Source organism: Eutrigla gurnardus, assembly GCF_963514095.1.
Source record: "Eutrigla gurnardus genome assembly, chromosome: 1".
Classification (NCBI taxonomy): Eukaryota; Metazoa; Chordata; class Actinopteri; order Perciformes; family Triglidae; genus Eutrigla; species Eutrigla gurnardus.
In genome coordinates this window covers 17,161,077-17,305,255 of record NC_139915.1, presented here as the reverse complement: position 1 = coordinate 17,305,255, position 144,179 = coordinate 17,161,077, and the positions used below count along the sequence as shown (strand labels likewise).

Genomic DNA, 144,179 nt, shown 5'->3' with positions numbered 1-144,179 from the left:
CAGTCACCTATTAACTTCCTTTACAAACATACAAATGTACTTTATGAATGTACAGTCATTAGAGCGGATATGGGATTCTGCTTAAAGAGGAAATCCACAGGGATGCAAACACATGTCAGTGTTTGGCTTCAAAAACAAGAGGAAAACGTATATCGCTAGTATATGAAAATACTCATATAGCATGGTACCTTTTGTCGTAGTGGTACATGAAATGTAATTCTTCTGTAAGATGGCATTTAATTGTTTTCTCTGTCCACACACAACATGTGATGTTTTTGTTTGCCGCCTCCATACTCGTTTATGTTAAAAAAAATAAAAAAAATGGCGGTGTGAAGAAATGTAACTGGGGTTGAGCAAGGAATTGATGCTGTGTGGCAGTAGAGCAAACTGGAGGACAACATCATTACTTATCTGAATACAACCAAAAAAAAGTTGAAAAATCAGCATTCACATATTATCAGCATTCACATATTACAGCGGGGCAGTAAATGCACCTCTATGCTTCATACGTGGTGTCACATTGTTTCAATGTAGAAAACTAAAAATGGCAGTGTTGTTTCATACCAAACACATAAATAAATATAAAGACATGAAGGGTAATTTATTTATGTACAAACCAGGCAGTTTGCATACACTCTTTGTCGCTATACTTACAAAAAGTAATGTTGACAAATTCATATGTCCAGCACAAAATTATTTGCTACATAATCCCAGGAAGTATAAAGAGAGGCAAATTATGTGTAGGAAGGACAACAGGGTGGTTGAGTAGGTCTACAAACACAGGACTTTCACCCAGGAGACCGCTGTTCATGTTTCCATATTCTGCTTGTTTACAGAGGAGATGTCCGTTATCACGGCACATCAGAGCCTCTTTGTGATGTCACTCGTTAAGCGCTTATTTAATAATTACCAAACAGGCTGATTATGATTCATCTTCACCCAGCCATTTTGCATGTTGTGCCACTGCACATACATGAACAAAAATACAAAGCGATACTATTGCAGTAATATATTGCTGAGTAACACATTACTGCCCAACTACATTAGGAGTTATTTTAACTGCCGAAAGCAAACCAAGTTTTTTTCCAGTGAAGACAGAATTTTATTTTGGATATTGTTATACTCTCCGTCTGCTGGTGTGAATATGGTACTAACTTGTCTCTCTGATCCATGAGTACCCCATGCTGCCTGGCTGTTCCTGTATCCTGATTGGCTGATTGACGGCTCCTGGCCCAAGTTACACAATAGAGCTGCGAACTCCTGCCCCTTCCGCTAGACTCCCATGGGACCTCTGAGATCGTAAAAAATGTATGTGTCTCAATGCATCTAAAATGATTATTTGCTGGTCCAAGTCGTTATATGGCCCGAATTAGAAATATGTTGTTTGTGGATTTAAATATTTTTCCTGTCAACAGTTTGACCGTTTACTGTGCAATTGTTCAGTTTAAGGCTGTAGAGAAAACACAATGAGAAAGACTACATGTCGCGTATGTGACGTCACGTCATCACCCTTCTCACAACGATTCAGTGCCGATCAAACGAAGATGCCGTTGTTTTGTTCCTGAATGTTCCCATTCCAGCAGGTACGGCTGTTCATTCTTTTGGTCCCCCTCTGATTAGAAGACGAGGAATCGCTGGCTCAAACTGATGGATATCATTCACACGGAGAGCAGCAACGAGCTGTAATTCACAAAGTGGCCTCACACAAAACCTACCATTATCAAACTTTTTCACGATAAATCGTAGTCTTTAAAAACCACAAACATCATATGTAAAATTCATAGCACAATTCAAACGGGACCAGAAAATTATTTTGATCTCGCCATAGGAATACATGCATCAGAAATTCATATTGAGGTCCCATATACCGGAAATAGAAAGGCGGGACTTCGCCACTCTCTGTTGGCCTGATGAGGCCTCAGCTTACAAAGAGAGCTGTGCACTCACAGTCTTTTCTCTCCCTTCCCTCTCAGACTGGTGGCAGCAGCCTTCATTACACAATTTTCTTTATGTAGTTTTAATTATTTTGCTTGGGAAGGATGGGACTGGCATTTGGGGGTTTTGTTTCAAGTTTAGGCAGTTCACAGTCTCTGGTCCGACGGCCCATGTGTGGTTGGCCAGAGCACCCGTTATCTTCATTTCCACCAGCCCATCTGACCTTTTTAGTTGTTTTGGTCCAGGTTTAGTTGTTTTTGTTGGGGAAAAGTAAATCATTTTTGCATTTGAACCTGGATTTGTCTTCTGTTACTGGCCTTTGTGACATTTTTACTTGGTGGCCATAACAATATTCATGGGAAAGTGCATGAAACTGCATAATAGCTTTTTGTAATAAATCATATGTACCATAATTGAATATGTTGTAAAAATATATATTTCCATGTTTGACATTGCTTGGATGGAAAGTCAATGGCTGCTGGTGAAATAAATGTAGAATATTAATATTATCACAAAATACCTACTGTATTCACATTAGAGCATGACACGGGAGTGGATTTTCACTCCCGTCCCATCCCACTCCCAGAGAAAAAATCCCATCCCGTCCCAATCCCGGGCCGGAGTAAAAAAAAAAATCCCATCCCGTCCCACTCCTGTAGAATGACTCCCGCTCCCATCCCGCTCCCACTCAAAATTACTCCCACTCCCATCCCACTCCCATCCAACTCCGTTTTTTTTTTTTTTTTTTCATCACATTCAACTCGCATGAATCTATGCAATATTTGCGACTTCCCAATAAAGTCAGTTAATCTCACCGACGGATCATTGTGTCGGACTTTAGTCTGTAGCTCTCGCTTCCCGGCTTCATGGCCTCTACCTCCCTCCGCGCATTTAACTTCCGGTAGTGGCCGGCCCGGCCGGAAGTCAAAGCACTGTTGGATGTGTAGTTCTTTTGACTTGCTAACGCGAGTCAAAATAGTTTTGGCTCACTGAAAGATGACTACAAAAATGGACGTGTCTGTCCTTTTGGTTGTTTAACACGGCTGAAAATCATCATCTATTAATGGCGTTCCCGATCCTGCCCGCTCCCGTTGATTCCCATCCCGTCCCAATCACGGGATTAATAAAACTTTGACTCCCATCCCGCGGGAATCCCACGGGAATCACGTGACCCGCGGGAATTCCCGGAAAATGTCATGCTCTAATTCACATGAAGGTTACACTGATTCTTGCATTGGCACTGAATGTCCTGGCTGGTCAAATCATATTGGCTGATGCAGAATAGATGTGAATGTGACTTTTAGATGACGGAGAGCTGCATGCTACTGTAGCAGCATTTCAACCTTTAGGTTTGTTTTCACAGTATTTCCATGAATCAAATAATGTGCAAATAACTAACTCTGACAAAACATTAAGTGTCCCCCCAAAAAGCCAATATTTTTTTAGATAAATACAACCTGACTTCAACAAACCTGGGGTCCTTTTTCACAAAGCAGGTTTAGTGAAAACCTTAGTTAGTTAACCCTGAGATGAGGGAAACTCTGGTTTTTCGGTTTCACAAAGCCAGTTCAGCATAAATCTGAGTCAGTTACCCGGGTAACATACTCCGTGAACCTAACCTGCTCGCTAGCAGGTTTGCATCAACAAACCCTGAGTTTCTCCCTACATGTCTCCGCCTTTTTCCGGAATCTGAACCAACTCTGAAAAAAATGTGCCATCCTTTCCAACCTAATCGATATGGAAATAAAAGTGATTCTAGCAGCTTTGCGTTGGGAGACAATTTTGATTACCTTTCCTTCCAATCACATTAGATATTATCTAAACAATATTCTCCGACATTTTCAACATTTCATATTGCGGACATAATCCGCAACCAGATTCTTTGCGGAGGTAGTGTTTTTGCGAACGGGAATTTATGAAATGTTTAAGTACATTTCTGTGTTAAAATACCTGCTTATATTTACTGTTTAAGTGAAATATGATTAAAATCATATGCCTTAGTCAACGTATTTGCGCAATATTCTTATGCTTAATTTTAAACTGGGATTGGGATTACACCCAATGAAAATGATAATTCATTCAGTGCGCTACTTTGTGAACAACGGGAATTGAACCTCTGTCGCCTGCGCCGTGGGCAGCGTTGCTAACAATTACACCACAGTGTCGCTGTTCAAGTGTGAAAATAAAGACTTGTTACCTTTAGATCAATAGACTGTTTCATTCAGTTATACACATTAGAGTAATTGTCTGCCACGCCAACTATCGCTACTTTACTGCAGTTACGTTGCTCCACTTTCTCAGGATGAGCTCATTTTCTACATAAACACTAAGTAATATCTAATGACGCTCTCCCCGTTGCCATGGTGAATCGTAGTATCGGAGCTCCATTGATGATGGCTTTATAGAGTCGGCAGCACGCGCGTAACTCAGAGTTTACATACTCAGAGTTGACTGAACTAATTCAAAACCGCTGTTCTGAAACCGAAAACTCAGAGTTGCCCATCTCAGAGTTCAGGGTTAGGTTCAGGGTTTGTTGAACCTGCTTTGTGAAACGGGCCCCTGGATACACCTTCAGAAAATATCAACAAAGTAGGGAAGGTGTTCCACAAAATACAGTTTGTCACCCCAAAAGTGTCGTGCTTATCGTTGAAGATCATCACACACTCCTATTACTCATAACAGCATGTCAAATTGGCATCTGTTGAGTGGGATCCCCACTTCTAGGAGTTTATAGGACACTGTGTGCTTTCATAGCAGCCTTGAACTGTAAAGCAGGGAGCATGTTTTATTCAGATTTCAGACTGAGGTGGAATCGGGTTCCCTCCACTTCCATCTGCAGCTGAGAGATAGCCAGGGATTGATGCACAATCAAGAGAGTAGGGTTTCAGTGTAGTGGAAATCATCTCTCTCTCTCTCTCTCTCTCCTTTCTTTCTTTCTTTCTCTCTTTTCTTCTTCTCTGTTGCTCCCAGAAAATCTGAAATGTTTGTGTAGTTTTCCGCTGCTTATCTTCCCATCCTTCTCTGAATGCATGCTGCTTATGTTGAAAGAAATGAAATCTCGAGTGTCTATTACCTGGGTGAGAGAGAGAGAGAAAGAGAGGGCCTGAGGGTGGGGAGCGTAAGAGAGGAAGAGGAAAGGGAGAAAATGAGAAGAAAGAGGACAAAAGGTTTTGAGCAAAAAGGAGTGCCGTTTGTCCCCAGGGACATAATTAGGTCTATGAAGGCTAATCATTGGACATAAAATACAACCTCCCTGCCTGTATTAACACATAACCTCTTGCCTTTACTGCTGGTGGCGATTGAGGACCCCATATAATCATTTATCCGGTCTCACATCGCTTCCAAAGAGTCTGTGCGGAGGGCCAGGACCAGGCACTTTGAGGCAAAATCATCTGTATCAAAAGCTTCCTAGACTCAAATGCACTTCCATGGGAATGCCTAACTGAACAGCTTGTTCTTTCTTCCTGAGCTTCAGCTATTAGACAGTATGGAGGGAGCATAGAGAAGAAAAGAAGGAAAAAAAATGTATACATCTGACTAAAGAAGCCTCATGCTTTGTTTTTCTATGTACAAGTACAAATTCGAGATGAAATGAAAAGTGCATTTTAACCCTTAAGAGCACATCACCTATCATATTGTGCAAAATAATTTACAAAAAAGTATATGTATATTGATTTGCATTTTTTGTATCAAAATCCAGTCATAGTTTGTACCATCCACTTTCAAACAATGATATTACGACATCGATCCAACAATCCATCTAAACTCTCGTGAAAAAGAAAGCATGCAGCCACAATGTAGCACTGTGTCATGCTAATTTCAAGAATCAGACGCTATATTGTCATTATGCACAACAAAGATGCACAAAGAAATGCACATCAGGGAAACATTGTCAATCAATGACTGTGTTTGGGCATCAAGAATCCTTGATAAACACAGAGTCCACCTCCTCTCTGCTTGCGTCTTCTTCAGTCTTGTGTCCGTCAAGAGCAGCTTGATCCGAGTGTAACCATTTAGCCAGGTCTCCGTACGGCACAACAGTCACCGACCTCCACACGTCTCATCCCATCCATCTTATTTTCCTATGACCGAAGACCAGACAGCCAGGACCATGCTGGGTAGTGGAGAAGCCTGAGGTCCTCGCTGGGTCCTCCTGGGGCAGTCGACTGGGTGATTGGCTGTGGACGGTGATCCTCTAGAGGTTTTGTACTTGATCTAACCCTCACAATTAAATTTCTGATGTTGATGAGTTTACCCTTTATAAACATGAAAAAACATCTAAGCCCGCCCACTTTTTACAGGTCCAATCAAATGTAAAGGATTTGAAAGAAATCCCTCCTTTAAACATACACTGCTCAAATATTTCACTGGAGAATACGACACAAAGCAGAAGCAAGAGACGCTCTAACCTCTGCTGTTCTGTTGCTCTGTAAGTATAGGAGCCATTTGCCACCTCAGCAGGGTGTCTTTCGATCTGCCTCCCAGTGGCCATATTGGGGGGGGAAAAAAAAGATCATGGGGTGAGACCACATTTGTAATGATTAAAACATGTCCCGGTTATAAAAGATTCAATTCTTTTTTTCTTTTTAACTTTCAGTCTGTTTCATCAATTCAAGGTTGTTTGAGGAAAATGAATTGATTTTAATGATGCATGGATTGGAGGCGAGTCAATAATGAAACAGGCTGCTGTTGACCTGAATACTGTATGCTGTCAGGGTCAACATGGGAAGAAGAGTGCTCAATAGGAATTCAGCTCAACGTGCATTCCGTGTCTATTGACAGCAACATTTGGCCTGCAATAACCTAAGCCCTCTTCCTTTTTCTTTCTCCCCTCGCTATCTCTCAGCCTCCATGTCTGTCTCCTTTTCTCCTCCTTCAAATACTTTCCTTTCTGGCGATCCTTCCCCGTATCTCAGCTCCCGCTCTGTGTCCCTTGGCCCCATCGCGTCTTTCTCTCTCCTTGTAAAATACAATATTTATCTCAGTCTGTTTGAGTTCACTCACCCTTATCATTGGGTGTGCTCCCGATGGTTCCGAGGTGGATTAGTCTAGGACTCATTGACATTACATTGGTCATGAAATATGCATATCACGATCAAAGGTGACAGCGAGAGAGACGCCATTTCTACAAGAGCCCGCCTGCTCCTTGAAACACAAGTGCCTTTGGATCACATTGTGAAGACCTGCAGTGTTACAAATACACTAGTGGATGGATGCTTGAGGATTCACGTCCGTGCGAAGAAGAGAGAGAGAGACTTAATGTTTTGATTTTGGGTGCTTTGATTTTGATTTGAATTTAATGGTATTGATCGGTTATAAAGGAGCGCAGCTGGAGGTTAGTTGCAGTCATCATTTTTTTACCTGAGGCTTTGGATGGAGATGCATGCCAAGTCTTTCATTTCCCACATCAAAAACTGTCCCTGGATGAATAATATATTGATGGGGTGAGAATAGGGTGACCAGATCCCAACAAACCAAATGTGGGACAAAGATTATGTTTGTGTGGGACAATGTGGGACACATTACCAATGCTGAGAGGGAGTCTAACATTTTGATATCATGTATATCTAACTTAAAAAATGAACATTTCTATTACATCCCTTAGCTCGTATTACAGCCAAAAAAGAAAGGTACAATACATTTAGTTCAAGGAACTTTAATGGAGCATTTAAAGTGTTCATATACACTTTGTCCATCCATAAACAGTTTTCACTCAGTGTTTTTTCTGCTCTTACACTTAAAACAACCCTGCCTATATTTACTCAACAACAAATATGAACACATGGCATGACTGTGCTTTCCAAACAAAATACTATTTATTCAGACTTTTCTAGTAGAACCATATTCTAAGGTAAACCTTAAACTTAACCAAAGCAGCAGGCATTGCTTACTTCAAGCCTTTCAATTCATCCTCCTAACACAACAACTGCATTTCACTTAAAATTAGGCACAATGAAACATATCTGATAAAATACAATCATATTAATACAAATCAAAACCAGCCAGGAGGGAACAAAAAATAAATTTCAGTAAATCTTTTCAGTTTTGTCCATCACAGCAACAACTGCAGGGAGGCCCACTGCACTTTCAGCACCACGGAGAACAGCTGCATGGCTGGAACACAAATATAGCAACCTATTAAAATCTAGCTCCACATTAGAGGCCCACAATATTCTATTCTACATTCTAAAGAAAGTTCATCTTACCTTACCTGCTCTTCTTGGCTTTATACTTTTTGCTTGAGCGCGCAGCTTCCAACATGGCCTTCTCCTTGAGTGCATAAGCATAAAAGTCCTTACAACTGTATCCAAAGTTGTTCTTGACTTGGATTTCAGACTTGATAAGCTCCACAGAGCACCTGTTGCGTTGGTCAGTCCAGGCTGCTGTCATGAGTGAAAATACTCTCTCTACAGAAGCATTAGTTATGGGGATGCTGAAGAGAAAGGATGCAACAGCAGTCATATTTGGGGTCTTTGTGCCTTGGAGCAAGATCGACCACTTCTCCAGAACAGAAGCTCTTCTCTCCACAATTTCCTGCTGGCGTGGCAAAGTCACACAGTACTCTTCATACAGTTCATCCATGTCCAGTTTCTCCCTTATCTGGAGGACCTCCACTGCATCACAGAGATGGGAGAATGTGAACTTGCTCTTCAGTGCCAAGCTTGCAACATTCTTCTGGTAGTTGTTGTCTGAGAAGTCATACCACTTCTCAAGGTAGTTGAGTGCAGCCTGGTAGAACCTGGAAAGATCATCTTTGATTGCTGCTGCCTTTTGGTCTGGAAGCTGTTGCAGGATAGCACTGGTCTCCATGCCAAAAAAGGAATCCCTCTGTCTTTGTTGGAGCTTTGTCTTGAGAGTGGACATGAGCTCATATAGCTCACAGACGGTCCCATCCTCCCCCTCCAACAGCAGCACAGCATCATGGAAGATCTTCAGCACATTATTGAGGAAGGACAGGTAGACCTGTAGCTCAAGGGGTTGCCCTTCACCATCCTGATCCTTCTTAAATAGCTGCCACAGTGACTTTGGGCACTGATCCTCTCCCAGTGACAAGAAATAACTCTTGATAGCAGCCCAGTTGTCATGTAGCCTCTTGACAGCAGGCCACAAACTTAACCATCTTGTGGGTACGTGTCTCAGTAAAACCTGATAATCTTCTTCCACAAATGCAAACACTGCCTTCAATTCCTCTGTGCGTTTTGAGGATACCGAAAAGTGACTGAATATTTTGTTTACTATGGACTCAATGTCAATGTCCAGTCTGTCTCCAGCATGTTTTGCACAGTTGTGTACTACATGAGCCATGCAGTTTGCCTTTATGATGCCACTGTTGTCTGCTTTCAGCTTCTGGAAAACGGAATTGTTTTTGCCGTAATTTACACTTGCATTATCGGCAGTGTATGCTGAAATCATGTCCAGTCGCAGCTCGTTTTCTTTTAACTTGTTTATAATCTGGCGGTGTATGGTAGCAGATGACTCATCGCTGTCCTCATAAAAGTCAAGGATCTTGCTTTTCAAACCCAACTCTGGGGTCCAATATCTGAGGGACAGCGGGAAAAGTTTCGTAGTGCCGTGATTAGAAGCATCTGAGGACACTGAAAAAAATGGCGTGTGTGTGTTTTTGTCACTTTGGAGCTGAACTATTGGTGTTTTTAATTCTCTCAAACAAGTCTCTACAGAGGCAGGTGCAAGCACATCCGTAACTATGGACGCCGCTTTTGTGCGACCACAGGACATTTTTTTTGCGATCTCTGAGTCTGGAAAAATGACCGGTGCTAGCTTATTACCACAGTCTTCTGATCTGTATGACTGAGAGTGCTGCACGGTGTGGTAAACGTTGGTTATTTCCAACTGCTGTTACCTTATCTGTCTGGCAGCAGTCGTCTTTGGGTTTCAGCAGGAATACATCCATTGATCGTTTTTTCTCTTTCTGAGCCACACGTTTTTTGTGACAGTCGCATATATGTCGCTTGACATCGTATTCCCCGCCATGTGAAACCGAAAAATAACTCCGGCAAAGTTTGCAGAAAACTCGCTGTGAATCGCCCTGCACCGGTTTCACCCAATGATATAAAGTTTCCCAGTCTTTGTTGTAGCTGCATCGCCTCTTTTTTGTTGTAGTTTCCGTCATTTTCCGCCAAAATCCATGCCTGTTTGTGCTCCGATCGAGTAGTGAGTCAAGACTGTTTTCAGCATAGCAACGTTGCGCGTGCGTAGCAACACCACGCTACTCCACCTGACTCAACGTGTGCCCAGTTTGATTGACAGCATCAGCATCAAACAAACAGCCCCGTAATGACGGTAATGACAGCCTTCTCTGTTTTCTACGCAGCCATTGGATAAAAGCCAGACGTAAATAAAAAAAAAACTACAGCTGCCAATCAAATTGCGGGACATCATCTCAATATGCGGGACGCGGAAAATGTGATGAAAATGCTGTGCAGTCAAAGCGGGACATCTGGTCACCCTAGGTGAGAATATTAGGTTTAAACCAACAGGATTACAAGCCAGGGAACATCAATATATACATAAAGCCTCTGAAAATAGTTTGCAATTGAGCGTACACGTTCAAATCTGACTTGCAAAGAAGGATTCACTATGTAAGTTCATCAATTAATGTGTGGATAGAATGTTTACGAAGAATACCAAGGGTCTGCAACTGTGATGTTTTGCAGGAATGTTGTTGACTATCATCACCATGGAACATATGTGCGGCGGAGTTATGTGGTCATATGTCAATAAGTATTGAACGCATTGAAATGTGCTAATTCTACTGTCCAACAGTTGTTATGGCATTTCATTAATGGGAGGAAAATCGGAGGAATTTGTCAAGGGGACAATAACTATATGCTATATATGATATAAATAATTCCTCTGATAGCTGTTGAGATACACTATATTGCCAATAGTATTCACTCATCCATCCAAATAATTGAAATCAGGTGTTCCAATCACTTCCATGGCCACAGGTGTATAAGCAAGCACTTAGGCACGCAGACTGTTTTTACAAACATTTGGTCACTCTCAGGTACTGTGATAGCAGCAGCATGACAACGGTAACCATAGACAACGGTTGTCATGGCATGCCTGCAGTATCCATGGTAACGGTAACCATGGTAATGGTCATCATGGTAACGGTAACCATGGTAACGTCATGTCATGGTAACCGTTGCCATCGCTCCTAAATATTCCACAACTGTCAGTGGGATTATAACAAAGTGGAACGACATCGACTCAGCCAAGAAGTGGTAGGCAATGTAAAATGATGGAGCGAGGTCGGCGGATGCTGAGGGGCATAGTGCGCAGAGGTCGCCAACTTTCTGCAGAGTCAATCGCGAAAGACCTCCAAACTTCATGAGGCCTTCAGATTAGCTCAAGAAGAGTGCGTAGAGAGCTTCATGGAATGGGTTTCCATGGCCGAGCAGCTGCATCCAAGCCATACATCAGCAAGTGCAATGCAAAGCGTTGGATGCAGTGGTGTAAAGCATGCCGCCTATGGACTCTAGAGCAATGGAGAAGCGTTCTCTGGAGTGAAGATTCATGCTTCTCCTTCTGGCAATCTGATGGACGAGTCTAGGTTTGGCTGTTGCCAGAGAATGGTACTTGTCTGACTGCATTGTGCCACGTGTAAAGTTTGGTGGAGGGGGGATTATGGTGTGGGGCTGTTTTTCATGAGCTGGGCATGGCCCCTTAGTTCCAGTGAAAGGAACTCTGAATGCTTCAGCATACCAAGAGATGTTGGACAATTCAAGATTGGGGATGGCCCCTTCCTGTTCCAACATGATAGTGCACCAGTGCACAAAGGTCCATAAAGACATGGATGAGAGAGTTTGGTGTCGATGAACTTGACTGGCTGGCACAGAGTCCTGACCTCAACCCGCTAGAACACCTTTGGGATGAATTAGAGCAGAGACTGAGAGCCAGTCCTTCCCGTCCAACATCAGTGTGACCTCAAAAATACACTTCTGTAAGAATGGTCAAAATTTCCCAAAAACACACTCCTAAACCTTGTGGAAAGCCTTCCCAGAAGAGTTGAAGCTGTTATAGTTGCAAAGGGTGGAGCAACGTCATATTAAACCCTATGGACTAAGAATGGGATGTCACTTAAGTTCATATGCGAGTCAAGGCAGGTGAGGGAATACTTTTGGCAATATATTGTATTTCAGTCTGGACCGAAGTGGTAGATTGTTTAAACTCAGATTGTGTCACATAAGTTATCGAGGAGAAGAGGCCTTTATGATTTACTTTGGTTTGATTCATGTAAGTTTACATGAATCATGTGGGAAACACTTTTCGCTGTGGAAGTGTTTCCCACATAGCAACCTGCACCAGTCTGTCACATAAGTCAGTTAAACTGAAAGCAAAAGGCAAATTAAATAGTTCTATGGCAAATATTTTTTCACAAACACTCCAAACATCACAGTCCGAAGTGACAATATGGGCCCTAGTTTCGTGGCGCAGCGCAGGGCGGCGCAGGGTGGCGGAGCTGGGGTAATGCAAGTTTCGAACCGCGCAGCCTTGCGCACGGTCAGTTTGGCAGTTTGGTGGATCGCCTGCGCCAAGATGGGTGTGGCGGCGCAGCAGGGGGAGGCGTCACAGATTCTGCTTGGCGTAGCAGACGTTTCGTGGCAAAAAGCCTCGCCGAGACTGCGCTGAAAGCTCGCCAGCTCCAACCTGGTCTACTTTTGGCGCAAGGCGTAAATGAATTACAGCCGGCGGAGTGGAAGTTTGGCTGACGGCGCGCAGTGCGCACATGTCACTGAGACCTCACAGGCAGGTTTCCAGTTCCAGGCACATTTAAATGCAATAAACAATCACAACAAACACTATTTAATGCAACTAATTGAATCAACACATGAATTTATATCTATATAGATTGTCCCGTCACATCTGACGTCAGATCAAAGGTGGATGGCACGCGTAACGGAAACTCAGCCTCTCGGACCAAAACATCTCCCTCTCTCTCTCCTGATTTTTATAATATGGGCATTGTTATTATTATGATACGCACGCACAGCGCATGATGCGTGTGGTGGGAGCGGCGGTGCTGCTTCTGTCATCGGGTTGTCAAGTGACGGATCTTGCACTGAACCTCCCCTAACGCATTGAAGGTGAGGAGAGGAGCTCATTTGATTGGTGAAGATCTGAGTGTTAATCCCAGTCCACGCCTCGTCTCCTCCTCGTCTCCCACTCACGCCTTCTTCTCCTCCCTCTTTCCCACTTGCGCGGGTGGGAGTGATGGGAGGCGGTGCACGAAACTTGCAGTCCAGGCGGACACACCGCGTCGGCATGGCGCGGGTGCGCTGAGAGCTGACTGCGCCTGGTCTACGAAACTAGGGCCCTATGTGTCTAAGTCATTTTGATCTGACCAAAATGGCTCCAATTATTTATTTATATATATATATATATATATATATATATATATATATATATATATATATAAGCAATAGTACTAATATTAATAATAATTATTATTATTAATTAACTATTAATATGGAAAAAGGGTTATGGAGAAGGGGTGAGAGTAAATAAGTTATTCTTCTTCTCACTCCAAGCTGTAAAGAAAAAGAAAAAAATTGTTGGACATTTAAATTTTGCTTTATAATTGTCATTGCTCTGCAAATATTGGTTGGAATGTCTAATTGTTTGACTATTTTGATTTTTGTTGTTGTACTTCAGATGCTATAGATCAACATTTTGCTTATACAGGATGTCTGGAATTGTCAAGCATTAATTACAATATAACTTCCAGGAATGATGAACGGACGGATGGCGTACAGACTCCATCATACTACATCAATGTGTGTCTACATGCTGACCAACATCTTAATGAATATTTCCTGATTACCTCTGAATAAGTTGCCAAATGATTAACAGCCCACCAGTCATTAGTTCCTTATTATGCACAGGTTAGTTATTCATGTAGTTTTTGCCCTCCAGTAAAGTGGTGCATCACACTGTGTCGTACTGGGAAAGCATCATTGTTTCATTATTAATGTACCATTACTTACAATTGCGGTAAGAGTAAATACGCAGGACTTTCACCGATGGGACTGCATGTGTAATTATTTTAGTGATGTCCAAATGAAGCTTCGTGAAGCATTTTCTTTATTTTCTGAGCCCAATAGATGGCGCTCTCTGTTCAACAAAGGGTTGAAGGCTGATATATTTCCATTGCTTTCAACCCTTTGTTGAACAGAGAGCGCCATCTTTTGGGCTCAGAAAATAAAGAAAATGCTTCACGAAGCTTCATTTGGACATCACTAAATTATTTTAAGCAACAAGTGTTTTAAGATTTAAAAAGAGACTGTATGCCATAAGGTCAGAAACTGGATGTTACCTGTGTACGAAGAAGTTTATCTTGACGCTATGCATGTAACGAGAAACTTGCCATGATTTCACGGCCTATTTCCTAATAACCTAATCATTTCCTAGTATTCCATTATTTTGTACCCCCTATCTCTAGCACCTCCCTGTCTTGCTCTCCTTGTCTTATGTGAGTGTGGTCCTCCAGGATCTCCTTGCTCCTGGCTCTGCTCATCATACACACCTGTCTGCACTCAACTAATCTGCTTCCAGTCTTCAGTATCTCACTGTCTTCCTATCAGATCATTATCTCAACGACTGGCGTACCTGTGCTAAGGCCAAGGTTAGGAAATAGTGAAGTTATTCCTGCCTGTTCGCTCCCCTTTCTGCTCCCCTCTTGCAACATCAGCCAGCCCACCTTATTTATCCTAGTCCAGCCTGATCACAAGATACCTTCCAAAAACCAACCTCTGTGTCCTGCAGTTGGTTCGACCCACAGACTGTGTATATGAAAAGGACGTAGTCATCATGACATAGCCCATTGGTTTGAGGACTACGGTTTTGTCCCGAATTGGCATTTTGGCTGTGTTGTATTTTTTGCAACATTAGTGAACAGAAGTGACCATATTCCGATGCATCCAGAGGAGCAACCTTACTGGATCTGGATCCATCTGGATTCTGATGTGAAGCTTACAAAATTAGCGTCCATAAATCAAAGTAATCAATGTATGTTCACAATGTTTACTGAGATAATAAATTAAGTGAGAAGTGGGCAGATTCCCTGATAGACTTCAATGCAACCAGACTTAACTTTACAAGCAGAGGAGGCGCCCCCTGATGGCCAGTCGAGAGGATGCAAGTGTAAGGTACTCCAGCATTGGTTTCACTTTTCAGAACAGGGGTTCCCTGCCTGGACCCACCCTTGTGAAAGCATTACACATGAGTGAGCACTTTTAACATCATACATAGTCATTTAATTCATTCTTGATATAAAGAAACTAATAGTCGCAACATCAAGAATGTGTTTGTGAATGCTACATATTTTGTGCGTACATATCTCGTCGTATAACACATTGTTGTCCATTTATTGGGTTTCGGCCACTTTCAAGCATAGACAGCAGTTGGGTTTAAATAAAAACAACTCAATAATATCACAATTATGTATGCAGCCTCATAGTGTAAGGCTGTTCTCTCTGAAAAGAGGTTGCTTTAAAGTAACCAGCTATAATAACTTCCAACAGAGTACTTCTTGTGAAACAAAGATAATCCGAACAAATACGCATGCATGCTGAGTGAGACTTGCTCTGCAGTCCAGCAGGACCAAGCCCCCTTCTTCCCATGAGCAGCTGTGAGGGGACCAGCCGGCCCAGGAACTGATTTAGGTCCCACCAGTCATTTGGCTGAAGCCGAGACAGCGGTGCAGCATAGAAACAGCAGGACAGATATGATGCAGTTCTGCTGGCTGTGCTATCCACCAACAGAGGTGCTAATTAATGCTAATTGCAAAGGGGGTCAATTATGCACTCCATGATGCATGATTAGGACCACCGTGTTAGTGAACATTGAATCAAAACAACAGCGATCATCTGCTCCGCGGAAAGCAGAACACTGAAACATATTGGTGTAAAATTACACGTGTAATAAGAGGGATTTTCTCTTCCCTTCTGCACAAAGTCACTATAATAATGCTCAAGGGGAAGGATGGAGTTGTAACTGAAAACCAATATTTTGAGAAATGCTCGGATGTGTGCACATATTTCTGACTTTAATTCTTAACGTTCCGTTCTCCTGTGGTTTGGAATGATAACTTCACAGCCACTCCGGCCAAGACCGCGTCCACCTGCTGGGCAGCCGAGCATGCTGGGACTCAACATGCCGGCATGTTGTCTTTTTACTACTTCTTTAGGATTTACAGCAGCTGACTTCCTCTTTCCTCTACAATATGAAAACATGCCATCATGGTGCTTTTTATTACAAGTCACTGTATGTCAAGAATTCACAATACGTGTGAGAGAAACTAACTTTAGCTTCACTGGGTGTCAAAGTTTGCTGAATTTGCTTTAGCCACATAGTCCTTCATGTCAACAGAACTTTGAAAAGTGCAAGCAGAATGAATTAGACCAGCAGCTGGGACCATATGGTGTTTATGTGGTTTGGCGGTTCAGTGACCAGTGGTGAAAACTGGAGATTGGTGGGAACATTAGTGTGATCTTTACCAGTATAGAACATTAATGGGCCCCAAAAACTCTTCCCTGAAATAAAGTGAGACAGCCTGCCTTTAATCTTTGATCATTATCCTTTGTTTAGACAAGTCCATTTCTTCCACTACATATAGCTGCACCTGAGCACACTGTTTACTTTGATTTTTCTTTTGTAGTGATGTTGTGGAACATTTTTTCGTAGCAACCTCACAGAAGATCAAAGTGGACTAAATTAGACATGCAAACACTGTTTGATGGAACTTAATTATAAAGTTACAGTTAAGGTTATTCCTCCTGAATAAGTTCAATCATAATGAGAGAATAAATTCATATTATAAAGAAATGGGTTTATTTGTGAATTATCTTGGGACTTTTGTTATTGAGAGGAAAGGTAAGAAGACAATTTGTCAAAGAGAAATTGTACCTGGCTTTGTTTTAATTCAGTTATAAGTAATGTAGTTTTTGTAGAGGCTATCATTGTTGCTACTAGTTTCACTACTACAAAGCCTTTTTGAATAGTGCTATGAATTAGATATAATTAATTATGGTAATTTCTGAATTCTACAAGACCAGATGGGACATACATATTATATACATATTCCTATACCATCTTCCAATAGGGGTTTAAATACAAATTAATTATGTAGATATTCACCATCAATGCGCTATTAACAGATATGAAGTATATCCACATTCTTTGCAGTAACAACAGTTCTTCTCAAAGACCTAACTCACAGTACCCTCTACATACCCAAAGGTGCCCTAATGAGAAAGCTAACCAAGTACCAGCGTCCGCATGAGACACAAGCTCTAAAAATATGGGTGTCTTTAGTCTTTCGTCAGACTTGTAACATTAATTTCTGAAGCTTTATATGTTGAAATGTTATGCTTATTTATTGTATAACGTTATCACAATTTTGTACTCAAAATTCTGTTCAATCAACATTAATTCATTGCAGCCTATAATTTATAAGAATTGCAAAGTTCCCGAAATTTGTGTCATCTCACCCCTCTATGAAACCTTACAAATGATACACAAGCGGTCCGAGGTTGGTCAGGTATTAATAGAAAAAAAATAAGTCACAAAAACAGCGAGCTAGTGATTGTTGTGTGATTCGCACCATAGACAGTACCGCACATTAAACAAGCTAGACAGTGTTCAGCTTAATTTTTATTATATTTTCTCACACATCTTTGAGTCCACATGGGCAAACCCACAAAGTACACAGTAAAACAACACAACCTAAAAACTGGAAGAGGCATACAGGAAAACAACTTACACACACAATATGAATAATATGTGGCCTACTTCCTTAAACGTACCAGGAGAACGCATCTCTAAAGGTAACCCACCGGCTGGTCTTATACCAGCTTTTATCCCTGGTCTTTGCTTGGAGAAAAGTAGAGTTCTTGGTCAGCCGCAGTTTAAACAGGCCTACTTGGCTGTTAACCTGGCTTTTTCTTCACATACTCTTGACATATTGTCATATATTTATATTTATTTCTGTTTCCTGATTGGGAGGGCACTCGATTTACAACTTTGCTGTTTTCCTTGTTTACTTCAGGAGATATGTTGCTTACATTGTTTGGGTTGCTAAATGAAAAAAGTCTTTAATCAAATTCACACAAAGTAATTAGTACACAACAGACCTGGGGCCAGGTAGATTTTCAGTACAGGAGCACTGCTTGTTTTCTCAAGGTTTGGGCTAAATATACTTAATCTGTCATGTGGCATCTGCTGAGTGCTTGATGAGTGGTGGAAGGGGTCTGGCTACATATGTGGTGGTGGGTCAGTAGGGATCCATGGGTCATTTCTTCCCCAAGGGGAAAAAGTAGCTGAAATAGTGACACAAACAAAACACAAACAAACACAAGGTGCAACGAACCAACCAATGCTATCCATATCTCAATTTTTTTTTTTTATTTGTATGCACCAAAGTTTGTTTGTAATTGAGGGCATCTCTGCCAGGGAACAGTAATTACAGTTTCTACGGCATGCGCCGCCACAGGCCTGCCTGAGAAAATCTGACACATATCAGCAGGGAACAACAAGTGCAAGGTTGTCACCCGAGGGACACTTCCATTACGTGACAAAAGTGAGAAGATAATTTGATTTACTGTTTAGTTAGGCGACCTCTGTCAGACCTGCAGCCATACACAGCAGTGGGGGTGCATGAAGATTGACTACAAATGAGCATGCTGACCTGCTGGGGTCGCACATTCCGGAAAACAATTTGTGCTATCATTTAGCCGGGGATATCAGTCGGTAAAATGTGTTCCATGATGGATATATATATTTTTTTTTGACTAATGGATCAGGTGCATGAAGATAGCAGCATCCAGGTTGAGCGTCACTTCCAATCCCAGAGGGCAAGGGCATCTGAAACACCAACACCACTTTGGCAAGTTTGGAAAAGGTTTGTTGCAATATGTCCGATAATAAGACTTTTGATATGTCCGATTTTTTGTATCTAATCTTTGCAGCTAGTATCCATATTGTTTTCATTAAAGAAACATTATCAATGCATGTGTGTGTGTGTGTGTGTGTGTGTGTGTGGGCATGTTTTACTGGTCGTAGTGACATATATCTGTTAACACACTAACATTGTTAGGACTCACCTTTTTTGGGGACCATTGCACCTCTCCATAGAATAAATCATTGGATTTTAGGCTTGGGGTGTGTGTGTGTGTGTGTGTGTGTGTGTGTGTGTGTGTGTGTGTGTGTGTGTGTGTGTGTGTGTGTGTGTATGTGTGTGTGTGGAGGCTCTATATATAGGCATTATGCACAAGTGCATTTGTGTGATTTTGTGCCTTTGACTTCACTGAGGCAGAGACGGTTATTGATATGATCAAAAGCTTTTATCATATATTTAAAAAAAATCTCAAAATCAGATAGAGTTGAACAGAAGTCTAATCTTTCAAGATTAACAAAGAGTAGGCAGTGTTCAAAAATAAATAACTAAAGAAGGAAATATTAAAGGCAAGAAACTGCAAATCACATTAGGCCTATATCTAATCTGCTTTGCACGTGAAAAAAAAAACAAAAAAAAACAGGAGTATAACTGGAACACCACTCAAATTTACATCCTAGACTAATTAATATAACAAAGGCCTTTCTCATGCAAAACTTTATCTCCCTGGGCACGTACTCTCTGCGAATGGGAATATCAAATCAGGATTAAAATACAATGGTGTAGATAGACAGCAGATTAGGTACATTGGTCTAATCATATCTAAAGTTTAGAATGACACTGTTTTGGATGATGACAGACTGCGTGACAAGCAGACACACCATATTTACAGTATGTGTTGATTTTATTCTCAATTCCCTCTGATTTCTTGTGATCCCATTTGAAAGGTCTGATATGTAATGTGACGGGGCCATGTTAAGTGCTGCATGCTATTTGGACTGTATTCTTCCAAAAGTTGAATGGTCACAATTTCATAATGTCAAACTGATGAAGCACATTCTTGAGACAAGTAAAATGGCTACTTTAAGGGATGAAAGGTCGCCTTCAACATCAGACATTTTCAAGCCAGGAAAGCGACCGGCAGGGGAAAAGCATTTTTTCTCTGTGTTGATGTGTTTTCTTCTCTTCTTGGTGTTTGGGGTTGTAGGTTGAATCTAAAGCTGTAATACGAAAATGTTGAGTCAAATGGGTTAAAAGTCCATTTCTGCTTTCCACAGCAGCAAGAAAGACATTGTAACAGATTTTTAGAGTTCGGGCCAGACAATGTTTGGTGACTAAGTGTAGTACAGTCTGGGAAATATAATGGGACCAGTTTTGTTTTGACTTTGATAATGAATAACCCTGCCCGAAGCATGTTTAGACATTCGGCACAGCCTTTCTGTTGATTTCACCACTGATAAATGGAGCCTAACAGATTTGGGGCCCAAAGTGTCAGGGGCCCTTCCGGCCTTCAACAAGAAAACGTCACTCAAAAAGACTAGTAACAACCAGGAAGAGGCTTAACATGAGTAAAATAAAAATACAAATAAACACAAAAGACTACAAAGAATACAAAACAAGCACAAAGAGATAATGAAATACAACAAAAAGGGATAAGACAATTATAGCCAATAAAAGGGGAAATTAAGTCCAAAACAATTACAAAGTGACACAAAATGACCGTTAAGAAAAATATAATGGCCCCAATGAAAAAGAAAAATGACCATAAAGAAAAAGAAAAAGACCACAAAGAAAAAGAAAAATTACCATAAAGAAAAATTCAACTCATGACTACAAAGAGACACAGCATCACTGCAAAAAGGCAAAAAAAATCTGTGGGCACTATTTAAACAATCCAAAGTGCAGTCTGTAGTGTACAATATATGTGAGTTCGGCAAATAGGAAAATTAGAGATTTCCTGGTGTGAAAATATTTTTGAAAGGCCAAGCACCAACAAACATGAAGTGAAATAGTATTTTGTTAGGTAAAAATTTGCATTTTTGGAAATGATCACATTATCTTTTTTTCAATACATTTGAAGCCCTAGTTTCGTGGCGCAGCGCAGGGCGGCGGAGGGTGGCGGAGCCGGCGTAATGCAAGTTTCGACCCGCGCAGCCTTGCGCACGGTCAGTTTGGCAGTTTGGTGGATTGCCTGCGCCAAGATGGGTGTGGCGGCGCAGCATTGGGAGGCGTCACAGACTCAGCTTGGCGTAGCGGAAGTTTCGTGGCAAAAAGCCTCGCCCAGACTGCGCTGAAAGCCCGCCAGCTCCAACCTGGTCTACTTTCGGCGCAAGGCATAAATAAAGTCCATTCATTCAAGGGGAATCACAACTGGCGGAGTGGAAGTTTGGTCCCATTCATTGGCTGTATTTGAAACCGCATACTACCGTACTGCCTACTACATACTGCATTAGTATATACTGTATACTGCGTACTGAATGTGGGATTCAGTATGCTACTTCAGCAGACCGACGCCGTTCACACCGCAGTATGCAGTATGCAAGTTTCCCAGAATGCATTTCGTGGCGACCGGCAGCGGTAGTTGTAAAACAGACGCAAAGCTGTTTTATTTCCCGCTGTAGCGCTATTATTATGTCACTTTATTAAATTTTAATATTTTTTCATGCGAGAAAGTAACCGTTTAGATCCCCAATGTGCGGTTAGTTTACCCAAATGACGGCTGTTTAGTAATTTGCCTCGATGTTTTCGGAGAAGTGAAGCTCCGGAAGGAGCGGGTCGTCTCAGAGGCAGCAGCCCGTCTCCAGAGGTGTTCCGCCGGCCAACATGCGTCATCGTCCCAGGGGAGACAGCAAGCCAGTTATCTTAACCGCTGTTTGTAGTGGACAGTATACAGTATAGCGCTGTCTCGGGAGCTCTGCATGTACAGAAATCACCAAATATTAATAAAAAAAAGTTTGAATTAACAGAGTACTTTTTTCATTTCATATGTACAACAGCCTGGATTTCTATTGTACCTATATAGCTTTCGTCACAATAATCAAGTAGCCTATGCACTGTACTTATGTAAACAAATATAACAAATATAAACGCCGTACTGCTCCGGCATTTGTATTCCCCTGGAAACGCTCTCTTGCTCCGCCATTACTCGATTTATCCAGGCTCCAGCGCATTGCATTGTGGGAAACAGTAGGCAGAGTAGACTGGTGAACGCTCGCAAAAGTCTGTTGTTTGAAGGAGAGAGCCTGTCAATCATCCTCTGGTGGCAGCCCACCAAGCGTGCAATACTGGGAAGCGGCGCGTCCACGCACGTTTAAAATCGCCCCTGTGGACACGTACCTTCCCTCTTTCCCACTTGCGCGGGTGGGCGAGACGGGAGGTGTGCCTGCACTAGCCTGCGCGGTGCACGAAACTTGCAAAGTCCAGGCGGACACACCCCGTTGGCGTGGCGCAGGTGCGCTGAGAGCTGACTGCGCCTGGTCTATGAAACTAGGGCCCTTGGTCTTTACAACACTCTTGTGTTGGTGGAAATGTTTGGATCACCTGAATCTAAAAGGATCCTATGCAGCTGCCACTAGAATCAAATCCTTCAAATAACCTAATTATATTATTATTATATATTATAATAATAATATTCCTGCTTCCTGATCTTCATCTGCTACTCTGCATATAGGCTTTAAACAGAATAAATGACATGCAAAAAAGAAAAGAAAGCTGCACAGCATTCAAATATTGATTTAGAATTTGAATGTCAAACTTTTTGCTGCAGGCCTACAAAATCTTCTGTTGATGAGGTTCGTGAAGAGGCCACGCCATTTCCCATTTGCTGCTATTGATGCGCAGTTCTGGATTAATGTTGGAAATTAACTTTTGTGCCACTCCAAGATTCTCAAACTGCATTAGTAGTAAACATTAAATATGAAAAACATTTATTGAGGGGCTGCACGGTGGTGTAGTGGGTAGCACTGTTGCCTCACAGCGAGAGTCCTGGGTTCGATTCCTGGGTCGGGTTCGGCTTCCTTTTGTGTGGAGTTTGCATGTTCTCCCCTGGTCAGTGTGGGTCCAAAGACATGCAAATTTCCCGTAGGTGTGAATGTGCGTGTGAATGGTTGTCTGTCTCTACATGTTGGCCCCACGATAGACTGGCGACCTGTCCAGGGTGTACCCTGTCTTCGCCCCCCCCCTGACAGGATAAGCGGTAGAAGATGGATGGAGACATTTATTGATGAATAATGAAAATGGTATTGCTTACACAACCCATGGGGTGTTCACACTGAAAGGGCCGAGTGGAATCCTTAAAAATCACCAGAAATCAGTCTATGACACTCCACATATTCACTGTGAACCCGTCTATGTAGGCACATCTCAACAACGTGTCCTTTAAATAGCACTGTGCCATTGAATTTAGGCCATGTTTTATTGCTCAATCGATCACTTTCTGCCACCTCAATATAGTGTAGTGAAGCACAGTGAGGTGTTGAACGCATCCTGGTAGTTCAGCCAAACTCCTCCCTTAGCTCCTCCCTCTGACAGGGTGTGGTATAAAAGGCCTCAGGCCCCCATTTTGTTTCCATGTAGCTTTAAGTTGTTTCCACCACTAACGTGTGCCTTTTGTGTTTTTAGGTTCACCTGCTGCTGTTCTGTTTTACTTTGATTTTGGTTAGGTTTGCTTTTCTTTCTGTTTAAGTTTGTTTTGAGATCATTCACTTATCAATTGGGTTGTTGGTTTTTCGTTAACTCTTGAGTTTCTTTGTTTCAGCAAGTGGTTTGTTTTATTATTAATATTCAAGGTGGCCTGGGTGCCCTCAGGTGGGAGGCTAGTCAGTCGTTGTGGAACCTCACCCTTATCGCATGCAAGTTGGTGCTGGGGCTCTCTTAGTGCATGTGTTGTTGTAGTGATTGTAGTGTTGTCCCCAGAGTAGTGAAGTGGTGGGTTCTCTCCGTAGTCTGCTCCATTGAGGGCCCAGCCCCCCCTGATGTTGGTTTATTATATTTGAATTCATTTGTTTAGTATCATAGTTGGCTTTATTTTGATTGCATTTTGTTAATAAAATATATTTTCTTTTACTGTTTGAAATCCCTTTTAGTTTTCCTTCTTTTTATGTTTCCTTTACAATATTAACGAAATAAAACATTTATTTTATTTACCCCATCTCTGCCTCATCAGTCTCAAATCTGTGTCCTTGAGTAAATTTGGGTTCCATATCCTGGGGTGCAAGTCCCCAGGTGGCGTTGTTGACCGCTAAGTTAGTTTCCTCAGTTATCTTTATTTCACCCCCTTATTTACATTTAAAAACCACTCTGAACTTCGCCACAATAGCAATGCACCTGACCACACTCATTTCAAGACCAACATGCCCACAAATTGGTACAAGTTCAATTGTTACTCACACAGAGGGAGCTGGACATGAAAATTACAACTGTGATGGCCTGAAACTAGCAATGACAGTTATGTGTTGTAAGATCACTTCTATGTAGGAAAAGTGGTGGGGTCAAACTGCTCTCACGTTCCAATGTGAAGAAGGCTTTTAGCACTGAATGTCCGAGGCTACAGGGCTGATGGTTTTATGAATCTCCAACAGAGAAACACACGGACGACAGCGCAATGAGAGCACCACGGACGAAGGAAGGAGGCTGGGGACATGGTTATCAACAGGAGAGAGCACAAAACCCACTGATTACACCTCGGCAAGTACTAAATATCAATAGACTGCTGATTGATATACATCCGAGTCAATCAACAATTCACCTGTTAACGATTCAATCTCGATGCATCTTGAAGTATCACATCCTCAATGTTCTACACTACTGCACATGGCTACGTTTTCATCCATTAACACAAGCAGGCAGATCAATCTGAACTTGTGTTTTATTTATAAAGTCACATACAGTATAACAGACTACAACAGTCTGTCCAGTATCTGTGTGACCAACCTTGCACATAGACACAGACGAAACAAAAAATCTGTCCGCCGTGCATGTACGTGTGCTGTTATCCTAAAAATAAGGTTTTCACATAGCAGCTCTAAGACAGAACACTTGAATGCCTATGGCATTTTTCACTGCATGAATTAGCCTAGCGGCTAGTTGGATTTTCCTTACTTATAGCTCTTCTACTCATACTTGTTTTAAATAAGAGCATCTCCCAACAGGGTAAACACCACAGTGGAATTTCAGCCTGCATGCAGGTTTTGCAGACCAATATTGTTGAAACAGAGCAGCAGTTGAATGTTGGCCTTCAGCTAGCATCCAATATTGTGATGTACTTATGGATGAATGGTGATTTATTTATTTATTTATCCTCCATGATTCATGGTTTGTTGATTCATTTATTTTGTATTAATTATTGTAATTCCGTCGAGTGATTCATCTGATATTGGTTGGTTATGAAATAAAGTATGTGTAAAAAAAAAAATTGATAATATAAATATAGCGATTTGGTTTGATTTTGGTCGTTCGGAAAAAGGATGCCGCATATGCCAAGACAGGAGAGAGGAGAAGAACATTTTCAAAACTCAAGCCCACATTTGAAGCAGAAACTAGGACACCAATTTTCAATACGTAAAAACAGCTTCATCTCCGTCAAAGCTCCTATTTTCTTCTTTCGCCGAGTTCACACTGGATGCAGAAGCTCCGCAAAGTGCTGCGCCATTGTTTACTTTAGCATGAGCAGTAACCTGGCTGTTTCTCCATGCTGGTCAACTAGTGATGCTGCTCCTGTAGTGAGTGTGTGCGTTTGTGCATAAATGTGTGCCATATATCGTGGATGGATTTTAAAATTTGATCATGAAGGGGAATCAGTGGAATTGAAACTCTGGGAGAACAGCAGGGAGAGAGGGCAGGAAGGATACAAGTGTGGGATGCTTATATATTATAATGAGTGAGCAAATGAGATATATCATGTCATTTATCAGTTTTCTTGCCAAAGCTATTGCTGAAAATCACAGGCCAGCCAACAAGCTTCACACGCGTGAAATATCCAATGGGTTCACATTGACGCTAAAAGGAAGCAGGTGACGTTTCTCCATAAACATTGTGGAGCTTCAGTGTGAAACCAGAATTAGGATTTTACTTTGTCCAGTTGAAAATAAAACAACAAATTGGAATGATATTTACTCATATTTATTTACCGTACGTTTTGTGTTGTTGGTAGAGCACAATTTCTGTTAATTTTACTGAAATTACTTGAAAATGGCGAAATGAACAGGTGAAAATCTGAGGATTTTTGGGCTGGGAAAAGCCCCCAATGGTTCAGGATCCTAACAGCACCTCTGATTGGTCAGCTTGTTTTAAATTAACAGTATATGATGATCAGTTAGTCACAAGACACAGAGTCAACAAAGGATGGTCAAAATCAAAGAACTTGATGTTTTGATGGTTCAAGCTCCAAAATAACTGGATCCTACATTTCTCGTAATGCAACTCATATCATGTAATTGTTCTCTTTCTGTGTCGATCAAAATCCATGTGTAGGGTTTTCTAAAAATGTGTAAAAACACTCATTTTTATTTTACCGGACTCTTGGGGCCCTAGTTTCGTGGCGCAGCGCAGGGCGGCGGAGGGTGGCGGAGCTCGGTTGTTAGCTCGGTGGCAGAGAACTAGCCTGCTTCACAACACATGATGAACGACATTCGTGCAGGTCGTGAGGACGGAGCGCACGAGGTACAGCAGAGAACGATTGGTAGCCTGGGCTACGGGAGTCGTCGCGTGGTTTCTGGACATCGCTCTACGGCCTGGCTGGCTAACGCCATATTGCATTTGCGATGGGAGGTTGCGTGAGTACTTGACATTGGCACGGGAACCGAGTGCTGAAGCGAGAGATGGGACTGTGTTAAAGCAGACTGTGTGAACTGTCCTGGTTTCCAAGTTTCACTTCTGGTGACTTTATAAAACTTCATGTGCACCAACGCTACGAATGGGCCCCAACGGTTAGGGAAAATTATCCAAGGACTTTGGTAAGCTTTTCATTGGTAGCATTATCACTTTTTTTTTATTTCTATCTGAACTGTGAAAATACATTGGTAGAGGAAGTGTTGTTGTTTGTTGTTTTCTATATACTTATCCATCTCTGAAGCATTTCTCTCTTTTTTAAGGTATTATTCCAAAGATCTAAAAAGGTTTAAAGCCGAATAAATGTTTATGTCCTACCCATACATATTGTTTGTTAACATTCTTTCAGAGTAAACTGTATTTACTTGATTTGTGAGGGCTTACATAATTTTATGCTAAAGCATAGCATAGTAAGTTTTCAGTGGAGGCACCGCGCTAGTTACATGACATCTTTTTTTTCTCACTCAAGTGATAAAGTCCCTTGCTTAATTCGGTAGAGAAGAACCACAGCGAATTCATCATCTTTAGCTGAGCACCTAGGACCTGTTTTATTCTTATTGGGTGTGACCTCAGTGTAGATTATAAACACTAAGAAAAAAGGGGTTACACATGCTTCAAGTTTAGATCAAGGTTCAATTTCTGTAACTTGTCATCTGCATAAGAAAACCACACCCATTCAGCAATATTTATAAAAATATATTTCACAAAGTAGGAAACAATACAGGGTATCTTAGATTACAGTACAGGGAGTAAATAATTGAACATACACATTTATAAGCATTAAAGCACAGTACAAAATATGATCTGCATGTAGGACTATTCCATATATATTGTTTAGTCTACCGAGAACTGCCATAATACTGTATCAGTACAAACTGAGTATGCACGCAGCTGTAGTGCCATTGAAATTCTCATTATGTGCAAGAGCTAACGTGCAGAGACAAACCTACCACCTCATTGAAAGCTAATGACGTTAGCAGTAACTTTATGTACAGTACAAGTCTTTTTTTTATTGATATCATACAGTGTAAGCACAATATGCACATGGTTTGGATTTTTGTCTTCATTTTCTCAGATTTGATGTTTTGAGAGTCACATACTCAGGTTATCAATTGGACTATTGTGCTCGGACGCCGTACCTCAGAATATGAGATATATTTTCACACAGAATTAGCATGTGTCAGAAAGGTCCCATTCCTGCAGTCCCAATTAATTAGATCATCCACATTGTTACTGTAACTTTGAGCTGTTTGTTTGCTTGCTTACATCTAGTCTATATTATCAACTGTAGTAGATTCATATTATGGTCTGGCTGCTATGAAAGTGTTCAAGTGGTTGAAAAAACAGCTGAATGTGAAATAATCTAAGCACACTCACTTCAAATTGTCAGCACAGGAAAAATAAATGATTTAAGAACAGAAATACAAAAAACTCATTGAACAATAATGAAGAATCAACACATCTCTTGTCAAAAAACAGTAGATTACAATTGTATTTAATGTTGCTTCTGTAAAAAGAAGGCCTCAGAGTTTCTACATTTCTCTTTTTTGTCTTCACGTCAGTCTTCTTTAGGCTAGTAACACTTGCGACTCACACCTGTAGCGTGTAAATACAAAGAGTTGTATAAAGCAAGCCTTTCTGGGCTTTAGATAGTTTATAAATGTGGCCACCAGAGAACATATCAAATGCTAACAAATTCACCTTAAAGCCAATACTGGTTTGTCTTTTTGCTTCTTTTTTTCTCAAATCATACATACATTCGTCGTTGTAATGTAGACCATATATTGCTTTTTCATTGTCAGTTCATTTCAGATCACCGATCAGCTGGGTGGCTTAAGGAGACGTGAAACGAGTCCCTCTGCAGCTTCTGAGGTCCAGCTTGCTGTCCATGGAGCACGGAGTGTTCGCTCAAGCTCCAAAGAACCTGACGTTATCAGTCGTTTCCTCATCGGGCAACTACCAGCTATGCCAGGGTTTTTCTGCTACTGGCAGTCACAGCAAATGACTAACACCCAAAAAACTGCTAGACACTCCACAACGGAATCTAAGATACACTCCACAAGAATCATAGATCTCCTAATAAAGACATTGTTTGGCTCAACAATTACAATGCTTTTGACATAGTGGATGGCGACTGCTATACCTCACTCTAACAAGAATACAAAAAAGTGACCTCCGTTGGTATTAACTGTTTTTTTTTTTTAATTTTCTTTTTAAACACCAGTTTCTAAAAGCCAGCAAACCCCCCTAGCGTTTAATACACAAGTATGTGGACATAAAAGAAATCGGAAAGGTCTTTTTTTCTAACAAATCAAAGGTCAGGTCTCGCGGTCGCTCTCGCCCACAGAGTAGAGCTCCCCAAGTCTTCTGAAGCGCGGGCCCCACTCTCTGAGATAGTCATAGTTTTGGTCCGAGTCTGACGATGCCGTCTCCAGTGAGCTGAGGGAGCCGGCGATGGATCCCCGACCCTCGTACCCATAGATCTGGATGGAGTCATAAGGTGGCGCTGTGGGATCATTGTCCGCCTCATGGAGCCGTACATTGATGAATTCGTCCACATCCACGCCATTTGGGCCAGAGTGCTGGCCCGCCCGGGGCATGAACTGCAGGTCAGGCTTGATGTCCTTGCGTGGCAGGTAACCATTGATGCCATCCGGGTTCTGCAGCGTTGCAATGTCGAAGGCCTCCGTGTCCTCCTCGCCGCCTCCTTCGTCGTCGTAACGGATAATGTTCTCCCTCACATCTTCGTCATCCTTTATAATAAGAGGCTCATTCTTGTGTCTCCTCAGGGTCACAAATAGTACTACTATTACTGTCACAAAGACAGATGGGTAAAAAGGAAGGAGGAAAGAAGAAGTCTAGGTCAAGCTTTGACGAGAGGATTTTCTGTTCTGTATCTAACATCAAGGTCAGGTTATGAAAGGTGTCATTTACAACAATTCATAGCAATACTATCACAACACAAGAAAGAAACACCTCACCTAACAGCAGTATAATGCAGGCCAGGATGGCGATGAGAGCTCCCATGCTGAGGCCGATGGGTAAGACGTAGGCCTCCACGTTGCAGGACTGTACTATGCCGTCCTTGCTGCACCCACAGACTCGGATGGTCAAGGTGTTGGTGCTGCTCATCGGTGGATTCCCATTGTCCGTCACAATGATTGGCAGGAAGTACATCTCCTGTTTCTGTCGCCGGAAGGTATCATGCTTGGCCAAAACACTGATTGAATTGTCTGTCAGAGAGAGGTAAAGCCACAGATGAATTTTGTGTGGAAAAACCATTAGTATTCACGGTAGAAACAGTCTAAATTTCTATTATTATCGTGAAGCACAGTGCAGCGAGGGTAAACTCATTTCACATCAATCGCCACTCGACTTTCTCACATTCCAATGCCATAGATGAATTTCAGCCACCTTGATTTTTTTTTCTCCACAGTCCAGTTCAGGAATTCTGAGGGAAGGCGAGATCGAGTTGGCTACCCCTCTTTGAAAGCAGAGGAAATGAAGAGACCACGGCAGGCGACACTGACTTAGAAGATGGCACATGTCGACCCAGAAAGGTGCCAGCTGCTCTTTGATGACACTTCTGTGAAGCTGTCTGCTCATTAGCTGGCTCTCCGTGCCCTGCTCGCGTTATCAAACACTTGCATTCGCATAAGAATATACTCCTGATCTTATGTTAAACGTACACGATTCCCGATGTTCTAACATTTGCCCCTCTGCCGAAGGGTGAATAACGAGCGAAATAGATCTGGTAATATATATAGAGAGAGACGGGCCGTGTTCAAACAACGGCATCGACGGTGCAAACTTAATCAAAAGATAGAATGCTTTATGATGGAAGTATTTGCTTTGCGGCATCTGTAATTCATGTGAACATGCTGAGATGTATTTTCTTACGAGTGCTGACACAAAGTGGTACACTCTGCTTTGTGAGCGCCATCATGTCCTGTTTCATTTGGATCATTCAGCAGGGCTTAGAAAGCAAACAAGCGTCTACTATATTTGAGTAAAGTTTGTCTTCCTATGGGGGTCATTTTCATTTTTCTTGGCAACTATTAATAGTAAAAATAGAATTAAACATTTCCTGCACGTCAGCCCATCCACAGAAGAGATCTGCTGCTCAAAGAGAGAGGCAGCTGTGCGGATAACCTTCAATCTGATTGAACTTACTGGAGTTACACAAATGCTCTTTTTTTGCTGTCCTTTATGTATTAGGGCACATCAAAAGCATTTCATCTCGAGACTGATTACTGATTGTATATTGAAATACAAGTCATCACCATAGCAATAGTTCATTTGAATACATTTCCCGCTATAAATAGCTGAATATGTGGGAGGTTCCAAATGACAGCAGTGACTTCACATGTGCAGAAAGTGTTTTTCAGACGCTCAGTGTCACTTCTGCTGTCTCTTTAGATTGTGTGAGCAACTGCACACAGCACATGGATTAATGTCAAATCAGTAGGACTTAAATGGGTTGTAGTACCAGAATACCAAAGGATTGGAGGGAGCAATAATGTTTGACCAATGGACAAACTTTCTCAAAGATTCAAGGATAATTTATTGTACAACAGCATGACAAAAGAAAAACAGTCCTGTAGTGTATTTTCTTCTTAAGTTGCATCAGGAAGATGTAACCAGCAGATATGAAACTATTCAGTTGCCAGACATCATGGCCGAATTCTTAAAATTAGAAATTCAACATCAGGGAAACATTGTCAATCTACGTTGACTGTGTTTGAGTACTAAGCATCATTGATGTGTTGACCTCCACTCATCCACCATGTGCAGCTTGATCCAGATGCCACGATGGATCCAGAATCCTGAAGTCTTATGATGTCCATCTTATTTTCCTACATCAGGACATAGGTGCTAGCCGGGTTAGCTTAGCTTTCAGTGGCGTTACTCTGCCCAGTCTCGCCGAGTGATCTGAAGATTCCGTGGGTAGTGATCATCTCAAGGTCTGCTGCATTTAATCAAATCCCCATGCTTCCTTCTTGGATGTTGATGTGTATCTCTGTCATATGCTGTATGTGCTCCAGTAACAAACATGCAAAGACAACACAATGAAACAAAATGTAGCGAGGATGGGCCTGCACAGTGTTGTAGTGGTGCACTGTAGCGGGAGCCGCTAGGTGCTGCATCGACATTGGTTTTGAATTTTTTTTATTTCAACAAAGAGTGGGAACAAGCTGATAGAGAATGATGCTGCTAACACACTGTGTCTCATCTCTACACACTATATCCTGGTTGTTTTTATTGTTCGTTAGTATGTGCAGTGATGTGTGTGTATGTATTTTAATATGCAAATGGGTAGGGATATTTGGATCGGATTGGCCGCCGATATTAGCAAAGAAATGCATATCAATATCGGATCGGCCTGCATGGGAAAATCCTGATCCGGACTCCCGATCCAGTTTTTTTCAAAACTCCGGTCCGTGTTTTCCAGCACACCTAGCGCACACCTAGCGCACACCTAGCGCGCACATAGCGACCTGTCCAGCATCCCCTAAACAACAACAAGACGGACTTGTCTGTGCATGTCCCACTAATAATTTAAAGTTATCGATAAAAATGTCAGCTGTGTGGGATTATTTTACCCTAAAAGACGAAGTTTGTGTGTGGTTAATTGACTATTTATTCTCTACTCAGGTTTTCTGTGTGTTTTGCTTTTTTTATGCAGTTTACAATATTTGCACTGATGGCTTTTTAAGCCTTTGTTTACACTCTTGTTCAAGAGCAGAGCACTGATGCCAATTCAGTTTGTGTGGTTAATTGACTATTTATTATTTTGTCTATTTTGTGTTTATTTAACCCTGTTAAGAATAAACAGGTCAGCTTCTCATTACCAACCTTTGTGGATTATTCAAACTAACCTAATTAAGTTGGCTAGTTGTTCTTAAGAGTAAAACCCTTTTCAACATGAGTCTGACAACAAAATAAGTAAATATCTTTAATCTTTAATACATGCTTGGATTGGCCAGTATCGGTATCGGCCGATACTAAAAGCTACAATATCGGTATCGGATCGGAAGTGCAAAAAGCTGGATCGGGACATCCCTACAAATGGGGCAGCATTGAACGTGTATGCAACACAGACATTAAATAATTGGTCCCTACCTACTTATTGAATATAATTGACCTGCGAGTGTACACGAATAAAATAGCATTCAGAGCTAGACCTTTTCACAGTCAAAAGTAAGAGCCAAAAACAATTTTTAAATGCGTTTGTTAAATAGCAAAAGAGATACACTGGAAATCCTCGACAGACGCTGACATTTAGGAGTTTTTTCCCCCGGTGGTTCAGTGTGGTTTAGCTGGCTAGCCAATGAGCCTGCACAATCAGCAATCATGGGCAAGTACTTTTTCCTTGCTGGCGCCGTCGTGAAACGACCAAGAAATGCAAAATATACATTTTTCTCATTTGGGCCACAAATCACAAACCTATATCCTGTAATGGAAAAAAGCAACACCATGCAATGTTATTTTAGCTGGACTAAATTAGTCTTTTACTGAACAGCTGTGCTCACAAGTGACGCTTATGGGATAATGCTAAAGGATAAATCATTATCATGAGAGGCTTGATAAAGTCAGTGAACTGACTCAGGGATGTCAGATTCAAACAATAAAGTTTGCTAACTACAAGGTACTTGTCTTACCAGACCAACTTAATCTGCATCTGCAAACCGTTGAGTCTATTGAACAGAGCAAGGGTGCATTTTGCTGCTAAAAAGTTTGACTTTTACATGCGTAAGAAGAATGTGCAAGGTCTTCAAAGGAGCCTGAGAAGTATTTCTACTCGCAGAATGTCATTCTTGGCAGCATGGTGAATGCATGTTATCTCAATTACTGAGAATGTGATGCTCTACAGAATGCAGAGTTGTCAGAGTGCTCGGTATCTCGTATGCAGCAGGTCAGAACATTCGGCATCTTCCTCAGTGTGGGCAGCCCCGAACCTCTTCACTGCGCAATCCCTACAATTAGACTCATCATCGCAAACAAAAGCAGCACACAGAGGCTCACAGGAGCCTGACACTCTTCACTTAAGTGTCTCCCACAGCTGCCGATTTCAGATAGAAATAGTCACTAAAGTACTGAGGGATATGGAGCAAAGGGCTTCTTTTCTCTGTACAGAATTAGCAATACCTTCGATAAGTGGTTGGTGCAATATGTAATACATAGAGAGCTGATATTTACTATATAATCACTGTGGTGTCAGGCAAGTGAGATAAACACTGGCTTTTTTATGTTTTTTCTTGGACTAACACAAAGCTGTGCTTTTAGTGGTCAAACAGTTGTTTTCTGTTATGTCATCTTAAGAAACTAGTATATATCTTCTTGACAAAAGGGCAACACTTTGAGGTTGATCCGCAGTTAAGACTACTTTGAAGCAAGACTTTGCCTGTTAAACATGTTCTGATAGGGTTTCTGCACGTGATAGGAAAACAATATGATTTTATTCCTATTCAGTTATTGCTCAATGTGTCAAAAGAGGCTATTTTCCATTGCCTGTGATTACAACACCATCATGTTATTTTCCTGCCTGCTAATAAACCTATTTCAAAATGTTTTCTTTCTATATTTGTCAAAAAGTGTTTAGTCCATGTGATGACCTGGTTTTTATGGACTCTTGCAGTAAGTTAGCCTGAAGCTTCAGCATGGAAACAGAAGGCTAGTACCATATGAAGATAATTTGCCCCGAGCTGAAAACATTACACAATGTCATCATGAACACAGCCTGTTCAAAGCCAGTTATGGAGGAGAGGCAGGAGAAGAGGAATGGAATGAAGACAAACGGCAAATAAACCAATCAGAGTATTTAGCAAATAAATTTAGCACCATCTGCCGCGCTGCAACACAGCTCCTAGGAAGTCACCCTACATTGAGCTACAAGACTACCAGGAAAAAGCCATTTGGATCCCATTCATTTAGCTTCCTTCAAAACGCACTGGGGAGTAAAGAGAAGCTGGTGTCCACACAATTTCACATCTGCTAATTGTGAGCTACACTGATCCACTAGATTTCATCTTGAGTGTGGCTAACGTGCCAAAGATTAGCGATTCGACTGGAAAGCCATTGGAGAAATTTACAGAAACTTCATTCATTCTGCCACCAAAAAAAGAGAAAAACAAGTGTTTTCTTTTGTTACGCACCTTGGTTGTTTTTGATGGTAAAATTGGGGTTGTTGAGCATCTCTGGGACTAGACGATAGTCAAAATAGTGGCCCTGGATTGGGTCGTCTTTGTCCACTGCGCTGACAGTCTGGATCACCTGCATTGACAGACGAGAAGATATACAGAGGAGGACTCAAAGTCATTAGAGGTGGCAGCATATTCATTACTCTGTTTTTGCCACCACAGATTGCCTCAGTCTAATACTGGCTGGATCACACCTGATGAAATATATGGCCTATTCATTCCTGGAGTTTGAGATAATTATCAATGAGGTCCTGTCTAGTCTGGCACACTTTCAGGCTCCTGGCTCTATCTGTTAATCTGTCATCATAGGTCTTATCAAGCTGTACGTCTTTATGATTGATGGGAAATTAGAATTCAGGCCCTGCAGGACAGTTCCCTTTTTTGGCTCCCGTTTTCCCCATCCTTTCAATATAGCTCCATATTGTACGTACACAGGTCCCCTGAATGAGGTCGATTGATGAGAAGGAGAATGCTAAGTACTTGTCCAGAAATTTTGGCTGGGGGAGGCATTGTGCCATCTGGAGGAGGACATAAAAGACAGTCTTGAATTATGATCCACTCTGATCAATCCTGACTGCTCCCATTTCCCTTTTGCTCTGTGCACACTGTGTCAAGGGAGGACTGTTGCTGGGAAAAAAAGGACTGTACTCCCACCTCTGTAGTTTCCCAGTGAAATAAATAGGCTATAATTCACTGTGGCCAATCATTAGAGGGGAGGAGAGAGAGACAGTAAGAAAGGCTAAGAGAGAAAGAGAGGGAGATAGAAAAAGATAGATCATGAGTTTGATGAATGAGGCACTTTTCTCCTTACCTGTCCAGGTTTTCCATTTTCACACAGAAAGGCCTCGTATTCGGTGGCAAATTCAGGTGCGTTGTCATTAATGTCCATTACTCTGATGGCCACAATCGCTCTTGATATCTGACTGTGGTTTCCTAATATACATTGAGAGAGAGAGAGCGAGAGAGAGAGAGAGAGAGAGAGAGAGAGAGAGAGAGAGAGAGAGAGAGAGAGAAAGATAGATAGATAGATAGATAGATAGATAGATAGATAGATAGATAGATAGATAGATAGATAGAAGAAAGGGGAGTTATGAGATAAATAAAATAAATCAGAAAAGACAATAATCAAAATCCAACCCAGAAAAAAACAATGCTACATATAAAATCCCAGGTAAATTATGTGACCTAGTTTTAATTTCCTTTATTTTCCATCTTTATTTCTCATTTCTAATTCATTTCCTGAACTGATGGGAGGACAGATGATAAGCCACATCAATCTACATTTCAGCTGGTATCAGCGATGCAAAACAGGATTCTAGGCAACAGAGAAGAAGAAAAAAAAATCCCATTCAAAGTGCTTCTGAAAATCCCCTGTACACTGTCATGTTTAAAACATGAGGGTTAAAACATGCATATTAATGAGTGATTGGTAACTGAAGTGTAAAAAGATAATAAAAGGCAGTTTAATTAGATTAGATTTTGATTGGAATTATTCATCACCGGTAATTGACAGTCCCTTTTGAGAGTCCCCGTAAACGGTTGTATTTATTAATCAGGAGTGCAAATGCCAAATTTTAAAGCAATTATGTATTAATGTTGATCCAAGAGGGCAGTGGCCAATGACACTGGTGTGTCTTTATTTTCTATTCTATTGATTCATTTCATTATTTGGCTCCATGAACCTTGATCCTTTTGTCACTTTGTAAGAAGAATGAACGGCAAATAGCAAGTGGAGACTTGAAAGGATGTTGTTTATTGATTGTTTTTTATTTCTATATTATTTTTGTTGAAATGCAGCATAAAACCAGCATAAAGAGTCATAAAGTTAGCACATGTACTCATTCATACACATCTAATGTGCTTACATTGGAACACCTGATTCTGAACCGAAAATATAACAGCCTCGTATTGCAGAAATGCACAATGGCATATGGTTAATGTTATAAAATGATGACGTAAAGTCGACATTTACTTTTGGTTTCACACAGGACAGGAAGAACTAAATCCTTTTGTTTGAACCAACTGAATTTTCATTTTCTCGATGGCTACCGGGCTGCATGAAACTGTAGCAGAAAAATCCTGAGTGTAATGAAATGAGGCTGCTAATTTCATTAAATGTTTCCTTTAATGTATTTCCAAAATATTTCAGTCTCACTTCAACTTGTAGTTTTACAAATGTATTTTTCCAAATTATTTTCATAAAAAAAGAAGAAAATCAAGGCCACCAAACAGGCCGGAAGAAGAGTTGAAAACGAGGTAAGCAGTGAGGAGAGTGGAAATTGACAGTGAGAGATGGATTAGGGCGGAGGGAGAGAGGGATACAGAATCCCCCCCCGACAAGAGTGACTTTCCCCCAGCAGCAGACAGGGAATAGAGTCTGATTAGTCAGATGTCAACTGGTGCGAGGCTGCAGAACGCATCTCCGTTTGGGTGGCAAATGGCATCGGGATAGCACTGGGAACACATCTATTCCTCTTCACGCCACAGAAGACACCAGATTCTCTCACACCCGTGAAGAATAGCAAAACTGCCATATTTATTTTGGTAAATTCCTTCTAGGTGTTCACAGAGATGCCACTATCTCGAGCCACAGTTACTTTGCTAAGGGGCATGAATACCATTTAAATGTATGGATGCAAGGAAATGACAAGGCAATCGGCTTATCAAAGGAGACACATTAAATTCCTCCAACAGGCTGCTGCAATGGGGGGGGGGGGGGGGGGGGGGTTTGTCTGTGCTGCACGGCCAAAACATTATGACAGTGTTTGGGATTTCATTTACACTGACAATTAATGTGTGTTTCCTATGATTAAGGAAAGAAAGGGACAGATAGAGCAAGACAGCGAGAGGGAAGGAGAGCGAGATGGAGCGGAAGAGGACAGGGGGGAAAAGTTACAAGCTGTGTAAATTTCTGTTCCAATAGCTTTAAGGGGTACATTAAGCTTTATCACAACATACAGCCCCCCTGAAACAATCTGTATGCAAATAAAGCCTTACATATGGTTTGAGCTGTTTGTAGCTCTGCCGGCAAGATTTTCGACGTAGTCAGTGAGTTTTGCGGTTTCACAGATGTTCTTTAATCTGTAATGGATGCTGGCGTTGGAGCAATCCACTCTGGAGCATGTCTTTAAAACTGTTCATTTGATACGTCTTAATGTTCGTGCACTTCCACAAATTGACTACTGAGCTGTTTAATTCAATCAAAACTCAGCATATTAACGTATTTAATGCCTCTGTGGATTCAAACGCTAATTGTTTGTGCCATACTCTCAGAGCGATTGGAAGTGCAGCGTTACAGAGCGCCAGAGCGCCATACTGTTGCACAGAGGATTGCATGTAGCAGGTCAGTGACTCCTTTGACTGAGACAACCCATGAAATCACCGGAAGATGTTGTACGTGCCCCCGTGCACTCCTCTGTTTTTAAAAACCGTGCGTGCCGATGAATGCCTAATCGTATGTTGATTTTCAAAAAATAGGAAATTACAATGCACGGGGGAAACGGTGTTCGCAGCAGATGACAGAGAGAGCAGAGTCAGGAGAGGTCACTTACTGACTTCTGTGGCGGTGACCGTGATGTTGTGCCACATGTCCGTCTCCCGGTCTAGTGGTTTGGCGAGTGTGATCTTCCCATCGTCCACGTTGATGTTGAACTGCCTCTCCAGGTCCGTGTGCCGATCGATGAAGTACCTGCGAAGACGAATCGATTATCAGAAATAGGAGCTGCGTCTATTTAGCAACCCCACCACTGCAGCGTCTTTAGCAATCCTTTGGGCGTTGTGGCCAACTTATCCATCAAGGGATACCTGCCGATTAATGCACAGTTAAAAACTGTGGGAAATCAACAATTATCAATGGAGTAATTACAGCCTTCACATGAGCAGCCCCCTGTCGATCGCAGCGACACCTCCCTCCTGCAGAGAAAGACCATGAGTAAGTGTTATGTCAGGGTAAGATATGGGGTGTTGTTAACCCTGTTTGGGATCTGTCAACACTCAATGGCCCCCAAAGGCTTTGCATTAATGAGTTAGGACAGCGTTGTGTCACACGGGAGCTCCAACAGCAGAGGGTGGGAGGGGATAATGGATGTAATGGGGATGAGCCGCTGACCGGCCTGTTATGTGTGACATTGTCTGATCTTAGGCTAAATGATTTTGTTTGCTTTTCAAACCACGAGCGACTTCTAGTCAATAAAGAAGTGCTCTTTTAGAATGAATTACAACATACAAAAAGATTTCCTTTTTTGCCTGATCCTCTGTGACCCTGTGTGTGACACGCTGCCTTTTTGAAATTAGTACAGTGCTGGTAATACACTGGCAAAACATTCAAAAATCATTGAGGGAAAAACAATCCAGCAGTGGGTTTGAAATTGGAACGCACACAGAGAGATTTTTTTTCCAATGCCACTTGTAACTGTGAAATTTCTCTCTCTCTCATGCTGCAGTACGTGTATCGCCAATTCTTGGGACAAGCCCACACAAAACTGTCTTAAAAAATAATACATCATCGTAGGTCATCTTTGGTTTTGCAACTTTTTATTTGCCGTTATGCATGACTGTCGTAAACATCATGTTCACCTCAAAACACTGAGCTAATTATACCGTGTACTAAACAAGTGTTTCCATACTGCCAGGAAAAAATGTTTCCGCTCTCTCTCTCTGTCTTACTCTTACGTCGTCCTTCAGACTGCTTCCCTCTCTTACTCACTAACAGTCCAAAGTTTTTCTTTTCCACCCAGCTGGGTCTCTTCCTAATCCAATCCTTCCATCCTATTCCTAGCAGATCCCTACCCCACTCAGCCCTTACCCAAGGTGCCCTGCTCACCCTGCCGCCTCCCTCCCTTCCTCACCCTGGCTCTCGTACCAACCCGCTGTGGAACTACTCATCCCTATCAGTGAAGACCTGTTGACAGAAACCCGAAAGTGTTTTCCATGACGGAGAGAAGAGGGAGAGAGGAAAGGAAGAGCACCAGAAAAAGACAAAGCCACAATAAAAAAACATTTATAAGGAGGGCGCTGCTTATACAAGAATGATAATAAATTAAATAAATAAACCACTGGCCCAGATTCCAATTGTTGGGGAGATGTACCGAGCCGTGACATTTCCATTTTTGAGATGAAATGGTGTAAAATCCTCGAGACGCCAGGCTGGGAGAGGTCCATGAGGACCCTCCACCACCGCCACACTATCCTCTCTCTCTTTTTTTCTCTTGCCCTGCGGACGCAGAGCACTTTCAAGACAGGCAGACAGCAGCAAACCACCTGGGAGCAGCCTCTCTCCTGCAGACTGAGTGGATCCCAGTCAAACTCTGACAGCCTCACGTGGAAGCGAGGAGACAGACCCTGAAATGTTCTGCCACCTGTCACTCACGCTGACAACGCGATGTGAAAAGAATTAAAAGCAAATAAAAAATGATAATCCAGCATTATACGTGCACAGTTTTCCTGAGTGTACGTGAACGCGCGTCTCTTTGTGTGCACCGCCTCGTTTCCCCGCCACATTACTTTTTTTGCAGGCCTTTAAACGCCTTAGGGCTGACCTCAGTCTATCACTTAACAACGCGCGAAGGCTGTTTGGTAATATGAGAAAGCAGTGAAGTGTTGTTAGATCTGGCACAACAGACAGGGATATTATATATTCAACCTCAAAACATAATGTGTGATGGAAGATATACATAAGTCGTAATCAGTGAGATGATTATTCATTTTTCCCAGTCATTTATGATCCTGGTGCATTAATGTGGCGTGTCCACATTGCATTTCTCACAAATCACCTGTCAATCAAGCAGTGTGTCCAGGACATCTTCTCTGTTTGAGTTGCTGTGGGTGGCAGTCTTGTGTCTTTTTACGCCCAGTGGCTCTCATTGCTCATGTTAACTACCCAGTCATTTGTCCTTTCCATCACATAACGCTTGTCAAAGGATCGTCTGTGGGAAAAACGTACCAGACACTCTGCAGTAAGTGTAACATCTCTCAACAGTAATAGTTTCACTGTGATGGTGCTTAAGTGACCCATAGCAACTCAAACCTTTATTCTTATCAAATAGTCTTGAATTTGAAATTGCATGTACAATTAAGATCAAATCTGTTGAATTACATTTTATTTTTGACTGATCTTAAAATCTGCCACCATCAAACTGGATGAGGGTGCTGCAGGCTTTTGTATCACAATAGGATGCAAACGATTCAATCTGACTGAAAAACACCAAATTAATCAGGAGGTTTCACAGCTTGGCCAGTGGCTCTATGAGTCACACTATAGATGTGTACCTACCAATCCTTCGGAGGATGCAGCCTTCACGCTCTACGTCAGCCGACTCCTTTGAAGACGGCAAAGGCTGAACTGAGCAGTCTCCAAAATGAGACAGTCTGGTCTACCGAGGATTTCCTGTTTGCGTCACCTTAGCGGCTCCCGTCGCCTAGCAACCAGCTGTGGTTGACAAGAAGGAGCGTAGAAGAGGTAACTAATGTTATATGATTAAAATGGAGCTCGGAGATGCGATGTTGATTCAAATCTGACCGGCACGCACACACAGACCGCTACGATATTTGTCTGCATTTCTGATTCAGTGGCGACAGGAGGAGAATCTCAACGCTGATAGGTTTTCGTGATAGAGCGTCAAATTATTTGTGCAAGTTCAAATATTTCAACAAATAATTCCCCTTCGGGTCTTTGCATTGGCTTTGTACGCAGTAGAGCTGTGTGGAAAATGATCTTTGCGTTTGTCTTGAACACACCTTAAGGCTTCTTTTTGTTCGGCATAGGCATATGTGCAAGTGCCAATGCATTTGCATCACACTCAACTACAATATGAATTATGCAATGTATGTAATAACAGGACTTTCAAAAACAGGGGTCTGTCTAATTAAAGGGGCACTTCACTATATCTGGTCCCATGAAAAACTTGCTATCAAGTTGCATTGTGGAACATTTATATTCCAGTGTTTTCATAACTCTCGACTGCACTAGGGATTAAAAGTCAAGTATAAAATAATGCTTGTGAGCTCCTACACTTAATGAAAGTACCATACTAAATCACTGGTGTCACAATTTCAATATAACATTAGCTAATATTAGGCACCATAAGCTACTGGTTATAACACACCAAACAAAGCTGTATTGGCAAATCTCCCGAGTTAAATACTTGATTAATAGTGGATTCAAAATGGTATGTGTCCGAGGGTGACCCGCCAAGTAATGATGACACTGTATCTGAATGAACTCAGAATATTTTGGTCATTGACTTTGTTTTTTAAATCTGGGGTCCACTGTGAGTGTGAGGTACTGAGGGCCTAGGGGAGAAGAGGTAAAAAGGTCGAGAACAAATGCTTTTTTTCCCTTATTTTTTCTGCAGAGAACAAAATACCTCTTGTGACATTCCTGCTTGTTATTAGGTCAGTAATTCCATGGGGACGGCCACAGATGTACAACTAATTTTTGCAGTCCCCTGAATGCTGACCAGTCTGTTTCAACACAACATTCCATTCAGGTTGACCTTTTTTTTCGCCAGGAAGGTGATTTTGCTTGAGAGTCCGAAGTAAATCATAAATAACAAAATATCAAAAGTGCTGTGGAATAAACCCTCTTGACATTCAATTTCCATTTGTTTCAAAACCATCCCCTTCACATAGCTGCTTGTATTACCATATGCAGCATGTTAGCTGGCAGCTGTGCTAAGACAAAACTAGGAAGCCTACAGAAATAAACAAGCTTGACAGAGTTCCGTATCAATATTTAGACTAAAATACAGCCGCTGTATTGTATTTTATGAAAAAGCAGTTTGTATCAGACTGTCAGATGTCACATTGCTTTTTATTTGTGATCAGTCAGGTAGAAAACGATGAGCACGGGCTTCAGAGAGAAGCGATACTGAGGGAGTATTTCATGGAGTGCACCTGAAATGTTGTCGGTTGGATGCATTAAGTACAGCTAAGGGGCTGTTTGTCTCCTGAGTGCAGAGGACATGGCAGCCCACCAGAGCACTCGCCCCGAGTGCTGTCGAGTCAGACTGGTTCAGTCTGGTCCCGCTGGAGGGGGATTGAGACGGAGAGCGATTCTAATCAGAGGGGTCGACTCGAGAGCTCGTGGTCAGGAGAAAGTCCTCGTTCACACTGCTGTTGCTGCTGCTGCTGCCACTGCTGCTGCCACTCCTTCGCTATTGATCCACCTTCACTAACAGCATCTTTACTTTAAGAGCACCTTTTCTTACCAATCATTGAAACAGAAAGTTTAAGAAGAAGGTCTGGTCTGATAAAAAGAAGCGGGAGGGAGGAGGAAAATTGTAAGAGAATGAGTATAATTGTAAAGAATGTAAAGCTGCAGTTGACTGATACATTCCCTATTTTTTACGAGAATGCTTCTCGTTTGCTGGATACATTATGAAATATCCGTGGAGGCTAACAGCAGATCGTGAAAAAGTCACAAAATGCAATTTATTAGCTTTTGTGTACAGGGACAGTAATGGTCCATTTTTCTTTTGTGTTGGTCAACATAAAAACAATGCCAATGTCTATCGGGATCCGTTTCTGTAGTGCACGCATTGTTTTGTAGTGTAATTCATCCCAACTGACAAAAGGAAAAATGTGATGCACTTCTAATTGAAATACAGCCGTGCTGAGCGACATGAATAGATGTGGGAAATTCTTGTCCATGTACATGAATCAGTAGGTTTCTACTATTTCACAAACTACTGTGAGACTGTGGTGGAAATATCTATACAAAAGGGTGAAAGTTAATAAATCACTTGTATTTGTATTTTGAAACCAATGATGAAAAGCCTGTATGTCCCATAAAAGACCAAAAGACTATTTACACATTAAGAGTTGCATACATTCCTTGATTCATCGATGAGTTGATCAGCAGGGAAATAATTGACATCATTTTAAATCCAAAACTCAGACTATGATCTGGTTCCAGTTTTCCCAGTATGATGACTAACTGATTTTCTCAATGCCATATCATTGTGAACCAAACATATTTGAGATTCAACATTTTTGGTTGGACAAAACTCCCCCGTTCACAGTAATGTGATGTTTAAAGACCAAATACTAATAATTTAACCAGGAACAATCACGATAATGGCAATTAGTGTTTACTGCACAGCAAACAAACTGCATTTAAAAGTCTAATTATTTGGCATACTGTCTGGTGAGGATTTTGTCCAGATTTTCCACGATCTCAAACATTCTTGTGATCATGTAAGAGGCATTACTGAGGCTGCAGCGTTCTCTTAGCCACTCTATCTGGAAGGATTAAAATCTCCCACAGTGTAATCATTTCATCAGCCCAAAGCTCAGTTACACGCTTGTACAAATGTGACGTAAAATCAGATGGTCATCATATAACAGGAAGCCCTCCGTAACAATAACTTGCTACATCTCATCAGCCACAAAGAAAAGAACTTGACATCTGTGATAGATCACGGCCATCTTGAACATGGGGGGGGGCAAACTGGCAAGAAAATGCCGGGTTGGTGTGTAATCTTGGAGCAGTTAGTTCCCCCACGCTGATCAGTGGCTTTACAGGAGTTGGCAGATGATTAATGCAGCATTCTACTGGGCACTTACAACTTCCTCTTCTTTCTCTCGGAGAATACGATTGAAAATTTGATAATGAGCTGTGTTGAAAAAAAAATCTAACAGTTCTGGAGAACATTATCAAAAGGCTCTATTCTGTTGGAGCCCGACAGTCACACAAAGGCCTTGAGCAACATTCCATTGTCCTGACTTGGCCACAAAATTGTAAAATTGGTGATTAAACGCATAATGAACACTGTGAGTGTAGGCGAATGACCTCAGGGACAAATCCAAATTAAAGAAAGAAGAGAAATGTGACTGGGGAAAAAAAGGCAAGTGGCCGAGTGCATAACGACAGCAGCCTGTGACTCGGTCGGCGCAGCTTTAACATTGAAGTGCCCAGACAGGAGGTTCGTATCTAGACGGTGTCATAGCAGCGAATGTGTGATAAGATCATGTCAGCAGGGTGCTGCCATCTGCATGCACACTCATTCATTATTTAGCGACATCTTCTTTCAATAATGATGCAGTGAAGGAAGTGAATGACACAAATGTAACCAGCTATTCATATGGCACATTTTGAGATGAATTAATGTTATGAAAGTGTTCACGTTTATCCACCTTTAAGATGTAAAAAAAAATAAAAAAAATAATTTCCAATAGCCGCCCTGTTCATGTGGCCATCCAGCCCAGCTGCCAAGAAACATACTGTATGTTGGCATTGTGTTTCTGCAAAGAAATATATATTTGTGCAGCTCATGTTACATAATATAAGAGGTGAGATAAATAATACATGCAGGAGCTGTATTATTTCTGAAAGAAAGATGGTATAATAATGACTATAAACAGAAGGGGGGGGGGGGGCATTGGAGTGGTGTATGGGTCTAATAAACACAGGACTTTCACACATCGTGTTATAGGAGGCTGACAAGAAAAAAATCATACATGAAAGTTAGTTTTGATTCAGAAATCAACATATCTTATGGTTTGCAGGAAAGTACAATGGCAACATTTTTTCCTGCTTAGCTCTTACTTACCCTTAATAGAGACCAAAAGACCATTTTTGCATTCAGAGCAACAATCAGTTGGATAATAGATTAGACGATCTGCTGGTTAATCATTTAAGTCATTATTCAGTCAACAACTAGAACAATTCTCCTCCCTGTGATGATTTGCTGAATATTTCAACTGAATATATTGGACAAAACAAGACATTTGAAAATGCCACCTGTGTATAATTCAGAATTTTTGTTGTGATTATTCATTTTGATAATATTTATTGACTTTTCTACACTGAAGTTGAAGCATTCATTTATAATCGTGTGGTGAGAATTGATTAATCATTTAGTCTGATATTCACTGTTACATTCCCGAACTTGCTCGACAAACACAAGAGTGCCAGGACACGAAAATGAGGACAGAAGGAGGCAGAAGATGTTGTTATGCTCGAAACGCACTTCCCTTTTTACCAGGGGAGGGACGTCATGCAACCTCGGGGCTCAATTCCTCCCAGCAATCACATCACTAAACAAGAGGATGCCACCAGAAGAGGAGGAGGGGAAAAAAAGCAAAAAGTCAAATGGACCGTCCCTGCTTCAGCCAATCTGTGAAACCCAGCCTGCTCTCTGCTCGCCATGCAATTACACACAACCTGTTGAGTGTTGTCCCGGGGAATGCGGTCAGCAAGTCGCTGGAGAATTAATGAAATGCCAAGATGGAGGGATAGAAATTGCCTGTATAACCTATTCTCAAGGTGCCCTTGTGGTATTTTCCAAGAATAAGTCATAGGAGAGGAGAATACAAAAAAGGGCTGGTCACACTTTGAAAGCTAAAGTTGTGCCGTTTGAACTCATAATCAATCTTTTTTTTTTCCTCTGTGGAAATGAGAGCAATAGTCAGGTTGCTTCATCTCTACCAAAGACACCAGAACAGCCTCCAAAGGTCACAGGCATGAAGAGATTTAATTGCATTCCTCAGTGTCAACCCTTTTATTAAAACAACTCCTTATAGTCTAAAAAGGCCCATTGTTAACCTACACTCACCATCACTTCTTAAACTAACACGATATAGTCTTTCTTTCCTATTTTATTGTATTGTTCTGGTCGGTCAACAGCAGATGTTTAAGCAGTAAAGGTTGAGCTGCATCCACTCTCTTACCTGACAAGGCTCCCGGTAGAGTCCGGGTCCCTGGCCGTCACCGTCCCTATGACTGTGTTGACGGGGGCATTCTCATTCACTTCCAGTAAGTACACCGGTTTGAAGAAAATGGGAGGCTCGTCGGAGTCTTCCACCACGATCTTAACCGTGGCTGTGTCCTTAAAGGGCCCCCCGCTGCTGGGCTCGGAGCGGACGTTCGTGGCTTCCACTTTCAGGGTGTACGCTCTCTTGCTCTCGTAGTCTATAGGCTGTAAAAGGAGAGCAGAGACATTATCCTGCTTCCTCACCTGGAAATGACTCTTCCTTCAATTACTTCTTGTAGCTCTCTTTATTTAGTATTCCAAAGTGATGTTGTTTTATAGTTCTACTGCACTACATTTCTCTGGAAAATAATCCATCCATCGTCTACCACTTATCCTGTATTCAGGGTCGCAGGGGGGCTGGAGCCGATCCCAACTGACATTGGGTGAAGGCGGGGTACACCCTGGACAGGTTGCCAGTCTATCACTGGGCTGACATGTAGAGACAGACAGGTTGCCAGTCTATCACTGGGCTGACATGTAGAGACAGACAGGTAACCAGTCTATCACAGGGCTGACATGTAGAGACAGACAGGTAACCAGTCTATCACAGGGCCGACATGTAGAGACAGACAGGTAACCAGTCTATCACAGGGCTGACATGTAGAGACAGACAGGTAACCAGTCTATCACAGGGCCGACATGTAGAGACAGACAGATCCCAATCCTGCATGTCTTTGGACTGTGGAAGGAAGCCGGAGAACCTGGAGAGAACCCACGCTAACACAGGGAGAACATGCAAACTCCACACAGAAGGAACCTGAACCAAACTGGGAATTGAACCCGGGACCCTCTCGCTGTGAGGCGAACCACTACACCACTGTGCAGCCCTGAGGAAAATAATGTTAATATTATAACAAAAAAATCATATTGATGTGTCTTAATTATCATCAGCAATACTGTTTGTGGTGGGCATTTTCACATAAATGCTTCCCTGGGACATAAGTATGTACATTAATGTTCCTTGATCGTGTAATGAGGCGCCCCCTAGTGTTAGTATCCAAAAAGATACTGTGGCTGATGACAATGCATGTTGCTCCCCCATCCCTAAACTGAGCTGTGTGAGCAAACAATTATACTAAAAATAATTGTGCCATCATAATTGTTAAAGGAAGATGTAACAACATAAACATTAAACACACACACACACACACACACACACACAACTTTAATCTGAAGACATGCAGTTTGTGAGCAACTGGGATAATGTCAATGGTATCTGTCTATTAGGGCAAACAGAATTTATGTGATCATCATTTTGATTTAAATCAAACAGGGACAATCATTGTAAAATTCAAAGTTGAATTTCAGAGACCTGAAAATATTTGCCATCCTTTATCGGCATAAAGGGACACAAATCTCCCTGCAAATGCTCTCGGTGACAGCAGATTATTGTTGGAGCGTTCACAGCAGTGACCACAACCAGCTCACATAAAATAAATGAGAATAGGTGCTTATTCAAGCAATCAACCAAAGGTGCAGGCTAATTTTCCAAAGAGAAGTAAAAACATGTTTCCACGGGACACTCCGCTGTGTGACTGACGTATCTGTTTAATCGCTGTTTTTTAGTCGCTGTGCACGATTTCATTCACAGATGGCACATCATTAATATTTAAAATAAAGAGGAGAGTCACAATTTTAGTCTCCTGGCATCTCCGAGGACAACCCAGACTGTCACAATTTCATTCGGAAATCACCTCCAGTTGCTCTCATACTACGAGAATAATGGGATCAAGTCACTTCCACGCTCCATAAGCGGGATTTATAGGGAAATCAAAACTAGGCCTCGCCGCTTGAGGGGAGAGGAGATGGCTTGGGGAGAGAGGAGCAAGAGGAGGGAGATGAAAAAAAAAATCCAGAATGTATTCAGCGGGAGAAAGAGGGAGAGAGCGAGGAGTTTTGTCCCGGAGGTCAGGGGGGCTGTGGTGACAAAAGTGTCTGGGGGTTCAGCAGTGAGACAGCAGCAGCAGCTGGGGGGACAGGGGGGTACGTGACCTCCACACTACACTTGTGGCATCAAGGCCTATAAGACGGACCGACCCCCTGAAGCCTCTCTGAGCCCCACTCCTCCATGCTCGGGGAAGCTAGTTGGAACACTCCCATTATTATCCTTTTTCCTGCCCCCCCCATCCCTTCCTTCTCTTTCTCTCTGATCCTGCCATCTGTGCTGAGAGTACAGAACATGCTTGGACCTCCAGCCAACAGATCAAACTTAAATTCAGAGCAAGCCAAAAGGTACAAGATAGTGGCTGGATGGTCAAAGTGATAATGACGAGAAAAAAAAAGAAAAAAAAAAATGAAGATTAATGTTTTAAGAATTAAATCCTGTGGATTTGATAGTTTTAAACTGTCTTTTTTTGATTGATTGGGGCCAGTGATGCATTGTTGTTTGCCCCATTTCAATTAAAATTATTTATTAATACAAATGTATTTTTAAACTGGTGACTATCTCAAGATTGCAATTCCAGCGATTCCATTGACATAGTGGTTGATACATCTAGCCGACACAAGACCATTAGCATCCAACTGGAGTCATGTAATTACCAATGAATGGAGAATATAAGAATATAACATTTACTCTCCTTTTAGCTCTGTTTTGTTCTCCACCAACTCCTGGAAAAAGGGAAAAATTATCTCTATTTGCTAAATTAACATGAGCTAAAGAAAAGGGGAAATTCAGAGTTGGATGGTAATCCCTGCAGGTTATATTACATGAATATAATTATATTCAGTCCATGAACACATAGTAATTTGTTTAACTATGTGTATAACAATATACAGCTTTAAGAGTATTTTGTGAGCTGCTTTTTCACATTTACATAAGTCATTTAGCACCAAAAAAATACACCACATTAAATTCCTCCTCATCAAAATATTATTCTCACTTGGCAGCATGTAGAAACAACTCATTATGTTTGTTTCCAGTGTCCTAACAGAGAGGGGAGAGGGGGGAGTCTCGCTGTTGCTGGCATATTTAATTACACCAAATCCACTTGCATGGTCTAAAGAAAACACAGTGGTAAACAGCTTCCCTGATTAGCCTAGTTAAGTTTGATTCATTATCTTCAATAATAATTAAAAAAATACTGTTCTTTTAAATACTGTATGATGTCCTACCCATGCAATCAGAATACAAATCATATTTTGACCCGCTCAAATTATTAATTCAATAAACGCACACAGTGCTTTGGATGAGCAATCCAGGGAGAGCCACTTTGGTTTTTATTAGTATGCATAGTGGCACCATTACTGTTGTGCAGCTACTGTTGACTATTAAGAGATTCGTGAGTGCAAAACCAGTGGAGCTATGTAGCAGAGTCAAGGTTGGACAGCCGGTTCCCAGCAACCAACGTGGCTTCACTGAGCGCGGCTGCATGTTTAAATGGGGGGCAGCAGACTTACACTCACAACAAAGAGACGTTTGAGTTTCTCCTGTGTTAACAAGCCCTCACCGCCACGTCCCAATCCACGCCCCTGCTGTGTCATTTCTTTTGGTCCCTCTCAAGCGTTTTCATCAAATCAGTGTGTACTCACAGGCCATTTAGAGACTTCAAAGTTCGGCATTGGCTGCAGGGGTGAAAGCTCAGCATCCCACTAACATCCCTCGACAGGCCTGGGGCCTGGCAGATAAAAAGCTTAAAAACCCAAACAGCATAGAATCTCTTGCCTGGTTTGTGCCTCTCCAGCCTCTGTGAGATCAATATGTTTTAACGTTGCCGCAAAGGATCTCCAATAATTTGAATTCCATGTTCAGTTTAGTACAGCTACAGCTGTTGATGGGTAAAGAATTCCACTGAAATCTTGTTTCTTCTGTCACACTGATCAGAGGATAACGCCATTGAGGACTGGAGAACAAAAAGAGCAAAAGCACTACAACAGCTTCTTTGAACTCGTTGCAACTTGAAGGATGCAAAAACGGCGAGCGTGCCGACACGCTATTATCTGATGCGTTAGTGTTGGAGGCGGCAGGAGAGAGAGAGAGAGAGAGAGAGAGAGAGAGAGAGAGAGAGAGAGAGAGAGAGAGAGAGTGGAGCAGGAAGAGCGAGGGGGCTCTCTCTGCGGGACATGGAAGTGGAGGTTGCCTACAGGACTAACACGTTTGACATTTGCTTCGTCAACAGTTGGGAGATTTTATGAGTTTGTGTCTGGTTTGTTCTCCAGTGCTGCTGTTTTTTTTTTTTTTTTAGTGGCAGTGAATTGGCGTTCCGAAAGAACCCCCCCCCCCCCCCCCCCCCACACACACACACACACACACACACACTACAGATTATTGTTAACACTTTGACAAAGTCGCATCATGTGTCCTTGGGGTAATGTCATTTTTACATAACACAATGGCTGTCCACGTTTGACTGATGTACAGCTTCTCCCTCCACACATGGAACCAAGCATGGCTCAAGACTTGAGTACGCCCATCCATCAATCATACATGATTTCACACACGCCAACATCCTCTACCGAGCGGAGCATGTGTAGACTTTGAATATGGAGTGCATACATGTATAAACAGCTTTGATATCACACGTTGATTTTCCCACAGATGTCCTTGAGATACAGCTGCGTCTAAAGTTGCTCGCGGGTCACAGTGTTATTAAAACGCATTGCGGTTTTTCAAATGTAAATTTGAATTTCTTTCTGTATTGAGAAAAAAATATCTGGTATTGGGTATTTCAATGTCTAACATTAAAAAAAACATTTTTTTTAATGTTACTCCCATTCTCCCTTCCCCTTAGGAGGTCTTTCACCTCCTACCAGGCCATTGCCTTAATAAGAATGTTTTCTTAGCAATTCTTGCCTGGTAAAATAAAGGTTTACTACTACTACTACTACAGGCAATGACATTCAGGCTCAAACCTCTGTGGCTTTCATCCTGGAGGAAATATTCATACTGCATATCTAGAAGGGAATTACATTGTGAAATAGTGTGAAAATCACTGAGATCCTAGGATGTGAATTCTATCTGCGGCAAAGCATGTGTCTTGGCCATATTCCAAATTAGCGTATGCATACAGCGGCATTGATGTGAACACTTCACCAACATCACATCACACCGTGCCATTATGTGCTAATATGGTCGCCTCAAGGTGACAAATTCAGGTTGCTAGCTTGTTTTCCTCAGGACCGTGCATACGAGAATGTCTTTCCCAAATTTAACGAGTGTCGTATTGTCCTCTCCGAACAACTACTGCTAATGTTCCCTTAAGCAAAGCAATTAACCAGCAACTGCTCCGCCGACACTGCTTTGGGGCCAGTGGTAGAAGAGTGCCGCTCTCACATGTGGATGTTAGCATCACACACACACACACACACACACACACACACACACACACGCACACACACAATAACTTCAGGTATAGTCCATCTGCTCTTATTGTGGCGGTAATGTGAGTGTGAATTTAACCAAAGTTAGAACGAGCGCCGAACCAATTTACAATATGTAACAACAATTTGCCTTGAGCTTCAAGAGCTCTAGCTAAACAGGCAAGACTGTAATGTGAAAATGAGATTATCTTGTCTGGGGGAAAAATGCAATTCAGACCTCTTAGTTTCCACAGATTTGCTGTATTTGCTTGAATGTCAGCACACACACACACACACACACACACACACTCACACACAGACAAAGAAAATGCAGCTAGAAAACTCTTATTTACTTAAAGCAAAAATCATGTGAAAGTGATAATTGAATTACATTTTTTTATATGCAAGGAGAAAAAGAAAGAAAAGAAGCTCCTTCAGCCTCCAAGATACTCTCAGTGCAGGCCTCAGTGTCTTAATACGTAATAGTGGTCTTTCTAGTAAAGCTTTCTTTCAAACACTAAGGCACATCATTCTCCTGGTAGTGGTACAGAAGAGGAAGAGTAACCCGGCTTTATCTTAGAACACAACATTTAGAATTAAAACATATTTTGTATATATATATATATATATATATATATATTATACAGTTTATGCATTTAAGATATTAGCTGTAACGTTAACCTGTAAATGTTTGCATGAATATGGGGTCATGAATCACGCATCAATAAAAACTGCAATATAAGTCAAGGCTATATGAATAAATAATAACTTTTTTACTCTTTTTTGTTCAATTATTATTATTATTTTTGTATTACCATCAACTGTTTTGTACGATACGATGGCGTATTAGGGCCACTGGAAAAAAAAACAATGAAGCCGAGAAGGGGTGGGCAATAGTCAGAGAAAAAAAGTCGCAGATTTGCTACTTTATTATAGAGTTCCTAGAGGAAGTAAACACGGATATTTGCCGTTGCTATGACAACAAGTGAAAGCTACGGCTAGCATCTTAGGCCAACGACCCGATCAATAAACACCCATAAAATGACAATTTAGCTCCATATAAATAAAACCAACAATAACCATTAACAGCCACACCCTAAGGACCTTAACGAGGCGTTGTCACATGTTGTGATATATTGATTAGAAAAATAAATGTGACATTCATGGGAAGTTAGCTGGCATAGATGTGACTTTATAAAGTAGCAAATTTGAGACTTTTTTCTCTGAGTATTGCCCCCTCTCTGGGCTCTGCGTGTTTTGTGTTTTTCCTACAGTGGCCCTAATATGCTGTCGGAGTTTAGTGCACCTACAATTAAATACAACACACACCCTGGTCTTCTTAAAAGTGCCGTCCCATATTATGATACTGAACTGACAATTACAGTTGTTTTTATTATCAAACATGGTTTGGATTGTTAGGTCAAACATGGGACTTTCATGCAGGAGGCTGCTGTCAGTGTCTTGTGTTAAACCAAAAGAAACATGTGTTTTAACCCCAAAAATGATCTCTTTCTAGACCTAACTAAAGCAGTTCTGTTGCCTAAACCTAAACATTATTAAAAATGATGAATGAATAAAAACTAGTAATGTTAAGTATGGGACTAGGGCCCAGTAGAAGGGCTCATTGTTGTTGTTTATCACTTCAGTATCATTTGTGTCATTGTTTCCAGGCATTATCTGTTTCTTTTTAATGTCTGTTTTACTTTTTTAATCAAGCTGCATATTCATAGAAACATACAAAGTACACGTACAACTGCTAGTCTGGCAAACGGAGCCGTTACCTGTTGTGTTTACTGTAATTGCCTCATTGTAGCAGCCTAGATGGCAAACTGGGAACCCACTACGCCCCAGCCATTCCATTAAAAACACAATTTTTCCTACGACTGGGTTTACTAGAAAAAATACCACACAGATGTGGAGCTTCACTGAAGCCCCTGCCACCGGCCATGACTCAATCTAACAACCTTTCTGGTAGTGCACGCTCTGGAGTGCATCTTTGTAGCTCCTGCATCCTGCAAATACATTACAGTGAGCTGACATCCCCTCTATCAGACCGCTCATGGCCCTGTTTCCAGTCGATTTCAAGGTCTTACCTTCTTCAGTCGAAAAATCCCTTCTTGCGTCTGCGTGTCAGTGACAATCTCAAACATGCCTTGGTCATCCCCCTCGATGATGTTGTATGTTGACTTGGCATTCTCGCCGATGTCTCTATCGTTTGCTTTCACCTTGCCGCCCATTTTCCCCACCGGTAGATGTTCCGGGATCACAAACTCATACAAACCTGGGGAGAAACAGACATAGCTGGTTGGTTTTCGAGAAATGTTGATCAAATTAAACAAAATCACTGAAGCATATTAGAGTACTGCATCATCATTAGACGGTTAGGACTCGTTTCAGAGCAGCTTTTTGATGAAATGTACAAAATAACATTCATTTTTGCCAATTATGAGTAATCGGAAAATTCTCATTTCGAGCAACAGTAATATTTTCTCCTCCTGATTTGATTTGGGACTTCAAAGGTCATAACATGACGTACTTTTAGAGAACTTTGGTGGATTGTCGTTGACGTCTGTGAGCGTGACGGTGACGGTCGTGGTTCCAGACAAGCCTCCCATGTGACCTCCCATGTCCTTGGCCTGAATGACCACGAGGTACTCTTCTCTCATCTCTCGATCCATCCCGTGGAGAGCAATTTTTATGGTTGCTGGAGGAGGAAACACATTAATGCAATTATAAACATGACTGATATACTCATCGTTTTAACGATGCTCACGTATGTACGAGCATACATGCACCTCGGTTTGTCAGTCGCATCACTTTGGACAATGACTTTACAAACTCCCTGTAACGCAGAGGTTTAAAAAAAAATCCCTGCAGGTTCATTCACAGGCAGTGTGAGCAAGGCGAGGTGGTCATGACTGTGCTCAGTCCCAGCACTGAGAATCAGCTGTGTTTGTTTTCCAAATATGTTGCTCTGCCGTCTGCAGTCATTTGTATTCTGATGGAGTGTGAATTATGCTGTCTGTCTTGTATAATCTTGAATATTGTATGCAGAATGGACCTTATTGACTCTGCCACGGCGCTGAATATAAAAAGGGCTCAGCACCGGCATATGCGGATAATCCACTCAGGAAACAGAGGCCCGCAGGATCATCAAGTGAATATAAAACCCCTCATAAAAGCCAGGCTTTGGCATGACACCCTGCCTTGGTCCTGAGCTGCCTCAGACAATGAGAATATGCTTGGCCATGATGAAAGACGTGGGAGGGGTAAGGATGTTGTCTGGGCCTGCATTTTTAATTCTTGTGATAGATTTTCCTGCGGGATGTAGCACAGTTTCAGGGTAAGGTTGTTCTTGTTTTTTTTTTAAAACAGGCATGATACCATCCAATTGTAAAGCACATTTTTTACACCTTTTGCAATGTTACAAAACATAAATGTAAATTAAACACTTTTCCATCAATTGGTTTGGACTGAATAAAATCAGTGATATCTCATCAACAAATATTTTGCCCTGTACAACACATCACCTCTGTCAGACACTCAGCTCTATACTTTTTCTTTTGCTCCTTTTATAAACCTTTGCACTTTGAGTCTGCACATCTTTGTATTATCATGCTTCATCATGTATTTAAATTTAAAACAAAAACAGCAGCACATGTGCACACTTATCTCAACCTCATGTTTGGTAGACCTTCCTGTCCAACACCACATGTCATTGTGATCCTCGTTTTCTGTTGATCATTGCTTGATTTCAAATTAGCCACAAATTTGCCACAGTGTGGGAATGCTAACTTTTGTTTTTTAATGTTTTATGGGCTATTCATTAAGAAAGATATATTAGGTTATTTGCCAAAAGAAATGTAAATGTTATGAATACATTTTTATAAATAACAGAAACCCAAATAAACTGATTAAAAATGAAAACACAGTTGGTCAAGGTTAATTACTGCGCAGTGGAAGTGTTTAACCATATTTTACTGCTGACGTCTATTACACCCTGAACAGAACTAATGTTGTTTTTCTTTGTTTGATTGTGTTTTTGCTTCGTTTTTCAGATAATTGACGTTTTAGAAAAAGTAATTTAATATCAAGTTGTTGTTTTTGAGTTGCAAGAGTTATATATTTTCTTTTTGTGGAGAGAATGTTAAATACAGCATGCCCAATCAAAAAACACTTAAAGGTCATGAAAATGAATTTAGATTTAGCAAGTTGATGATGCATCCGCCTTAATTATTAAAAAGTATTGGTATTGGTATCGGCAATACTGGCCATGTATTTACTTGGTATCAGATTGATACCAAATCTTGCAGTATTGCACACTAATACATAGCATAGTCTTCTGTTAAAGCACGTATTACCTCAAACACATACAGTACGTATTCTCATTCTTGTAAATGTGCACAGGACGCACAAAAAGGTGTCTGAAGGACGGAGTGAGTGAACATGAATTTGCCCAATTACATAAAGGATTATGTTTCCCCCACCTTAGTGTCTGCTGTTCCTATAGAACAACCAGAACTAAATGGGTGCTTCATGTGCAAAAGCAACATTTCAACTCTACATGGTGTAAAAATGAGCTTTGACTGACACCAACCAGGCTGGCTCACCTCTCCTCTTGTCACGCAAATAAAATGAACACAAACAAGTCACTCATACTCCCTCTTACACACACACACACACACATACACACGCCGTGCTGGAAGCAACACACTCATCTCTGTTGATCATCGTTAATTATTCAAATTAATTCCTAATCACTGAAAAGGGAGGATAGACAAACACTCATTTCCATAGATATTTGCTTCAACTTTTTTCACCGACCATTAACCAAGTGATGAATTGGGGCATGATGTTTATTTATTTATTGAATGCATTTCATTTCCAATGTGGCGTTGTAAGTGTCAAACACATTCTAATGGTTGTTTTCCCCTTACCTTTTATTTTTCATTAACATTCATTAAAACATCTGGCTCACTTGAATGAGCCATCTGCATGTGCTGCGCGATCACACAGAGCCTGAATGCTAATCCTTAAATTGCCCGTTCAGTGTGTTTTCTAAAGCCACGTCCCGGCTGCAGATGCTCGGAGATCGGGGCGCCGGTAGCGGCGGCGAGGACGAGCCCAAACGTCTACGTGTTGAACCGAGTCTCCCCACTAATTATGTGCATACATTTGGAGACTCCCTTTCTTCGAGCTTGTTTATTGTGCGCTGTTTCCCCAAATTGTGAGCAGTCGATTTCCATCTCATTTCTTATTAATGTCATTTTACCATTATTTAATCATATTGCTTACAGACACATGTTAAAAAGTCAGCTGAAAAAGCAATTAAATATCCAATCTGGAATCTGTTTTGAGAACTTTATGCATGATGACGCTGCTGAAGAGTTTGCCTTGTAAAAGGAATTATTATTATTATTATTATTATTATTATTATTATTATTATTATTATTATTATTATTTATTTATTATTATTTAAATTCACAATGCAATGATGTTACACAGCAGCATATGAACACTGGCCCATTTAGCATTTCGGGCGACCAATCAGCTAATGGAAACAAGCAACTCAGTTGTGCTGATATGAATCTTATAATTCAGTCGTTTTAATAATGCATTTCATGCAAGCCATTGCTGAACCACACAGCATGTCACTGACAATCAGTTGACCTAGCTTATAAAGGAAGAAAAAACACCACTGAGGAGCCATCATCACGGTGTACCTGATCCCTGACTGATTAAAGGCGTACTTTAGTCCTCGCCCTCCTACAAGTGAAGCCAAAACTTGCCCTGAAAGGCCAAGCAGTATCAGTCTCATTCAGGGTTATTGTATTATCCCAATCGCAATTAAGTGTGAGAAATAATGTAACACTATTCATTAGTGTCTGAGAAGCCTGACGAAGATCTCCACTGGGTCAAAACATGACCTTATTAAATGTATTGGGAGCCACATGCGTACGTAGTAAAGGGTCTTATTTCTGTTTCACCGTGTTTTACTTATTTTCTCACATGAACATTTCTTTCCTGTATTATTTCATGTTAGAATTAAAGCTATACACTCCTCATTTTAACGTTATGAAAGGCGTGCAGCTGTAGAGGGAAGTGTGTGCAGAGAAAGGCAGCAGGTCCAGGGAGCCCAAGTTAACAGCAGCTTTGTGCAGCCATAATCTACAAGCATTTAAAAAAACAGATGGGCTGAGTTACCTGCGGTCCTGTTGTTGTTACACAACTTCCTATACTATAACCAACTCTTTAAGCATACATTCGCTAATGTTGTGCCTTGGGCTAGCAGAAAGAGGTGGGTGACGTCGACATAAACATGGTGGTGAACAACACCCGCGTTCACAGTTTCCATTTATAAATCGAAAGTTTTTTGGGGGGGTAAAAGACTGTCACTCTCTTTATTGTCCTAACAGAAAATGTACGCAATTTGGATTAATGCACAGTGGCAGAGTGAGATTACCTCAGGAGGACGAGCAGGTGGGGAAGCTGATGCAACTCCACCTGCTGGAAGCTGAACAACCTGTTGCTGCGCCTGTGAGCGGTTCACCTGTCCATTAAAAGCACCCTCAAAAGTCCCACCTGTCCGTCTTCATTTCGATCCACGCACCACAGACAGCTCTGCTGCCAAAACACAGGCAGCATTGGTAATGCATGCCGATTCATAATAAAACCATTAATATGATGTTCACTCAGAGAATTATGGTCCAATTTTGAATACAATGGACCATAAAGCAGGTGATGCTACCTTGTGATTGACAGGTTGGTATCACTGCGTTACCAATGTGACTTTAACATCTAGCTCTAAAGTTTACCTCAGAGTATTGAAGCTAACTTTGTGAACAGCTTCACACTAGAAGCCAGATGAAGTGCGATGACCCTCTGGCCTACATTGAGTGGAGCTGCTATAATCAGCAATCACGTAATCAGGACGTGGATGTTTCATCTCATGTTAAGATAATAGTTTACCAAGTATAATTCTTCATTATCCACATTAAGGTGGTAAGGTGGCTTTTCCTCCGTCAGGGAGAAAAAACAAAAAACAAATTGTGCCTGTCTCTCGCCGCCCAAACAAAGCCACAAAGCCACTCCTTAATGAAAGATACACTGAAGCTGCATAAGTTAACTGCTGCCTCTGCACAATAACAATGTAAGAATGTAAGGCTTATTCCCCTCCAACACAGAGACAAAAGCCACAATTTGTGTGGCTTGAGTTGGCAGAGGAACACACACACACACACACACACACACAGACACACACTCACACACAAAGTTCACGCAAGACCTTTAAACCAATAAATCACGTTTAAAGTTGATCCTCTTTCATTTTGCTCTGCACTTCCTCTGTCTGCATGGCATTAGATTAATGAATCTCCTCGATTACGTTCACATGTCATTGAATAATCTCTTCGTGCATACGTATCATTAAATACCTGGAGTCATCAGACAGCAGCAGGAGCGATACCAGCGTCTGCACATTAACAAGGGGCACTTTTTTGACGCATGTGGCACCACAGAGGTAACTTTGTTAATTAAGGTTATTAATAATTCCGTCAAGGACCAAATGGTAAATGACATTCTGTACTTTTCAGAAAACCCTTTTGCTTTCAGGTTACAAAAATGGTATTTGTGGTGTGAACATGTTTTGTTTTAGTGAACTTGCAGTATAGTGTCGCTCGCTGAGGACGAGACATGATTTTGATTCAAAAGTTACTGCAAATAAGTCCTTCAAAACTGGAGCTATTTGGTGTTACTAATTCTGTGAGGTACTTCCTTGATCCAGCTCCCATCCTAAAGGCCACTGGATGTGTGTGTCATTCCTATCGCTCCAATGGGATCTTAAATCAGGCCTTTTACCCAGGAGACCGTTTCCAGGGAGACGTAATCTCTCTCTAAACCTAACCAAGCAACACATTCTCCCTCCCAACTCAGCAAATAGCGATGCTCAGTCAGTGGCCCTAAGCTTCAAACTACAGTAGGATGCTGTGTTCCCCTCAAGGTGTCATTTTTGGACCTGGAAAGGACAGCTTGTCGCTTCCCACTCACAGGATGCATAGTGTCTTTTCAAAATAAACCCCCGTCATCACAGGAAATTAGGTGTAGGCAACAAAACCACTTAGTCCTCTTATGAAACAGTGACCTTGACCTGAGGTGACTTTGTAAGCTCATTAATCTAAGTTGAAGCCCATAATGAAAAAAGGACGATGTTTAAATACGCAAAGGTTCTGGCCTTGTGTGTCTGGCCTGCCGAGAAGAAGAAGAAGAAAAAAAAAGATGACTGAAATAATCCTTAGATGTAATCACTGTCTCACTGTTAAGCCTATTTCTTTCCTTTTTGTCCCATTATGGGCGTGGCGTACGTTCATTACATTTTGTAATACATTATGCTCTCCCTTGGTTAGAAGAAGACAAAGGATTTGCACACTGTATTAATAGCTCCCATTAAATTTAATGAAGCAACGTTTCGATCTCACACAGATCTTCGTCAGGCTTTGTCAGGCAAACAATGAATAACAGCACAAAGAGCTTTGCCGGTCCCGCAGAGGTCCCCTTCTTTTTCTGTTTCCTTTTTTTCCCAAAGTCATAATGACCACACTGGACCTCGGTGTTATGCTTGTAGTATTCAGCACGGTATTAATAGTGTACTACTTTAGCCGCTTGCGGTAAACAACCTGACATGGCTATCCTGAACTGGTGACTCTTGAATCTCTATGTGTCAAACATGCCCTGAAAAGCCCCCCAGTGTGTTTTGCATTGTCTTCTAATTAAATCTAAGGTGGAGGACCACAACTCTCACAGCTTTGTGTCCACAGAATAGATATCCGTCTTAAAATCTCTAAAACATCCAACAAGCAGAGCACTGCACGTACCAGAGTTGGGGTCCACAGAGAAATACGGTTGTCCCTCCAGTATGCTGTAGACTAGCCTAGCGCTGTTCCCATACACCGGATCATCGGCATCTGTAGCTGTTACCCGGGTAACTGGGGTACCTGTGGGGAAGAATGACAGAGTTAGCAATGATCGCACTCTATAGGCAATCATCTCGACAGAGCTGTGCCAATCAAGATGAGACTATTCAACACTATGTGGGGTTGATTTGTTCTAAAAGCCACTGTATCAGACATTTGAACGGATTGGCAACGCTGTTTCACTGAGATATCAGCAGTGTGCATGACACTTCTTTCTTACCTGTACTTGTTAAATTGGGTATAGGGACAGTATGACATTATTGGAATGGGGGAATTTGCGGATCATTAAAAAAAAAGAAGCGCAGTTGACAGTTTTTTTTTGTGTTTTTTTTTTTTACATTTCTGCAAAGTGACACAGCATGTGGCGGCCATTATTTAAAGTTCTGTGGTGTAATTAATATATATTATTATAATAATTAATTATATATATACACATATATACATAAACATTCTCTAAACAGAATGAGGCAAATTTGTGATTTTGGAGTAAATGAATGAAAATATTTTGACCCAAAAAAAACAAAACAAATGTTACGTTTTAATGTTACGTCATTTTTTTTACATTACATTGTTATGTTGTTATGATACATTCATATTTTTAGAAACACCATAATCTGTTTACGAACTGTTTTGTTGTGTAAAGCACACGCAGAAGCTCTGTTAAATAAATACAAATAATTTTAATGTTTTTTTTCGTCTGAACTACAGTTGAATCAACATCATATTTGAACAAGTTTATGCACCCATGAACCCGGTAATGCTGGTTTCTGCTGCATATGTGAGCTAGTGTGTAAATCAACACAACGACGGATGTGTCACACACTCTGTGTAACATGGCAAGGAAAGTAGACCGATTTAAAGTTTAAAAACACTAAACAAGGTTGTGTGTCACTTGAGAACAAGGTTACAAGATAATCAAAGTTGATTTGCATTTGGACATTGCCAACTTTCACACACAAAGAAAACACTTTACTTCCTGAGAAGAGTTTACTCAATTAAAAGTTTGACTACGTTAACATAATGAATATAAACTGTCGATGCATGTTTTATTTGAAATGCTTATCGGATATCAGTATTCCTTTAACACTACACCAATTAGCCATTACCTTCACACCAACAATACTCATTGGAACACAAATGATGTCTTTATTGAACCAGCTCTATGGGCTTTGCAGAAAATGTACGCAAGGACCTTCATCAATATACCTCCTCTGCCAAATGCTCAAGGCAAATTACAAAACAGATTAGTGACAATTCAATCCACCATTCACGGCTCCATTGTAAGGTATCAGGGTAAAAATGCATTGAAAAACTGAATATAATGACTATTAACGCAATTAAACTCATCCATTTTAATTCACAGTGACCTAGCTCCTCATCAGTGGCAGTGTGGGGGAGAGTGTGTGTGTGTGTGTGTGTGGGAGAGGGGGACAGGGAAGGAAGGAGAGGAAAGAAGCTGACATGCTGACAGTGAGCAACACACTGGCAGGAAGCTGCAGATGGTATGGTAATTGATTCTGTGAAAGATGTTTAAAGGTGTCCCGACAACAAAGGGAGACGTCCCTCATCGCAGACGGCACAGGTCCCGCCACAGGCGCCCAAATCTGTCCACTACAGATGGAAAGGCTTGTAGTAAAGACCTTCCCCAAGTGTTGGCTGCAGAGGTTTGCGTCATGAATTAAAACATGAAAATTAAAAAAGAAGATATGCTAGATGTGTTGGAAACACAAACCCTGCCCAGCACAGACATCTGTATTCTTGACTTGTCTTGTTCTGCCTTTACAAAAACAATCTCCATGTGGCCTGCTGACCAATGTGCAGCACAGTGGTGACTAACAGGGCTTCTTTTCCGATTTTTCAACCAGCTTTGTGTCATTACAGCGTGGGTAGTACATGCAAATGAACAATGTTGAACTTCCCTCCGTGTTGCCAACATCCAAAGCTCGTTCACTAGCAAAAGTTTGCCGGCTCCAAGGCTTCTTGTTTGAACTGCAGTTGCTGCATCACAAATATTTGTGATGTTACACCCAAGCTTGTGTGTGGAGTTGGGAGAGCTGGAAACAGATTTCAGGATCCACCAAAATAAAGTGTTACAAAATGGACATCTGAGAGTAAATATGAACAAATGTCTTTGTAAGAGTAACATTAGGTATCACTGAAAATCAGTCGCAACAATGACTCTGCATTCTGCTTGTTGAGGTTTTCTAGTGAAAGGAACGACAGCCCCCTTTTCTCTATTTTTACCACAATTTCAACTATACAGTATGTGTGCCTTTCTACTGCATAGACAGCCTAGTTTTGTGAAAGGCCATTTTTCCAGCAGTGGAATACTTCTTTAAGATATACGAGAAGTTCATAACCAACTCTGGGAATACATATTTTTTTTTATCCCCAAAGCAAATCCTTCCAGTCCAAGGGCCTTCCATGAGTAGCACTGGACCAAAGATGTTTCCAGATCCATACAGTATTCCCCGTTTATGATGGCAGCTACACGTGTCGACCATTGATTGTTAGTCACCGGCATGTCTGTGGTCCTGTAACAGCAAAACAAAGCAAAAGCCACCTTTGCACTCTAACTGGAGGAGCAGTTTCACCGTTGCAACCCAATTATTTCACAGTGAGAGAGCCCCAAGTGGTCCTCTGAGACAGCGGTGTTCTAGTAATTCATAGTCTTATGATGACCCATGCTGTTGTGTTGCCAACGCTTACCTTGTAAATTCTGTGTCGCTTGTTACACCCGGTGCCGTTTGCAGTGTTAACATTGCAGCAGATCAACGAGCCCTCTTTCTCCTTTGTGTTTCTGCTCGCTGCAATAGCACCGGCAGAAGAAAATACAGCATGATATAACTTGATGTCAGCTGCTGATAGTCTCTGAATTTTTCTCCACTTGAGTTTGCGAATGTGACTCTCGGATCATTTACTCTCAAACGATGTTGAAATCCACACAACGTACAGGATAACGCCTCAGTATGAGGTCATCCACCTCTGCCATTCACAGCTCTGCTTAAAGAAATCCTGCTGTGTGCCATAAGTGTTTGGGTAAGTCAATAAAATATCAAATTAATTGGTTCAAAGAATGTAAGGAAACATAATTATATGAATTGCATCCCTCATATTTGTGCAATAATCCAAATTGGTGTGCTCACGCAGAAGCAAATTCTATCCTGTGTGCCATAGGTGTTTGCCAATTGTCAAATGAACAGAATGAGAGACGGCTAAAGAAATTGCACCTCCTTTTCTTCCTGAGATACGGAGCCTTATCTGCCTTAAAGTTAAATTACCGCAACTACAGAGGGAGAAGGGAGGCATCGACGCAGCCCAAATTATGAAAAGCACCTTTGTGCTTCCATGAGGTGCATGACTATTGCAAACAGGTTTTATAAATTCAGTTACACTATGGATGGGAGTGGGGGGAAGTACAGGGTAGGACTTTTCCCCCCCATAAAAACAGTGGAACTGGTGAAGCGTGAAATAGCTCCCTCTTTCTTTCCCTCCCACAGGGGTAAAATGCTCCTCATCACCCTTGATAAAAAAAATGAGGGATTAGGAAAGCCAGTGTTTTGGTCCTGTTTCAAATCAGTGCAGATTAGCTCGTCCTTCCCTTTGATAATGCTCAGAAATTTCAGGGACACTGCAGAAATGGATGCAGCTGTAGGGCCAGGCGATGGGCACCGAAACTCAATTGTAGGAGGCGTATTGTCTCTGGCTTTTATTTGAAGCCTGTAGCATTGTGGCGATAACAGAGGTAACCACACAACACATCTTAACTTCCAGGGATGAAAAAAAAATGAACGACTAAAAAACAAAAATGCTGCAGGAAGGAATTAGGTGTGGTTCAAGCCTGTGATGGAAAACGCTCCCCGAGAATGCAACCAATGTCCTGAACGCTCTACTGCTCTCACATTCTTTATTTCTTTTTTTACCTAAAGAGTGTCATGAGTGTTCTTGTCTAAATGGATTGTCTCATTCTTTTCTCCTGCAGTTGAGCAAATTCCCAGACGCTAAAAGATTACACGAGTGTTTCCTGGGAAAGCAGAGCTGGCCTCAGGTGGTTCGGGCAGTGGCCCCGCAGAGCCACACACATTAAGCATGTATGAAAATACAGCCTGAATTCATGCTCGTTTAGTGTAATCTCATTAATCACATCCTAAAATTCACAGGATTAATATAAACACGTTACATTTTCAAAGGATTAGCATATATGATGCATATATAGCATTTGTTTTTTTATTCATTTATATTGAAGTGCCAGCTGATTTTAAAGCAGCCCCAGAATAAAGACTTTCGGGGGGTCGAGTACCCGGTTTTATCAAAGGACAGAAATAATAGGGCACCCACTTCCTATTTACTCTGTACACTGGCTCGGTGATAGGAAATCAATAGGAATCTTTCGCGAACCAAAGAGGGATAAATTGGGGGATGCAGCCCGATGTGACACACAATGGCTGTGGAAGGACACTGCAACTTATTTCTGTAACACATTATCCTGCAACACAGCTTCATCTGTGCAGCCTGCTTATTTCCTTAGAAGTACTGCAAGCATAATGAAATGGTGAAAGGTCATAACGATGCAGCTTGGAGCCATCGCCAGATCCGTACACTGCAGGGTGGCAGGAAGGGGAAATGCATCGGGAAATTAAACTCTGCAATTGTCTCCAGCTTTTTCTATACATATGAATAAGTACAACTGAAGCTTTGTTGTTACTTGCGGCTGGCATGAGCTTCCACAGATGGCGTGCAAGCTACGAGCATGCACAAAGGTGCCGTTAGCTGCATTTATTAATTATATATATATATATATATATATATATATATATATATATATATATATATATATATATATATATAAAATAAAATATACTGAGAAGAAGTAAGAAGTCAACAAGTGTTGTCAGCAAAACGCCATAAACCAACCTCCTAAATGCAGATGTGGAATTGTAATACTCTAAACAAATATCTCATATTCATGGACATCATTTATTGCCTTTATAAAAAAAAAAGTATTATGTGCGATATTATGGCACAAAGAATGAATATCCTGTAAACAGCTCAAATGTTTTAGAATAAATTGGTCTCTGTAAAATCCATGGAAATGATAAAAGGTCTTTTATGAGGTAACTATTTGTGACAGTCGTGAAAAGAAGACACTTCGATAAAGGCGGGCCGAGTAGAGTCTCTGTGGTGTGAACCACGGCAGCAGACTGTATTACTGCGTGGAGCAGCTCCACTCCTCTCATTTTTACCGTTCACAATAAAAACCCTACACATTTAATATTTGAATACACCCCTGATGTGTAAAGGTATCAAGTGTAAGTCAAAAACTACCGTAGAAAAAAAATAAAACATTCTGCAACGTTCTGGCTCACTTTTTGAGGTATTCTGTCAAACACTGAATTGCACGGAACTATGACAATGTCCTGATTATAATATTTATATATCACAGGTTCTATTTTCCAATTGATCTAACAATAACATGAGCTGCTTATTCCCCCCCATTGCCCAGAATTCACCCTCAGTGTGCTTAGCACAACTCAGCAAAGGGCACCGCAGGGAAGCACTCTCAGCTCAAGTACCATCATACCTACAATCACTCAAAAGAATGTGTCATTACAGTCCATTTACTATAGCTGGAATGGGAGACTTCTCCCCCATCTCCTCCCTGCGTCCAACAAGCAAGGCAGCTGTGTAGCATCTCAGCTCTGCTCAGCTTGGTCCAGCTCAGAAGCGTGAAGGGTAGAAGACAGGGGGCATTCATATGTATGTGGGCACTGAGCCATGGAGAAGGGATATCACTGAGGCATGGGGAGAGCTGTGGGATGCATGAGGCATGGGGCTAACACTGCCCCGCTGTGAGCCCTACCCGGGTAAAACAATACTGTTTATGTCTGACTGGCTTTACACTGCGGGGGTCCAAAGAGAGGGGGATACAGACAGAGAGGTGCAGTGGCGTGCATGACAGCCAAGAAGTCCTGGTGGTTCACTGCAACAGAAAGGTACGCACCAAGCAAATGGAAAACATTAGAAGACGTTCCGTCGGGTACAAGAGGCGAGTCCGAGGGTTAGCTGCAGTTCTGTGTGTAAGAACAGCAGTAGTGATAGAGGACGCGTGTTCAGACACATTACAGCGAATCAGTGTTGAAATGACTTTAACCACCGTTGTTGTGGATGTTTATCAAAGCCAGATGTCTTTGTATAAGTATGGAGCAGGAGATTGACAGTGATCTAGAGGTATTCTATTTGGTTTTTGCTTTTGTGTTTGAGTTATTTTGCTGTGCATTACTGCTTTACGCTACCTTCATTTGTATTTGTATATCGTGTGTCTGTATCTGTCAATATCAGGCGCAGTTCATCGTAGCAGATTGTTAATTTAGAACATGTCTAAATCACTCTGTGCGTAAAAATACGTTACTTGCAGTCCATTCAGCTTGAATGAAACCACCCGAAATCACTACACAGCACCTAACCACGCAACATAATGACATTTTTTTATTGGACTTTTTTTTTATTGCTAGTTGGCCTCTTGAATTTTCAAAATTGTCTTGGGGAACCCAGCCCTAAACCAGCTCTTTTTTTTTGCACCCCCACTTTAATACTTGTTCCGGCGCCGCTGATAGGAGCTATAGTAAATTATATGTGATAATGTCATGAAGGGGCAGGACATGATAAGCATAGCTTCCTCCTGTCCTTCCTCGAAGATGGAAGATTTTATTGACTTTTTTTAATTTTTCATAATTGTTTGATGTATTTCATGCCATGTAATTATTGTACTTTGTATTCGAGGGGAAATAAAGATCAAACATTTTGGACGAAAAAAAACGGACTCAGTGTGCAAAGGCCTTTAAAGTAATCTCATCATTTGATTTTCTGTATGCACACACACACACACACACACACACACACACACACACACACACACACACACACACACACACACACACACACACACACACACACACACACACACTCGGGAGGGCAGATAAGCACCCCTGCACTAAGAAATGTTGAATTCAATAAATAGTTTAATTCGTACAAATGTATCTTTTATCAGATTCACACATTTGTATCCGCTTTACCCGTCCCCGCCCCATCTGAACCCCCTCCCCCAACGCCCCCCACCCCCGCCGCAGCCTCAGGCAAAATCTCACTCTGAACTCAAAAGTTCAAAACTTGAGAGCCCTGACAAAGTCATTTTTTTTAATGCCAATGGAGCTGATTTGTCTTCTGTTCACACTACAAGTCACAAAGCAGCAACATGATTGATGCCATTGTGTCTTGAAACAGCGGTGGGGACGAGCTGATGGTGAGGTATTCTCCCATGTTTCAGACCTAACAGAGCAGGCGTCGTAGAGGGAACGGGAGGGCATCATAGAGCACTGATAAAAGTTATTTCTCTTAAACCCATTAGTTCTTAAAAGGTCAAGTCTCGGTAGCGTTGTCATGACGATAGCCAAACTACAAATGGCTTGACACCAAACAGCATACGTGCTAACAAACCATGGGATTGTGACGCACCATATCTCTGTCAAATGGGATATTATGGCTGCAGAGTTATAGCTATTGTTCATGTACATTTTTTCCATACACACTATAACACTCTTTTCTAAACGTCTGTTTATTCCACACAATTCACGAAACACTGCTGAGCCTCATGCACTCATTTAAATGTGACATTGTATTGATTACCAGAAGTAAAATTCCAGATTTCCTGTCTGTGGAGTGATATGTTTAAACGTTAAAAAAGCTGTCTGTATTTGAGAGATGGCAAAGCCCAGCATGCATGCGTCGGCTAGTCAGACATGTGTTCAACAAAGTAATAACCCGTGTTAATTGCAGGCTCACTGTAGCTGCTCCCTTGTCATCCAGCATTACCGTAGTCACTCTATCTGTGGGTCAGTAAATATTTGTCTGCTCCCATAACAGTCACTTTCCTTCCAACAGCATATTGCAAACTAATGTAATGAACCCAAGCATAGTGAAAATGTAATAATGCATCCCATGGCAATGAGTGTTTAAATGAGTCCAGCCTTCACTTAGCCACTGCTCACCCTCCCCCCGTCCGCTTTTCTAGGTCAGAATGATGGCGTGCCAAACCCTCTTTCTAAAATGGCTGGTCTGCGGGGCCGGTCCTTCCCCCCGGTAGCGCCATGGCGGTGACAGGAAAGTGATTATGTATCGATCACGATCACATAGACACTGGTGTTGCTCTCTCTCTCCTGTCTGTGCACAGAGAGGATAATAGCTCATGATCAGACGGGGAGACTGACATCCCGTCTCTCCAGGCTGTGCTGCCAGCACTATTTTTGGACAGTACCACCTATTTGATTAAAATGCATGTGCACGGATGGGGAATAATGCAAGAATTAAGAGGCGATTAGCTCCGCGAGGCAGAGTATCGCCGAGCACAAAGTGCTGCGCTGTGCTGTGGTGCGGCAGGCCAAAGCTCTTCATAACACAGAAGCGGTTGTAACGAGGTGGAGAAAACAAGCGTGTCGAGGCATCCTTTCATCCATCCATCCGTCCCCGTCCGTCTCCTCTCGGAGGAGAAGATGACATACTTGGATTGCCGCCAGTTGATTTTCCTACAGTAGTCAAAGCCAGTTTTTAGATTCCTGGGCTGCAGACGGGCATTGAGGGAAACCCTTAAACAAATAAGCATGTTCATAAACAACTGGCATGCACTTTTTTCTCATTTTCCAGTGCAGCCTCAAACCTCCTGCCCCCTTCATTTGTCACCATTTCCACCTCCAACGCTCACATGATCTACAGTCCAGATTGTGTCTCAAAGTGGGGGGGCTCTCCTCCACCAATTTTAGATTTATAGCAGAAAGATACAAAGTTGTATTACAGACACAGTAAATAATTGCAAGGCAGAAAAAAATATGTTCTCTCTCAGCCCATTAGTCTTTATAATAGGACTAATGCATGCTCACGCTAAAGTGTGTGTTTCAGCAGGGCCGCAGGAAGCAGCTGAGGAACAGGGCCAAAGAATGAGGAACACCCTCAGAATACAAGCGTTTGTATCCCACCACGACGCAATGTTCATGAGGACACTCGGCAGAACACGACGCAGGCCAGAGAGGAGGGCTAAAAGCAGGGGGGGGGGGGATACATCTTGTATGTAAGATGTGGTTGTCAGCATCCAAGAAATTGTTCCCAAGAGCCAATGATGGATAAGGGACGCTGCACTTTTGAAGAGAAAGGGGACCGTCACACTTAAGCACTTACATTGTCATTGTTGTAGTACAATTACTCGTCTTTTATAAGACAGAGAGTGAACCGTCACAGAGAAACTAGGCCAGTTTGTGTTATTGTGCGTTGTCTATGTCCGTGTGTACGCGACGTCCCTATTTCAAGGACTCGGCTACCGGCTCTGCCGCCTTGACAAGCCGTTTACAGGAGCGGCAGGAACAAAATAATTAAGGGGGTCCTTTGTTCCCCACCGATGGCCATGACATACGCCACCATTTTAGAGGGTTGTGTCATTGATTCACTTTAATTAGTTCATGGGAAATGTGTGCAACGCGCAGATAGAGTTCAGGACTGGAAGTCGAGGACGGAAAATTGGCCACTTCACATGTTTAATTGCTCCCAAGGCATTTACAATGGCGAGGTAATAACACAGAATAAGGCAAAGTGTATTTTCTAATGAACAACTTTATCATGGGTAAATGAACAAAATGTTGCTTAATTTGAGAACTCTGCCACGAGGGCAAGAGTGTTTAATGTGAATTATGCTTCCTCAATAAAAAAAAGGAAAAAAGAAAAAAAAAAAAAAACAAGTTTCAGCATAATGCAAAACCGTGGTGGGAAATGAACTTGCGGTTAATATTTTTTTTGCTGCACTACATCAGCAGTAGCTCCTGAGAGTGGTAAGCCAGAGATCAAAGTTATTACTTAAAACCAGAAATGAATTACTTATGTATACAGTGTTGCCAAAATGCCTTTAACGAGGCGTGTAGCCTGATACTGTTCCAGCTGAGCTGCTCAGTGGCCAGTACGCAACTCCCTCTGTGTGTGTGTGTGTGTGTGTGTGTGCTTGTATATGTCTATATCCGGGGCCACTCTGGAACAACATCAAAAATATTAAAAAACCACTGTGTGAGATACATATACCAGGTGTAATATCCATGTCCAGCCTATTTAAACTACCTGCTAGAAAGTCTTGTTTAACTAGAAATGGTGTAGCTCGCCTGCCGGTCTATCTAGTGAAAGATTCTCAGAGCAACGTATCAGCTGATCAGTATCAAATCCTCCTGTGCAAAAGCATTAGTTCACATCAGCAGGGAGATAAAGAACAAGAGATATGGGAGGAAACTTCACATGACAGACAGGGAAGAGCAGACAGGGCCGAGGCGTTCACATCCTTCATGAGCCGAGAGCACAACCTAATTATAGGAAATCCACAAAGAGAATGTTCGCCACAATGAGTTTACTCAGTTAATGTTGAATTGTTGAAGCTACCTTGTGATTATTTTGTCATAAGACCATTAAGACATTTTCTCAATGGGCTACTTAAGGCCTTAACACACCAGGGGTCGTTTTTAATCTTGTGTGTATAATTTGCACGCAGTATAGATTATCGAGCTGATGTTGTCATGAGCACTTTCACGGTGAACATGAAAATAATGGTGGGAAATGAATAAGAATTCTTATTATATCTCAGGAACACCTTAAAACAAATGTCTTCAAATTTGGCACAAACAAACAAACTGATTAGAGTGTAGGTCAAGGTCATTGTGACCTTGTGTCCATGGGATTCTCATTAAGTGATATCCCAGGAACAAATTTCATAAAAAAATCTCCATTGAGGGATGAACTGAGGAATCTGAGGTCACTGGACCTCACAAAACACATTGTTGGCCATACCAGTGGCGCCGCCAGCCGGAATCCTGTACGCACTGTGCGTACTTTTTTTGAAGGTGAAAAAAAAAAAAAATCAGCGGGCTAGATATTTAAATTATGCAAATCAGCGGGTGACACCAAACAACGTCTGCCCAAGCAAGTCAGAGCTTTTCTTTCTCTCACACAGTGACCTGGAGAGACGCAGCCGCATTTGAGAGGACGATCGCGCGTGTGTGCGCAATTGGGCATAGCGTGTGTTGGCCCCTCTCCACTACACAATACAGCTCGGCTCTAGTCTCGTCACCTCTCTGCTGCTGAGCACTGTGGGCCGAGCGGATGCATGTCTCTCTCCCCGGGCCGGGAGAGTTATCATACCGTACTGTGCGTGTGTGTCCAAGCGTGTGTGCGTGCGTGGAGTGCTCACAAGCGTGCGCTTGTGTTTAGGGCGGGGATGGAGGGCACAAAAGAAATATTTGCACCGGGGCCTTTCACCATGATATAGTCTACTGATTTCACTGATACTGAAAACATTAGATTTTGTCTTAAAAAAGTATTTTTCCATTTGTTGTTTGTTATTTGCCGTTTCTGTGCGTACATTGAAATTGAATCCTGGCGGCGCCACTGGGCCATACTGCCCTACAAAGCCGAACTGCAGTGACTACATTTTTGGTTGAAAATGATTGGTTCTAAATAAAAATGAACTCCTTGTCTGTCTGATGTCTGTTTTATCTTGTGACAAAGTTTTAGATTTCAATAAATAATTATATATACATTGCACTATCTACAAAATCCAACTCAAAACCAAAGCAGACAGTAAGTTCACTTACCGTGGTAATTAATTGTGTTGAATAGTAAAGACAAGAATAACAGAAATGATAACTCTCTTTCATCAGGAAACTTATATCTAGATAGTGATTCAGTAAAAAGTGTGATAAAATTATATTATGATGATATTATAAGGTCATGTCATATTTAAAATTTTAAAATACACAAATATTTGAATAGAGTTGTTATCACTTTTAAATACACTTATACAAAAAAAAAAATATTTTTTCACTTTTATTCACTGAAAAAAAAAGTTAAATCTGAAAGAAGACAAAAACATTGTAGCTACTGCACTCTGCTTTTGCATTACCATGAGAACTGTTTACAGCAATGCAGTAACAAAATTTTTTGGGGTGAAAGGTCAAATTATATATATATATATATATATATATATATATATATATATATATATAATATCATCATGATTCTTTTAGCATAAAAATGACATCAATACATGTAGAAATAAGTGTCGTATCACTGACCTACCCAGAATGCTAATAATGACAATTTCACACAAATGTCTAATAGAATGTCGTGTTGGACATAGATTTAAACTGGAGCTTGAGTGGACGTGTGATGTTATTCTGTAAATGTGTTGCAACAATGTATACATAGCTTACATCGTTTGTCATTTATTTGTGACGTCCCTGGGTGTATGAATTGTCCGTATGGGTTGAAATGAAAAATATGAAAAAGGTGATGTGATGAACACCTCTCTCCACTATTCTATGTCTTTTTCTCTCCCCTTTGGTTTCGTTACGCTGCTTTAATTTCTCCCTCTGCTTTTATGCACACATTCTCCAACACCCACATCTTCTGCTCATGGCTGACTTTACTGATATCTACGCACCATGCTTTAATTACTTCAGATAACATTTTCATTTGGTCTAATATTATTAATGTGTCCAATAAAGCTTCTTTTGTTAACACTTGTTATCGCCGCTTCAGCCAGGTCGAAACAACTTTTGAGAAAAACTTTAATATAATGAAGGAACTAACAGTAAGTATGGTAAGACTAAATTTAAAAGGGCGCCATGAGAAAAGTGTGAGCTTTAAACGGTAATAACACAGGTACATTTGAACACAAATGCATTAAAAACTTGTTGCAAAAAGTGGTATTTTTTTAGGCGCTGGCGTGTGCTATTTCCATATTCTGGGGGAAGCATCAGCAGCACTGAGGGTGACTTTGCACTAAAAACAAAGGAGGGAAGCGCTGTCATGCCTCCCTCAGCAACGACTCCTCCAGGCTGCTGCAGCAAGTTGTGCTCCGTCAATTACCGTTGTCTATTCCTCGCAGCCGGCAGAGGTAAAATAATGCAACAAAAAAACACACAAAGCCCCTCATGACACCGGTGGCACACACAAGTCTGCAGCCCGTAACCCCAGCAATTGGCCCGTCTCAAAGCAACGCGTGACAGAGGTCCTCCACCTCCCACGCAACTGCATTAAGCCACTGAACTCGCCCTGAATCCAGCCCGACTGTGGGTTTTAATGGCAAGCGCCTTCTAAGTAACACACTCTGTCATCTGACAGCCGTCCTGGAGTGAGAAGGGGTTAAAGCGTTTTCCCCGGAGGAATGCTGAAACGTACTACGTCTATGTGACTGGTGACTTAATGTCTTCGTCAGCCGCTGAGAGCGGCGCTATGCCGCCGTCTGACAAGCGATCCATCACAGAGAACACACAGACAGAAAGCCGCACGCCGCCACATTGAGTGTCCACGTCGCAGACGGACGGACACACACACCTCCATGCGCTTGTTATCATGGCGACGGTCACGGAACTCAGGGAGACAGACGGACGCACAAACGCTCTCCAAAGACTCATAACCAGCTCCTAAATTCTCAAAGTAGGTGGTCAATAGAGGAAAAAAAGAAAAGTGTGGGGTAGGGGGGTGGTGGAATGTGGATTTACACCCCTAGTAATCCCGAGGTTTGTTTACACTCCCAGAAGTGAAGTGAAATTGTAAAGGGCTATCTCTGTAGCGTGCTGGAGAGCAGATTCAACCAATTACACAGCAGCCCCCAGTGTGACATAGTAAACCTGCTGTAAGATTGACTGTGTACGTGTGTGTGTGTGTGTGTGTGTGGACACCAGACTGTGACTGTGGTAAAACCACAAACTTACTAAATCCATACTGCAGCGTTGAGAGAGCAATGCAGCTGCCAATGCTCCAAAACACACACACACAAACACACGCACGCACACACACACACACACACACACACACACACACACACACACACAGCCAGAGCGGAGGAAGGCTGTGAGATGCCACAAATCAGCCGCCTGCATGACAGCAAGACAGGAGGGGAAGACAAACAGAGGCCACACCTGAATCTGGTATCGCTCTGCTGTGAAATATGATAAAAACGGAACATTTCAAGGGATACCTGGACAATAAAGAGAGAGGGGGGGGGAGTAAATAAATAAAAAAAAATGAAATTACAAGCAGGCCCATACATTTTGATGACAAAATAAAAGCATGGCATGGCAGACGAGTCTTGTTTTTTTTCTACATTTCCCTTCATTGTATCAGACAGCTGAGGCGTGGCAGCGACTGTGAGCCAGGCGAGGGCTTTAGTTAATGGGGACAGACATCAAGAGGAGGGCCGCGCCCGTACTGGAGATTTGATCCTTTCGTCTTATCAGCTTCTTTTTTCAAATGACCTTGCTGTACGGACTTTTATGCCTCTCCCCTTTATTCTCTGCCGGTGATTGGATGGGCCTCTCTAGTCTCGTCTCAAATCTCTGCCACCTTGATGAATGTGTTCCACCCCCATTTATGTAGCATTGACCAATCCCCCTCCTCTACCAGCTACAGTGTGACACATGAATCCTGGCTGTACTTGAAGATGTACTTGCAGAAAAAAACGATATTATGTGTCTTTTTTTTGTAATGGTGCTTTTTGTTGCAGTTGAATCACGTACATAACTGTCTGTTTGTTAGAGCAAAGTGTACCTATAAAGAGTGCTATAATGTCTTTCAATGGGAATGGCATCGCTGCTTTTAATTTTAGATGCTGAGTGCCTGCAGGGTCCAAATAGCTATGGTTGGTACCCTCAGACAATTAATAATGCAGACATGGAGGGGATGAGAGTACAGGGGATCCTGTTCTTGCAGCTCACCACTGTAAAATCACCTGAAGCATGAAAAGGGAGTGCAGCCTTCCAAAGCACACACACACACACACACACACACACACACACACACACACACACACACACACACACACACATACCCTCGTGTTGAATTTTGGCTGCGGAGCCATGGAGCAAAAGTTCCTCTTTCTCTTTTGAAAAAAAAAAAGAGTATAAGTGGAGATGACGTAGCACACAATACAAGATGCAGCAGGAGGGAGCAAAGAAGGATGAATGCAGAGCAGGAAAAATGCACCGAAAAAAAACACCACCCCTTACAACACAACATTAAATATCCACAACTCTCTTCTTCAATAATTAATAGGTGAGCCGCCGTAGTGTACTGAAGAATGCGTATGAGAAAGCATCCTGGCATTTTAGCAGATATGAGTAAGCATTTGCCGAGTCGGAGGTGCGATCTGGAGAACATCCTCGTCGTGCCTGTTATAGCGGCGACGCAGGGAGTCCCTCCCACTCGCCAGCGTGGCTTCAAACGGGCCCTCGTCACTTGTAGCTGATTCCTATCGCAGCTGACGAGGAGAGTTGGATGACTTCCACAGTCAAATGGAACTCTTTTGTCAGATAAGGTGAAGACATTTGAAAGTGCCTGAAGTCTATTAAATGTGTTTAAATTTGAATCATTTGAAATGAATTGTGAGCTGTGTTGGATGACAAAACATGCATGACAACATTTTGATCCCGGCTCAGTGTGTCATCAGTAGAAAAGGGGCTGATCAGCAGCAAGTGTTTGTAGGACTGAGTGAGGGAGGAAAAGACCGTTCGAGCGGAGCTCCACCAAGATGCATCTCCAGTAAGATGTGACACGTCTCCGGCAAACCTCGCTGATTGCTCACACAGCTCAGGCTGTCATCTCTGTCACCAGATGACATCATCATCACAGACATAGACACTGTTTTAGTGATCAAAATGATTGTATGTGCAACTTCTATTGAAGTAGCTGTAAATCCGTGTATGCTGTATGTATAGGTGAAAGTCAAACGGAAATGAAACTATGTTATAACCCTTTCAGATCACATCCATGGACATATTGTCCACCTATTTAACAACACACACCTACAAAAATGAAAAAAAAAAAACAGAAAATCTTTAAATGCATTTTGCTTCCTGGAAAAGAAAATATGCCACATGCGTACTTCAGCTAGTATCAACCAATGTTATCCAGTCATAATAGGACATCCATCCGTGAATTTAGCTTCGGCTCTGCACAGAGCCGAAGGTTGTGAGCTAATTCCTTCCAACAGGATGTCCCACCTCCTAACCTGTTTTGCTCTGAGACACATTGCTATACAGAAGCTAGACAGTCTTTATTACCTGTTTCAGCTCCACTTTAAAGGCCATCTGTACTCAAACACACTATTATAACATATCTGTGTTGAAACAAAAGTGTAAAATGACTCTTGACAACAACTCTTTCTATTTACTTTCACAGTGGCCCTCAGTCTTTCCTCCAATGCAGCAGCAGAAGGGCCCTCTGTGGAGGACAAGCTGTGGTCAGTTCACACAAAGGATGCATGTGTGACAGCAGGTTCACCTTAGGGGTGAGAACCGAAGGTGGCTCAGATCGTGAACCCTTACATACTGTCCCAATTTCCTGCAAAGCGTAGAACAGCAGAAGCATGATGATACGTGGTGCACGTGAGGAACGGGGTCACAAGGTGCCTCGACATTTTAATTAACAGACACATTAAATCATTGTGTCTGTTATGTTTTCATGTCTTAAGTAAAACATTATAATGTGTGATAACATATTTGTTTTCCTCCATGAACAATTCAATTTAAACATTAATGAAGGATTAATCACCCATATATTTATGTCTGATAGACCATCTGGACATCCTAAATATGTGGTTCAAAATCTGGTATGGACACTTGTTATGAGGGGGAAATTAACTTTCTATAAATTTTTAACAGAAGGGCTGAATAATGAGGGAGTGTGAGGGCTAAAAGAGATTTATATCTGGCATTTACTGTGTATAAGTCGGTCAGTAACTAATCCAAGGATCCCAATATTAATGTAACTGCACTATTTCCTGTTACTTCTGAATTACATCAATACCAAACACTACAACAGTTGAACACTACACTACAGAGTCTGACTCCCAGCTGTAAAAATGCTATCATCATCCAGTAATTCATCCACATTTGAACTTGGTGCAGCTGAACCCAAACACACGCAATACAATGAACCTACACGTCCTGTGTTACGTTTGGCGGAGCAGAAAGTCTCGTTCCCGACAAACCGTCTCTTCATGCTGAGATGCCTCTCGGCAAAAAGAATAATCTTGATCATAATCTTAATCTTCCTTTGTGATAACTTGCACTGTGCTGTGGTTTTGTTCCCCTTTCCTGCTACACTTGGTAAATAATGGTGACATTTCCACCCACTGAAAGTTTTTCTTTGCTTTTTGACTAAGGTTAGAAGCCAGGGTGTTGTAACGTGCATGATAGTATATTTGTAAATGTATTCTTAAATTGTAATAGCAAATAATAATTTTTAATAAATGTATCAGTCGTCTGTATCTGTAACTATAATACAGGTATCCAAATAGACATAATGCTGTTACTCCCATGTGTTTGTCGGAGCTGATTAGAGACTAAACCCAAGAATATCTTTTCTCCCCTGAATTGATTCATTCATCAAAAAAAAAAAAACATTTCTCTTGCAAGTGCCCAACTTCATGGAGGTGCAACACTAAAAGGCTGACATATAAAAATGAAAGGTACTTCTCATCATAAAATGTTCTTTACACAGCATCAATTTATCATTTGGTCAATAAACAGTCAGGAAAAATGACCAATACAATTTCCTAAAACGCACTGTGTTCAAAATGTGTTTTGAACTGTTGGTTGAAGAAAACCATCAAATTAAAGCAGCACGTCCACGTTACTGAAAAGCTGGAGCAAGGAAACGTTTGGCACTGTCTGGAAAACGATAAAAAATGATTAATCAATATCATATTAGTTGCTGATTCATTTTCTGTTGATGGATAAATGCTCCCTTGCACAAGTAAAGAGACTCAAACACACTCACATCACAGAGTCTTCCGATGACATGCTGAACCAGGATCAGTTCCTCTCCTCCCCTGCAGTATTGCTGAAGGAGGATTCTGTGTCCGTGTTTTCCCTCTCAGATTGATTAACTGACCTTGATAGAATGATCAGCAGAGTGTGACAGCACGACAGCGAAAGATGAGTCTTACATGCATTTCAAGGCTGCAAAAACTTTCATTACAAACACTTAATTAAACAGGACACTGACCTGGGATGTAACAGGTTATGAGATTTCGAGATAAAATCAAAAACTTGTGTGTTAATTCTGCAGATTTATGAATATTTAAAAAAAAACTGTGTTTGACCAAATCAATTTCATTGCTTCCCTGGCGTTCCGCCTTACGGCTGCCGGCCCTGTTGCATGAAATCCATTCACTGTCACACCCACGCAGCGCCACAACACAGACGGTGGCATTTTGGCAGCCCAAACTCTTCGTCTCATCATCAGGAACAAACGGGCGGCTTGTACACGTGCTGCGTTCACACCACACGCTCACTATTTACCTTCCCCTTTCATGAACTTTACGATTTACTTCCTGTTTCATTCTCCTCCTGTTTCTGCTTTATCTGCAACACACGAGAAAAGAAGGGGCAACTTTGTTTGAGCATCGACACCGTGGCTAAGGAGGAAGCTGCTTTTTTGTGCCTTCGTCTAATTGAGAGTCTTTTTGCCATTCACCGGGGCGACGCAGCACGGCCGGCGAGGGAGCCGATCTCATTCAGATCACACTAAAGGGCTTCATTACCTAGAAGCCAGCCACATTTTTTTTGTCCTTCCTCAGAGGAAAGACTGCGCAAGAGCATTAGCCATAGCAAAAAGAGAGTGATGGCGAGCAAAGGGGAGGGAGGGACGAAGGAGAAAAAAGAGAGAGAGGGAGTGAGTTACAAAGAGAGTGTGTCTGTGCGGGCTTCGCAGGGCAGCGGGGACAAATTACACCTGGACAACAGCGTCTTTATGGCGTCACGCCGCCATGCTAATGTAGAGCCGGTATGTGCAGTTCTATGCACTAGTGCACATGCGATCAGCGTGCACACACATGTACATGCGTGCTGTAGAAACAATGCAACGGCCGGGAGGCTGTAAGGGGCTTACATTACTGCATCTGGACTGGTGACTGATGTTGTTGCATGCATAATTCAGAGGTACATTGGATAATAAATAACATTGGATGAATTAGTAATACACATTTGTAGCTGTGATGTGTGTGTGTGCTTTGTTTAACTCACACGTGTGAGCTATGGGAGTATTCAAACTTCCCCTCTTCTTCTCACATGCATTGGTGAGTAAGTGTGAAACTAAGAGATGCTGAACGCTGCCGGGAAAAGAACGCATGTGCACTGGGTTATTGACGGGTGACACGCACGGATGTGTATAAAAACAAGCTGACCAGTGAAGCCACGTGCACACGGACGTGCACACGCACACAGATGCACAAGTGCAGAAACTGTTGCCAAATGAGGTGAGATAGATGGCAGCGGCGGGTTATTTACAGTGAAGCTCCAGCATGTCAGTTGAATCCCCTCTGCCTCCGAGGCCCGTCCTATACCCGTTTAGCACGTCCACAGGAAAGGCCAGGCTGGCATGCATGCCTGGCAGCTCCGACAGGCCTGAGAGAGTCGCGGCCTTGGCCAGGTTCACCGCTCTGACCTCCTCTCACCCCAGCTCAGCCTGCGAGCCGCCCACTCCCATCACCACAGCCCCCCCGGTCTGCCACGTCCCTGCCCAGCCCAGGAGCCTGCTCGTCAGATGTGCCCCGGCCCAGCACTGGCCCGGCTCTGGCCCAGCTGCCCACTATGTTAAAGGGCCAGGGGCCCCCTGCCACTCAGTCCATCTGCCAAGCTGCAGAGCCGAGTCTGGGATCAGAGAAGAGAGAGACACAAACACCAGACAGCCTCGCTCTTAACTCTCTGCTCAAAGCTCAGCAGAGAAATGCCGGATAAAAGATGCGCTATAAATGTGCTTCTTTTACTTATGTGGGTTGCCGTGACCCTGAAATACTGCTCGGGTTTATTCAAGTTAAACTGCATTTAATGCATTCAGACTCAGACTTTCCAAGAGCAAGATATGTTCAAGATTTACTGCAAGATCAGCATGGCACAATCATATTTTTAGGTATATTGAGGAAGGGGGATTTTTTACACAACATCTGGCCCAAGCGGAGCATGAAATGCTCTGAAAATAGCTCAGCTTCGCCTGTATTGATCTCAAAGATGCCAACGTGTAGAAGAAATAAGTAATAGAAATACAAATCAGATGGATGGATAGACAGAGAGACAGATCCAGATATCCTCAGAGACACATGCTTTGATGAAACATACACTAGTATTTAACAGCGTTATCCTTCATGCAGGATTATGTTTCAGCGTACCCCTTCTTAAACTGCACGGGTATTAAATCATCTGTGAGTGCGCTCGCTGCTGTACATTGGAAGCGTGAGATGATCGGCCCTGATAAAGGTCTGCGTCTTGCTCATTTCCATGCGTCTCCCCTTGATCAAGTCTGCTCATTTATCGTTCAAATCTGTGATGACAAGCCTTTACTTATTCTCCCAGCTGCGGCGGTGATGAGAGCGTAATCAGAAACATCATTAAGGCCCGACATAGACGGCTGTGCCGGTTAGTCCTGTTATCCACACCCCATAATAACTCTGAAAATGCAAATCAACTCCAGGTAATCTATTAATGTCACTTCAATTTTATGTCCACGCTCCAATTTAGCAGCTCTCGACACATTTGACGAGGACGCGTGCTTCTGTACAGGTACTCATTTTTCAGGGTTTCAGGGAGCTCGGGCCGTGCAGAGAGGAGCCGGGCCATCTGTCTACGCGTCCCCTTTATTAATCGCCCTGATAATGAAGCACACTCACAGCCTCGCGCTCCTGGGGCATCTCTCTCACGAGTTCCATCCGGCAAAACAACTTTCAGCAAGTTTGTTTCGCAGTGTAGCAATCATTGTCATCCCCCCCCCCACTTAGTGCGGGGAGGACGGGCTGGCGACCTCCTACTAATTACCTGACACATCACTTCAAGCAGACTTTGTAATTTCCAACTACATCACAACCCCCTTGTTAGCTGCAGAAGGGTAGCAGAGCCTCATAATTCCAGCATATGGTCCACAGACATACGGGTGGAATTTGTCAGCTTGTACTGGCCTTAAAGTCGAAGACCCCCTATTAACAGGGAAACAGGATCTACTAATCCTGTGAGATCTGAGCAATCCATGCAAATGAATTTGAATTGTAATCATGGGCAGGTGTTCACGAATAAGCAACAAACTCCCTTTTATTTGAAGTGAGGGTGAAGCGTCATTATGAAATGAATATACATATGGGACTAAGACTATAGGAGAGATATGGAGAGGTAGAGTCTTTGTTAATTTGATTAGGATTGTATCTTTCAATTCAAACAAAAGACCACATCCTTTATTTGCCTGAGGAGTAGAAGAAGAGGAAATGAGATACCCCATGGCTTTATAAAACACATAAAACAAAATCCTTTAATAAACTAAAAATATATATGTGGTTTGAGCTGCACTAATTACATATATTTAATATTGATACAATGAATATGTGGAATGTTCACAGTGATCTATAATCTGCATTTCCCCCCAAATACCACCCAACTGTCTCCCAAGAATTACATTCATATCCTTCTCATTTGCAACAGCAAATTTGTATTGGATGGAATTTAATTATAACAAAATTATGTTTTTTTTATGAATATAATGAGGAGATGTTGTTAATTAAAATATCCAGTAAGTGTTGATACTGAACTAAAAATTAAGTTGAAGAAGTTTTCAGATCAAGAATTGAACTTAAAATGTTCTTTGATGAAAGTATTTAATCTGCTTGACATTATCAAACAGTAAATGTAAATATAATATAATATATGTTTATATTGCTGATATACAACTAAATGCGTATAAAACTTGTTCTGCTTATTTTTAGCCATACAGACACAGTCACTTGAAACAAGAAACTCAATGTTTTATTATCATTTAACTGAAATCACAATCCCGTCCTAAGAGCTTTTGTCATCTCATATAAAAAGTTATTGCCTGTGGGCTTAATAGGCGGTGATGTTTCTCATTAGAACATAACTGGGACACTAGTTCGTCGTGTCATTTCTAAGAGACAGGTTTTACAACAGTGCAGCGTCTTTACTGCAGTGATCGGGGAGCTGAATGCAACTCAACGCAAGCAAACAGATAAAACACAAGCAAATGATAGTTCATGTGTTAACATGGAGATGTCTGAGCCAAAGGCTTGCAGCTAACAGCGCTAACGACGCTAAAAGTGCTGACAGAGCTTAAAGGGCCGGTGTGGTAACAAACATTGCTTCTATTCACATGATGAACTACACTATGTGTATCAGCATCACTTTAAGGGTGCCTGTATCAGTATTGGCGTATTTCGGACTTGTTTGTGTACGTTTTCTAAAGTTGTGTGTCCATCCCTGCAGGTACTTTAACTTCTATTCTTCTGTTCATTAATTCACTTGGTGTTCTAGTCCAGTGTTTCCTAAACTATATTTTTGGGGATCCACTTTTTTAAAGTGACAAACCATCCTAACCTAATTAACGAAAGTGCTTATTGTGAGGGAATTTTCTCTATACCTGATTCCCTCTGTGTAATATTAATACATATTATCTTATGAATAGGTTCACATTTAATCTGAGTTATTAAGTGTCTGCTTCTCCAGGTGAGGCAAGGTCACGAACAAGACGTCATCGTGTCTCTTATGCCAGAAAACAAAGTTCTTACCTTTAACCGAGACATAATACAGACACCGTGGCAGCGTCCTCAAGATAACTTCGGCTTTTATGCTTTTCCATAAGGACAGGAGGCACTGCACTGTTCAGTTCATAACTGTTGTACTGCTTGAACCTTGATTCTCACGATGTACATCAGGCATCAATGTTCCTGCACAAGACATCTACCGTCTCCAGAGGTCTCCTGCTTCGGCTTCTGAGCTTTTTTTCTGTTTTCACATCACCTATTATCTTTGACCATGACCAAATAGCAGCATGTAGGTAACACTAACAGGTTAACAGGATCTGAGCCAGTCTTTGGAAAGGACTGTTCATTTCCAGCCATGGCAAAAAGCTATTTCCAAAATGATATTAAACAGACACTACCTAGCGAACATAGTGGAGAATTTAGCTGCAAAATAGCTTATTTCTGTTTCAGGACTGATATTGGTCAGAAACATGGCTCCAAATGTTGTACAAATGTGTTAGTTTGTTTCCCATGAAAGGGGACGAAAGAATCAATGAATGCAGCTTCAATAACGTGGCAGTTTTTCCTTGATACCAAAAAGTTGACATTTTGGGGATGTATGGTTTCCTCCATTGTCAAACAGCACCTATCATGACACAAGCACAGCGGTCACAACATCTCTGCCGCCATCACACTTATCCCGACTCCTTACACCAATGAGATCGTAGCGAGTCTCTCCCCGGCCACACAAGCGCCACCTCTGCTTTCCGCTTTCTCCCATTGTTGCTCCGCACTTTGACAAGACGATGCGCTTAACAATTAGAACAGTGGTCACCTCCGTTCTCGGCCATTCAGGGAAATGAAAGTGAGAGGGAAGTCACCGAGAGCCACACGTCTTATCCGACTGGCTCTTTTAAAAAGGAAGAACAAAAGGGCCTTTCTCCTTCATTTCCCATTAACCTCTATGCTCCTCCACACACAGGAAACATGGCGACCTCACTGGCCCATGTCACATATCTCATCCGGCCGTGGGGACGGATTCCTATGGGGGATGGTGACATTCAATGAGGGGGGGGGGGGGGGGGGGGGTTCTATCTAGCCGCAGTCCTTGGCAGATAAAAGGTGGGTGTTGATATTTGTAGCCGCTCTCAATGAAACGCCGTGGACACACTGTTGATAAGCGAGGAGCCAGTACGACACTGATGAGGTCTGGAGTGGGACTGACAGCCAGCCTGTTATGGTCCAGATTAGATTTTTGATTATTCGATGCAGGTGGTTTCCCACAGCAGCAGAAACACATCAGCACACTCAACGTCGTCTGAACTCAACGCCAGACGTAACGCACCAGCTCATAGTGCTATAATTACAACGTGATGCTTCTCCAGTTTTTTGTAGCGGTGGGAAGAATGTGTTCATACGGCAGCAGACTTCAGCAACATCCGTTTATTTTCTACTCTCTGTCCTGTGGGCTTTATTAGTTATCCACTCCACAGAGCACTTCCAGTAATCCACTGAGGCCGGCGCAAATCCTCATTTCGACGTGATAAAGATGAAATGCCACTGTAAAGAACCCAGCTGTTTATGAATATGAGGCGAGAGAGACGAATGTCTTATTGTTTGTCTGTCCGAAGCGTCACATTCTTCCCACAATGCCGCAGTACATGAAAACTTAACAAGAGAAAAACTCGCCGCGGCAAGAAAAAAAGAAAAAAGAAGAAGCCTTTCAAGCGTGCGTTCGTGAATGTTTAATTAATCAGTAGTGACAAAAGGGAACAACAATCAACAAAGAGATGCCGATTTCCATTTCTTATGCATTATTCCCACCGGCAAATCACAGAGTGCTGTCAACTACCACTTTGCTCTCTCCCCCATCACGATGGCTGTCCCCACACTGCACCGACGAAACAACCCTTGGAGAGCTACAACAGCCCAGATCCAAAACAACGAGCAGCAGGGATCAAGTAACAGAGTTCAGACAACACGACTTCACTGTTATTCTGTGTTTACATGGATTCTTTTGTACTGTGTTTTGTTCCTTTTTGCTTCCCGACGCAGCCACGGCAGCGGCAGCTAATAAAAGTCATATCACCCAAAGAACTGAAGGAGACGGGATTCGCCGAGGAGATTCCCTGACACACCTCGCACCATCTGCCCCTCGCGTGTTATGTCAGCTGTGTGACAGGTAACAAGAGGACGCTCGTTGAGGGAAAAAAAAAAACATACACAATAACGAGCGCAAACCGCCCAACAACACAACCCGGCACCCTCCCCTGAACTCCTCCAATGTCAAAACGGCACAAAGACACATTCTGATCTCCTTCCTGCAGCTGATGGAAACATTTTGTACAAGACTCCTGCTGCTCTGGGGTCAGTCGTGAGGCTCCCCTGAAGGAAAAAGAAAGTCTGAAAAAAAAAAAAATACCCACAGCGTTCTGCCAAGATGAGCTGAACCTCTGAATTATGTGATCATCATGCAGTGGGCATTTCAAATGCATGGCTGGAATAAGACTGTGAGCATATGAATATATTAGCACACAGAAAAACATGGAAAGTGTTTGCGGCGGGTTTGTGTACCGGTTTGTGAGGTGGCTCGTGGCGATCAGCATCAGTCCTGACGAGCTAAGTGACAGCTTGGTGCAGTTTATGAGTATTAATGCAAACGCTGTGTGCTATTATTTGGCTCCTTCCGCTTCATCCGTGATTATACCAGGAGTTGAATTAAAAACTATCCATGCAAAGACTTCTGTATGGCGACATTTGTTAAGCCTTACTGCTTGCTGCGTCGAGGAGGAGGGAAAAAAGCCTTTGTGGTCCACTGCAGCTCCTTTCTGCTTCTAGTTCATTTCCGAGACTTTTTCAACATATCACATTCTGAACTTTCTAAGCTTTCCATAAATATTTGATCGCAGTGGTCACCAGCTATACCACAAAACTGACTGCGCGTATGAAAATGTTAAAGAATGCAATAAAAGCAAATGTCCCCTCGCGAACAGAAGAAGATGGAGTTGACTGAATAGCTTTTCTCTAAAGGCTGGTTGGATGCTGTTTCTCTACATACACTGATGTTGCTGCAGCAGGCTGACGTGTGCTTGTGTAGACTTGGTGTGTGTTCGGTTAGTTGGTTTGTTTGCGAGTGGGCCGTCTTGTACAGGATGTTACATTAGCGTTGGGCAGCGTTAACACTGACACCGGTTGTTGAGTTGCTGCACTGAGCTACGCGTGAACTTCCAGTGATTTATCGTTCTCATATTTCCATTTGTATGTAGGCACGCTCATTCCCCCTCGCTCCCATCCACTCATTATTTTTTATGCAATAGCCCATTAGAGATCAGCCGTCTCGGAATCCTCACGTGCTGATTGGGCTGCTGTGTGCGGCCCGGAAAGGAGGTCTATCTATTGTTGACTCACCAACAGCAGACATTTCTGGAACAGAGGCTCGGTACGGGCCCTCGTTGAACTGCGGCGGATTGTCGTTAATGTCCTGCACTTTGATGATGAACTCAGACGGTGGCTCCAAGGGCTCGTCCGTCTCGGCGTTAATGACCTGGGCTGTGAGCGTGTACTCTGCCTTCTCCTCGCGGTCCAGCCTCTTCATGGCGTGGATGTCGCCTGTTAGTTCGTTGATGGCGAAGATGGTGCCGGCTCCCTCGCCCGCTAGGACATACTTGATTTTCTTGCCACCCACATCCAAGTCTGTGTGGAGCTGCAATTAAAAAGGAAAAGAAAAAGTTACAAGGTGGAGCAGAGAGACCTGGACGCGGGGGAGGGGGGGCTTTAATGGCTGCAACTTGATACGCTCAGCAGATTCAAGAAGATCTGGTCGTGGTTAAATAAAAAAATTTAAAAAAGAAGATCTGGCCGTGTAAATGCAGATAAGTGTACAGTAAGGTTGTTATGGTAATGTGTTGTTTTGGCTGCTGCTAGAGTAGCGTGGATTCTAAACGTGGCTCAACATAGCCTACACTTTGCTAAATGAGGCCCGCTGGGGGCAATAACTTTATAAGTAGCATGGGAAATGGACCTTAGCCTACATTGTTCCTCATTAAACATCGCAAATACATCATACAAACACACATTGTGGGGGGATATTGCTCCCTGCAGTCCGAAAACCACAAAATGAAGAAGTGCTTTTGAACACGCGTTCCAGGACACGTCTAAGAACAGGAAAAAAGGATCAGAATCCATAAAAGATTAAAGAGGAGATGTGCACATGATGAGTCATGCTAAACAAATAACTAGCCCTAAGTTACTGGACGATGCTGCTTGTTCCTCATTATGTTTGTAATTACAGTTTCATTAGTTCACCGGCACTGCATTACGCGCTAGGCTGAGTGGTCGGCTCCCGCTCGCCGCGCGGCCTGACTGTAACTAATGAGTCTGACGATGCTGCATGAGGATGTTGAAACATCTGTGGACGGGAGAACAGGCGAAACCTTCAGCAGGTTACATAGGTAAATTGGGATTGTGCAGGAGAGACAACGGTGCGAGACGAAAGAGGTCAGAGAGAAAAAAAGAGGAACCAGCATGCGGGCCTTTGACATGAGCGGAGCGAGAGCTTTGCTTTTTATATGCATAAACAGAAAGAGCACTTCTTGTACTGTAAGTCACCTTTCATATAAGCCGCTTGATCCCCAAGGTGAGTGACTTTCAGAGGGGGAGGAGAGAAGCACTGAGTAGAACATTTACAAATCCAGCAATGCCGCGGTGTTATTGGGACACGGCTGGCAGCCTTCTTCTTCTCAGCTTGTAGTTTCTTTTTTTGGTTAATGTACACGACTCTCAAACACACACACACACGCAACTGAGCCATGCATCAAAACATCTGCATTCAGCAGCTTTCATTTCATTTCCTGCCACAATGTTTCAACGGCGAGTCCCGCGGGAGCATGGTTAGGGTGCAGAATAGCAGGTAGAAGTCTACCGCTGAAAAAATCCCCCGACCTCTACCCCCCACCACATCACCCCCCCCAATGTTTTTATAAGCCAGCTTCTTTTTGCATATACTGTCTCCAAGGTGTTGTTTGCAGACACTGACAAAGCACATTCACTTAAATTGTCACACCTTGCACTTTTGTTTTCCTAATTGTGCCATCATTTCACATGAATGATGTAGCTCATTAACACAAATGCCTCGCAACATCCTGCACACTGAGAAACTCTTTAAATGAGCTCAAATTAATGACGGCCTGTCATCGTTTTTTTCATATTCTATATGTGACTTTTTGTGAAGCCTGCAGCTCGGCTCATACGACTGCACGTTTCCCTCGCAGGGGTGCAAATTGACTATTTTAGCTTGCATATTAGTTTTGGCTGAGTCATATAGTCATAAGTCACCCAAATACACCCCACGATCATGTAGAAATATCATTCCAGACCAGTTCCAAGGTCAAAATGAACTGTAATGCTCAACCTCTAAGTCAAGAAAGTTACGTTTGAACACCAACGCTACCATGGCAACTATCTGCTGATGAGGACACCGGACGTTTTCATTGGTCAACTGCTGTTGACCAAACAAAACTGGGCACTGACTGAATGAAATGTAATTTTAAATTAGCTGCCTTTGCTGAATATTTTACATCATGTTTGTAACATCATCTTTAATATTTGCTGACTTATGCATCTGTTGAGGGGGCTCTGTTGCAGGGAATTCCCCATCTATATAAAGAGAAAACATATGAAAGAAAATGACATTTAAGAAATAAAGAATACAAATTCTTTATTTCTTAAATTTCTTCTTCTTTAAAAATAAAGAAGAAGTCATACAATTAAAAACTTTGTGATTCGGGTCCTTTGAGGACAGTGCTTTGTAACCAAGGTGGAGGACCATTACTGGGTCCTACTGGGACTGAAATTCAGCCCGGCACTTTGAGATGTAGAGGCCTTCATGAATCAAATGATGCTGAAAACCTTCAAAACACTTGGGGATGTCTTGATGATAACTGCCTCCTCAGTTTGTATAAGCAGGTCACCACTGCACTTAATTAAAAAAAGACCAGATTTCAACAAAAAAACAAGGACCAGTGCAAAGGGTCCACTTGTATCCTCTTTCAGAATTATAAGTATTTGATTGGTCCATTCACAGACAGAGTTCTGTGAGGTGGCTGTGAGGGTCAGGGTGCTCCATGCCTCGAAAAAGAGTAACTACTTTAATCAGACATGGAACAATACGAACTCTATGACCCGTTTGGCAGGAACGGATGTACCAGCCAATCACTGTGGCTACATGATTGAAAACATCAATGCATACCACACATGCACTTCCTTGGTTGTTTGTGTGTGTGTGTGTGTGTGTGTTTCAGGGTCCTCTTCTTGTAACATTTAACATTTAAACGGAGTGACTGCTTTGTATAGGACACGCCATGGTGCATTCTGGCTAACACATTTACAGACACACAGTGTCCTTTTGATAAGAAATAAAGTCATGCAATCAATCATCATCTTGCTATAAACGACCAACCAGCTCCAGTTCTCAACACGATGTCTCCTTTCAATGCCCTGGTCACCCACTTCTTAGACAGCCATCAAACATACAACTACTGAAGGTGGGAGGGAGGGGGTCTGACACAGGTTCCTGTCATTAACCGAGTTGCCGAGGACAGCACAAGTTCCATTCCTCGGAGCTGCAGCTCAGAGTGCTGGTTGCCTGAAGAAATGATCTTATGGCAGCACTCAACAGAACTCTCAGCTTCATGCCAGCACACCCATGCACACACACACACACAGCACACCTCCATTTGCCAACCGCAACTCCCAATCAGGGGCTGTATGGGACTGCTTATCCTGTCAGCGGAGGAGGAAATATGTCAGTCCCTGCGGAAGACGAGCTTTTACGGCAATCACTTGAACAATCGTTGTGTCCTAATGAGGAAGAGTCGACAAAGTCCCCCCCACCCCCCCACCCCCCACCTCAGGTCTGGGTTTTTACATACATGAGTGTAGCCCTACAGAGGGAACTGATTTTGCTCCTTGTCAGGGCAAAAGGTAGCTAGGACGTGCGCTCCTCCTCGGAGAGCTAGCAGTAGGAAGTGGAGAAGAGGAGGGAGACTGAAGCAAGACAGTGAGAGGGAGGAGATGCTGTCACTGTGATGCAGCCTCTCAGCTACTGTCTGCTGAAAAAAGACTGCACTCAGTACATCGGCCTGCCTTATCGGAATCCTCCCTCAGATAGTGCTCATTGGTAAGGGTCAGCTACTGGTTTTGCTGAATTGAATCTGAGTGAACACAGTGACACACATAAAACGCACACTTTCACACTCTCAGTGGTGGAACTCAGAACCTTCACACAAGTAAATAATGCAGTAACGCAGTCGTGTAGTGGTCGTTCGGGGCCTGCAGACTGCTTGGCCCCCGGAGGTGTTCCTACCAGGATTGTGGAGAACCGCTCATCGCTCGTTGTCTCCAGGGAAGTGAGGAGTTGTAACGTTATTAAATCCGGACGTCATGATCGACTCCCCAGAGCCCATAAGCCCCGCCCCCCAGCGTCTGCCACGGTGCGCTGCTTGTTTATTCCAAATGTATTAAAGTGGGAAGTAGATCAGATGAACCTGCTTCTCTCTCTCTCTCGCTCTCTCTCTCACACACACACACACACACACACACACACACACACAGGTCTCCTGTCCTGTGTTTGTTTGACTTCCTGTCTTGGTGGTTTCCCTCCTTGTCTTGTCCATCACCTGTGTCCACCAATCAGTTTCCAGCCCGCCCTCATGTCTGCCAACCTGTGTCTTGATGTTTGATTAGCTTCATGCGTATTCAGTCCGTGTCTTCTCCTTTATCAGTATCAGGTCATCTGCTGTAGTCTGGTGGTGCTGTCTCACTTTCTGATGACCCCGTTCCCGTGTTTGTGCCGTCCAATACTTCCTTGTGTTTCACCGGTTTGTCCCGTTTGGTTCTTTTCCTTTCATACTTTTTAATGCCGCTGCCTACTCTCTTAGTTTTTGTTTCCTGTTGATTTGTTTTCTTTTTGCCACCAGCTTTTCGTTATCAAAGATGATCTTTTATTTGATTTTACCTTCCTGCCTCCACAAAACTCTTTTTTCTACTTCCTGGTTTTCGATTATGTGGATTATATACAAACTATTTTTTTTTGTGGAATACATATGAATAACAGTGCATTATTTTCATAGGTATAGTTATGAACAGTGTATGAGGGCAATCTGAACTAATAACTAGTGGCTGTCGCATCATTGTCGTGGAGTAAAAGTATAAAACAACATGAAATGGAAATCCTCAAGTACATCACATATATTAGTATATACGCAGTTACTACTATCCACCACTGTTATTCATTAAAACATGTAGCATGCACTGTAATGTAATGTAGAAGATGATGCAAACTGACAAAGACGCCAGCCAGTGTGGAACTGTGCTGTATAATGCATCACTGTGTTGACTGTAAATGTCATGTTTGGTGATGTAGATGAGCGACTCGTTTAACCGAGGCCAGACCGGGCGGCGGTGCTGGGAAATGTCATGTTCCCCATTAAATATATAGCAGATTGCATGTTGTTATGTAAAATGTATGGTAAGCCAGAGGCCATGTGCTTGCGTGGACTAGTTTACATAGCATCTTTTTTCTAACAGCCAGATGTTGACCTTTTTTTCTATTCAGTACAGCATCTTATTCTGGCACAGTTCTCCTCACAAACCCAAAGAATCCATTCAAGAAGGCCTAGTATTGCGATGAAGGATCAACAGGGGGTAATTCATTGCCAAAAGTGGTAAAATTAGAGCTACCATTTTTTTCCCCATCTGTACACCCTTAGGCACCCAAAGCCGAAATAGTTACTCCAGATAGATTCTGCTCAAATACATTTGGAAATGAATTGTAGCTTCCTCCCATTTGTTGGATTTTGACTCTGTTAATTACACCTACATGAATAATCTGTAATTCTAAATATTGCAATAACATTTTGAATGTACGGAGCAGATGGCGCGATGCATGATATATGATACACTTAGCTATTCTCGGGAACATTTTCCCTCCAGTCTGGTTCGTGGCACGTAGCGTTTTATCAAACAGACAGAAAAAGTTCCCTTCTGGTGTGAACCGCGGCAGACGTCAGCGGAGGAAACCATATAGTGAACGTATGCGCTGCTGGAACCCTGGAAATGAAAAGTGGAATTTTGGAAAATATAACCTGAAATATTGCAGGCTTCTCAATTTTTCATGGCAAATGAGCCACAATTGCATAATTATCTCTATATTTCCATCTATACATTAGTAGACTTTTTTTTCTCTAATAACTCAGTGGAAATAAAAGTCATTAAATGCTAGGTTATCTATTGTTGTTCCATTGGGATTTGTGCACCTCTGTTAGAACAATAATCAATATGGATTTTCTGAGAGGTCAAACACTGTATTCATGGAGCCCAAAAAGGGGGGGAGAGTGCCTCGCATGTTTCCCTGTCATTACAAACAAGCAAAGGCAACGGCTTGTAATTGAAGCCAGCTCCACTCAGAAAAGGTACATTAATTACTACTAGTGAAGAGATTCCAAGTCTCCATGCAGCTCTTTTTATTCTTCCCCTTCTTATAATTGAAGAGAGGACTGAATCAATGGCAAGCTTTCACCTTCCACTTAAGTTCTGTTGTATTGTCCTTTTGGACAATCATGGAGTCAAGAAACAAACACGGCAGCGTGACAGTTTGTGCTGGATGTGTGTGCGATCCGTACCAAGGTCAATCAGGGCTAATGTGTTGTGTGTCCGTCCCTGGCACTCTGAGAAATGGCACATATGTCGCATTGCTTTGCCGGTGGTGCATTATTGCTTCTGGAGAATAAGTCAAAGTCAAAGCAGGTACCTACAAGAGGGCAATGCAATTAGATTTAGCCACCCATGACAAGTCTTTTGTTTGTGAGTGTGGATGCATGGGAGGATGCGTTTTAATCATAGTAGGAGAGGGGGCACGAGAATGGGGAAATAAGAGAATAAGAACAACTCTGCATAATGCGCCCAGGCTCTTGGCTACAGCAGCTCTCACTTCAAGAATGACCTATTGTATATGCAAGCAATCTTCAGTATAGATTTTTTATTTTTTTACCGTCTGCTCATTACTGCCTGTTGTTACAACAAGAGAGCATTACACAATCAGTCTGTTCATTGGTGTGCAACCCTCAACGCCAGAAAACACAAAGAGAACTCGACTTGTGCCATAAAGCATCTGCCCTCTTCGCCGAGCTCCACATGTGTTCCACGAAGAGCGCCGCAGCCAGAATGAAGCGTCCATGGAAAACCTGTGATTTCAACAAAACAAATACATTTAAACAAAAAAAAAAGGAGAGAGAAAGAAATGTTCCAAACAATAAAGTGACAGAGGCGTGAAAAAATGTGTAAATGAGCTTGGCGACGGAGGCTGCGGTGCAACACGCTGAGTGTTAAATAGGGGGAGATTTTTTTTAGCATTAACCTCGACTGCTGTCATTAGCCTACCTGTGGGCCCCGAAACTCATCGGTATACGCAGCATGCTGAAAGCGAGGTGGGCGGCTGCGGAGGGCTGCAAAACAAAACAAGCTTAATCAAGGAGCACAACAGTTTTCTCTTTCTTCAGTGTGGCTGACCTAATCAAATCAAGGAACGAGATTGATTTCACGAGGTGCAGATGGATCCCGTAGAAAGTCTAATTCAATGCGCTGTCGCTCTCTCTCTCTCTCTCTCTCTCTCTCTCTCTCTTTCTCTCTCTCTCTCTATGATGTGTGTTTTCTCGGTCCAGATGGTGCTGCTTGGGTTTGTAATTCACATTTCAACATTTTACTCACCCCTCCTCCCTCCCTCCTCCCCTTCCACTCGCCCTCTTTCTTTCACTCTCTCTCTCTCACAGGCTCTTTTTTCTTCTTCTTCTTCTTCTTCTTTTTTCCTGATCATAGTTCAACCGCTGACTAAACGAGCGTGGATGTGGATTTGAAAGTATCACAAGCTCATCTCGTCAAACATGCGATCCTATGATCTGTGTTAAATGTCACAAACAACGCGTCTGAACCGACTGGGGAGTTTCGCGGTGTAAAGTGATGTGGCTCATGTTTCGGAGAGTAAAGCAGAAAAAGAGTCGGGAATGTGCAAGAAGCACAATGAGGCAGCGGAGGTCAGCAAAGTGGGAGTCATTGGATCTTTTTCATTGGAGTCTGTCATTGAAATATGTACATAACCGTGTACATAAATGTGAGACTACAGGTGGCATAATCTACTGTGAATCTGGGATGAAACTTTCACACATTTGGATGAAAAAATGTGTATACATATATATATATATATATATATATATATATATATATATATATAGAGAGAGAGAGAGTGAAGAATCCTGCAGGGAGCAAGGGATAATTCGGATTCCCTTTGCATTGCAATCAGCATGTTTCAAGAGGTTTTTCATATACAGTATATATAGACATGCGCATATTTCCATAATTGGAAGACGTGAAGTGCCGGAGCCATTCTTTGGGGCTTATTCCTGCGGAAAAATGCAGATGTGCTCCACAGTGCCTGTTCAAGCTGTCAAAGTCATTGTTCTCAACCTGAGAAGCCGTGCAAATTAGCCAGTTTCAATGCCAACTGCCACTGCTGGTAAGGCATGCATTGCTGATGTTGAATATTCCTGCAGTTTTACAGTAAGTTCCCTGTATGGTTGGACCTGAATAATGGGCTCCCACAGGCTTTTGCTAAGCACTTTTGTTTGTCTTATAGTAAGCCTCTGTTGTTAGGCCCTTTCTCAGAACAGCACTGCAGGCTATAGCTGTATTACATCATTTGTTAATGTGCACTAAACTGCATGCGATCACTCAAACATTTGTAACTTCCAGAGCCAGAATCTGCTTCATCACTTAAGGACAGCTATCAGATCCACAAGCGAGATATGGAGCGAGACCAATCGCTGGTAAAAAAAAAAAAAAAAAAAAAGGACCACGACCTGTACGTTAAAAAAAACTTCTAAGAATAGGAGTTCTGATCTCATCTCCAGGAGGATCAATATCCCGGCTACATGATTTTGACACATCTTTGGTACATCAGTAGCTCTCTTCGGCGTCCAAACTGACAGAGAGAGACGCACAAAGGCGTTGCACGTATCTGCTGTGGTTCCTCCACATTCAAAGCCAACACATCTCTCTATGGGATACAGCTTTTAATAGGCAGGTAGGAAGGCGGTTTTTGCTCAGGCCTAAGAACAAAAGGCAGTGTAAATGAGGGCTTCATTGGCTATATTAATAATCATCTGTGCCTTCTCCTTTGAGAGGCCTGTGATATCGAGTATCATTAGACATGCAAATAACAGCTCCATTTTCCCCCCGTCCCCGGGATTAGGAAGGAAAGAGAGAAAAATGAAGACGACGCATGGCTGTGGCAGAAACAATTAAGACATCCTCTTCACGGAAGCACTTGGCAGCCGGCTTCAGACTGGTAAGGGGGGGGGGGGTCCTTTGGCTAGGCAGCAACATCAACACACTTGTCTGAGCAAATGTGCAATTGCACAGAGCATCGCTTTAAGATGTCAGATCACCTTGGAGTGGACGGCAGCTACAAGCCCAAGCACTCCCTCTGCGTGTCATGATGCCACTATACATGTTTCACACTCTGTCTGGAGCATAGTGCAGGAGAGAGGGGAGGGGGTGGGGAGACCATAGAGAGGACAGAGAGGAGACAGAGTCGTCTCTGTTGTTTTGATGCGGTGGACAGCGATGACATATTCCTTTCATCCCCTCCCTCGCCCCACACCGAGTGCATTACGATGTCGCTCCGAGACAAACAAAAAAAAATCCCACAGCCTCCCCGCACCACGTCAGACCAATAACCAAGGCCTCTCTCGCTTACATAATTGCATCCTTTGGCTAAACGAGGCCAACTTTTACATCTGCTTGCAACACTCCAGCAGCACACGTCTAAGACGCGGCAAGAGAAATCCCACCAAAGTCCTCACAGAATGCTGCACTTAAGATGAAGTACAACACAATATTTTCATACACTAAACTAAAATTAATTTAGTTCTTCATTCTGTGCTTGAAGGGGGGGGGGGACTGGAAATTGCCTCTCATAACCCATTTCCCTGATTCCCTTGTTACCTTCACTTCATTTCCAAGTTATCTTCATCTCCCCACTTCTTGCTATCACATAACAATGCGAGAGCCGTGGAAAAAAATCTATCTTTGTCTGTTAAAAGGTTACCTTAACAAAAGTAAGAAAAACAGGTTAGGCCTAGAGGGTATTATAGCTGTAAGATCCAGCAGTGGAATTAAAGATGCTTTTTTTTAAGACCAGTTAAAACAGGTAGCATCTCTGTCAGCTGACTAAAGAGGGTGGAACAAAACATACAAAATATGCCAAATCTGAATAAGAGGCTGGGGATGAAAGCACCCAGCCCACTGAGTTCAGTCCGTCACCGTGGAGATGCTACAGTCGAGAGTAACAAAGAAAGGAGAAAAAAGTCCAAAGTGACTCCCTGAAATGCTCACATCTCTCTCTATTTCACTCCCTTTCCCTCTTTATCACTCTCTCCCCCCCTCTCCTGCTCTCGCTCTGTGTCTTTTTCTGGAATCGCCCGTCGGTAATGTCAACAGAGATTTCACGGCACAGTGCCGGTGCATCAGCCAGGCTCACATTTCCCCTACCTGTGATTTACATCAGAGAAGAGGCTCATGTGGGATTTTCCATGCCAGCGGAGGGAGAGGAGTGGTGGTGGCGGTAGGAGGTAGTACCCCGGGGCTTGACGCAGTAAGGCACTCTAACAATGGTGGCACAGACCACCCAGCTGAGAGATGCTTTTACTGCAAAGAGAACCTGCATGACTGCGTTCAGGCCCTGCTCCTTAAATGTCACCGTCCTCTCTGCACAGCACACACTCTGACTGACTGAGTCTTTTCCAGTTTCTGGAACAGCAGCGCGTGTGTTTGTGTTCGTCTGTGAGTTTACACACACCTACAGCAAGTGTTAAAAGTTGCAACACGTTCTTTATTCATTACTGTTATGAAACTTAAAACTAAAATCCAAATTCCATGTACAGCCCCAACATTGCATCTATTGAACATGAGCTATTTGTATAGTGTCCATCGAAACATAAGTTATCCACCAATTCTATGTCCAAAAAACCATATACATTATATACAAGCAGGAATGTGGAAGTTGCCAAGCTAAAATGGGACGCTAAGCTGCTCTTTAACAACAGTTCACAGGCCGAATCACAAGCTGTTGTTCAAGGGCAGGCTGGCCTTCAATTCAGCTCAATGTCAATGACATCATCCAGGAACTCTCTCTCTCTCTTACACACACACACACACACACACACACACACACACACACACACATACACACAGGTGATCTCTCGTTCATTCTAGCAGCTGAGCTGAACTGTGAGAAACACTGATGCAAAACTATAAGGAATATTGTTACGTGTAGCAATCTTTACATCTTGCACTGATAAAGCTCCTTCAGTGACAAAAAGAATGAAGGTGTTACTTGAGGAGACCAGGCTGGGATTTCAGACTGGACTGATACATTTTGAGATGCTTGAGTGGTCGAACAGACTATGAAAGTTCTGTATAAATGCAGCTCCACTGCTTGGAATAATCCTTGGAGTTGTCAGGGTGTTCTGTGCCTTATCATTAAGCAGAGACAGAAGCAGCACTACACCTCTATGGAGATGCTGCTCTTGTTTAATGTATTTTTTTTCAGTGACAAATTCAAGTCAATTCATCTTCATTTAAGAAAAATGTCTTATTTGTTTGTTTTTTTTGTAATTTGAAGGAACCAACCGTTTAAAACCAGGCGTCCTGACTTCATAAAAAACGCTGTCATGGAGTTTTCTCCACTCCCAATGTTTTACTCTCTTGAGTCAATCTTAGATTGTATGCTGAGAGGAAGCTGCACATTCCTCCTCTGTTCAACATGAGCCAAGAACTTTAACTCTTTACTTTAATTCCGTGACCTGCGTGACCCTTTAAGAAGAGGGAGCACACTTTCCCTTTAAAATGTTGTTGTGGGTATTTTTTGCAGTAATGTAAGTCTGTTACAAAGAAGGGTATTTTATTTTTTACTGGTTTCTAAACTCCTTGCTTCTGCCCCTTGAATGGGTTAATTTAATTATTGATTCATTTACTTTTTTTTGTCAAAGTGCATTTGACATCCACTTGGCATCTTCAGGTAGATTAGCTCTGATTCCAGAGCTCCTCTCTGATTGGCTGCAGGCAGCAGGCGATGGTATAAAAGGTCTTAGAAGACAGCAAACCGGTTGGTCTGTGTGTTTCACCTGCCAGGAAAGGGAGGAAGGCCAGTTTTTTGTGTACGGGAAGCTTTTATCTTTTCTCATTAATTATCTCACCCAAAGTAATAAACCTGTTGAAATACTTTATGCTTCTGCTTTTTGTTTTGATTTTTGGAACACCTGCATGCTGGATTCTTCCATCTCACAGTACACACCATCCTCAAGTGCAATATCCTAGACCTCCTTTCCAGTAAACATTATTTGAATAATACTTATTAAATAAATAAGAAGCTCTCTCCTCTGAAAGGCTAATATCTAGTATTGAACTGAAACCCAGCATCCCCCTGATACACCCAAACACTGCGTGTGCTGTATTTCACGTGTTCAACTGACAGACAAGGACACAGCTAAGTGAAGTACGTTGTTCTGCTGGTTGTCGTGTCTGGGGCTGAGGACGCGGCGTCTCTACGACGTGCCGTTTGTCTCCCATAATAAGACATGAGAGCTCACAGACATTTGAATCAAGTCAGCAGTGATTCCTTCCTGGAAAGAGACAGTGGGGCTTGCCAGGAAGCTCTTTGTCTTTTGTTGCTTTTTTTTTGTTTTCAGTGCGTGTACGTGTGTGGATGTACTTCACCTACAGACGTGTGTGTGTGTGTGATAGAAATGTGTGTGTGTTTGCTAAACTATGTAGAAAACACAGGCTTTAGAAAACACAGGCTTTAGTGCATATGTGTGTGTGTGTGTGTGTGTGTGTCCCTGTACAAATGTCCCCTCCCTATTACAGCTGACTTGTAGATGGATGCTGGCTGTCACACCTGCCTGACTTTGTTCCTGCCAGATGCGGTGGGGTCACAGGGAAAGCGCCCAAACACTCATCAATCTCAACCATTGTCCAACATTCTTTCGGCTCCGGCAGCAGCTTCCAATATCCATTTAGTCGCTCCAGATGCCGGCAAAAACGCTTACACGCACAGAAACGGGGTGGCCAAACCTATTGACCTGCGCTGTAGAAAAACAAAGGACGTCGCAGGATCGGGAATAATCTCTTAAGAGCTTGTGAAAAACCAAAAAAAGTTTAGCATTGCCTCCGTCAATGTCGTCATTGTTAGTAGGCAGCAAAATAAATTGAATTCTGGTCTGTTCCACCGATTGTGATGCTACGAGTGTCAGTATACTCACACACAACCGGAGGGCTTTTCATTTATTAATATCAAAGCCAAATGGGGGAGCTTGCGAGTCACATTGTGGGGAGCGAGCGGGAAGGTCGCTGCATGAAACAAAACCAATCGCATAACATTAGCACACTGTTCCAGGGGAACGTTGGGCCCCCGAACGCACCGCTTCACCTCTGTGAATGCACCAAACCCAATTCTATTTGAAACGGACTCCTGGCCTCGTAGCCACGCCACAGAGAGAAGCCAGAGAAGTCATTCTCATCATTCTGGCTTGTGCAGAGTTTTGCGGTTCCCCTAATAGGAAGCAGCACTTGTGTAGCCAATCCGCTAATGGGAGGGAGATAGAGAGTGTAAACCTGACATATACATTTTTATCCTCCTGCAGTTTTTGCTCCAGCCCCCCCCAAAAAAAGCTTTTGATGAGTCTGTACTGTTTGAAATATTTATGGCAAAAATATGTAAAAGCAGAAAGACAGAAACTCTAATGCCTCTGAGCAAATGCGAGCCTCTGTGATGTCTTTAAGCTTGGAAAATCCTCCGAGCTGTGTTTATAGTTTGTTGGTCAGCCACTATTGCTGTGGGTCCTGCCGTCTTATCCCAGAAAGATGTTTTCATGCAGCAGCACACTTATTTTTTTTTTTTTTTTTGACGTAGCGTAGTTACTCATGGTTCTAAAATGCTCTAAAAAACAGTAATGGTGTGAAAATACAGCCCTCTCACACTCCCCGCCTCCCTCTGCAGCGTTTCTCTCCGTCTCTTTTTCCACATTTTCACTCCTCAGCTCATTCTCTCACTTTTTAATTCTCCCTCTCCTCCTCCAGGCCTCCGGAGGGTTGGGAAATAATGTACACAAACATAACAGGCGAACGGGATAAGCACTCATGTTGTTTACGGGGGGAAAGGGAGTGGGGGGGAATCATCACAGCGTGCGTTTCCATTCCTGCACCCACTTTAATTGTGAAGAAATCAGAAAGTTGGGAGTATTCCCCCCAGTATGCAGATGTACTTTGATGCTGTCACTCACACGGTGCGGTGCTTTGATTAGGCCTTGTCTGAGCTGTGGAAGCTCATGACCACACTTGGCAAGCAGGAGCCATTAAAATCCCAGCAACTCTGGCTCCCCCCTCAGTCTCCCTGTCTCTCTTTGTCTTTCTCGTCTACCAACTGGGTCACCTGCTGGGAGAGACTTGATACCAAAGGTAAGAGCATTAATAAAAAGTAATGCAGGAGAGGAGCAGAGGGACGCATCACACAATTACAGGGAAGAAGTTAAAATTCTGCAGAGAGGACAAAACCTTTTGAGCCCGGTTGATCATTTATACATGTGAGAATGAGCTTGATTGCTCTGGTGGAAACAGTACTCATCAACTACATTTACTCATGTGCATGTACAAGTACTGCAATGAAGTATGTTGAGATATTTTCACATTTAGAATTTGTAATTTATGCCACTTTATCCTTCCACCTCATTTCACATGGAAGTATTTTATACCCCACTAGATTCATTTGACGGCAGCTTCTTACTCTCAAATTAAATGTTTTACATCCAAAACACATTATGAGTTCATGAACATGTTACATATAAACTACCCAGCAGTATATGAATCCAATAAAATCAGCTCCACCTTGCCCACTACAAAATTAAGATGCTACTTGTTATGTATCTGGTATGAGGACACTGCCCTATTCAGTCATATACTGTAATTTTTTTTTTAATAATAAATCATTTTAATACTACTTTGAAAACATTCAACTTTGTGTTTTGATGGTATAAAAAGAGTAGAGTTTGCAGTAGAGATATTACCAATTAACTGTTTAACCTGCTGTCAGTTACACAGTGTATTGATAGTCCATCTTTTTTTTTCTTTTTTTTGCGTTAAAAGAAATTAGTGCATTAACTCAAAGAAATGAAATTAACCGACGTTAATTTTGACAGCACTAAAATATATATATTTATATATTCGTTTAGACTCCGAACTGTGTATATGTCCTAATGTGTGTGATGTAACATGCTACAGTGTTACAGCTCTTTGAAAGGCAGAAATCACAGCTGAACTTTAGACAAGAAAGATGCGCGTGGGTCCGTTTTGCACACGATGCTGTGAATTCCCGACAGTCCTGCGGCTGGTACACCTTCACAAATAAGACAATGAGAAACCTCCAAAGAGTGTGAAACGCAGCCCTCACTGTGCTGTCGAGCTAATAGCATCGTAGCCACAGTGAATGTGTGAGCATCTTCAGAGAGCCGGTGGTCGCTGAAGTGCATTCATAAGGGGGCGTCTGCTCGGGCTCATTTATTTTGGGATGCAGTGACAGTTGTGTCGTGAAAAATAAATGAACAAAGCTCCTCTTCATGCCACTCTAGAAAAGTTAGATTCAAGTCATCAATGGAGTCGCACCGAAGATTCTGCTCAGGTGTGATCGCTGCAGCTCTCACAACAATCAAAAGAGAATGTCAGTAACATTTTCCTCATTAATGATGGATTCTTATTCCCACCTGCATATGTGTGCCGGATGGACTCCGCCCCTCACAACCGACGCATTGGCCTCAAACCTTTCATGCACTTGGCGGCAAAACGTGATGAGTGTGTTTGAGCCGTTATATCATGAGCACGCTATCTTTTGTAAATTGGACCTTGAGATGCAGAAAATAGTGGTTGCAGAAAATGACGTTGCCTAGCCGCAATCAAATCCTTGTGAATTAAACCCTCCATGCATTCTGTCCTTGAAGTGACAATATATAACACGCCCACTGTGAAGGTTTTGTTCCTGGAAAATTCAACAAGTCCCCAAAAAAACTATATATTTATATAGTTTATATATATATATACAAACATGACTGAGGCAGTAGGAGAAACCACCTCTTTTGAATGTGTATGCCATCATGCGACATGCATATTGTCTTTTTTCAAATAAACTTCCATCTCCACAGGAAGTTAGGTTTGAGCAAATTCATGCTAACGACTGATGTGACACAATCTCAACTTATAGTTTCACTCGGGACACAAGCAGCACAAGCCCTGTGTTTATTTGCCACTGACCAGCTCACCACTCACCGTATTTGGCAGTGAGAACAGGATGGTAAATATGTTCACATATTATGACGTTAGTATAGCATCAGAGCTGATCAGCTGTTCCCTTGAGGAAAGGACATGCATCCCAGGATGCAACAGGTTAGATCAGGTTAAAAAAAATAAAGAAAAAAAAAATGTTTGCAAATGCATTTGTGAGGTGGAACGTTTGGCAAGGGTGCTGCGTCCATGTGCACCAGACAGACAGGGAAGCAGAGACAGAGTGACACTTACAGAGTATGATGACACTTCCACTCTGCCGCCCACTCCTCTGCACAGCCACACTGCCTCTCCGCCTTGCCGAGTCCCGGGGACATCTTCCACGCACGCTGGGTGTCACAGCAGACGGATGACTAGCCTCAGCAGCACCACGCCGTTCCCCTTCTCACACTAAACTGTCACACCCCCCCTCCACGCCTTCGCCGGCCTGCCGGGCCTCACTGCTTCTTGGCCCGGACAGCGATTGGCTCTCGGCACACACACACACACACACACACACACACACATACACACACACACGGACAACAAGGAGAGAGCACGGATTCATACGTGCACAGTCACGCCAGTGCATGTCACTCTCTTCCTCGCTGTGATTTAGACTCAGTGGGAAACTGTGAGGCAAGTCACATACATCCCACTAACCGGCTCCGGGAGCTTCCTCTCCCTTCCAGGCTAAGTGAGGACCAGATTGCGTTCGCGCTGTAAAGCTAAAGGTCACGCCGTGAGAGTTCACCACAAAAAAACAGAAACAAACAACAGCAACAACAGCAGAACTGTTGGACTGTAGAAACAACCAAAATACTTTCCATAAAATGGAATTAAATCCATCGACGTTGTTTTACAAATGACACTCTTGACCTCATATAACTGTTACAATGCTTTCTGGTGTAAAAAATGACGGATGATTGGAAGAGCGGCGTCTGCTGTGAACTGGCCTGCACACACACACACACACACACACACACACACACACACACACAACCTCAAGCTGTGTGCCCAAGCAGCTCCCACTACCAGTAATTATTATTAGGACAGTTGCAACCACTGCCAGGAAATTATCATAAGAAGCCTAGCGCTGTTTCCTCTGCCTTGCAATGATTGGAGAATAAACTTGAGAAAAAAAAAATTCAACCCCCAAGACAGCACACAACAAACAGAATATTCAGGAGAGGAGAAAACTCTGGAAAAATGTCTCGCTCTGAGAATTCAAGCCAATATGGATGCAGCACATCACTTCTACTCCAAATTTGCCATAATTTTTTTGCCAGATTTTCTGGAGGGGTCAGTGGCTTGTTTGTGTGTGAGTGTGGAGGGTTCTGAAAGTAAGCCTGTGACAAAACATCCCCAGTACTGGGAAGAGCTGCCCTCCCAGCACTGCAGACCATTAATTCTTATCAATACTCGTGCATTAGGCTTTATTTGCAAAACCGCATTAAGGCCTCTGGTAAAACCCGCCCCTCCTCTCACTCCGCTTTAAATTTCCCATGAATCTCAGTGCATCCCCTTCTTCCACCAGTGTCATCGCAGAGAGCCACACTTTTCAATTTCTGGAGTGAGAAAAGGACAGGGGGTAAAAAGCCTCTTCCAGTATTACATCTTTTCTACTTTATTACTAGTCTTCTGGGAAAATGGGGGCAGCTTTGCAGCCCGGCTATCTGTTTACATTTTCTTTACAAGACTATATTGGAATTATAATTGTGTTCTATGGCGCCTTCTTTTGGTGCCTTGCTCTGTTTAAAGGTCCTGTGGACCTGGGGAGATGAAGAAAAATGGACCCCTTTTGAGGGATTCGATTACTGAGGGAGAAAATGCAGCTGCACACTGGCGCTTTTCTTTTTTTTTTTTTTTTTTTCCTTTTTCTGTTTTTCCTCCAGGTGCCAATCTCTTGAGATGCTCGATATTAGAGCTGGAATGGTGTTGAAGCAAACACACAATGCGTTGGGAAATCATTTCTCTCTGCAAGCAGACAAAAAGGAAGGACTACTGTGATATGGGTCATCATGAATTAGAGGCTTAAAAATGTGTTTCTGAGGCTGGAGTGACATTCATAACGCTTTATTAACTTGGGTGACTCATACATTATGTTAAAAATTGCAGTCAGGAATTTTTTTTTTTTTTTTTAATAACATTGAATGCAGTCGCAACTTCTTTTTTTTAATCCAGCCTTTGATTTATTATTCAGCAAAGGGAATTCAAACAAACATCACGGATATAACTTTAAAACATTATGTCTATCTAAAATAACAACAACCACAATTCTCACTTTCTACTCTACAATACGTTGCTTCATGATAATTGATCATGTACTCTAAATGAAACTATTTAAGAACTTAATTTATTTGGTGTTGCAACTCTTCAGTTTTACCACATTTTAAGCGGGAAAAAAACAAACAAAACACGGTGTGACATGCAGGTTACACAAGCACGGCAGACATATTCCATTGCTGATATTCCTGCAGCTCAGCCCCATGGCAGTGGAGCGAGACAGTGAATTTGTATCCTTAATAATGTTTGGAATTAATTAAAATGCACAGCCACGAGCTCAGAGTGCAACCACAGGTGGCGATGGCGAGAGCGCACTGTGATGAGTGCGAGCCTCCCGAACTCGTGTCCATTTAACTCAGGATTACTAATTTTATTATTGCTTTTCATATTATTATTTTTGCCACTACTTCAATGAGACAAGTTTGCAATTTTACACAACAATTTCCTGTGTAATATCATTCTATCAATAAGTAATTACTTGCCTGGCAAATTGCTGTGCAAAATGTTCATCGGAGGGGAGAAGATCCATATCAATTGTTCATTTGCATAATGCAAATGAATCCACAGCGGAGGGGAAGAGAAAACAACAACTTTGCTGCCATTGCTGACAGTTGGATGGCAGCACTGTTGCTGGAAAAGCATGAGTGCCTTTGCTCCAGAGCAGCACAAAGGTCTACAGCAGTGAGCTGTTCGGAGCAGTAAGTAAACCGAGTCCAAGCCCAGAGCTGATGGAACGATGCCTTGTTTTTCTTTTCTTTCTTTTTTTTTTTTTTACAGACACAATTTCAACTTGAAAACAAACCAATGTGCATCGGCGATGTACGAGCAGCTGTCCGTTTGCAAGGACTTGGGCATTAGTAGAGCATGAGCTCCCCGCTGCTCCATTAGGCTTTCCCCTGATAGAGCAACACCATGTTAGCCCCCTGTTTACTTAATATGCAGGATCCGGCCCTGTCTATTTGCTTCTAATCAACTGATAAGACGGAAAGGCCTTTTCTACGTCCCCTGGAGGATGAAAACCAAACTCCTAATGGTCATTAGAAGCAATTATGTTTCGTAAATGGCAACCCCCCCCCCCCCCCCCCCTATTTTGCTTGGAGTTGGCTGCTTCGGCACATGTGGATCTGATGTGGATGCAAGCGGACCCTGAATGCAGCTCCTGAGTGTTTCATACTCTTTCATATGGCTGAGGCTGACTGCCAATTTATGATGGACACGTTTAGTCTCCTGTCTGATCTCCTGCTGTGATTGGAATAAGCTGCTATTTGCATACACAATATTGTGTGTGTGTGTGTGTGTGTGTGTGTGTGTGTGTGTGTGTGTGTTAGTGTGTGCTCGATTTGAAAGCATGCTCACAGTGTGTTAAATGCCGCATGACTCAAAACGCGCCTCCACTCTGAAAACATCATTAACACAGCACTCCGACTTCACTGTAATTGCGGGCGATGTCAAAGGCATCTTGAGGACATTACGTGGATCTACAGTGTGTCCGTCCCAGCATGCAGCAGCGCCTCCTAATTAGCTGACTCAGCTCCTTTTTCTACAGGATTCAGGAGTCTTGTGAGTTTTTTTTTCCTTTTATGCAAAACCACCGAGATCAAACGGCCTCTGCCCTAATCCCCGGAGTCAAACCTGGGAAGCGTGATCCTTATCGTCGAACGCCCGCACGGCTTCCCGACGCGTCCCGCTCCTCTTTTTGCTTTGCAAATGCTTGTGGCACGTCACGCTCGCTCGAGACACCCGATGTGAATTCCTGTACTGATCTCATGGCGCTTTTTGTTATGAGTTATAAAGCGTGCTGCAGTATCTGCTCGGTTAAATCCCTCCATCCCATTTGCATCCACACATTACCTGGATATGATCCATTTGTGAATCCCCGGAGATCATTCCTAAGCAGCTCCTGCAGATGAATAACTGGATCATAAATGGGATAGTATGCATATTATGACGATTGTTGAGCTAAACTGACGTATAAATAGAGGCGACATCACACACTACAGTAGACAGCGGGCATCGTAGGATTCAGCTGTGCAAACAGGACAACAGAAAGCTCCGCACATAAAAACAGCACTCGGCGGCCGCAGTCAGCAAACTAATAAAGAGGCATTGTGTTGCCGCAGTGAGCTAATTACACATCCCAGGATATCAGCACGGTATTTATAAAAACACCGGGCAACCAAGAACAGAGACAAAGGTCATCAAGGCAGATATGACATTAGCATTTTGACTGCAGAAACGTGTGTGTGTGTGTGTGTGTGTGTGTGTGTGTTTGTGTGTATTTAGGCATGCACGCACAGCAGACACACCAAAAAGATAATGTCATGTTTTCTTATCTGGCCACTCAATGCGACACACATAGACAATGTGTGTTTGTGCTCGCCGTGTGCATCTGTGTTTATGTGCCCGCGCGTTACTGTGCGAGACACTGATAAACATGCCACATCTTGGCAAGTGGTGATTGGAGTGGGCGCCGGCTTCTGTAAACACTGGGAGTGCTGCACAGATTGAGATGGAGGGAAATGAGGACCTGTGTGACTGCCTCCATCCAGATGGAAGCCTACAATGGTTTTGGGGTTGGCCCAGGTCGTTTTCCCCCGATGACAAACCATTCAAAGATCTGTGGAGCCATTCAAATATTGCTGCCTCACCACAGCTGCCCCCCACCCCCCTGTCTTCATCAGCTAACAGTGGCGACGCACACTTTTGTGAGCACTGAAAGTAACATAAAAGGGCACCGTGCCATTTGGCAGAGCATTCCTCTTCTTCATCTCGTGAGACTCGGAGGGGGGTTTCCCTCAAAAACACAGCTCTTGGTTTTTTTGTTTTTTGTTTTTTGGAAATTCAAAGTATGTGTATGCTTCTTGTTTCCCATGCTCGGTACTTAAAGAGAATTTTCCTCAAAGGATAATATTGTTGACAATGTATTTTGGGATATTCAGTTCATGCATTTCTCAAATGGCACACAAAAGTGAATAAAAAGGCTTTTATTTTGATTTGAACTGTCATTCAGCACTTAAAAATATATAATATAATTATATATATTCTAAAAATGTACCTAAAAATCACCAGCAGCAGAGTGGTGCTACCTGCAGATAAGTTGAAGAACTGGACACTATAAATTGCCTGTAGTTGTGAATTTAAGTGTGAATGTGTCAATTTGTGTTAAGTCCCGTGATACATTGGCAGCCCGTGAAGGTTTACCCCGCCTCATGCCCAGTGCATGCTGGGATAGCTGCCAGCTGAGCAGGATAAGCTTGAAAGATAGACAGCTCTTTTTTATGACAAATTAATTTACACATTTACATACAATTGTTGAAATGCTTTATATTCAGAGGGAAATTACCTTAAACTAATGGCCAGTAGGGGGAGACTCCTCTGGCTGCGAATAGAAGTCTCACCGTCCAATCATTGTCGTTATTTTAACCCAAACCACAATTGTTTCCTTAAATGTAAGAACGTTGTTTTTTATGTTGTTGCCTTAATTCAAAGAATTTAAAAAATATAACCTTTTCCAAGTTTTTTTGTTGCCTGAATCCTGCAGGGTCTTGAACAGGCACACATATTGCTCGTATATTGCTGGATATTAAAATGCACAAAAAAATGTATTTTCATGAATACCATAGGAACTGTATGAAGATGCGATGCTGCATGTGTGCTGGTTGAAAATAAGGGGAACATATGGTGTCAACATTTGTATGGAGTGTGATCTTCTCCTGTGAGGTCAAGGCTCCTCTCCGAGCCCTGTTGGCTCTCAAATATCACTCAGCTGTTGCCATAGGAGCTTAGACGGTGTCACCAGGAAGATGTACAAAAAATGTTATCCAATTTTGAAGAAATATGCAAAATATCTGCAACACGTTCTACACAAAGGTGAAATTCAAACTAAAGTTATACTTACAATTATGTTTAAGAATAACTTGATACTCGAGGAGTCAACCTACACAAATGACCCGACGCAGCCCGGTCACGTTCAAACACTTTGATAACTTAACTAAATGTTCACACTCCCCCAACATTACACCAATCCGCTCTTTCATCAAACTCATCTGCGATGATGTTACACTAATTGGATGTTCTATTATTCATAATAGCAGAAGTTTTTCTTGGAACTCTGCCTTTCATTAAAACACAATGGAAGAAGAGCGGCTGTTAGCAAAGATGTGTTAATATTTCATCAGATAGGCGATCAGTGCGTGTCCGATCCACAAGCACAACAACAGGATAAAGGTAATTAGCCAGACTTTGGTAACAGACGGCCTTTGCCCCCCTAAAAGCTTTTCGCATGTTTCTGGTACCCACTATTCAGTGTCCCTCAACACCTCATTTTGTTGCCACCCAGAGACGGAGCAGCTGAGGAAGGTAACGCAACGCGGCACACAAAGCACATACACCGGGATTCTTTTAGAACAATTTTAACATCCTGCACACTCGGCCATGATTCCCATTAAGCATTCATGATTCATCTGGATTTTATATTATAACGTTGTGAATTTTTCATGCATCTACACCCCCCCCACTACCCACCCCCTTTTCTGATCTGGGAAAAAAAGGAGAATTAATCAAACATTGGAGGAAAAAAGGGAAAAAAATCCAGTGTCACACAAAGCAGTGTGTGTTTGCATCACCACCACCTGCTTTACATCCAGCATTGTTTTGAAGTCAGTTCAAGCATTATTAGAAGGCTACAGGTGTCTTCACAGGTGTGTTAGTCAGGTTGGAGAAGGAAGTGTGAGTGCGTGTGTGTGTGTGTGTGTGTGTGTGTGTGGGGGGGGGGGGGGGGGGGGGGCCTTTTACATTCCGCCCTCGCCTCCCCTCATTGTGGCTATTATTTCAGCTCATCTTTTTGTTCTTTCTGCAGAAGGGATCATTAAACCAAAATAATTTGTGAGGAAAGGTCAAAGCCACAGTCTGTTGGCACCAAGATACCAGAGTCAGGAGTGGTTGCGTTGAGGAAGAGAAAAGAGCAAAGGATGGAACCGTTGACACACTGTGTGTGTATGATTTTTTTTATTATTGTTATTATTATTGTCAACTCCACGATTGAGGTGAGCAACCTTCCTGCCTTCAACTCAGCGGCGACGATAATCATCATCTTTAATACCTATTGGTGAATATACCGGTCTTCAAGGAAAATGTCACATCCACTGTTTACCACGGTCGCTTTGTTATTACTGCGTCGTGTGACGTGGGTGAGGAAGTGAGGGAGGAACTATAGGGAAGGGGGAGAGGAGGGAAAATAGGAGGCGGAGGAAGAGGTTTGAGGACTGTCATCTTTTAAGTGCCAGAAATAGGCACCGACTCCCACTGCTCATCCAAAACTCCCTCCCCATTGTCTCCCAGCTCCAGCCCACGTGCTCCCAAACTAGCCGTGAAGCCAAATGCACATCCAGTCGCACAATAACAACATCCATTCTTAACAAGATTACTCCGGCAGTCCCCGTTTGGCTGATGGGACGTGTATGGGAGCAGAGGCACAGGGATAAGCCGCCTGCAGCATTTCACATATGCTGAGGCTCTATCCATAGGAGAGGAGCTGCCTGGGGAGCAGAGCCAAACACTGAGCCCACAAGAGCACGCTGGCACGGGGAGCAAGAATCTTTCGCTGCTACCACTGCTGCCGTGGCGTATGCCCACAACTGCGATGTCATGAGGCAAGGGCCAATTAGCAGGTTTCAGATAATCATAATCTTTTGATTTGAATAATCAGATTTGAATAATTGCAAGCTCATTTACTGCTACCGACGCTTGGCCGGTGTTTTGACTGAGAAACACAGCGCCGATTCACAAGTAAGCAGAATGTCCGACATCAGGCTCTTAAATGCTGCCTTAATTTAGTCGTCTCTCGCTGCCTGTTTAAAATGTGATTATGCATGGGCCGGTGTTTTGTGTAACAAATCAACAATTGTTAGAATGTCAGCGCAAGACAAAAGGGCAAAGTGGCTTAAGCCTGTTAAATTGCAAATGCTTCCCTTAATGCTTTGAGAAAGATATAATCCGAAACAAAGCGTCGTTTTGAGAAAAAAACTAGACTAATTTAGCCAAAGTGCTGCCCGAGCCAAGTGTTTGAGGTGAGGCGCTTTAATTCCTATAAATTAGTTAGAGCAAAGTTCAAGGCAGAGTGCCAGATGATTTAGCCTGCTAAGCGCTCCACCTCCGCACTGTCGGCCCAGGCCAAGCCCGGTGAGCCAGCGAGTGTGAGGGAGGGAGGGAGGAGATGAGAGGAGAGCAGAGCAGAGGGGGAGGGAAAGCAGTTAAAAAGGGGGCTGGCGCGTGGGAGTGTAGGACTTAATGAGGTGGGGGCTTGACTGAGTTTCCACAGGAAGAGTTTGACACTGTTGACTGACAAACAGTGACATGGGAGAGAGCTAATTGTGGCGACGCGGTCCAAGGTGAATCCATAAAGGCGCCATTTGCTATGAATTAGTACGGATGCAAAAGCTCGGGAAAGTGGCCCCCACGTGAGCTACTCACTGTACAACATGGGTTTAATCACGCTGAGCCGCAGATGTGAGTGATAGCAGCAAGCGTGTTATTTTGCTCAGGGACTTTGAAAGCCCGGTGAATGGATGTGCTTTCTGTTAAATTATAATTGCAGCTGATGCATGTACACAGGAGAGCTTCCAGCGATCATGGACGAGACGCAGCATGCGCCTCCTTATGATACACTGAACTGAAACATGATTTCAGCTCCCACATGAGAAGACGCAGGGAGGAAAATACAGTATGTGGTTTAATGCACAGCGGCCACTAGGTACATGTGAGAGGAGAGGCAGGGCGTCATGGGCCGCATGTTTATGTGTAGGTGGGTTCTGGAAGACATAAAGAGGGGACAGAGAGCGAGTGATATTTAAAAAAACTGACACAGCTGCCAGTGGTACTGTTTGAACATAGTCGACAGTACTTCTATTAAATGATCACTGACAGGCCAGTAAAACGACCCGGCAATAACATTTAAGATATAAGCAACGGCAATATGTCTGCTTTGAAAGTAATAATGCCGATGAGGATGAGGTCACCAGCAAATTGGGAAATCCACCAAGTTCAGACTGCAACCTCTGATCAAAACACTGATGGAGCAGTTTAGAGGAAAACCTTTCAGAAATATGACTCCAGTGAATGTCGCAAAGACACCTATAAAGCGTCACGGACACGCTGCTTTCACTGGTAGCTGTTGTGTCTAAATATACTCCATCCACGCCTACGTCTGCTCATCCCATTTTCAGCCATAACACTCCGGAACGGACTACTGTACAACATACGTGTGTGTGTGTTTGCACGTGCACGTGGACGCAGCTTGTTAATGGGAACCGGGGCGACAACACAAAGCCATAGACAACCTGTCAAGCTCTTGGAGGGCAGCACTAATGTGATCCCACAGCTCTATCAGAGCCACCGCTGGGCCCAGTGTTTTATTACAGACCGGGAGGGACAGACAGAGGGAGAGATTGGAAAGGAAGAGGGAGACTGTGGCCATGGCCCATTGATATAATGGGCCTGCTGGCATTAGTGATATACTGTACAGGTGAGCCTCGGGGAAAGAGAGGAGAGTGGTAACAGAGCAGGGAGAGGAGAGGACAGAGGGATGTTAGCATGTTTTTTATTTTTATTTTTTTTATAAATTACACAAGAGGGGGGATGGAGATCTAAGAGCTGGGAGACAGAGGAGCTGCTGCTACACTGCAGCTCAATACGGATCTTTGTGGTGCTGCCTGAAGAGAGATTACAGAGCTGTATTCCAGGAGCTGTTGTGGGTGTGAGAAACTAAATGGAATGAAATGAAGTCCAACAAACATCGCAGGCTTTCCATTCCTGGATTTAACGACAGCTTTTTGACTCAACGCTCCCACTGTTGCACTGGAACCGGTGTCTAATTCAGGCTATATTTTACAATTTGTTATATCGGAGCCAATGCTTGTTATTTATGTGTCATAATGGCTTTCAAACTCTGGCAATAATGCGGCTGATATTCTTGATAACTATGAACCCTCATCCATCAATCAAAAGGCAAAGCCATTTGGAGTAAATGCAGATGGAGGTTGGAGGGCCTCGCTGATCAGGGGCCACATGGGCACGACTTAGTCATGACGAGGGATTAACCTTTGCCTGCCGGTCACCAGTAACAGTAAGGCCTCTGACAGTCTCAGGCTGATCATTCAGGACTCAATCTTGCCGTAGCTCTGCCTCGCTGCCTCACATCGCCAAAGCAAGACATTTAGAGGAATTTTAACAATGTCATTGTGCCACACCCCATCGGCCCTGGAGGCAAGCTTACTTGGGCTCAAGAGTCACTCTCTCCATAATCACCCCGTCACAGAGAGAGAAAGAGAGTGGAGGAGGTGGAGGACATAGACGGAGGGAGGCAATCCAGCCGAGCAGAAGTAGCTTGCATCAGTATTTTCAGACCGATGTCCCACATCTCGTATGAGCTGTCCAAAGTACAGAAAGCAACAAAAACCACCAAAACGGTCTGAATTCAATTTGCCCCAGGTCAAGCTGGTAAATATACTATCATAGTGAGCCATGACAATGCCACTTCATCAGATACACCATTCAGTTCATTTCATTTACTTTTCCCAGGAACACGCTGAACCAATGAGTCCAACCTTGCACAGGACTGCATGAGTACAGCGGGAGGAGCTCGATGAATGAACGCCCTGCTGCGACATAACAAACCAGCCAGACTGATCCCGACCCACTAAAGGTTAGCCGCTGGAGCCCAACTGCTTCTTTATAACCTAGCAGAGAAGCACAGGGCCCCAGCTGAAATGTGTAGAGCCATGGCCTAAACCCACAGGGGGCAAGGAGGAGGCAGTCAACGGTCAAATAAATTGCGGCCTGTCCTGTCCTGATTGGCCGGCGACACTGTGGACAAATGTGTGCTTGTGATTGGAGGGAAGTAATACCCTAATGAGTCCAGTAGAGGGCTTCGCCTGTGTGAGTTAAAACAAGAAAGAATGTTGGAAAAAGTCACCAAAGAAAATTGGTATCCAATTTTTTGGAAGGGCACGCAGCAATCATCACTTGGATTACAGAAGATCACCTCTGCCTTCAGCAAAACGTCCCGCAGACTTCCATTACAGCACCAATCTGACACCACTGTGGCCCTTCTCGTTGGGAATCCTGTCAAACAGCTTGTTTGGAAGAATAAAGCTTGTGTTTCTTTCCCTCCGCACACACACAAACACAAAGCCATTTACTTTCTTCTGAATGTATCCATTTTATTGGCTGAATCCACAATCAAAGCCGCTTCTCCTTTCTGTATCCCCGTCAGCCCTCTGCGATCTTGTAGTTCACCAGGGAATTGATGAATATTAATGGTTGATCATCAATTCTCTTTGTGCAAAAACACATACAATGGCATGCTGGATAAAAGCGTTGGACAATGGGATGAGGGATCAGTCAATTTGCCACATCTGCACTGCAATTCGACATACTGGAATCCATCATTATCAACCCTCACACACCGTATGCTAAATGATGGCCGGGAAGTAAAGAAGTCGAGAAAAAGTTCCGTCTGAGGCAGTTAGATAACGCCACGCTTTCTGCCATCAATCTGCCTCGTACTACAAAGCAAAGAATTCTGATTTTGCCTCGGTGCAAACACAACGATTTGTTCACCGTTTGTCCTTTGGTTTGAAGGCATTGTTTTGCCTTTAATGGCCTGGTGTAAATGAGCTGCTTCTTTGTATGTTTGAATAATTGAGATCGCTTTTGGTTTGAGGGGGGACATGGTGGGAAAACATGGCTGACATGGCATGACACGTCATGTCAAAATGAAGCAAGGTCTTCACCGAGATTGCAACAACCTTGCATACTAAATGACGTTCATGTTATTCTAAAATTTAGGCTACACTTTTTTGAATTACGGTAAATCAAGAGCAGATTTAGCTTCAAATGACCCTCTGATTTCCTTCCAATGGCCTGAACGATGGTCTTCACCCATTGAAATGGCATCGCCCACACATCGTCAACAATGAGCAAACACACTCGGTCCGTCCGTGTGAGTGATGCTCCGGGTGCCCATCTACCTTCATACTCCATTTGCCTATTTCTACTCTTAATGATGGGTTATTTCTGAACAGTCTCTGGCTCATGGTGAGTAATCCTAAAATCCCTTCCAACAGCGTGTACTTTTTAAGCTACAGCCGAGCAACAAGCTTTCACAGCTGTCTCCCCTGCTTCACTTTAACAGGTAGTGCATGTCTGCTTCCCGACGCCAACGGGACTGACGGGGGCTGACGAACACGCCGCTCAGTGAATCACAATGTCAAGAAAACGATGCGCTGGAGAAGAACAGCAAAAGGGAAGGGTGCTGTCACGCCTTGTGGCCGTCCTTCTCAGTCTTCCACACCTCTGCCTCCTCTTAAAGCCTCCCCCCCCCTGCGTTCCTGCATTTATGCTAATAGCCTCTTCTGAGAAAGAACACCGAGGATGACACGCCGTTAAAAATCGATGGCACAATCTCTCTCTGTCTCTCGCACAAACACTATCTCTCACTCTGCTCCCCCGATGTCGGTGCAGTTGAGGGGAGCCGCGGGTCGCAGACAGGAGATCGGCAAATGCACGTCCTGTATAATTAAACAGCGGAGTGCACCGGCGATTAAAAACAATGGGATGGGAAGAGGCCAATCTTGGCCTGGACTTCCTTGATAATAGGCCCACAACCACACACGCAGCAGAGGAAACTGTGCAAAAATACACAGAGCGCTGTGTGACCCATTTGAATCACACCTCCCACTCATTTGATTCATTTTTTAATTAAGCGTGAGAAACACAGGGAATGGGAAAGAAAAGGGACTAAGAGGGAGAGAGATTTATAGCCTTAAACCAATACAGTGCCATCTTGGTATAACATAGGACTTATCTTAGCTCTGCCAGGCATAGTCATGAGCACTTAACCTTGCAGTGAACGCAACCCATCATCATCATCACCTCGGAAAAAGGCAAGCAGAGTTCTTCTTCAACCAGAGCGCCCCCCCCCCCCCCCACACACACACACACACACACACACACACACACACACACACACACACACACACATACTGATACACCCTGCCTGCTCACCATCCTTGAATGTCCTTCAACAGGAAGATGCTTATACATATGACTAACCTATCCGACAGTCCGGTTTGTTGCAAAGCATTAACGAAGGCCTTGAGAGAAAGCGTCCTTCATGCACACTTGATTTTGTACCACCAATCCCCTGATGACAATCCGAAGAGGATTTCACACTCGGCACACAGCATTGCATTCCTAGTGAGTGTGAGCTTGGAATTACGGATCACAACTAAAAGTTTATATATATATATATATATATATATATACATACATATATAATAAAATAAAATATCTTCAAATATATAAACAGGAGTGATATGTCAGGTCTTTAATATCTGGCGGGTGAGATGAAACATTTAAATTGGGAGCTTGCATACGTACAGTCACCGCGGCCCGCTGAGTGCTTGTTTGTTTCTACATTCTGATGAGCAGCCCTTGTCGAATCCAGCAGAGGCTGCCTAATTGACTCGCTTGAAAAATTAATGCGTCGCTTAACAGCATTTTTGTGTTCATATGGTATTTAGAAAACACAGGTGCAAATCCCACATGGTCGCAAATGTTTAATTGATGCAGCCATATGACAGTGCTTGGGAAAGAAGAAGAAAAACAAGAGAAAGAGAAATTAAAAGTATTTACTATATAGGTATATTTTTTTCCCGTGCAGCTTTATGCTTCACTCTTGTCAGGTGCCATGACTGAGAGGTTGAGAAATAAAATATTACAATGTTAATATGTGATAAACAAAAGAGGCATACCCACCAATTAGGCAGCACGACACTGTTTACAAAAGCTATTACTGCACAAGATCAAATACGCTTGATGGCCTGTATTCCTGGCCGTGCCAGAGCGGCTGGGTGATATTCCGGGGGAGGGAAGTGAGCGTGGCAGCCAGGCTGACTCTCCCCAGGTGAGTCCCAGCAATGAGCTGTGAACAAGCTGCTTTGGCCTGCCTGGCCAGTAGCCTTCCCCTCCCCTGAAACCTGCCTGACTCTTCCACACAGGCCAGGGAGCAGGTGTCCCTTAGCCGCAGGATAAGCCCGCAGTTTTGCTCATTATAGAGCCACGATAGAAAAACTAACCGTAGCCTTAATGACCATCTCCTGTGTTATCTTGTCATTTGGGATTGAAATGTAACAAATGAGGATTTTTTTTCTCATGCATCTGAATTATGTGTAGGAAATAATAGTTTTGTTTAAAAAAAAAAAGCAACATAAAAATCTGCTGCACACTTTCTCGCATTTCTAGGACATTCAATATAGCAGAGAATGTGGCCACCATTATTCAATGAGTTTATTATTAATTATTTCCAAAGCATTTTGAGAATGACAGCCCCCCCCCCCCCCCCCCCCCACACACACACACACACAACCCTCACCAACTGACGCGTCCCTCTCTCTTGGCCCATATCTCTGCTTCCCCTTGACAACCAAAATACCCCACACTGCCCATCGGAAGAAAAAAATGGAGGGAGCATTGAAATGGCCAAATTAATGTTTCCACACGATAAGCAAGCTTAATATAACGCTGACAATCGCAGCACTCACCCTGCCAACTAGAATTGGATCGGGTCCAGAAAATTCCTCCAGCACAAACATTTGATTCCAAACCCATCCTCTCTTGGCGCGGCTCAGTAATCTTTGTCCTTCGCCAGGAACGCTTGCCACCGCAGTGGACCCACCGGTTTGTGTACTTTTGGACTGGCCTATGATAGGAGTCATAGACACGCAAGGAACACAAGTAATCCACAGCAGCAGCAAGGACATCCACAGATTCACCAGCATCTCCTCGGACCGCTTTGGCATCCTGTCGTTGTGTGTATTGTCTGTTTGTTTGTTTTACGAGACGCGTCTCTCTCTCTCTCTCTCTCTGCCTCTGCTTTCCAGCCCTTCTCGTCAGATCAACAGCTCCTTCTTAGATAACAAAAGGTTACTTGTGTCCTCTTTGAACGGCAGCACTTGCATTCATGGTGTGATAAAGGTCACTTGCATGGCTTGGCATGCCTCCATAGCAGTTGGTGAGGGGATGAGGAGCGCAGCGCTGCATCCATTTGGCGTTATTCCGAGGGGGAGACCTATAAAGGAGCAATCACAGTGGATTGTTAGCGTGTTCTTTTGTGTTGTGTGGAGTTGTCAGGTGGAGGTGGAGGTGGAGGTGGGAAGGACAAAGAAAAGTGAAGTCTAATCAACAATTAATCAACTCACACAAGACAGACAGAATGAAAGAACAAAGAAAAACTTTTTTTTTTTAAACAGGGAGAAAATTCTCATTTTTAAGTCAAGATGTCAGTTCGTCATTATGATCTCTCCGTAGCAGTCATGGCCCTTTATCCCAATCTTGTTTTCATATTACGCTGCGACAATTGAACAACAAATGGGTATGTCTGTACTCCGAGGCTATTCAGCCCACAACATCAGATTGCTTTGCTTTAATCTCCTGTTCTGGGGATTATCCTGAAAAGATTTTGAGCAATTACATGTTTCTTATGATTAATGCTTTCACAATACATTTCGCTTGGATTGTTATAGTCTGCAATCAAATTCTTTAAACATTGGTTCATGCACGCTGTAGTGGAAGCTCTAGATAAAGGAGGCAGCTGCAGGTGAGCGCTGCGATGTCAACATCGATGCAGCTCGCTGATATCATGGTGAGGCAGATGAGATGATTGTGAAGGTATTTAGAGAATATGTGTATTCATTCTATCAAATATAGGATAAGACAGCAAAACTGCTTTTTCTAGTCAGCAAACTTTGTTTTTAACACGGAAAGACTGTAATAAAATGACAAAGAAATAACCAAATAAAATACAACAGAGTGACACAACTGAGCACTGAGAATAGTTGTACCCTGGTGTACATTTTGCCCTTTAATAAAAAAGGATTGTAACGTCCATTTAAAGAGCTCAGTCGCATCTTTCACCAGAACGCAAACCCAGAGGAGAGGGGGTTCCGCACAGGCTTGGCGTTGAGTTTTCCTGGGCTAAATCTGACGCGGTCACAGCCCCCGGATGTCACCGTTAGTTCGGGTAACTTTTACTCCAGCGCTGTGTCGCCGTGGTCATACGCTGTGTGCTTCCAGGAATGCAGCTCCGTGGACAATAAGCGGCAAAATCACAAAGTGTGGAGTGATCCGAGTTCCTGTGACATTCTCACAGGGCACTATAGCACCGAAGCAAATTCATTTTAAACTAGGAGAATATAAGAATTGAATATATAGAGAATATAAACGTGGTAAAAATAAAAAAAATGTTAAAACGTGTAAAATGTAACTATGAACAGCTGAAGTGAAATTGTGTTTTTTCCTCTTTTTAGTGCATTATAAGTCGCCGTGGTGCGTGACTAAGCAGGCGGTTTCAGCACCACGGGGGTAGGACAGCTCCCCGCCAGAAAGCAGCCGCAAAGCGAGCGCTCAGCGGCGGAGGAGCTGTCCAAGGTGCTCCGTCCACAGAAGGACATTTTTCTATTTCTCGTCACTCGGCGGAGGAATAAAAGCGCAAAGTTTGAACGACTTGTCCTAAACGCCTCTGCAGCACGTACCCACATTACCCCCCAAAAAGCGCTTTCTGTCTGAAGTTTTACCTTTCGCGGAGACATTGCTTCCAATCAGCCAGTCTCTCCGTGCACCAAATGTGCCACCGGAGCGCACGAGCAGTCCGATGAACGGCAAAGAAACCACACAGAGGCGACTTACGCCGCGGCGGAGGCGAGGGAGACGGGAATAAAGAAGATAGCGCAAGTTGCAGACCTTTTTTGTGACTTGCTGTGTTGCTCCGTGCCGGGGGGGAAATGCACCGCATCCCCGCTAAGGAGAAGTCCTGTTAAACCCCCTCCACTAAACACCAATGGAAAATACCTGTTAGGTTTTATACAGCCTATCACGGTGGCGGATATACTTACTAGTGAGACTTGCATCCTTTCCCGCTGCTGCATCATTTCGCCGTTTCCTTCAAAATACGCAAAAGAAAAGTCCAATGCTTTTCATTCGAGGCGGAGGGGAAATGAACAAAACGCGGAGAGGCTAGAAATCCTTCCTGCAGTTAGTCGAGGCGGAGTGGCAGTGTCGGGCTTGCAGTTAGGAGCTCCGACGGGCTTGCTGGCCGACTGGAAAAGTGAGGAGGAGATGGAGGAGAGATGTACGGCGGCGAAGAGAGCCTCCCCTCCACGGCGCTCATTGGGTTGATGAGGAGCCGGGTCAACAGGCGCACAAATGAATGCATGCCTCTCTGCCCAGACGCTGACGCGCGACGGTAAGAGTCTCAGATTGCCAGCCATACCGTAGCTGCACATATCACATAGGTGCACGCAGGTAAAGTCCTCTCATTACCGGGCTCCATTCCTATATTATATATTCGATAGACTAAAGTCTTGTCTTTCCTCGAGGCAGTGACGCATGAGTTGACCCTCACTCCTCTCGGTTGTGAGTGAATTGAAACAGGCCGAGGCTGCTCATTTACACTGCCGTTTCAGAGGCTTAAGCTATGAACGGCTGAAGAAAGTAAAACTGTTACTACTCTAAGTAATTTCGGTTTAGTGCATTTCCCTTAAAGTGACACTTCTGTGGTTTAAGTTGATATTGTGTTATTGGCACATGAACGTACAAAAGAAGAAGAAGAAGAAGAAGAAGAAGAAGAAGAAGAAGAAGAAGAAGAAGAAGAAGAGAGGGGAAAAACACATTACTAAAAGACAAGGAGGACACATGTGTTATTAGTGGAAAGGTCACGCTCGTCATTGCACGGTGTGTTTGAGTGACAGGAGGCCCACGCTGCCGGTCCAAGGAGAGCGCCCTCTAGTGTTCGTCTGCCCACGTGGCAGCAGCCGAGAAGGCCTTGCGGGAGCAGCCTTCATTCAGGATGGTCTGTATAGTGTCTGACACACAACGACGGCGTCACGTGCGCACCACCCCAGCCGCGTGCCGAAGTGCGCGCGTGCATATTCAAGTGAGTCAAAAGAGTGATATGTGTTATTGTTCTGCGCTCCACCTTTAACTCAAGGAGCAGTCCCACTTAGGCCTCGCCCGGCTGGAGGCCTTTTTGACCCGAAGTGCCAGAGATCCCAATTAGTAAAGACATCAAGTCTACCATTATTTATTTCTGTAGCGTTTAATTTCCTTCCCACTCCATACTTTGATGTTGCAGCTGCGTTTCAGATGGGAATTCTCCAATCATCTCTTTTTAAAAGCTGCTGCTGCATAATGCATGAGGCTGTAAATGTTGAGCCATGTTTCTCTTGCTCGATATGGGTGAAGATTTCATTGACGGACACATATCGAGTGTGTGCGGATAGAGTTAAAGATATAGAAAAGAACAACTCTGGGGAGCTCTTCATTTGAAATTACTGGAAATGTTTAAGTTAATAAACAGCTAAAAAATAAATTAGGTGGCCCATGGCGATAGATGAACCTGTTGTGGTGTTGTAATTATTTTTACGATGCAGTCTAATCTCACCCTCGCGCAGTGCCTAATACAACAGTAAAAGTGTCAAAGCACAAGCCCTAATTCATGCTTACTACAACAATAAAAAATATTACACATTAATGCTATTCGTGGCACATTCTCTAGAAGGTAAGCTCTTTTCTTGCTTTCCCTATAATAATCAAATATTTTCACTTGCTTAAACTTAACCAATCCTCATGTAACTATTTTGTATATTCTTTTTCTGTAATTATTTAGAGAAATTGCATGAGAAACACATTTGAGATATTTTTTAGTATTTATTACGGGCATTGCAACGTATCCACATAAGATGGATCTTAAGTCATATCTCGTGCTGTGATTTGTTACATGCATACTGTCTTTTCAAAATAAACGTCCTTAGTCACAGGAAAAAATGTTCCAGGTTAAAATAAGTACGAGGTAATATTGACTCAGTAGGGATGTCATGTTTCTAATTTCACAAGCGAGATGAACAGTGGTCTCCTGGGTGAATGTCTGTTTTAGTATTTTCTCATAATCAATTACAAATTGATTTTGTAGGATTTATGCAAATTACAGCGCATTAGTTTCCATAAGTAGGGCTATGAAGTGGACACATTCTGACTGGAGCCGTGTCATGCCTCTCAGCGGTTCTAAACCTTTTGTATCTTAAAGAGTAACTAAAACCCGAAACCACTTTTCAGCTAAATCCAATCTATATGTGTATTTAATAGTGTTGTTGATTCATTCATACTCTAATGTTGACATTTCAGTGCAAAGTATTTGCAACAAAGCGGTAACTGAATTTTAGAATTTTTGCTGATTTATTAAAAATGATAAAAACACATTGGAAAAACCTTTGCTATGCCACTTGGAATGTAGTTCAGGTGCGTCCCATTTCTCTTGATCATCGTTGAGAGGTTTCTCCACCTTGATTGGAGAGCAATTCAATTGATTGGACATGATTTAGGAAGGCACACACCTGTCTATATAAGGTCTCACAGCTGACAATGCACATTAGAGCACAAACCAAGCCGTGAGGAACTGCTTCAGAGCTCAGAGACAGGATTGTGTTCAGGCACAGATCTGCAGAAGGCTACACAAACATTTCTGCTGCATTAAAGGTCTCACTATTAAAAGCCCTTAACATCACTTACCTAACTGATCATAACAATACTCAGAATGCGAGTGATTAGCACTAGCAATGAGCATTAGTGCAAGCAATTGTGCAGCATTAGCGTTAGCTAATTTAAATGGTAAAGGTGATCACAAACCGTTAAAAACAGTGCAGTCAGCAACATATTAAGGTTATGTCGAGCCAGCTCAGCAGTCCCTGTGATGCTTAATGTTCTGTACCTGTAGCATGAAATCAGCAAGGATTAGCAAGCTAGCTAGCTAACTAGCCAGCTGCTAAATGTGTAAAATACAACAACTTAATGCTTCAGCTACATTCTCGTGTCACGTTGTAGGAAAGAACATTGCTATCACAAGATAATAGGGCATACCTTGACACATCCTCCCAGCCCATCCATGTTGATATGTTTTCATGTTCTATATGCTCTATTTTCTATTCCCAGGGTAGAGTTTTAGTTACTTTTCAAAGCTCACTTCTGGTTGTCAAAATATTATAGAAAAAATATGTGTTTTTTTTTTCACTAAACACTTTTACTGGGGCCGGGTTTGCTTCCATATCACTTCTTCTTTTGATGAACCAATCAGGGTGTTTTTTTCACTGCATGCGAGGCAACGTTAGCTAGCTAACAGTTGCGAAACACCTTTGTCTCTATCTGATGTGCCATCATTACATTTACATTTAGGGCATTTAGCAGACACTTTTGTCCAAAGCGACATACAATAAGTACATCTCAAAAGAGAGAAACCACAACATATCATCGCCAATAAAGTAAAAGCGAAAAAATAGAAACAAGTGTTAGGTAGTGATGTCCAAATTAAGCTTTGTGAAGCATTTTCTTTATTTTCTGAGCCCAATAGATGGCGCTCTCTGTTCAACAAAGGGTTGAAGGCTACTATATTTCCATTGCTTTCAACCCTTTGTTGAACAGAGAGCGCCATCTATTGGGCTCAGAAAATAAAGAAAATGCTTCACGAAGCTTCATTTGGACATCACTAGATGTTAGTGGGTTATGCAGAGTCGAGGTGAAGTCTGAACAGGTGAGTCGTGAGCCTTTTTCGGAAGATGGCAAGTGACTCTGCTGTCCTGACATTGGTCGGGAGTTCGTTCCACCACTGAGACGCCAGAACAGAGAAGAATCGGTACTTTGCTGAGCGACATTTGTTTGATTTCAGCGATGGTGGTACCAGCTGGCCAGCTGAGGTAGAGGAGCGAAGTGCTCGCGTTGTCCAAGCGGAGATGTCTGCCAGCCATCATTGCCTTGGTAACATTCAAATGTAACTGGACATTGAAATACACATTTTAGTTTTAGAATTCTTCAGCAAATTTAGTTATTCAAATCAGAAAAATGCAAAAAAAATAAATAAATCAGATATTCAAATAATTGTGCATTACCTCTGTGGCCCACTAGGTGGTGCTCTGCAACCCACAGTAGGTCCCTGCCCAGTAGTGAGGTTAGCTAATTAGTCTGGTACCATTTTATTGTTAAAGAGAAATCTCACATTACAGCTTTAAAAGAAGCTGGAGGGTTGAGACCATCCACTTCCTCTTCCCAGGGTTTCCCAGGTCATCAGGTTAAAGCTCTATTGGCATCAGGTACATCTAAAATAATTATTTAAAATCTCTTCTGTGATTGGAGTTCTGTGCAATTGAGACGTTCCAGCTTTGAATTAATGATTCATTCTACTGACATGGCCCCTGACAGTGATCAAAATATCAGATGGCTTTGAAAAAAGGCAAAGTAAGTGAAGGGGAAATGGTCTTTAGAATCCAAGCATCCTCAATCGATCATTAGTTACCGCTTTGTCAGCAGTATTAATCACAGAGCCGTTGCAGTGTGCGCCACTGACTCGCACATCTGAAACTCTGCACGCGTCACCACCACAAAGGCCCAGTTACCATATGGAGATGGTGCTGTTTGATTTAGGTTTTCTTTTATGTTATTTGTTCAGTGACCAATCACTTAGAGCTCAAGCTTTCCCACTGCTATGGGTATTCACACCAGCGTAATCTCAGTTGCAAATATAAGAGCCTGTTAAAGTCGGTGTAAATGTCATTGATGATACATTTTTGTGAATAACCTCATCTCCACCGCTGGCCAAGTCTCTGACTCAACACCTATCACTCATTTTGATGAGTCTTCATTGAAACAGCATCCCGCCTGGGGTTGAGATTACCAGCAATGGCAAACTATGCTTTTAGCTCTGTGTTCCTTCTTTACTTTGCTTTACTTTTCCTTTAAGGCAGTCATTAAAGGACACCTCATCCCCTGCTGTGTCACCACAACCCTCATCTTGACAGCTGGCTGGCCAAGCTCATCCATGGCAAATGCTCTGAAATAGTTTCCTCTTTGGAAAGGTGCCTTCAAGGGAAAACTGTCATAATGAGAAAAACAACGTTTTCTTTTTACCAGTGACCCCTTGTGGTCATGCAAATATGACCCTTCTCAGAAACCCAGAGACCATTTTTTGGTTCCCAGTTGAATGGGTAAAAAAAACCCAAAAGCCAGGAGACTGCTGTTCATGCCTGAGGGGTCTGAAAAGTGAAGCCAATGAGGAAGTACTTTCAACATGCATTCTATCTAATATACTGTGGTTCAAAAATAAGTCTGATTCGATAAAAGTATCTAAGTTTCTCTCTTGATGTATTATCTCAGTGAAAATTGTAAACATGAGTTTATTGTCTCAATCTCTAGTTTCAAGTCTTCTTCAATCTAGCATGATGTTCATCAGTACATTATGGTCCATTTAGAGTCCAACAGACCAGAAAGCAGGGGATGCTTTGGCACTTTGGATGGCATCCTCTGCCTTCAGTATTGGAATGTGTATCTGAATGGGTGAATGTTGAGATGTAATGTAAAGTGCGTTGACTGGCCGAAAAGACAAGAAAGGCGCTATAGAAATGCAGGTCCACTTGCTGTTTATCATTTAACTAGTGTCACTTCTGGTAACAAGAAAAAAAGAAAGAAGATGGCTACGACCAAAACTCTTGATGGCAACAGCCAAAATGGCAAACTCAAGGCTTCAAAATCATAATCCACAAACCCAGGGTTGACTTCATAGTGACTGTGTCCACTTTTAGACAGTCTATTTTGTGACTTACATAATTAACTAATGCCAGTTGCATAACAAGTTGTCATTTTACATTACAAAGACACTTATTTTAACCAAAACCTTGATCTTCTTGTAAACCTGTGCTGTAGATTTGTTGTGTAAGTGTCCTTTAAAATGAAACTAACCTACATTAATTTTGCAATGAGACTGTGTGCATGTCACAAGCTGAAACTGTTCCCAGGAACACTTTCTTTTTGAAAAAGACACTTTGAACAAATTGTTCATGATATGAAGAGCATCATAGTTTGAAGCGTCGGGTCACTGACCAAGTCTTGGTGTTTGATGAGTTGGGACACCCTTTCTTATCTTCCCACCAGCTGAAACAAAATTTGATGATTGAAATGCAGGATGCTCTTATTTAAGCCAGGAAGGAGTTTGGCTACAACTCCACAGTGTATCAGCCATATATCTCTGTTGCTGTTCTCATTACACCGACGTCTTTTCCTTAATCTGAGGTTGAAGTGAAAATGCTGTTAATTATTTTTAAGGCAACATAATTCGGCTCCAGCAGATATTAGTGAGTCACTGATTGCACTACAGCACTAGATCCAAATACAAATGTTTTTGAACTGAAAAGCTCTTTGTTGTTTTAAAAAAACATGAATTACAGCGACACGACACCTCACAATTATTTTCAGTAGTGATCATTCTGTTACTCCTTTTATTCAGTAGTAAGAATTACTTTATCTTACAAAAAAATTACCATTCCCACAGCCCAAGGTGATATATTAATAAATCAGGTTCTGTTTGACCAACAGTCCAATATATTCAGTTTGCAATGATATAAAAAAGACACAATTACTCCTTATTACTAATTACTAATTCAAACCAGGAAATCTGTGATATATTTGTGAGAAATATTACTCCCAGAGTACTATTTCAAACCAGGAAATGTGTAATATATTTTGTGAGAAAAATGACTGAAACAATAAATCAATTACCACATTTGTTGCCGATTAGCTTTCTGTCAATGGATTCATCAGTAAATCAAATAATCCATGCAGCTCAAGCATGACCTCAATATGTCCCTAACATTTAGTTGCCTAAACCAGGGGTTCCCAAACGTTTCAGCCCGCGACCCCCAAAATAACAGTGCGAGAGACTGGCGACCCCCACTATCCTCAGAGGAGACTGAAACATAAGAACAAATAGGCGTATCCAAACACGGCATAACGACAACACAAAAGAACAGCCTGACAACCATGATATGATTTTACACAAACAGTTTACTATCAGATAAAAGCAGAATATCTCAGTCAAAGTCATATTACATTAAGTAACTTATGAGTGAACATTGTTGCTGTCATGTGCAAACCTAATTTTGACACAATACTTTAATTTCCATGTTATCTGAAGACCAAAAAAACTTCTTCCTCTTCACCTTGTCCCCAGAGCCTTGGTCATTGAACCATTGGAAAAGAATATCAGTAAAAGTGCTCCGCTCAGGCATGTGGCTGGCCGACATGAAAGGCTTGGAGATACTCATTGTTCTTCATTGTCAAGTGTTCTCCTCTCCATTTTAAAGTATAATATGAATAGCATAATTGAGGACCCAGGCCAGTCCCTTCCATTTGGCTCCTTCAAATGGTCTGTCACTGATTTCAGGCAGGTTTATAAATGTTTTGGAAGTGCAAATTGCTTAACATTTTGAAATATGCATATTAATCCTGACCTCTTTTGAATCATAAAGCATGGGATGAAATCAGAGTTTGGTCAGAGAAAAAAAATCAGAATCCTACCAACTGTGATCCCTGCAAACCCTTACTTCTATTCTATTGTAACCCACTCAGGGTCTACAGAGCGAGGTCTATGCAGGTACAATTAGAACCAGTCTGTCCTGAGGAGGGGTGAAAAGTGTTTTCTAAAACATAGCATGGAGCTAACATTAGTGGAGTAGATAGGCACATCATTGTCTGTGTCATTCTGCTTTTACTTTTTAATGACTATAACCATGAATAAAGCATAAATATATAAATAATGATGTACCTTTTCATTGTCTCACCAGGTGATATTGCGGGTTCACTTTTAAACTGTTCTCTGTAGATTTCATTTGTGGCTTCATAGATTCCTTCAGGTGCACATTATAAACCCTTTTGCCGGCTTCTCTTTGTAAAGAAAAACTAGACTGTGTATTCAGGGAGTGTAATTAGTGACAGTGTGGGCTCCTTGGTAGCTCAAACAGCTTGATGGCGTATCAACATGGGGAGGGGCTTATAGCGAAGATCAGTTTCAGTCTATCCTAACGACCAACATCCTTCCAACCTCACGACCCCTCAGCGTCTGATATGGAAGCACCAGCCGCCGTTTAGCATCTGTAGCTACTTGAAAGCCAGGCGTGTCTCATACAATGTAAACCTGTCCACGTAGTCATTAGACGCAAAATGACCTAAATGTAGACGCGGGATAATAGGATATGGTTAGGACACTCCCCGGGAGAGTGTTACTGTAGTATAAAGCAAAGACCTTCACAGGACTTTCAACCAGGAGACTGGTCCTTGGGTTCATGACTTAACTTTTTCACAATTTGTCCGATATGAAATTCCATGATCCGTTAAAATTCAATGTAACATTCCTAAAATAATAATTTTTTTCTCTTCTTCAGGTGACATTAATTACCTAACTAATGTTGTTATGAGCAGCCGTAAGTCAGCAGTTGTATGTTAAATATGTAGATCGAATGAGGGTTAAACACGTTGAATAATCGGGAAATATGCAAAGTGCACAACAAAAAACCCCATGCTTGGAGTCGCTGAGAGATTTCGGGTGACGTCTGTGTTCGAGCCGGCTGAGATACGAGTACAACATGTGGCGCGTTAGCGTTCCTAAAAGTCACACCTTAATTGCTTGCAGATTAAAGTTAATTGATTTAGCTGATAGTTTTAAAGCTCCTGAAGATAATTAAGTGTAGTGTGAGAATTCTGATATGTTGACATTTTGAGAATGAACAACCTGTAACGTGTGGCTACAACATAACGTTAACTAACATCTTAATCATGCAAATTAAAAAACATGGCAGATTTAATTATCATCGGTCGAATCATTGGTCCTCATTAATTACATTGGGCTTATTAATTCACTTTCACATATCTACTCCACTTACTTCCCAATTATACAGGACAGTCCTCAGACCCCCGCTGATATAACAAACAGCGATTCCATTCCTGCTTCATTAGGGAATGCATGTAATAAGACGCTTAGGGGATGTTGGGAAAAATGAGTGTCCAAGGTTGAAGAACAAGAATCCAGGGCCTCAGAAATGATGCTATGTGGCAGGAGTCCCCACATAAATGAACTCACATGGCATGAGAACATGTTTATCTGCTGTTTCAAGATGGCAGTGCATAGTTCTACTAGTAGAACAAGGTTGACCAGCAGATGTTGAATCTGAAGCATTTATTAACTGAACTAAGTAATGAACAATATTCACATGATATTTGGCTTTTCAGGTGACAACAGAAACCAGCTGCTTTAAACTAAAAGCTGTCTAAAGTGTGCATGGGGAGTTTGGGGAAGCCAGGCTAGAATTGGACTTTTACTTTGAGCATAGCTGTGAGACGTTATTTTGACCTGATAATTCACCTAAAATATAACAAGCTTTTTGAATAGAACTTCATGCCTTTGTAACATCCTAAATGATTCAAACCAATAAAAACTGTAGATTGCAACCAACTGAATACCCCTCTGCTTACTCCTTGCTTTCCAAGAGAGAACAGTAACTGAGGTAACACACACTGTGGTAACTTGAGCCGCAAAATACAAAACTGTGGTAACGCCGTTGGCCTCATTCAGAGAATATCCTTACATCTCTCGGAGCAACGGAGGTCAGATGACTTTACCAAAGTTTCAGAAGAGTGTTCCAGAGCAAACATTTTGTAAAAATACCCCAAAAAATGTTGGGCCGGTGTTTGGTTTGTCTGTTTACTGTAGAGATGTGCAACACTCCAGATGTAAATATAACTCATTATATAACTAATAATAACTCATATAACTCACAGCTCATTCCTAATTATTAATAATAGAAATGATTCAATCATGAATATCATTCCTTTATCATAATATATCCCTCAAAATCCTACACATTGGTCCTTTAACTGCTAATGTGAACATAGATGGTGAATACATGTTCTTTTTCCCCAGGGGGTGCCAGACCTGAGGGAGGAATATGTTCCCCCACCCACACACACCAGTGTGTATGTTATAACCTGTTCCCACTCTCAACTATATCCATGGTATCTGATGCAGACGTACCAAGACACCCTTTAGTGTCTGTTTTAGATGCACTGGGCTTTCACCTAACTCCAATGTAAACATCGACATCAGTTTCCGACTGAGAAGAGGAGGTCGGGTGGATGTTTGGGTCAAACAAACAGACTTTTATCTGCTGTCTGTGTCCTTTTGTTAAGTCAACATATTTTACCTTACTTCTAACCCAAACCACGATCTTTTCCAAAGCCCAACAAGGTACTTTTGCAAACTCAATTTTAGCTATTAGTTGTGTTGCCTTAACCTAACCAAGTAAAGCTAAGTTTATGTCATGCCTGTAACAAGCATGCCTGACATGTCGGAAACTCACACCTAGAGCAATAGGTTTTTTGTGTTGCTAATAAAAGGATGTGTCACACAGGTTGGAACAACCTCAGTTTGACAGTAAAAGTGCACTTGTAACAGGTGAGTAAGTGGAGTGGTTCAAAAGGTGATGCAAAATGATGTACTTGTGAAACCAGATGGTCATAACCTACAGAGGACTGTCAGGACACAAAGACAGTTAACTACAGTAATGGGCACAGTCTGGCTCACAGTTAAATCCCCTATTCATCTTCATCGGACAATAGACTTTTGTTCTGACAGGGTCACGTTAAAGTATGATGTCCCCATGGGTGCTTGCAGAATGTTTGGTCATCCTGTATGTTCATTTAGACAGCACATTGTGTTGTATGCATTGATTTGATGAAAGGCAAAGTGTTTTTTTTAAGGAAATTCTTTATGGAAACCCTCACTTTACATTAGAACCGTACATGCACCACAGCTCTATTTATAACATCAGGCTGTCGCTCCATCTCTGTCCGCCTCTCTGACAGTCGCCATGCTTAATGAGCATCGGATACAATAGCAACACTGAATGTGGCAAAAAATAAGTAAAAAGGCATTAATCGAGCATAATGCGAGGGGGAGGTAATAGAAGAAGACAAGTACTGGTGGAAGAGTTCTATGATTAGATAAAGACAGACATCAATAGACATTGATGGTTGTAATGAATACAGAGAGTGCTGTGGTAATGACACTTTACCTTTAATAGTGCTCATTAAGAAGACTAGCCACTTGGTTAACGGGGATGAGAGATGAGTTGAGGAAGGGTCTTATGAATCTTCTTGGTAATAAGGGCTAAAGGTTCTTCCAGTCAAGTGTAGACCAGGATTGGGATCTAGTACATTTTGAATGGGGAGGGTCGGACTGAGGCACACACTGAAAACAAGTAGGGACACATTTAGAAAACAAATGCAAATGCGTTGGATTGAAACGTAAAGTCCTGCCTCGAGGTAATAATACTTCATTCTAGTATCATTCTAAATAATTGTTTATTCAGCATCACAAGTGCAACAAAAACATTGCTGATTTGCACGACGAAATGCAGTTCAGCATCTATATTATGGATCCATTTGGGAAGATCTCGATCACAGGAGACCAGGAGCTGAGGATGCACCTGTGAGGATCTCCCTCAGCTGACTGACCGAGCGATCAGTCAGACTGGTTATATAAGGGAGTTGCAGATCCCTGATCAGGGTGTGGTCTGTGTCCAGAGGGTCCACACCTTCAGTTGGCTCTCTAAGTTTTGTGTTTGAGTCTGTTTTTAGTTTTTGCCCTTTCGTTCCTCCTGTCCAGTGACTCCCACTTCATTTTGTGGTTTCTGGGTCAAATTATTTTGTTTATCTGTCATTTTGATAGAATCAGTGTGTGACCTGCTAGTTGAACCATATTTGTGTTATTGTGCAGTATTTTGTTAGTCCTTCAGGCTTTTATTTCTAGGAACATAACAATCTGCAAAAAGTGTAGAGTAACGTATGAACTAGGGATGCCCCGATACCACTTTTTTCAGATCGAGTACAAGTAAAAGTATTTACCTTTACTTGCCGATACCAAGTACCGATATGAGTACTTAATAATGCCACAACAGTTCTTAGAATTACTTTTGAGAGAGAAAGGAGAGAAAAAAAGACCTATTATACAGGAATATATACGTTATTGCATAACGGCATGTAACTTGCGTAACTTACTTAATTCCAACTATGTAATAAATTGACCCATTTTATCCCAAATCGCAATTTATTACTGAACCTAACCAAGTATTTTCATACTCTAAACCTAATAAGTAGAATAAAAAATGTGACGTTTCCTGTGAACACATTTTAAAAATACACTATGCAAGTTACGAGGGGAAATTGACCCTGAAAGAAGAACTGATGCGTATAAACAGTCATACATATGCAGCAGTTCCAGTAGCAGTAAGTATAAGCAATACATATTTTATGTGTATAATTGTATTTTATTATATAGTGGTGGTATAAGAGCGCTAAATGCTAGTATACATTATATATAATAGCTGGAGGCATAATATGGATACTGTATACTACAGATCAGATGTGCAGAGTATATAAATTTGAATACTCCTCAGTCAGTATATACAATTCAGGCAGTAGTATAAGATGTATGGGTGTGTAAGAGTGTAAGTTAGTCTCTGTGCAGTAGCCTGGCAGTTTTGAGTAAGTGTGAGATTCTATAGCGGCCAATATCAATAAATAACCACCATTTGTAGCTTTAAACCTTCAGCAAAATTTCTTTCTAAACCAGATGTTAGAAAGCCGTTGTGCGCAGGACTCACTGACTGACTCATCAACCAACTTCTGAGTGAGAAGCTGCATTTCAGGGTCTTCATATCAGTGAAGTTGTCCTTGGCATTATTTACATTTTAATAATGTCACACTTGTAAGTGTTTGTACGCAATGAATGTGCATTAACAGCTGAATTGCTTTGGCTGTTAATACAACATGTCTCACTATTAGTCTGATTCTTGCCATTTTCTTCCCGCTGCATATTAAATTGCTTCAATACGTTAACTCTCCTGTCACTCCCTCCTGACCTGAGATAAGCCCCGGTCCAGGTATTGTATTTTCCCAAAGTAACACTTTATCAGTGTGGCATGGCCATTTCGGAAGATGCAAAAACTGAAGTTACCGATGCTGTGTGATCAAATCAAATCAAATCAAACTTTATTTATAGAGCACATTTTTCACGACCAATGGTTGACCAAAGTGCTGTACAGTTCAGTAAAACAAATACAATACAATACAATACAATGAGAATAATAAAAATAAATAAAAATATACACAAAATACAGTGGACGGGTGTCATGCTCAGCCTGAATTAAAAGCCATGGAGAACAGGTGGGTCTTCAATAGGGACTTAAAAACCTCTAGGGTCTGGGCTGATCTAATATGCCAAGGCAAGCTATTCCAGAGCCTCGGGGCAGCTGCCGCAAAGGCTCGGTCCCCTCTGGTTTTAAGTCTGGTCCTGGGGACTTTCAGGAGCAGTTGATCTGCCGACCTCAGTGCTCTGGCTGGATTGTGACAGTGTAAAAGTTCCGATAAGTATAGTGGAGCCAGTCCATTTAAAGCTTTAAAAACAAATAGCAAAAGTTTAAAATCAATCCTGAAGCGGACAGGGAGCCAGTGTAGTGAGGCCAAGACTGGTGTAATGTGGTCGCGCTTTCTTTTTCCAGTCAGAAGACGAGCGGCAGCATTTTGCACGAGCTGCAGGCGACGGAGCAACGACTGGTCGACACCAACATACAAAGAATTACAGTAATCCAGCCGTGAAGAAATAAAGGCATGGATCACTCTCTCTAGGTCTTTGGGAGGAAGATAGGCCTTAATCTTGGCTAAGAGTCGAAGCTGGAAGAAACTTGTTTTGACAACAGAGCTGACCTGCCTGTCAAATTTAAAAGCACTATCTAGTGTTACTCCAAGGTTCTTGACATGAGTGCGGGAGTTTGGAGTAAGTGGGTCCAGAAAACCAGCAGAAAAATCCTGAATATTTTGCCCAAACATAATAATCTCAGTTTTGTTTTCATTAAGGTTGAGAAAATTTATGTCCATCCAAGTTTTTATATCAGATAAGCAATCAAGCAATGGCTGCAATGTATCCTTACTCTTGGATTTTAAAGGGATATAGATTTGTACATCGTCAGCAAAACAGTGGAAAGAAATGTTGTGTTTCGCTAAGATGGATCTGTGATGATCTGTGTGTAAGTTGTTCTCTTTTGTCAAATTGATGACTGTAATGTTGCAAAGTCACAAATCTGTGAATTTATAAATTATGATTTATTTTTTCTACAGTGGCCCTAATACGCCATTGTTACACTTTCTTTCCCACTACAAACAAACTTTAAATAATATGGAAAATGCAAAACACAACGTTTTGTTTCTCAATCCCGGTTGCACCTTCAGCAAGGGCTACAACATTGTAGCAAAACAAAAATATGAATACACCTTAAATTTAAGGCATTTCTAACCAACATACAGTATTTATATACATTATGCTCACTCCCAACCCATAAATTATAATGCTTTATCTGATACACGAGCATTGAGGCACCCTTTAACATCTCCCTTTAAATTAACTTTAATGTAAATCCAGTTGCATTAGAGGCTCAGAGCAATTGATGATGATTGTTGTACAAAGAGCAAGAACGTTTCAAACAGGAGGCCGCCGTTCATGTCCCATGTGAAACCGAGTCAATGTTGACTGACTTTTGTTCCATAACTTACATACTGAACGAATGCTGTAAAAAGTGTACTTATTTTAAGCACCAAACAGCAGAAAGACGAACATGATGGCACATTTAGCAGCTAAAGAGCCAGATGGATATAACAGGAGTTGGTCGAGACCAAACCAGCTGAAGAGTGAATACTGGAGTAAGATGAGGAAGAACATAACATCTTGTCCATATCAACTTTAAAGGTGATGATATGACAATGCTGTCCAAGAAAGAATCAACATTTTACATTTACATTAAATTAAATTATGAATAATTGTATCCAAAATAATTCATAGTTATTCATATTTCATTAATATTATTTATCTTAATTATGATTTACAACGATAGATTAATTTCAGTATTTTCATCCAATTTTAAGCTTAAATTTCAGAAAAATATCTGCAGAAACAAGCAGGCTAATGTTTAACTACAAGCCAGTACAAAAAGCTTATGTAACTGTGTCACTGTGTACATACATACACGCCATATGATCTCACTAAAGATGTTTTGATGGATCCGTCCATACATCTCTTTCATACTTGGCAGTACACCATGCATTTGAAGATGAACTTGAAATAGCTCGCAGCTTGGTAACTAAGGGGACTACCTAATTTTTCTTTTTTTTTCTTGCACCAAGACGAGATCTCCGAGGGAATTCAAGTTTCTAATTAATAATTGGTATATGTGGCTGACGCTCTGTGAGATTATTTGAAGTCATTAGAAAACACCCCCTTGCACAGAATCTTCGAAGAGAAAGAAGGCGACTCGCAGTCCTGCAGGGATTGTGCAGCCGCACCAAAAGTGTTTTGTTCATGAAATTTAATTGCAGCATCCACAAATGTGTTCCTATGAGTATTACAAAATAATGACTCTGTTCTAACATGAAATTAAAAGAAAAAATGTGTTTTTTCTCCAGGCTGGAATAATCTTAATGGAAAAATATTAATGCTAACACCCTAAGTCCTGTTGTTCTCTGTGCTATACTTCATTGTTATATGATAAATTGCCACTTGTCCTGACTTTCAATAAAATTCCCCCTATGTTTGGTTTTCTATATCTTGCAGCTTTCACAGTCCAACAAGGCTTATACCTAGCTGCCTTATTCAGAAAGTTCCCTTTGTTCTCTATCAAATTAACCAAAAACAGACAGCCAAGTGTGAAGTACTGTTTGATGACAAACTGGGAAATACTGTGAAATACTGTCTCATGACGCATTAGCACACGACACAATTTGCAACACCTTTCAGATCATGTCAGACAAATAAGCTTATAAATCACATGTAAAAGAATAACAAAGGGATATAGATATCACAGGTGACTTGTCGAGAGTGGCAAAAGGAAAGAAAGGTACTTCAGGACAGAAGCGTATGGAAAGGGCTTGAGAAGAATGGAAAGCACCAGGACAAACACATCTAGGCTATTGATTTATTGGAGGGTATAGTCTTAGAGACGGGTGCAAGATTGATCAAATGGAAGGTTATCCTTACTCACAGAGGCAAGCTGTTTGCCAATATCCATCACTGGAAACTCAAAATGGCTCAAAGGATCCTTGACATTCCCCAGCACTGCAAAGGCAGCAGCTGGACAGATTAGGATAGCATAGAAGGATACTTTTGGACTCCAAAGCAAACGGAAAGTTACACAGTATCCTTCACTGGAGGTAAAACCAAGGCCAGTGTGTGAATGTAATTATTATTTAAAGTTGTGGTCTGTAACATTTTCATCTATTTAATTGTATTTTTAGTTAATATCTATCAAAGAGTGAGTTAAAACAGTGGTGATTGACCGTGTGACACTAATGAAAGTGCTTGTACTTGCTGCTTTGCTCAGAAATAGGATCTCCGTGTCTGTGGCGACATTCTCGTGCAAAATGTAAAATGAGTTTTAGCTTTTTACGTCAGTCAGCAGTGCTTGGTCTCCCAGATGGAGCTACTCACGGAAGTATGCTGCATTTACTTGTAATCATCCATCGTAACTTATAAATGCTGAGTCAGGCTTCCTCTAGTCTAAACCGGTGCAGCCAGGTACATTTCATTACAATGGAGGATCAACAGGCAGAGAAAGAAGACCATTCAACTTCCAGTCCCAAGAAAAAGAAACAACAAACTCAAGAAAGTGAAGAAGGGCAAGTCAACAAGGGAAAACCAAGGACCTCCTTTCAGTGTGGAACATTGGAAGGCATCACGCAGATGAAAGACAGTCGACACTGTTTGGTGAGGGAGATGAGGTCCCAGAGGCTCGCCGTCAGTTCCATCTACCACCAAAGAGGCCGCTAGAAGCAATGCATCTTAAATCTTACGGACTGCCACTTTAAAATTGAATAGATTTGGATACCTTTGTAGATTCAGAATCTGAAATTATTTACAAGCTGCAAACATAACCAGCAATTATTTCACACAATACCAGAATAGCCAAACAACAAATTGTTGGTTTCATGCAGGACATGAACAGTAACGCTGCCTATGGTGCAGGTGACAGGGGTTCCCTCTAGTTGACAAAGTGGCGCAATAAACAAATAATGATTTTCATATAGGTGTAATCCCCCAGGCACAAAAAGAAAGTGGCTTCAGTTGGAAATTAAGCATAAGAATATTGTGCAAGTACGTAGACTAAGGCATATGATTTTAATCATGTTCCACATATTTACAACAGTAAATATAAGCGTCTATTTCAACACAGAGATGTCCTTAAACATTTCATAATTCTCCCGTTGGCAAAAAATCTAAAGAGCTCTGCAAAGAATCTGGTCGCAGATTATGTCCGTGATATGAAATGTTGAAAATGTTGGAGAATATTGTTTCAAAATGTGCGGTAGGAAAGGTAATCAAAATTCTCTCCCGACGCAAAGCTGCTAGAATCACTTTTATTTCCATATCGATTAGGTTGACGAGGAAAGGAAAGGACATTTTTTCAGAGTTGGTTCAGATTCCGGAAAAAGGCGGAGACATGTAGGGAGAAACTCAGGGTTTGTTGAAGAAAACCTGCCAGCGAGCAGGTTAGGTTCACGGAGTATGTTGCCCAGGTAACTGACTCGGATTTATGCTGAACTGGCTTTGTGAAACTGAAAAACCAGAGTTTCCCTCATCTAACTAACTCAAGGTTTTCACTAAACCTGCTTTCTGAAACGGGTCCCTGCTTGATCACTAACACTCCTGTGATTGTAGGTCCTGACTCCATCGGCCCAGCAATCAGCTCCTCACCTGAGCTTCCCCGTCCATTTCCACTCCTGAGCTCCATTTTCCTCATCAGCCACTCACTCTTATACCAGCCCAGATTCACCAGGGGTCCGTTTCACAAAGCAGGTTTAGTGAAAACCTTGAGTTAGTTAACCCTGAGATGAGGGAAACTCTGGTTTTTCAGTTTCACAAAGCCAGTTCAGCATAAATCTGAGTCAGTTACCCGGGTAACATTCTCCGTGAACCTAACCTGCTCGCTAGCAGGTTTGCTTCAACAAACCCTGAGTTTCTCCCTACATGTCTCCGCCTTTTTCCGGAATCTGAACCAACTCTGAAAAAAATGTGCCATCCTTTCCAACCTAATCGATATGGAAATAAAAGTGATTCTATCAGCTTTGCGTTGGGAGACAATTTTGATTACCTTTCCTTCCAATCACATTAGATATTATCTAAACAATATTCTCCGACATTTTCAATATTTCATATCGCGGACATAATCCGCAACCAGATTCTTTGCGGAGCTAGCGTGTTGGCGAATGGGAGATTTATGAAATGTTTAAGTACATTTGTGTGTTGAAATACCTGCTTATATTTACTGTTTAATATTTGAAATATGATTAAAATCATATGCCTTAGTCAACGTATTTGCGCAATATTCTTATGCTTAATATTCAACTGACGCCACTTTCTTTCTGTGCCTGGGGGGATTACACCCAATGAAAATGGTCATTCATTCAGTGCGCTGAATTACGGGAGTTGAACCACTGTCGCCTGCGGCGTGGGCGGCGTTGCTAACCATTACACCACAATGTCACTGTGCCAGTCTGAAAATAAAGAGTTATTACCTTTAGATCAATAGACTGTTTCATTCAGTTATACACATTAGATCGGGCAGTAAATGTCTGCCACGCCAACTATCGCTACTTTGCTGCAGTTACGCTGCTCCGCTTTCTCAGGATGAGCTCGTTTTCTACATAAACACTCAGTAATATCTAATGACGCTCTCCCGGTTGCCGTGGTGAATCGTAGTATCGGAGCTCCATTGATAATGGCTTTGTAGAGTCGGCAGGCACGCGCGTAACTCAGAGTTTACATACTCAGAGTTGACTGAACTAATTCAAAACCGCTGTTCTGAAACCGAAAACTCAGAGTTGCCCATCTCAGAGTTGGTCAACTCAGAGTTCAGGGTTAGGTTCAGAGTTTGTTGAACCTGCTTTGTGAAACGGGCCCCAGCTCTCTGCCAGGTTGTGTATGATGCCTAGTTTTCCAGCAGTTTCCAGCCTGGTCTGTCCCGCCTGCTACCCAGTCTGAAGATTTTCTCCTGCCCCTTCTCGGCTTTGTTGGTTTTTTCACCCCTGCCTGTATTATTGAATAAACCTTTTGGACTCTGCCACTGGCTCTTAAGGCTTCTCTGCTTTCTCAGTTGTGACACATAATAGTAATTATGAGTGGTTTTGTCACCTCAAGTCATTTGATCCATTATTAAAATACACACATATTAATTATAGCAGTTTTAAATACCCCTGCCCTCTGATCCCCTTCATGGCAAGGAGGACCTTAAATAGCCATTGAAGCACCACTGATGTTTTATTACCTCATTTATCCACAACAGCTCTTTACATTAAGGTCATTGTGAGTGTGGAGATGCCATAAGATTGTTTCTGTGATGGTGTTCATTGTCAAGTAATGTATCTCACAGCACATTTCCTTTTTGAGGAAATGCTTTTGATTGGAAGACATGTATATATTGTTTATTTCTAGGGTATCCATCAGATTGGTCTCATTTGGTGCTGCTATGCAGGACCCCAATGTATACTGTCTGTTATTATCATGTGCTATAATATTAAAAAGCCATTTGAAACTTCATCAAAGAATGATTTATGACTGAAGTGGAGGAAGGAAACACGTTGTTTTGTAAGTCAGGTTGTATACAGGGACGTTTAGCTGATGCGTCCGCTGTACACAATGCTGTGACCGTAACTCTGAGAGCAAGTGAAGGAGAAAACCAACAAAAAACTGTTTTAGTGCTGCAACGCTCATGCATATCCACTCCACATCCTGAACCTGCCCAGACTTCTCTGGGAAGTTATGGCCCGTTGAGCATCTATTAATTTGCATCCGCAGTCATGTTGACAACAATCACCACCAGGTTTACTGGCCTGATTGTTTCATCTGTTGGGGCAGGGGGCTAAAATGAGACACAATTAATCCACCCTGTCCATTAATCTTGTAATTGTAACAGAACACAAAGGAGGCAGCGGTGGCATCCTGTCAAGTGGGGGATGTGAGGTGAAGGAGATCCAGTCATCCTGCAGATTCACTGAGGAAGCTGCTGTAGCACACCGCTGATCCGTCTGAAGGCATTTGTGTTCATCACTGCTGCGGTGGGGTTGTTTTTTAAAGTTTCATGGAGCTGAATATGAAATAAAATATGTGGGCAACATGCAGAACAACATGACCTCAGGGTTATACACATTAATTCTACAACTGCATTGATAGGCTGCCAACAAGTAATATATTTTTTTTCATGATCAATAATTCATCTAATTCTCACTGCACAGAGATTCACTATAGTAGGATAGATGAAACAATTGTTTGGGATTTATTTATATTTTCTGTAATAGTTAATTCATGATGCTTTAGTTTTACCCTATTTTGTATCTTAAAGAAAAGTCATTCAGACTAACACATTTTATTATTGTCACACAACTTTTCACTGCTACACACATTTAAAATGAAGTGTGATCGTAGTTAGACAGTTTTTTGCATGACAGGATTACATTTTTATGAAGACTTTTCACTTATTCAGTATTGTTTACGAGCACTAGATTGCCTTTAGAAAACCTCTCACTTTACTGCAGCTGGTTACCGGTATGTGCATAATGTTGCCAATGAAAATGGTTGCATATGGACACAGTATGAAGGCCCAATGGATGTGAAAGGGTTTTTTCTTCAGGAACAAAGTAGCCGCAAACTAAAAACTGTCGACTGTGTCGTGTGTGGATCACCCGGAGTAACTGAAATATAGTTTCTAGAAGGTTACGCCATTGTTGAGTCTCTCATATGTCATTTTCCGATGCGTTGAGCACCACAAACAAAACTCCAGCCACCTCCGCTGCTTTGGGGTTGGAGACATAAATCACAGAGACAATATTGCAGCGCACAAAACTAAAATTATCTGCATGGGTAGATACAGTTCCACGGACGGCAAGTGATAAAATCTGCTTGGGTTAAGCGACCCTTAAAAGAGACAGTGCTGTCATGACACATCTTCCAACCAATGACATGAGGAGTGAATGAGTCACATTTGATGGAGCCACGTTCAGGAGCAATCAAGAAATTTTGTACAATAGTCTTACGATTTTATTCGGAGATGTTACATTGTCTAAGCTGACATAAAGTTGCATGTTGATTGCTTTGCTATCATCAATTGTATTAATCTTCAAGTCATTAAATATATAGTGCTTTACCTATATGTCTAATTCCTCTGCATCCCGACTCTCCCCTCAAATAGAAGTGCCAGGTGTTCCACAGATAGCGTGATTTGTCATCTGGTATGTTCTGTTGGTGAGTAGGCCGCTATATCATAAGAAAAGTCCCACAGTTTCCACTGCAGGCGCTTGTGTCACGCTCATCACGTTTGACAGCTGTTCAAACTTCACCGCATCTGCTTATTTGGAGGAAAAGTCTGCTGCTATCATTAGTACATTCACAACATTGCCATATTGCCCCCTTTTTTGCATCTGTTCTCAGAAGTAAACTGTAACTGATGGTATTATCTAAAGCCGTGATTCAATAATCTGGCTAATCCTTTGGGACTTCTTAGAACTGGATGTTGTAGGACTGAACACTTGCTGTGCTCTCGGAAAAGTAGAGAGCCTTAGAGTCAAGAGTTGAAACCATGGTGTGCAGGGTAAAACTCTTTTTTTGGGGGATTAGGGATATATCATTTGGAAAATTAGTGAACATACTCAACAGACATGGATAACTTTTCATGCTCCCATGCAGATGGTATATCAAATCCATAAATGATTAAATAGTTGGGTCTATTAAAATATAAAATAACAATCTGCATTTAACACAAACAGCAGTGCTGCCATGTGACAGCGATTTAAAATGCATGCTTGTTTCCAGGATGGGCTGGTTTGGAAGGCCCCATTGTATTTGCAGTGGGGCTATGTTTAGACTAGAGGAACACTAAGGTCATAAGAAGCTTTGGGGTGGAAAAAAAACACACACCACATCCTACCCTCCATCCTTTATTCCTTCACACTTTCCTGCAAACCCTGCCATTTCAGAGATTTATAAATAGTATTAAGCCTGTTCTTGGCTCTCTTGTCGTTTTGGGCCGCTCAGTTTGAGTGGCGGTTGTCACAGACAATTTCAATCATACTTTTATAGAAAAAGGCTGCTCACCGAGGAGTAGAAAATTCCCTTTGAGGAGACAAAGTCTTAGTTAGAAGAAAATTGAGCACACCAAATGGCGATATATTTTGGCCAGTTATTGTAAAAAGATATCAATACGCCAGTGTTGCCAAAGGTCTAGCTTTCAGGTAAAGTGTAATGTTAACATAACAGGGCAGTGTGATTTGATAATCTGCAGCTATTCAAAGAGCACAGTATATAAACTAACCTATGGCTTTGTCTGCATCGTTAGCTGCACGTCAGTCCAAAAGTTTATTTTTTTTACATTTCACATCGAATTCTGCTGCATATTCAGCCTGAATATGAATTACAGCCTGGCTGTCTTTTCAATGAAACATGGCTGCTAGATGCATCTTGTGCCTAATTGCCAGGGAGGTATAACAAATGCCAGACAAAGCTGTAATGTATATTTCATTGCCTAGTTGCAAGCGTTTATTAGTCTTATACTCAATGCACAATCTGAAAGGCATCAGGGAATATCAGCAAAAAAAAAGGCTAAACCCTTTTTGACTCAGAACTGCAAAAAAAAAAAAAAGTAACTGATGTAATTGGCAGAAAATGTCTCGAGTCTGGAGCATTGTGTTTTGTAGAAGTTCTCCATTTGTTCTGACAGAAGAGTACAATTTACACCCATACTGCAATAACTACGAAATAGCCCCGACTCTGGGAAGGTTGCATGCAGCTCTGCTGTGTTTGTGAAACTCTCTGCCCTCAGGTCCATCATAACGCCTTGAGATGTAGCAAGACACCTACTCCCCTCCCATACGTTTCAACTCTTTTTGCCTCCTCCCTCGGTAGCAACACACATTACTTCACTGCTTACATTAATCGGCTTCTCTCGCTAGTCAATGCGATACAGCTCCTTGTTTTACAGGGTCTGATGTGATCGCGCCTAAGACGCTTTAAGCAAAGGCCTTTTTGTGGAATTGCTTTTAATGAGTCTTAAGAGTAGCGTGCTGATTGTTCGCAACAGGCCTCTTTGCATTTGGTGGTTTTGAGGTAGTGCCTGGTATTCTCCTAGCTGATCCAACTCCGGATGTGCTCCCAGTAGAGAAGCACCATCCATTACTGTCATTATGTTCTCTTCTTGTCAAATTGTGAGAAAACAGAGGACATTTCTTCTGTTTGTAAGCAAGAGAAACAGTGGAAAAGTTGGATGCTTCACCAACGGAAAAGTGGGATGAAAAAAACAACAACTGTACCAGGCTTAGTTTGTCATCACCATGACAGCTTCCTCAGTTCTGTTTATTTTTGCACATTCTGCCTCCCTGTCCCATTGCCGCTTCCCCAAGTCCCTGCATCTGTGTTAAGCTTCATCAACCACCTGTCAACCACAAGTACTCTGATTTTCCTCATCATGGTCACTTGGTTTCCCTATCCACTCACCTGTGTCTCATTTCCCAGTCCAAGTCATACCAGCCCCTTCCTCCTGTAACGCCTGTCCTTCAATTCAAGTCACTTTGGTCTCAAACTGTCAACTTGTGCCATAGACTGTAAGACGTGAATGTAGTCATCATCACCTTAGTTCATGGACTATGTTTTTGAAGCCTCGAGTTTGGCATTTTGGCTGTTGGTTATTTTGGAATTACAACCAGTGAAGGAAGTGACCATATTTGGACTGGAGGAGCGACGGGTGGATCTGATGAACAAAAGCGGCAGAGCGGCACCCTGAGCAGCACCCTTTCTGGATCTGGATCCATCTGGATTCTGGTGTGAAGCTGGTAACAAAGTTTGTTGTGAAGTTGACCTTGAATTATGAAGCCAAGTCAAAATCTTCTTAGTAGCAAACTGCAATGGTAGCCTGGTCAATCACAAGGTAGCCCCGCCCTAAAGCATACATTAGGGCTATAGGT

The 144,179-nt window shown here is 42.2% G+C and overlaps 1 protein-coding gene across 2 annotated transcripts; it reads right to left on the bottom strand.

The window, feature by feature from the left end:
* Positions 1-27,759: 27,759 nt before the first annotated feature.
* On the bottom strand, positions 27,760-120,331 carry cdh8 (cadherin 8). Of its 2 annotated transcripts, none has more exons than XM_084018077.1 (12): positions 120,155-120,331; positions 117,806-118,332; positions 86,907-87,201; positions 60,803-60,922; positions 54,469-54,636; positions 54,026-54,213; positions 46,552-46,799; positions 38,433-38,569; positions 35,693-35,814; positions 34,837-34,954; positions 29,662-29,913; positions 27,760-29,492 (listed from the first exon to the last, which is right to left on the bottom strand). In XM_084018077.1, exons 2-12 carry the CDS (start codon positions 118,061-118,063, stop codon positions 28,999-29,001), a joined length of 2,400 nt encoding a protein of 799 aa, XP_083874203.1. In that variant the 5' UTR covers positions 118,064-118,332; positions 120,155-120,331; the 3' UTR covers positions 27,760-28,998. The 2 variants fall into 2 exon arrangements, with proteins under 2 accessions (XP_083874203.1, XP_083874204.1); XM_084018078.1 differs by having other exon boundaries at positions 27,760-29,486; positions 120,155-120,330.
* Positions 120,332-144,179: the final 23,848 nt, after the last annotated feature.

What these genes read in the sequence shown, in the direction of transcription:
- cdh8 (XM_084018077.1), bottom strand. Translation starts at nt 118,063, where the DNA reads ATGCCAAAGCGGTCCGAGGAGATGCTGGTGAATCTGTGGATGTCCTTG. An exon ending in TCCAGAAATGTCTGCTGTTG is followed by an intron (nt 60,923 to 86,906) that starts GTGAGTCAACAA and finishes TCTTCCCCACAG; the next exon opens with GTACCCCAGTTACCCGGGTA. An exon ending in CTCTGTGGACCCCAACTCTG is followed by an intron (nt 54,637 to 60,802) that starts GTACGTGCAGTG and finishes TTCCTCCTCCAG; the next exon opens with CAACCATAAAAATTGCTCTC.